The following is a 125,947-nucleotide window of genomic DNA, read 5'->3' as shown; positions in this document are numbered from 1 at the left end:
GACTTCATAATGTTTGGCTGATGAAACTAAGATGTTAATAAAAACACGACTGTGGTACACAAACAATCGCCCCCAAAAGTGGCCATTTTAGTTTTCGTTTTTTGAGGACTGCATACTTTTTTTCAAACCAAAATACTATACGTTATACTTATAGCACATGCATGAGCCTGGTCTCTTTTGAAAGCTGCCATTCTGAAGTGTCTGATACAATAAAGAAAATTCACTTTTAGTGCTAATGAAATAGAGTGACATAGGTCTGAACTTGAGTTGTAGAAAAACTTGTTACTCACGTTTTTCTGTAGTAGTTACTGTAGTAGTCCAGAACATGGGACGGGGTTGCACCAAGCAGGGAACAAAATTAACTTTTTGGTTTACCAGCCAATGTGGCTGGTATAAAAAAACGACCAGCCAGGTAGATTTTTTACCAGCCAAAAATTATAAATAGCTTTTTACTATATCGCCATGTGTTATTAATTTAATACTATATACAGGGCTCTACAGGGCTGTCACGATGCCAACATTTAGATTTTGATACAGATAGGAAAGGTAATTGAATATATTATTAGATGACAGAACATGGAAAATTCTTTATACAATCATTTAATTCATTATTATTTAAACGCTATTGAATAATAGTTAATTATTCTGTTACAGCTACTGAGCTATACTATAGCTACTGTCCATCAATATCTTCCTTTTGAATGAAATAGGTTCAGGAGAGAGATGTAGAGAGAGGGAGAGGGAGAGAGAGCGAGACACACACACACAAGATCGACAGAGAGACACAGAGACTCCCAGCCCCCCCCCCCCCCCCCCCCCTCCCTCACTATGCCTCTGAGCGTGCATGTGGCGTCATTAGAACACAGTGCAACCAGGTATGAAATCACCTGGTCCAGAAGTAGTATTTTCCAAAGAAATTGGTATGGCTGAAAAATGTACATGTCCAAATTTTATTAAAAATCCATTTATAAATGAGTGATTAGAAGCGGTTTTGGTAAAGAGTGAGAGAGCTCAGAAAACGATTTTCTCATAGACTTCAATGCATTCGACAGAGAATTCTCTTCCTGTTTTGGCTCGTGACTTTTCACCTAGATCCCTGATTCGCTCATTCCCACGTGGGGTACCATTGGAAAGCCCTACTCATTGGTTACAACTTACAACCCTGTCCAATAATTTTCGAGATCGCCAAATGATTGACGGAGGTAGAGGCTCGAGAGTCAGGAGTGGTATTTGAACACATTAAAAGTCTGCCGTGTACTTCGGCGCATGCCTCACATATCGGCAGGTAACTCGAGAACCGCTGAACGGATTTTGTCACCTGAAACAGCTATCGACAGGCAACAAATAGGACTTTAATTATATATATTATATTATATTGTATATTAATTATATACACATGTGGGCCGTTGCATACTAAGAGGGTAACTTACTTTAAACATCTTTGAAAGCTCCCTGAATTGGTAATCGGTGGTGTGTGTGTGTGTGTGTGTGTGTTATAGGCATACATTATGCGGTACTAGACAGATTAATTATAAATCAGACTATGAATAACATGCAAATTAAGAGTTGGTAGTGTTGCTGTTGTGTGTAATTAATGCCCAAGATGAATTTAAGCTGTTAAATCAGTGGCTTTTACCAATTGGTTTAGTCATAGTGGATGTTACACTAGCCCAGATTTTGTGAATGTCAGATTGTCTGTGGTTATGTTAGTGGTGTACGTAGGGTGACCAGGTTAAAATGGTTCAGTTGCAGGAGAGCAGCACTGCTTTTGCGGGACAATGCGGGACACGTGAGGGGAAAAAAATTAAAAGTGTTTATTGCTAATTAAAATTAAAGAAATGTATTTATTATTTAAATGCCTTTATTTCATATTCGACGCAGACGGTAGGCTATATATAGCACATTTTGTTATTAATCTTATTAAACTGTATAGATGCTTCACCAATCACCTTCTCAGCCGCTACTATGTCACCAACATCTTTATTTAATCACACTTTCATCATTAACACTATCACTGCCGGTCGTGTTTTCCTTTTTACCCCCTTGAATGCCATCATCCACTTCAATGTTAGCATTAAAAACGCATAATCTATGTTTTAAATTATGGCTATGTGCCTAATCTGCCCGTCGCTTATCAATGACTTGTTTGCAGTCAACATTGTCGAAACGGATTGTTTTTTAATCGGTTCATATCCTTTTTATAGCATTTCAAAAAGCTATCGTTCTCTCGAAAATTTCCGGAAAATAGAAAGATTCCCCCATAAACGGCATTTATTGGAATATTCTCAAATACACAAAAAACATACACAAATGTCATTTTTCTGCCTATTTATGAATCGTTTTCAAATAAACGCTAGATTATCGATATTATGTGTACTTATGCACGCTATAGAAGCGGGCTGAAAAATCGATTATCCATTTCCTGATCAGCACACACACACACACACACACACACACACACACACACACACACACACACACACGCACACAAACACATAGGGCCCACATTGATATATCTGTGAAAAAAGCTCTGATTATCCCAAGACTGGTAAAATAGATTCCTTACCTCAGATCAGATGTTCTCCAAAAAGATTATTCCAATTCCTGATCGCCATTCCAAATATCGATTGCGTTTATTGATCCAACGCTGGGTACTAGAAACACACATTCTCCGCTGTTCTGCGGCTCGGCAATGACTTCGATCGTCTCAGGTTACTTGTCTGACAAGTAAAATGTGGAAGCAGGACTTTTTTTTCTCCATCCGTTTCATTCAATCCAATCCAAAGGTGTGCAGTACCATCAGGAGAGACGATAGGGGGCGGTATTTTCCCAATGGAGCTCAGAGAGCTCAGTGGTAACGTGAGGCTAGATTGATGAAATATGAATGGAAATCGCTAATAAAAAAAAAATAATTTAAAACGAGATCTCTCGTCTCTCTGGCACTGAACGGTTGGCATGAACTAACGAGAAATCTCGTCGTTGGCACTCAAAGTGTTGATTTTGATTTTATTGATGGATTAAAAACACACAACAAGGATCCAAAGGATAACATGAGAAAGAGTAAAATCCTTATTTCCGTCATGGTCCCAGGGCTGTTAGGCCACAACAAAAACACGACAATAACACAAAACACATACATTTAAAACATTAGAAGACTAACCTATAGCTAAAATTGTATACCCCACAATAACTAAAGACTGATTGGAAAACCCATTCAAACTATTCCTCTATTCTGTCCATGAGCCACTTCCTGACGCTTCTCTTGAAGCTGTGGAGGCTTGAGCTCTGCTTGATGGGGATAGGCAGCTTGTTCCAATCCTGGGCTCCAGAGAAGGTAAGGGAGCACTGGCCCAGTTTGGATCGGAAAGAAGCAGGCTTCAGGTTTGCTATGCTTGCTCTAGTTGTGTGGTTGTGGGATTCGTTGACCGGGGTGAAGTAGTTCTGGAGGTATCTAGGGGACCTTTGGTTTATAATATTGTGCACTATGTTCAGTCTGAGCTGGGTAACTCTGGCCTCCACAGGAAGCCAGTTTAGCTCCTGAAAGTGACTCCTCCCTATGTGGGTGCGAGGGCCAAGACCCATTACCACCCTTACCAGCTTATTTTGGGAAACCTGAAGCTTCTTTCTTATGGTCACTGTCAGGCCCTCGAACCAAGACACGCTACCATAGTCAAAGTGGCAGAGTACTAGGCTATTTGCTAGTATCCTGAGGCTATCTCTGCCAAGGAGGTTGGCTTTCCTAGCTAGGTACCTGGTGCAGGCATTGCCTTTGCCCAGTACTTGGGAGGCCATAGCCTCCCCATCTAGGCTCCCATCTATCATACAGCCTAGATACTTCGCTTTTTTTTTGCTGTTTTAGGGTTACAGCTCCTAACTGGATGTTAAACTCCCGTGCTTTCCTGAGCTTGGGCTTGGAGCCCAATAGTACTGCCTCTGTCTTACCTAGGTGAAGAGAAAGCCTGTTGTCTGAAAGCCAACTGCTGACCCCTGCAAGTTCTTCTCCTAGCATCTGTTCTAGTGTGTTCTGATCCTTTTGTGAGACTAGCAGGGCTGAGTCGTCTGCAAATAAAAACAAGTTACATGAGCATGCTGCTGACATGTCATTTATGTACAGTAAAAAAAGGAGCGGTCCTAGCACGCTTCCTTGTGGGACCCCACATACAATGGGCTTGGCCTCTGACATAGTGCCACTGACCTCAACCCGCTGCACCCTATCAGAAAGGTAGGAAGAGAACCATCTGACCACTGTCTCAGACATACCCAAGGCCTTAAGCTTGGAGAGCAGTAGGTCATGGTTCACTGTGTCGAAAGCCTTCTGTAGGTCTAGAAGAACTAGCCCACACAGCTTACCTGAATCTATCTCCCTCCTGATACTGTCTGTAAGATAAAGAAGACATGTTTCAGTAGAGTAGGACTTCCTAAAGCCGGATTGGAGATCGTACAGGAGGTCAAATGTCAGAGACATGAATTCAAGTGTTTGTTATAGTATACAACAGAAATTATAGCCACGCCCCCTGAATCACAATAGGGAGGAGGTGTAGTCTGACGTCACTGGTTGTTCCACCCGTATAGGGATTCATCATTGGGAAAATGGATTATCGGCTATTGTAACAATTCTGCCACATGAACATTGGCAAGCTTTCCATTTTTGCACAAAATGAGTTCCCTTCTACCACTAACATTATTGTTTAAGCATTTTTGGTTGAAATAAAGGTAGTTATAAGGTTTTTAATTTGTCGTAAAAAAAAAAAACTACATTTACCAGTAGGCAGCCTGTTGTTCACTATAGGCAGCCTGTTCAGTGCTGTCGCCTGATCCACGTCACGGCCAGCTGATACCAAGCTAGCTAGCTAGCTAACGTTAACGTTACCTCGCTAAACGTACTAGACGTTAGCAATGTCTACTGTCGTTAACCATTTTAAATCGGGGCATGTAGAGGCGTTTCGGGACCGAGTAAAATGTGCAGGTCCTCTTCTCAGACCTGTGCACTGCATGCATCATGCCGGCTAGCAAGCTAGATAGCAAGCTAGCTAGCTACACGTCACGGCCGGCTGATACCACGATAGCTAACAAGCTCAAAAACCTTATAACTACTACTGTCGTGTCCATAAGTTCCCTGGCAGAATACTTTGTCTGTGAGGACAAAAGTAAATAAGAACGATATATATAACACTGTATAGCATATTCTCTAAAAAGTATACAAAGAGGAGATAACCATTTTAAATCGGGGCATGTAGAGCCCGCCGTAAAAACAATAACGTTATAAACTATACACAATATGTACAACGAAACAATGATTTACATTAGTATTTACAGTGATTTAATATGCAGTGAATACAAATAATGATAACGTGGTTGTTGCTTTTAGAAATGGTGTTTGGCTTCATCTGATAAATGGATATGATTGATTGATTGATTGATTGATTGAAAAGTTTATTAACAGATTGCAGAATGGGTACAGTACAGTACAGCTCAATACATACAATTGTTAAGGGGATGCAGACCAGAGAAAGACTTTCGTCTTGTTTACATCAGGGTCCCCCATTTTCAATTCATCATAACATATATGACATACATGACATACAGATAGACAGTACTGCTACATCTATACATTTATGACATATCAGATTTGCAAATACAGTACTGTTTGTGATACAAAAGTGTCCAGAAAAGGAGTGTATATACATTTGGCGTAGAAACTGTACATTGGTGGAGGTTGGATGGGTGGGGTGGGGTTGGGTGGGTTGGGTGAGGGCTGTACATTGGAGGTGGGGGGGGGGGGGGGGTTGGGTAGGGGACACACACACATTTTACACTGTACATTGGAATACTGACAAAGCCTTACTTGGTCATTTACTGTACAACTAGGTTAGGACATTTGTAGGGGCCAGTTTCGAATTGCAGCCTCACGTGTTTTTTGAGAGTGTTTTTGAAAGTGGGTAGTGATTCACATTCCTTTACAGCTTTAGGTAGGGCGTTCCACATTGATGTGGCATAATTGCGAAACGTGTTTAGTCCCTTGTTTGAGCCGAATCTGGGTTTTACATGATTTGTGGAGCTCCCTCTGGTGTTGTGATCGTGGTATTCACTGACCTTTGGGAAGTATTTTGACATGTACATGGGTACCTTGGTCGCGTAGTGTATCTTGTAGACCAGGCCCATTGCAAGTTGCTGTATTCTGTCGTCTACTCTAAGCCATCCTAGGTTGTCAAAGTGGGCAGGGGTGAGGTGGGTTCTAGGAGTCAGGTCAAGTAGTAGTCTGACTAGCTTGTTTTGAGATGTTTGTAATTTGTTTTTTAGTGCCTTTGAGGTGCTTTGGTACCATGAGGTGCAAGCATAGTCGATTACCAGAGAGATACTAGCCACAGATTCAGGGTCAGTTATTTTCCCATTGTATGAATTGTTAAAGGAAAACTCCACCATTTTGGGAAATTAGCTTATTTGCCATCTACCGTGGAGTTAGACAAGAAGATACATACCTTTTTCTTCTCTGTGCATGCAGTAGGAGTAGCAAGACGTTGGCAACTATGCTAATGGAGGAACCTACTTCCAGTTACTGACGCTAAGGCTTAGCTAGGCTAACGTGCGCGTCTTCCTACTCCTACTGCATGCACAGAGAAGAAAAAGGTATGTATCTTAACACTCCAACATTTTGGGAACCCTGGAGTTAGACAAGAAGATACATACCTTTTTCTTCTCTGTGCATGCAGTAGGAGTAGGAAGATGTTGGCAACTATGGAGGAACCTACTTCCAGTGACTGACACTAGCTAGGCTAACGGTGCGTGTCTTCCTACTCCTACTGCATGCACAGAGAAGAAAAAAGGTATGTATCTTCTTGTCTAACTCCAGGGTAGATGGCAAATAAGCTAATTTCCCAAAATGTTGGAGTTTTCCTTTAAGCTTATCGAATGTAAGGGAAATCTGATCCTAGGTCTGTGACTACAGGCAGGAGGCTACGCTGTGGTGACGTCAGTCAGCAGCACCAAATAGCAGTGTAGTTTCCCAGCGAACGAAAACATAAACGTTGTTATTTTGCTACCTTTACGATTAATTTGCTAATATTTTCATGTTGAGCTATAGATTGTGGATGAATACGCACAGAAAGGTACACCATGCCAATGTTAATGCTTTATTTATCTAAAACGAGCCGATTTAGAAATGGTCAATGGGGAAATACATTAAGTGGAACAGAGGGTGGAACAGGAAAAAACGAAAATGACGTAACCACTATCCCTATGGGTACCAAGCATCCTGTCTCGTGTTTTTTCTCTCATACTGTTTTGCTAAGTAATTGTGTTTCGATATTTTTTCCAGTAGAAAGGGTTTTGTTTGTTTGTCTGTGTTTAAAACGATCTAAAACTAAACTAATCTGATCATCACAAAACAAATATAATGAACATAATAAATTGGACTAGGATCCTATGCATGGGGACATTTACCCAGAGAGCGCTACTGGCACTGGGTCTGGGAAGTGGAACACACAATCATGCCAGTGTCTTTCTTGAATAGCCTAATAGCCTGCAGAACTCTTGTCTGCTTCCCGTCTTCCTTGTCATGCGTTTCACGGCTCCCGACGCTCTGATTGGAATTCAACCCTAAACTGGAAACATACTTCAAACAAACCGCTGCGCGGCAAGGACCAGAGGACCCCGGAAAAGGAATCGTCCACGCATCACTTGTCACCATTAAGGTTGCCAGGTTCGGTTTTTCCAGGCAGGTTGGCAATTCATGGAAAAACCGTGATTTTATATTAATTTATTTCAAATAACAAGGCGATTTCACATATGTTTGTGTCTTTACTATAACTCAGAAGTTAAACAGATCAAATATATAATGAATAATTATTAAAGGCACAGTCTGTAATGCAAATAAACAGAAGGGTAGCCCCACCCAAAATACCGTAATTGACAAATCTCCAAGGACTAACAATAGCCAACTGAATATTACTTTTTAATGTTTTGTCATGCTCTAAAAGGTTTGGAATAAAAACGGACCAATATTTTCAGGTTGAGATAGATACATAATGCTTATTTTCCATCTACAATTTTATATATATAAGGTCCAAAGATGTACAGATATTCCCTTTTCCCAGCAGCCATTCTGAAATGTCATCATAGGGTAAACACAGTTGTAATTAATAACATTAAAGGTTCCGTTCCATTTAGGTATACCATGGCCTGATGCATGCGTGCATGATTTCTCACTGGAAGGACCATAATTAATGTTAATTACAACTGTGTTTACCCTGCGGTGACATGTCAAAATGGCTGCTGTGAAAAGGGCCTATTGGGCCTTTAAATCAATTATTAAACTCTGTAGCCTAAGATTACCATTGGTGCCTTATGTACTGGCTTATTAATGCAGTGTAAAGTGCGACCACAAGACACGAAGTTTGTCTGTCTGTGTTGTCTCTCTTAAGATTTGACCTCAAGGCATGTTTGTGTTCAGGCTGATTAAATAGGACTCTAGTTGAAATACTAGCTCATCCTGATCCTTGCAGCACAATGTTTGTATAATATTACTGATGGAGACAAGAGACAAGGCAAGTTCAGTTATTATTGTTGTTACATGTTCAGATTCTGTCAGGTCTGCTCCACACAAATATAGAATGCCTGGCCAGTTACAAAATAGTTTGGGAGGTGGGCTACTGGTTGGAGACCACTGGGTATTAGAGTAACCCAGTGATCGAAATGTTCTACTGCTCCATATAAAAAGTAAATCCAAATCAGTTCTCAGACAGGTAGATGGATACTCCAGCCTACTTGAATGAATGAATGAATGAATGAATGAATGAATGAAAACTTTATTTAACAGATTGCAGAATGGGTACAATACAGTACGGCTCAATACATACAATTGTTAAGGGGATGCAGACCTGAGAAAGACGTTTGTCTTGTTTCCATCAGGGTCCCCCATTTTCAATTCATATAGACATATATGACATACATGACATACAGATAGTCAGTACTGCTACATCTATACATTTATGACATACCAGATTTGCAAATACAGTACTGTTTGTGATACAGAAGGAGTCAAGAAAAGGGAGTATATACATTTGACGTAGAAACTGTACATTGGAGGAGGTTGGGTGGGGGGGGTTGGGTACATTGGGATATTGACAACCATACTGGGTAATTTACATTGGAGGTGGTTGGGGGGGGGGGGGCCGGGGGGCACACTGTATAAACAAGTAACACTGTACATTGAGGGGGGGGGGGGAGGAGACACTGTACAAACAAACACAATTGTACATTGAACTATTGACAAAACCATACTAGGTAAATGACTGTACATTGGAGGGGGTTGGGTTAGGATATTTACAGGGGCCAGTGTTGAATTGCAGTCTCCCGTAGGTGTCCCTTGAGAGAGGTTTTGAAAGTGGGTAGTGATCCACATTCCTTTACAGCTTTGGGTAGGGCGTTCCACATTGATGTGGCATAATTGCGAAACGTGTTTAGTCCCTTATTTGAGCCGAATCTGGGTTTAACATGATTTGTGGAGCTCCCTCTGGTGTTGTGATCGTGGTATTCACTGACCTTTGGGAAGTATTTTGACATGTACATGGGTACCTTGGTCGCGTAGTGTATCTTGTAGACCAGGCCCATTGCAAGTTGCTGTATTCTGTCGTCTACTCTAAGCCATCCTAGGTTGTCAAAGTGGGCAGGGGTGAGGTGGGTTCTAGGAGTCAGGTCAAGTAGTAGTCTGACTAGCTTGTTTTGAGATGTTTGTAATTTGTTTTTTAGTGCCTTTGAGGTGCTTTGGTACCATGAGGTGCAAGCATAGTCGATTACCAGAGAGATACTAGCCACAGATTCAGGGTCAGTTATTTTCCCATTGTATGAATTGTTAAAGGAAAACTCCACCATTTTGGGAAATTAGCTTATTTGCCATCTACCGTGGAGTTAGACAAGAAGATACATACCTTTTTCTTCTCTGTGCATGCAGTAGGAGTAGCAAGACGTTGGCAACTATGCTAATGGAGGAACCTACTTCCAGTTACTGACGCTAAGGCTTAGCTAGGCTAACGTGCGCGTCTTCCTACTCCTACTGCATGCACAGAGAAGAAAAAGGTATGTATCTTAACACTCCAACATTTTGGGAACCCTGGAGTTAGACAAGAAGATACATACCTTTTTCTTCTCTGTGCATGCAGTAGGAGTAGGAAGATGTTGGCAACTATGGAGGAACCTACTTCCAGTGACTGACACTAGCTAGGCTAACGGTGCGTGTCTTCCTACTCCTACTGCATGCACAGAGAAGAAAAAAGGTATGTATCTTCTTGTCTAACTCCAGGGTAGATGGCAAATAAGCTAATTTCCCAAAATGTTGGAGTTTTCCTTTAAGCTTATCGAATGTAAGGGAAATCTGATCCTAGGTCTGTGACTACAGGCAGGAGGCTACGCTGTGGTGACGTCAGTCAGCAGCACCAAATAGCAGTGTAGTTTCCCAGCGAACGAAAACATAAACGTTGTTATTTTGCTACCTTTACGATTAATTTGCTAATATTTTCATGTTGAGCTATAGATTGTGGATGAATACGCACAGAAAGGTACACCATGCCAATGTTAATGCTTTATTTATCTAAAACGAGCCGATTTAGAAATGGTCAATGGGGAAATACATTAAGTGGAACAGAGGGTGGAACAGGAAAAAACGAAAATGACGTAACCACTATCCCTATGGGTACCAAGCATCCTGTCTCGTGTTTTTTCTCTCATACTGTTTTGCTAAGTAATTGTGTTTCGATATTTTTTCCAGTAGAAAGGGTTTTGTTTGTTTGTCTGTGTTTAAAACGATCTAAAACTAAACTAATCTGATCATCACAAAACAAATATAATGAACATAATAAATTGGACTAGGATCCTATGCATGGGGACATTTACCCAGAGAGCGCTACTGGCACTGGGTCTGGGAAGTGGAACACACAATCATGCCAGTGTCTTTCTTGAATAGCCTAATAGCCTGCAGAACTCTTGTCTGCTTCCCGTCTTCCTTGTCATGCGTTTCACGGCTCCCGACGCTCTGATTGGAATTCAACCCTAAACTGGAAACATACTTCAAACAAACCGCTGCGCGGCAAGGACCAGAGGACCCCGGAAAAGGAATCGTCCACGCATCACTTGTCACCATTAAGGTTGCCAGGTTCGGTTTTTCCAGGCAGGTTGGCAATTCATGGAAAAACCGTGATTTTATATTAATTTATTTCAAATAACAAGGCGATTTCACATATGTTTGTGTCTTTACTATAACTCAGAAGTTAAACAGATCAAATATATAATGAATAATTATTAAAGGCACAGTCTGTAATGCAAATAAACAGAAGGGTAGCCCCACCCAAAATACCGTAATTGACAAATCTCCAAGGACTAACAATAGCCAACTGAATATTACTTTTTAATGTTTTGTCATGCTCTAAAAGGTTTGGAATAAAAACGGACCAATATTTTCAGGTTGAGATAGATACATAATGCTTATTTTCCATCTACAATTTTATATATATAAGGTCCAAAGATGTACAGATATTCCCTTTTCCCAGCAGCCATTCTGAAATGTCATCATAGGGTAAACACAGTTGTAATTAATAACATTAAAGGTTCCGTTCCATTTAGGTATACCATGGCCTGATGCATGCGTGCATGATTTCTCACTGGAAGGACCATAATTAATGTTAATTACAACTGTGTTTACCCTGCGGTGACATGTCAAAATGGCTGCTGTGAAAAGGGCCTATTGGGCCTTTAAATCAATTATTAAACTCTGTAGCCTAAGATTACCATTGGTGCCTTATGTACTGGCTTATTAATGCAGTGTAAAGTGCGACCACAAGACACGAAGTTTGTCTGTCTGTGTTGTCTCTCTTAAGATTTGACCTCAAGGCATGTTTGTGTTCAGGCTGATTAAATAGGACTCTAGTTGAAATACTAGCTCATCCTGATCCTTGCAGCACAATGTTTGTATAATATTACTGATGGAGACAAGAGACAAGGCAAGTTCAGTTATTATTGTTGTTACATGTTCAGATTCTGTCAGGTCTGCTCCACACAAATATAGAATGCCTGGCCAGTTACAAAATAGTTTGGGAGGTGGGCTACTGGTTGGAGACCACTGGGTATTAGAGTAACCCAGTGATCGAAATGTTCTACTGCTCCATATAAAAAGTAAATCCAAATCAGTTCTCAGACAGGTAGATGGATACTCCAGCCTACTTGAATGAATGAATGAATGAATGAATGAATGAATGAAAACTTTATTTAACAGATTGCAGAATGGGTACAATACAGTACGGCTCAATACATACAATTGTTAAGGGGATGCAGACCTGAGAAAGACGTTTGTCTTGTTTCCATCAGGGTCCCCCATTTTCAATTCATATAGACATATATGACATACATGACATACAGATAGTCAGTACTGCTACATCTATACATTTATGACATACCAGATTTGCAAATACAGTACTGTTTGTGATACAGAAGGAGTCAAGAAAAGGGAGTATATACATTTGACGTAGAAACTGTACATTGGAGGAGGTTGGGTGGGGGGGGTTGGGTACATTGGGATATTGACAACCATACTGGGTAATTTACATTGGAGGTGGTTGGGGGGGGGGGGGCCGGGGGGCACACTGTATAAACAAGTAACACTGTACATTGAGGGGGGGGGGGGAGGAGACACTGTACAAACAAACACAATTGTACATTGAACTATTGACAAAACCATACTAGGTAAATGACTGTACATTGGAGGGGGTTGGGTTAGGATATTTACAGGGGCCAGTGTTGAATTGCAGTCTCCCGTAGGTGTCCCTTGAGAGAGGTTTTGAAAGTGGGTAGTGATCCACATTCCTTTACAGCTTTGGGTAGGGCGTTCCACATTGATGTGGCATAATTGCGAAACGTGTTTAGTCCCTTATTTGAGCCGAATCTGGGTTTAACATGATTTGTGGAGCTCCCTCTGGTGTTGTGATCGTGGTATTCACTGACCTTTGGGAAGTATTTTGACATGTACATGGGTACCTTGGTCGTGTAGTGTATCTTGTAGACCAGGCCCATTGCAAGTTGTTGTACTCTGTCGTCTACTCTAAGCCATCCTAGGTTGTCAAAGTGGGCAGGGGTGAGGTGGGTTCTAGGAGTAAGGTCAAGCAGTAGTCTGACCAGTTTGTTTTGAGATGTTAAGACTTGTAAGCTACAGTAATCAACCACAAGTCAACATCACATCACAAGTCTTCTAACGTTGGGCAAACCTTCTGTGATTAATTGATTGAAAATTTAACAGATTGCAGAATGGGTACAATACAGTAGCCTACGGCTCAATACACACAATTGTTAAGGGAATGCAGACCAGAGAAAGACTTTCGTCTTGTTTACATCAGGGTCCCTAATTTTCAATTCATAATGACATTTATGACATACATGACATACAGATATAAAAATCGAATCTAATCATCTAATCTAATCATGACATTTATGACATACAGATATACAGTACTGTTACATTTGTGACATACAAGATATGCAAATATATTGTTTCAGTGTATATCACTGTTTCAGAGTGATTCTTAAATATAACATTGCTACATCCCCTTTCTGAAAAGCCAAGGCCAACCAAATAGAAACAATGTTAGGCCCGCCTAATTACAAATCCGAAAAGCAGGAGGACCGCACAGGGGGATATTCAGGTTAAAGGAGGATAGCAGAAAACAGATCTGGCAACTCAAGCCTGCCATCTTTGATTGTGCGACACACAGGCCGCGGCGCGAGCGGGGCCTCAACGAGAGAAACACGGGGCACGAGATAATAACGGGTGTGGAAAACAAGAGAAACACGGGGCGAACCTTCACCGATATCCCGTTATTGTCCAAATTAAGGACGGACTGACCGCGCGTAGAGGCTACGAGCAACGGGACCCGTGCACGTGAAGAGCCGCTTGTTGGTCGGCAGCGAGCAAATTAGCTCAGCATCGTTAGCCGAACTCGGTTAGCAGCAGCAGGCTAGCTTTTGTAATCCGCCGGCCAGACGCACCACTCGCTCGCCGCGAACCAGGCCGAAAATAAGACTTCTAGTCGGACCACACGAGAGACAATAGGACAACAAGGGACCGGCGGCGGCAGGTGGGTCTGCATGTCAAGGGTGTTGGAGTTGTTTTTTGATCAGGTTTGTGGGGGAATGCTGATGTGCACGACATAGCAGGGCAGCACACAGCTAGCGAGCCTGCTGTAGGTCCACTGATGCAGTGTGATGATGGCGACCACTGGGAACCGAAACCAAGCTAAACGAAGCATGCTGTTCGCCTGGTTGGCCTACGTCTACAACACCACGTCCACTCTGCTGCACATCTGAAACCACTGCAATTCGAATTTATATAGGTGTTGATGCTGAGGTTTTGCTCATTTAAGTTACATTGTTGCAGTCTCAGTTATTTGGGCCGGTGATTTTTCCAACAGAGGCCCCTGCTTCTCCGTGCCTCTGTGAGGCACCCTGCCCACCAATAATCTGGTCCATGAAAGACTAATCAATATTACTGATTTGTGAAAATATGATGATACATTTTTGAACTGGCATTCGAATAGGCTTAAGTAGGCTTTCCTCTTATCTGAATATTTGGATTGAAGCTGAATTATATTATTTGCTCATCCAGCATGTTGTCATATTTAGGTAAATTGATCACCGGTATGCACTTGTTGGTCAGTGAAGTTAGTAGTTACTATATGTGGATCACTGTATATATAAAGTAATAATTGCTTAGTGTAAACGTGTAGGCTCTTGAGGGAAGTGAAGGACTCCAAATGATTCATCAGCTCCATCTGCAGACGTGGGAACCAATCGAGAGGCAGAACTGGCAACTGCATCATATTATTTCCTGTGGGGTGGGGGGATACTTACTGGGATACTTCTAAAAAGGCCTTTTCATATAAGATAATTGATTGGATGTGGTCTTATTGATTTTAACCAGTCAATGAATGAGATCAGATGAGACATCTACTTATAGCAATAATGATCTCATATAGAAACATCGGCTCTAAAAGCTCAACTGTGAAATGCTGAGTTGTGATCCAAATAGGCCCAAACATAGACTACATTAACAAAGAAGCTTTAGTACATTTTATAAATATATAAAAAATACATCCGTCATAAAATATTTCCTTGTGTTTATTATACTTCATCCTGGCATCTGGCCGCTTCAATGCCACATGAACTGGAAAGATAAACACCATCTAATGTCTTCTGCATCTATCTGGAAAGCGGGATAACGATATTACCCTCTCCTCCCAAGGGAATCCAGCTCAGTGGTATTGACGGGTAGGGAGGGAGGGGGGCACAATGGTCTGAAGTGGCCGCCAGTCCTCCTTTTCCTAATATGTTACATCTGCATTGGACTAAAGAACAAGAAAAGGGGGTGGCCATCATCATGGATGAAGAAGTGCGTTGACCTGCATATTTTTACCCCAAAAATGGTCTCGAATAGCCTAGAGTCTAGGCTATTCGAGATAATTTTTGGGGTAAAAATATGCCCTAGACTCCAATCGCATATCAGTTCAAGTAGTGGTCATTATATCACATTCTCCTTTGTGTCCAGGCCATCAGTGCAGTCTGTGAGAAGGAGTGATGGGGCTGGTGACTCAGCTGATATCCACCTCCTCGGCTGGCACACACAGGAGATCTGAGGCTCCTGGTCTGGCCTCGCTCACTCTCCCCGTCTCTCCTTTGTTTGTGTTGCTTTAAAAGATTAGAGACTGTGGAAATGCATTTCCCGGCTGGTTGTTGCATTTGCCGTCATAATATATATTTTTTGTAAAGTCCCCACGTCAGAAAGTGGATGAGTGGAGGAAGCATCTGCAGGCTATTGAGATGCCTTTCGGGGGCAGTCGTCTGTCTATTAGTCAGTTAGCAGTTTATCATCCAAGGATTGAACCAGTATACTTGATTTAGATGCATACTTCCTGTTGAGGGGTGACACCCCCACACGGATAGGAAACTAGGGTGTTCATTAGGAAACTAGGGTGTTACTGTTCATTCACTGGCCACAGTAGCTCTTGGATTTCTCTTTTGGAGTACAGATTTGTAGAATGGAGATGTTTTTAAAGGAACATTCCAACAAAAGAAAATAAAGCAGATTTTCTTTTTACAGCCATATTCTAACTCGTATCTAAAAACTATAAATGGTCTTGTACACATGTAATTGGTTTGAGATTCATTGTGTTAGAGTTGTGTCATTATAATTTCACACATTCCAGGAACTATTATAGCACACATTACAACTATTTGACCCTGTAACTCTCAAACCAAATAAATGTGTACAAAACAGTTGGACGTTTTAGGTTATGTGTTAGCCCCTTTCGCGACTGATGCACAGAGTGAATACACAGTCCCTTGTCCAACCATGTAAAAATCCTACAATTAATTCTGTCTCGCTTTTCTCTATCAACACGCTTCTCGTACAAGTATCGCAGATACATTTCAAAGATACTCGGTTGCACGAGGGTTTCGGACAGACAAACGCTAGGGTTTGAAAGCTCGTGAGTTGATAAACATTTAAAATAATTTGTATAAACTAGTCAACACAGCTTTATTTCCGGCATTAGGTGCCTGATGTGCATGCGCTGTGATCACAGCGCAGGCGCATCAGCCAGCTAAAGACGGTTTGAGCAGTGTTGACCAGTTTATAAAAACTATTAAAAATGTGTACTTGTACGAGAAGCGTTTTGATAGAGAAAAGCGAGACAGACTTAATTGTAGGATTTTTACATGGTTGGACAAGGGACTGTGTATTCACTCTGTGCATCACAGTATGTAAGGGCTTACCTTTTGAAAGAAGCACAACACCACAGAACAACATGCAGTTCATTTAGCATAACAGGGCTGTACACTGCGACGAGATGATCGCAAATTGCCCCTTAATTTGGCCGGTGCAAGTGGAAAATTATATTTGGGAGCAACCTTGCGAGTAGCATTTCACTCCTAAATTAATCCATTAATTCCATTGTCCCGACAGAGCGGTGTGACGGGGAGCTCGGACGGGATGTGTTTTGCTTGCTGGTGTTATTATAGCATTAGCTGAAAAGCTAGCTAGTTGGAACAACATCCGCTTTAACGTTACATCAAATCAGATGATCGCCTGTCCTTTCTCCAGGACCTGACACTGTCCATCTATCAACAATAATGCACCCATGGTGAATCGTATTTAAGTCAAGTAGCTACTGACTAGCGTTAGCTGACTAACGTTATCGAATGGCAATGCGGGGAAGACGAGCTAGGTCAGCTAGCTTAGCTTGATAAAGTTACCGTGGCTAAAGTTGGTGCTACTTCATAATCCAGCAATAATGGCTGCAGACCTGCAAGCAAAGTACAGCAAGTGCCAAAGGATAAGAGTCTGAGGCGGAGTCTCAAAAGAGAAAGTTGAATATTTATTTTGCGTCGAAAATCACAACATAAACGGTAATACTAGCTACTAGCTAACAGGGCTCTACGCTAACCTTTTTCCCAAGGAGCACATGTGCTCCTAAATGAAAATAGGAGCACACAAAGAAATTTAGGAGCACCCAAAAATATTTAGGAGCACAAATATTTCAAGTAACAGAGTTTATTATTTTTTTAAATAAATGTATATTTGTACTGTGCATGCATGTGTGTAAATTAGCTCTTGCTACAACCCTGCATGTTTACATTTTGTATTTTGTACTTGATGTTCATTAACATGTGCTGTCCCTATCAAATAAACTATCAAATCAAACTACTGCTACAAAAGTAACAGTCACTTAACTTTAGCTTTTGCCCCTTTTATGCATACCTATGCCTATGTTTTGGCTAGTGTTGCTCTTCTAGAAAAATTAAATAATCCTTTCAGGGTTGCCTATTGAAATACTGTGTACACCTCCAGTACAGAAACATTGTTTATGAGTTAGGTAGACCATTGATTGACAGTCGAGTCTGCCAATTACGTCACATCGCTTGCACTCCGGCCGTCCGAAGCTGCAGCTGGACCCTATTGCCCATCTCTGCTGTTGATAACGCTAGCCAAGTTATTATATACACAGTGGGCCAGTGACTTTGGTGTAGGGGTGTAACAATGCATCGATCCTAAGGGGAAAATTCAACTGCATTGATTTGAAAATGTTAGAATCGATTATCGCAATTTTAATGTGTACACGTTGTGTTATTGTCATGTCCGTTACAGCCAACACAACGACATAATACGCTACTGCATCAACGTTATGATTAACACTTTGACTGCCATGAGACGTCTTCTCACGTCTTTGCTGGCCATGCTAAAGTTGCCGGGGGACGCTGTACAGCGTCCTTATATCAATATTTCAAAAATCTGCGATCGGATTCATAATCCCCCTCCGCTGGCCTGAGATCCTCCAGCAGGACCCACTGAGCTCTCTGGCGGTTCAGGAGCGCCATCTGGTGGCCGATCGGCGCAACTGCTTAACAGGAAGCGCTGTAGAGGTTTTGCTGGTCGGCCCTATTACTTCCAGGCACTCGGTATAGCTTCCGGCACTCTAGCTCGTCACACTACATAGCGATCGATTGCCAATAACTCGATAAACAACATGATTTGGACGTATATACCATTATACAAGCTGGAGATGGACCGGGTAATAATATATCCCATAATGATAAAATTTCTACTCGACGATGATCGCCCAACGGCGCGCGGAGACTGGGGTGAGTTTCAGCGTGTAACGTTACCGTCTTCGATAATAACTGATATTATCAACATTTGACCCACATTAGATGATTGGTATAACGCTGCCCACGGAATTATAAACGCCCCCTCGCCCATCCGGTCAACATCAGATGACGTGTAGTAACTTCTAGAAGTACGTCTAGTTGGAATTTTTTATATCGCGCTGATTGCCATCAAACTGTATTTCATCATCAATATAATGCATTTGGGGCTATATATCACGTTCTGGAGAAAGCTGCAGAAAGAGATGAAAACATACTTATACATTAGACCATACTTTACTATGAATATGTGAATGAAAAAGTTTAACGTTGCTACACAATGAACAATACATATAGGACTTTGAATGGGCCCTAATAATGGCAATGTAGCAATAGAATTTAAAAAGTTATAGCCCTGCAAAGAAGGGGACTTTCTCCATAGACAAATAGCGCTGGCAATCTATGGTATATCATTAATTTAACCTTAGGCAACCAAAGTGTTAACAAAGCAAGGCATTCGTTTTGTTGCATTACTGTTATATTACTATTGCTATCGATAAATCTAGGTGTTCTAAAATCTATTGCGGAAAACGCAGAGCCCTGATCGCAATGGCGGAGTTTCAGGACGTAAACAAGCCAAATGAGAGCTTCCGATTGGTCATTTGCTTTATTTCCCATGAAACCAGTAACGATTCTCAGCGGAGAAAAAAAAAAGGACGACTGAGGCTGTAATCTGCACTCGCACACCATGCGCGTAATTGATTTTTCAGGTTCGCACACACATATTTTTAGGGGCATATGCGAGCAATATGGTCGCACTGTAGAGCCCTGGCTAACAGACTGGGTAGCGAGTGCAACACCGTCTAACGTCCGTGCGGATCATTGGAGTAGGGTATATCTGCAGTGCCGCAGCCCCATACTCATTGATTAATGATACTAATACTTAATCAATCACCTGTTGTTGAATAAATACCATTACTTTCTAGTTATTACTAAAAAACAGTATATATAAAACAGTATCTTTAAAAAAAAGTATAATTTATATAATTTTTTTATGTATGCACTGTTATCGGAACATCTCTAAAAATGTGTCCCTAAAAAATATTCTTTGCCCCTAAATTTCTCATTTAGGGGCAAGTGTGCCCCTAGTGAAAAAGCTTAGCGTACAGCCCTGCATAACCTTAGGCAACCATATAGGTGTCGAACACTACAGATTGTTTGTAATGCTGTGTGGATATTTCCGTCTGATTCATGGCGTTAAAATTACATCATCAATCCTAGGGTGATTTTGGGGAGAAGGCTGGGAGCAGGCAGTAATCCTCCCAACTGATTAATATATGTTTTTTATTGCCCTAGTCATTTTGACGTCTTGAATCCTGAAATCCAGACTTGAGAAACTGAAAATATCTGCAGTGTTGCCATTTCCAATCCATAGCGCGCTGACACGCATATGCCACACACGCACATATATATATGTATATAGCAAAGGCTCTGTAGAATTAAATCTATGTTCTGCAGTGTTGCTGACTACAAGGAGAAGGAGAGCAGGGTCCTGCTGGAGGAGGATGAGCTGATCCAATTGAGGTCAGAGGGCAGGGAAGCAATATATTGGGCTTGGTGACTAATCTCAAGATTCACCTATTCCTTATGATCTTCCTCCTTACATTCCTCTGAAAACACATGGCAGCTAGGTAGGGCTGAACTAGGGCTGGGCGATATGACCAAAAAACGTTATCGCGATAAAATTATAAAATTATTTTCATATAATTCGGTATCGATAATTATCGTCGATATAATGTCTGTCAAGTTTAATTAACTTCTAATATGCTGCTGCGAATGTCTCAAGTCGAGTTGATGTCGTCATCAGTCCTCGCACGTTAGCAGTTAGCCGACAAGCGGAGTATCTCATGACAATAAATATGACACTAAAATACTCTCTTCCGCCACAATATATTGAAACGACGTCCACTCCCACACTACTATAAACGTGGCCTCAGAATTCAAAACACACACATACTCGGCACGTAAATATATAAAACAGTGCCGTGCAAGCTAGTTAACCTAGCCAGCCTGTTGCTTCTACGCGGTGTATTTAGGGCTGGGCGATATGGCCTAAATATGATATCACGATATTTTCTGACCTTTCGGCGATACACGATACACATCACAATGTTTTTCTTTTTTACCCCAAACAATTCATTATGAGGCTTACCAAGACAGTATTTGAGTTTGCAAGCTAACATTAAAGACAAAATAAAATACCCATGCATTTAGCATTTTTATATTAGATTTAGATTATTAGATTATATATTGCATATGAGATATTATATGATTTAGATATGAAATATGATGAATTGAAAATGGGGGACCCTGATGTAAACAAGACTAAAGTCTTTCTCTGGTCTGCATCCCCTTAACAATTGTATGTATTGAGCTGTACTGTACCCATTCTGCAATATGTTAAAGTTTTAAATCAATAAATAAATAGCATTTTAGCATTGTTATGAAACTACTGTATATATGTATGTCTCTAAATGTTTTGATGAATTGAAAATGGAGGACCCTTATGTAAAAAAGCCGAAAGTCTTTTTCTGGTCTTCATCCTCCTGTACTGTATTGTACCCATTCTGCAACCTTTTAATACAGTTTTCATTCATTCTGACGGAAACATAATCATTTTGATTGACAGTCGAGTCTGCCAATGACGTCACACCGCTTGCACCCGCCCTGCTGTTCTTAGCACCAATCGGCAAGCGTTATTAGTTTTTGACTTCCTGAATGTCCCGTGTGCTGAACATCAACAAAGCTACTAACGTTAGCTCCCCACGGCCGTCGAGTAGGAGACCAGTGCTTCACAGGATGACTAAATGAGGCATAATGATTTTACTACAACGAATGTTATAATAAAAGCCTTTCCATACATCTGTCTGATTGAAAACTTTATTAACAGACCGCGGAATGGGCATATCTCAGCACAGGCTGAGATATGAACGAGTAACGTGTGGACAGATTGACGCGACACAATCCTCTTGGGCAAAACATCACGATATCCACGATACGTTGAAAAAGTGTATCGTTAATGAACTGTACCCGATATTTATATAATATCGTCATATCGCCCAGCCCTAGGTGTATTCCATGACAATGTGCTAAATATCACACTAAAATACTCTCTTCCGCCACAATATATTGAAACGACTACCACTGTATACCCCCACTACTATAAACGTGGCCTCAGAATTCACCACACACACATACTCGGCACGTAAATATATAAAACAACGCCGTGCAAGCTAATTAGCCTAGCAAGCCTTGTTGTTGAGTGAGTCCTACCGCTCTGGGTCTCCTTCCGGGTCTCCGTCGATCTCGGCCATCTCCTTCACTGATTGGTTGTTAGCTGTTGTGCGTAGCACGTCATCACGTAAGGTTGGTTGTTGTTAGTGAGTGTGCTGAGCCGAGGCTGAACGGAGCCAAGCTTGGAAAATCGATATATCGAAACTTTGCGACCACGTTTCATGTTTATTTCGAGGAAATAATTTATCGCGATAGTTATCGTTATCGTTTTATCGCCCAGCCCTAGGCTGAACCCAATGTGTCAAAGCCTTGGAAGATTCCATCGTTGCCATGGCAATTGATGCCAAAATAAATGTTTAAACCCATGTTTAATTAATCCCTCCAAAAATGGTCTAAATTAACATAACAAATGCTCAAATACTCTTGTCAAGTAGGCCTACTTTTAGTCTAGCCTGAGAACTAAGTAGCCAGCAGGGCTGTACAGTGCGACAAGGTTATCGCAAATTGCCCCTTTTATATGGCCTGTGCGAGTGGAAAATAATATTTGGGGGCAACCTTGCGAGTAGTGATTTCAACCTTCATTCGCATTTCACTCCTAAATTAATCCATACAAATTGGATAATCTTTTTTAAACATTAGCCCAGGGTTTCCGTTAGAAAAAATTGTTGCCGGCCTCAGTGTCCGGTAGATTTCAATCTACCGGTCAAATGAGAGAAATTCCGGTCAGAGTTTATTGAGCTTAAAAACAATTGATAGGCAAAAGAATGACAACAAAACAAAAGTGACATCATCAAGGCATGTAGATTTATAATATTTTTACTTAAAACTAGGCTACTTTTGCGTATAAAGTCATTATATTCCAAATAAAATAAGTCCAGAGACTCCGTGCTGCTGCCGACTTTAAATCAAATAGGTGTCTGTGGGCAGTCGCCCGACATTAAAAACAGCAGTCTGTTATAATCACATTTTTATGAGCTAACGAATTCTGTTATATTGGACATTTGTATTAATTATATCAAGCGAAGAACTGAGAAATTTGGCAGAGAGAGACGGCAACATTATCGTGGGTTTGCGTGACGACTCTCTCTCTCCACCTCCCAATGACTTATTTGCGAGAGTATGTCGATGCAGAGCAGCAGATTCAGCTGTTATTGGCTCTTTCTGGCTCTATCTGGGGCAGCGTTTCCGTTAGCCGGTAATTACCGGTATTTGACTGGCAAAATCTGTTGAAGTCCGACATATTTAATCTCTCCGGTCATAATGTCCGGTGAAAATAATTCCCTCTAAACACAATTAGATTATTTGAATTGTATTAAAATAGGCTAAAATTATATAGCCTATGCGATGAACGAAACAATCTCACCAAGCAGCCGGTCTAATAATGACATCCTGCTGTCAGCGCGAGCTGGCTGCTGATATATTTACGTGAAGCATGGCTTGGCAGGGTGCAGTACTCCAATTCAGCCATTGGCAATTCAGCTGTTGGGTGGGGGCGCTGCTGACACCACTGCTCTGCTCTGCCTGCTCCAAGTGCTCCATGCTTCACGTAAATATATCAGCAGCCAGCTCGCGCTGACACAGCGGTGCCAAATTTCTCAGTTCTTCGCTTGATATAATTAATACAAATGTCCAATATAACGGAATTAGTTAGCTCATAAAAATGTGATTATAACAGACTGCTGTTTATTAAGGTCGGGCAGACTGCCCACCGACACCTCAAGTCGGCAGCAGCAGCACGAAGTCTCGAGGGACTTATTTTATTTGGAATATATTAATGACTGATACGCAAAAGTAGCCTAGTTTTAAGTTAAAATATTATAAATGCCTTGATGATGTCATTCTTTATATAGGTCTATCAATTGTTTTTAAGCTCAATAAACTCTGACCGGAATTTATCCCATTTGTCCGGTAGATTGAAATCTACCGGACACTCAGACCTGCAAAAAAAAATTCTAACGGAAACCCTGATCTGGGGACCGCACAGCAGCGCCCCCCACCCAACATTGAATTGCCAATGGCTGAATTGGAGTACTGCACTGTGCTGCTGCTGCTCCGGCTCTGCAGCTTCACAAAAGTTCGCACACCCAGCACTAAGCTCTCGCTGACAACGTCGTTGTCATTATTAGAAGCAACGATGAAACAAATGTAATGATTGTTTCGTTCATCGCATAGGCTATTTAATTTTAGCCTATTTTAATACAATTCAAATAATCAAATTGTGCTTAGACTCAGGGAATTATTTTCACCGGACATTAAGACCGGAGAGATTAAATATGTCGGACTTCAACAGATTTTGCCGGTCAAATACCGGTAATTACCGGCTAACGGAAACGCTGCATTAGCCTACAACCAGGGCTGTACAGTGAGACATAATGTCGCGGTGCTATGAAAAAAATCTGTCGGCGATGAATGAATTTACTGCGATAGCCTGTGTGTGAAAAAAATAATAATAATTTGCGTGTGAAGTGAATCTGGGCCACGCTATTCTACTTGGTAGTTGTAGTCTATCGTGCGATTAAATACCATGTCTGCATAGAGTCCATACATCCAACACCAAATCCCATAATTCCTAGCGAACAATCTAAATGAAACTCCATGAAGATGGGATGCCCTGATCACTAGGGATGCCCCGATCGATCGGCCACCGATCGTTATCGGCCGATAATCAGTATAAATATGCGATCGGTGATCGGTGATAATGCTTTATTTTCGCCGATCGTCAACACCGATCTCACTCGCTCGTCCCGCTGAGTTCTGTCTCAGACACCGGGAGCTGTGCGGCGTCTGCTCCTCCCTCCAGCCCCTCCCGCGCGCATGTAAACACGGGTCTAGTAGTCTAGTCTAGTGGGACGGGAGGACGGCGTCTCCCTTAGCTAACGTTAGCTACCGTTACAAAATGACCCAGTCAACCATTCACTTCCAGTCCAATACATGATGAGGCATTGTCTAACCGAACGGTATCTAGCCGGCCAGCTACCGATAGCTCCTGACATCAACAAACGCTCCAGCAAGTCTAGTAGAGACGTGTATGATACCTCAGCTAGCTCATGTAGAGCCATATGAAATCCGCGTTCACGGAATCGCGGACGGAATCGCGGAATTGACCAATAAAAATGGAATCAACTGCAAAACGTGGAATATTGCAGAATTTGGCCTAATCTGGACTGAAATTGCGTTTTTGGGTGGAACGCTTGGTGCACACGCGACCGGGGAGGCGGACGCTAGAGCGGGTTACACACAACACAGGCAGTCTCCCAAGCGTCTCGCTGCTTTGGTGTTTACATCGTCAAGAAGCTAATAAATTCCCCAATAAGCCCTCAATTCAGAGCAGAGCAGTATCCTAATGACTTTTATGCCTCCGGCGATAAGGTGTTTTGCTAATTCTGTCAACGTTCCGTGGACTGGAGCCACAAAAACACTTGCGACACAATTTGTGATTAAATAGCGTTAGGACATGATCGCATTTAATGCAAACGAGTCATTATACACTGCCCTTTATAATCGAAATAAACTTAAATAGCTATGAAACGTTTTACAGTACATAGGACTATAGATGGAAATGATAGCTTCTTGCTAAATCTGGTGCAATCCATTTGTTTAATGCAAACGATTGTCATTATACACTGTCCTTTATAAACGAAATAAACTAAACTAAAGGTGCCTAAATTATGCATTACTATATTTCATCACAATAAAATAGATATAGCTAGGCTACTGACATTGTGATAATGTCAGTAGTAGCTAGCTGTATCTATTGTTTACACTTGAAATGTGTATTTTTATTTTGTCACAATATTATTTGAAAAGTATTGTGTAAAATGTAACTGTATTTCTGAGTTGCAGCACTTAAAAACATTAAATGGACTGTTATATCATATTCAATTGTAGACATTTATTCATTCCCACTTATTAGACACTATTTCTGATGGTAAAATGAGCATAAAAAGCAAAATACAGAATTCTGAAATATTAAAACGGAATTTGGGAAAAAATAAAATGGAATTTGGAAAATAATAAAACGGATTTCATATGGCTCTAAGCTCATGTTAGCTGACGCCAGCTCACTGTTCAAAACGAAATGTCCCACTGAACTAAATAGTTCACAGAGGCGCTGTATCAACGTTATATAGCCGGCCAGCAGTAGCCACAGATAGCTCCTGATATCAATGTTTTATAACACTCATTCGATGCGTATTCGAGCTGAGGGCATGTTGTTGAATATGATCAATAGGTCTACCTGCAGCTCCGGAGAATCCTGGCCGTAGCTGCAGGCTACTCGAGTATAGGTTCTAGCTGCAGCTCCGGAGAATCCTGGCCGTAGCTGGAGGCTACTAGAGTACACACAGACAGTGGAGCTTGTTGCGTGGTGGCGATGTCTCGCAGATAATACAAGTAAAAGTCTAATTATAATATAATTTTTTTTTATAAAATATATATATCTTATAAAAAAAAATTATATAAAATTATCTTTAATTTTTTTTAATCAAAAACGATCGGTCTATGAGCCATATCGGCCGATACCATCGTTTTTGGTTTACATTTTTTTTAAATATTTTTTTATATAAAATATATATATTATATAATCATACTTGTAGTTGTATTATCTGCGAGACATCGCCACCACGCAACAAGTCAAAATGCTCGCTATCTGCAAACAGCTCCACTGTCTGTGTGTATACTCGATAGCCTCCAGATGCAGCCAGGATTCTCCGGCACTGCAGCTGGACCCTACCAGTATACTCTGCTTTGGTCAAATCACATTCAGCATGCCCTCAGCTCGAATACGCATCGAATCAATGTTACAAGCCATTGATATCAGGAGCTATCTGTAGCTACTGCTAGCCGGCTAGATAACGTTAAGACAACGCCTCAGTGAACTATTTAATTTACTGGGGCATTTCATATAGAGCTAACGTGAGCTAACGTTGGCTACCGAGCTAACGGAGGTATCATGCACTCGACTATTGCTGGAGCATTTGTTGATATCAGCTAGATACCATTAGACAATGCCTTAGTTGACTGGGTAATTTTGTTTAAACAGTAACGATAGCTAGGTAGCTAACGTTAGCTCACGGTCGCATGCACTTAGGCCTGCCACGATAACACATTTTGCTGGGCGATTAATTGCCCCCGAAAATATTGCGATAAGCGATATTATTGCGACCGGTTAGAGAATTTTTTTGAGAAATTTATTTCCCCAAACTTTTATTTTGAAGCCCACCGCTCCGTCTTTTCCGGTGTTTAAGACTTTTATTTTGAAGCCCACCGACCGGACCGGAAGTATTGTTGTGATTATCCTAGCCGACAACTTGTCTCGTCCGGTTGTGTTTTTTAGTTTTAACGTTAGCTACTAACGTTAGATGCAGCTACTACAGGCAATCAACGATGAGGAGGAAGCGTCAAAGCAGTATTATAATAGAATAGCTGTGGTGCGTAGGCACTGCAGCACGACTCGAAAACGACCTGTTATAATAAATTAATTCATGTTTAACTTGTCCCCGTCTCCAGTCCTTTGACTAGCCCCACCCGTTCATTGTAAACAATGATGCATGTAATTGTATTAACGTTATTCTGTGTTATTCTAACGTTACACTACAAATAACGCTACTTGGTTAAAAGGAGCAACACTATTGAGAAATGTAGTTAAGCTATGTGGTGTTGCCCCACGGAGCTCCTGTGCTGTGCTGTAGTAAAGCCAGCGGCCCGCCTCCCAACACGGACAGTGACTGACAAGGGGCACTGGTTCCGCCTCATTAAAACAAACGCGCAAATAGCAATTAATTGCGTCCGTCAAAATCATTGCATTCATTTAAATTATCGCGGCAATTAATCGATTTATTGCTTATCGCGGCAGGCCTACATGCACTAGACTAGAGCAGACTATTGCCCAAGGCAATAGGAGTCTCTGTGTTGACACAGGTGCGGGAGGGGCAGCGGAGGAGGAGGGGGAGGAGCAGTGCGCTGCAGCTCTGTGTCTGAGAGCGAAGTCATCGATTAAGATCTCCGCTAAGAATTGGATCATGTTTTTCGATCGGTTTTCACGATCGGCGAAAATAAAGCATTATCGGAATTCACCAATCTCATATTTATACTGAATATCGGCCGATACCGATCGCTGGCCGATCGATCGGGGCATCCCTAATGTGGCCTATTGCATCGCCAAAGAAGAACTTCCTTTCATTAAGTTTAAGCCGCTAATTTTGCTCTGCAAGAAGAACGCAGCGGATATCAGTCCATCTTATGACAACCACGTCCGATGTGGAGAGATGATAAAAGACCATAGCCGATTAAATTAAGTCTGATCTGGCAGTGATGATTGACGGGGACACGGACACTTCTAATGTCAGCCATGCATTAGGTGAGTAGCCCACTATTAGGAAGTTTTTCTATACTTAAATACTGTCTACTTAAATTTCCCTCCGGGGATCAATAAAGTATCAACCTATCTAATAATGAGACAATATGCAAATAAGATAATACTAATAATTGTCACGGTTCCCCCCGTATGAAAGTGGCTTGCAACTTACTGCTGGTAAAATCACTGTTTATTTCTCGTTTTGCATAGTATTACATTCCTCTTCTTTTTTTTAATCTACTTTTTTCTCCTGTTTTCTATTTTTCTCCCATCCCAATTTTGTATCGTCCAATTCTACCCTCCCCTGTCTCGAACGCTGTTAGGCCATGCCTCCTACAAGCCGGCTGCAATGTGGACGAAGCCTTACATCACGTGTCCCCTCCGCGTGAATATTAAAGGCAACCAACTTGTGTTCAGCGTTTCTCTGATTGGCCACACGGCCAATCAATCAATCCACTAGCACACGCCCTCGCGCAAAGAGAGACGCGGCAAAAGCGCTGGTCGAACCAGCGGTGTTCTGTTGTGTGACTGTACTAAACACTTCCACCACATGACCGACATTTGACATACAGTACACCTCCTATCTATGTTGGGATTATGTTTGGTCATGACAAAACAATAAAAATCGCTACTGTTAGTAATGCTGCCACCACCCACTTCAATTACAGAGCTCTCATATTTGCGAATGCATAAACTATATCTTAAATTATGGCGATGTGTCTAATATGGCAGTCGCGAAGTCATTGATAAGCGACAGCCATATTAGACACATAGCCATAATTTAAGATATAGTTTATGCATTCGCAAAATATGAGAGCGCGCCGCTGTCATTGAAGGGCTTCCTACAACAGAGCACCGCCGCTGCGCTGCTGCTGAAGCTGTATCAAGCCGGCGGCGGTGCACGGACGCCGGGGAAAAACCACCGCGTCGCCCCGCTGGCGCTTCAGGCTCAGCAGCCTCCACGGGCGAAATAACATATAACGTTACAGTTCCACACTGATGTACAGTGAGTGTCTAATATGGCTGTCGCGAAGTCATGCCTCTCCCTCTGACAATATCATAATGATGTGTTTTCTATATTATATCCACAATCATTCATCTAAAAAATTGTATGGGCTTTGATTAAACATGTAACCTACACCTACTGTAACTTACTGTACCTCTGCTTCCTACAGCACAGCAGGTAATGGCGTTAATCAATGGAACGCGAAACATAATAACGTTACGCTTTCTAGTTCAGCGCATTTCATAACTGTGTGGGCTTTTATACACGAGTGAATCTGGTAGTCTATGATACACAGCGTGGGTCGGCTTTCAGAGGGAGAGGCATGACTTCGCGACAGCCATATTAGACACTCACTGTACATCAGTGTGGAACTGTAACGTTATATGTTATTTCGCCCGTGGAGGCTGCTGAGCCTGAAGCGCCAGCGGGGCGACGCGGTGGTTTTTCCCCGGCGTCCGTGCACCGCCGCCGGCTTGATACAGCTTCAGCAGCAGCAGCGGCGGTGCTCTGTTGTAGGAAGCCCTTCAATGACAGCGGCGCGCTCTCATATTTTGCGAATGCATAAACTATATCTTAAATTATGGCTATGTGTCTGATATGGCTGTCGCTTATCAATGACTTCGCGACAGCCATATTAGACACTCACTGTACATCAGTGTGGAACTGTAACGTTATATGTTATTTCGCCCGTGGAGGCTGCTGAGCCTGAAGCGCCAGCGGGGCGACGCGGTGGTTTTTCCCCGGCGTCCGTGCACCGCCGCCGGCTTGATACAGCTTCAGCAGCAGCAGCGGCGGTGCTCTGTTGTAGGAAGCCCTTCAATGACAGCGGCGCGCTCTCATATTTTGCGAATGCATAAACTATATCTTAAATTATGGCTATGTGTCTGATATGGCTGTCGCTTATCAATGACTTCGCGACAGCCATATTAGACACATCGCCATAATTTAAGATATAGTTTATGCATTCGCAAATATGAGAGCTCTGTCATTGAAGTGGGTGGTGGCAGCATTACTAACAGTAGCGATTTTTATTGTTTTGTCATGACCAAACATAATCCCAACATAGATAGGAGGTGTACTGTATGTCCACTGCTACCGCAGCTGAACACAAGTTGGTTGGACTTGGAACAGCAGCCCAACAAGTACACAAGTTGGTTGCCGCGCTGCCGCTCGCTTGCTCCTTGGATTTCATTTGGGACGTGCGCTTGCCTGCGCGTGGGGGCGGGGGGGCGCGGCCAATCAGAGAAAAGCCGAACACAAGTTGGTTGCCTTTAATATTCACGCGTCCCCTCCGGTACTCGAGGAAGCAGCCGTCGCATCTTTTCACCTGCACAGCGCGATCTCTCAGCGGCGGGGGTCTGCGTGGGAGGGACACGCCGCCCCCGTCGCTTCCTGATTCTGCTGCGCAGGCGCACCAACTGACCTGTAGGAGTCGCTGTCCACAACGTCCGATCCCCACCCATCAGCTTTCCCACCCCTAACACTGCCAATTGTGTTAGTATGAACGACCAGCCAAGCTGATAGCAATGCGGAGAGCTGGGCTCGAGTTGAATTGAACATTTCACTGTCGAAAGCGCAAACTTAAACAAGGTTGCGTCGCAACACGGTTTTCAAAATAAAGGTCACATATACAAATACCGTAGTAGGCCTCTCAATTCTTATAAAAAAAAGTCCCGGATATACATAAACATTAATTGGCATAGATCTCTATAAACGCCACGGCCCAACACATTGATCACTTTAGGCACACCCTGAAACCAGTAACATCACAAATATGAAGCATGTAATTACCCATTAAAACAATAAACCTTTCATGGGGTTATTTACAATAATAATTATTTATTTATTTATAAAGCACTTTTCATTGTGAAACAAAGGTATGCAGAGGTTCTTGTCCTCCTGATTAATGCAATGGTGTGTGTGTGTTGTGATGATCTCATTCAAGGAGCACTACAAGCGTTGTTGTTTTTGTTCTATTAGTGATTTACACACTTTCTCAGTTGGTTCATTATAAAAGATATAGTGATGCACCGATGTGAAAATTGTGGCCGATACCGATAACCGATATTAATATTGCTGTTCTGGCCGATACCGATATTTACTGATGTCGATATCTCTGTATAGAAAACACTTTTTTATGATAATCAAATAAAGAGCTATTTTCCAAAACGCATATTTTTTTAACTTTTGTAACTTATTTTCAGAAATGACTGATATTTTGAAACTATTTAAGGCCAATTTTTTTTTTTTATATATCTGCCCATATCGGCCCTATCTTGATATCGGACCGATACTGATGTGTAAAAAAAGAAACTGCCATATCGGCCGATATTATATCGGCGGCCGATATATCGTGCATCACTAAAAAGATACAAAAGCACTTAAATGTTAAATAAAAGGACCACTGTAATGAGGCAGGAGGAACATATTTATTTGCACTATAATGGTAGAATTGTAATAAAAAAAACCCTAAAAAATATTCTGTGCCCCTAAATTTCTCATTTAGGGGCACCTGTGCCCCTAGTGAAAAAGCTTAGCGTACTGTCCTGAGCCAGCATTTAGATAACCATGTTCTTATTAGGCTCTGGCTATGGCTGAACGATTAATCGATTTTAAATCGAAATCGCGATTTGGACATTATTTATTAGGTTATACTGTTAGACTTCGGCCTCCCAAGCCCTGTTACCATCTGCTACTAATAGACTGGCACATAGGCTGAAAACCTCTCACAAAAAAGCAATTGACTCTTATGATAGATTTGATAGCTATGGCTGTAATACATTTTGTTTAACTTGACAAGGCCTCTGCTTCTGTTTTTGTTTTGTCGCATATCCTTCAGGTGTTATAACTTTGATTTAGGCCTAAATAGGAGCTATTTTGTGCGAATAGGCTAAGAGTTTCTAATTAATTTAGTTGAACACAAAAACTGTTAACTTTGATAAGGCATCTTCTTTTATTTATTATTAACACTTTGAGTGCCAACGACGAGATTTCTCGTTAGTTCATGCCAACCGTTGAGTGCCAGAGAGACGAGAGATCTTGTTTTTGATCGTTTTTTTTTAATTATTAGCGATTAACGAGTCACTTCCTGTTGGCAATCTGCCGATCGGCCACCAGATGGCGCTCTTGAACCGCTAGAGAGTTGAGTGGAGATCAGCAGTATATCTCAGGACCCGGGGGAGAAATATGATTTAGATCACAGATTTTTGAAATATTGACATCAAAGACGAGTTACGGCGTCTTCGGCAGAATGAGCATGGCGAGGAATGACGTCTAAACACGTCATCCGCGATTAAAGTGTTAATAACGTTATCGGGTTTATCGGGATGACGTCATAATTGCTGATATCGGCCCGATAATTATCGTGCATCCCTAATATATAGACCAATCAAGTTAAAGCATTAGGGCATGCATACACCCCACCAGTGCACTTGTTTTGTGTTCTACATCACCCCATGCTTGTGGCATGCTTGTTTGTTCCACTGTATACACTCTGGAAGAACATGTGATGCTCAATTGTCAAGGACGATCTTCTGCCACTGTGCTCTATAGTGCCAATTTCATCAAATATAGAACAATATCACCTAATAATAATGATTTAAAATGAATGGTAACAATGATTAGAATAATGTGCCTAACAAGAGTACCAGGTGCTTGCTCCAAGCTAGATGTAAGGAGCATGGAGCTGGATTGAGGGTAGCTCCATATTGCCTTGCATCATGCCTTGTGGCACACTGATCTGCTGGCCTCTCTCTTAGGTGCTAAACCCTGTGTCTTGTGGCACAGTTTTAATGGGTTACATGGGTTGATGTTGAACTGAAAAGTGCTGTGTGGAGGCCTTGTCCTCGGGTGACTCTGGCCTCCTGGGATCATCTATCGTGGTCCATCCGGCGCCTCTTTCGAGTTTTCCCAGCCTTGTGGTCTGTGCTGTCGTCAGTCAGTTTGCTCAGTCTCTTTATCAACTGAACCTTCCCTTACTTTCCAATTCCTCCCACACTCTCACCGGCAGCCTTGAAATGGTCTCACAGACGGACAATCTTTTCTTTGAATTTTTATTTAAATGTTCTTTTATGACATTTTCTGCTTTTATTGTGAATAGGACAGCTTGGAAATTGGGAGAGAGAGAGAGATGGGGAGGACATGCAGCAGCACATGTCCTCGGCCGGATTTGAACCCAGGACGCTGCGGTTACACTGAGCGTATATACGTGGTGCGCCCCACAGACGGACAATCTTGAGGTCAGGAGGATCTACGTCTTCTCACACACTGAGAGTCTGACTGTGTTCATCACAGGCTCTCTGAACTGCCTCAGCATTGTGCTGCTTAGTTGCTACTCTCTGGTCTGAGCTGCTGTTTGCCGTACCAGCACAGCCAATGAGCCTGAGTGAAGTCCCCTTGCTAGAGTGTTCCGAGGGCAAGTTGTATGCGGAGATTGAGGTCGTCAGAGCTGTTGGTTCTGTACTTTGCTCCCCCCCCTTCACTGTGCTCCAACACCACTCCATCAATTATGAATGACCCCTGTGTGGCTCAGGAAAGAAGACTGCTTGCAGCCCCAAATATGCCCTCTCTCACACTCCTCCTCTCCCCCTCTTATGTGTCTTCTCTTGCTCTTCCGCTTGCCCTCCCCACCCCACGCTCGTCACTCTTTTCTCCCTTCCTTTATTCCCTTGCTCTTTCTTTCTTTCTCCCTTCCTTTATTCCCTTGCTCTTACTTTCTTTCTTCATTCCAATTCTGTCTCTTCTCTTCCTCCCTTGGCCAGTCCCGGCTTGCTGTCTTAGTTGGCCGTAGGCATGGCAACATAACATGCCCCACTGAGCGGGGAGAAGGCGTTGTGATGGTGAGGCGAAGAGCAGCCTCTCTGCAGCCATGTGACCTACTAGCAATCCCATGGAGCGTGGCTGTGGAGCACTGTTAGAGCCATATGAAATCCGTTTTATTATTTTCCAAATTCCATTTAATTTTTTCCCAAATTCCATTTTTTCCGTTTTAATATTTCAGAATTCTGTATTTTGCCTTTTATGCTCATTTTACCATCAGAAATAGTGTCTAATAAGTGGGAATGAATAAATGTCCACAATTGAATAAGATATAACAGTCCATTTAATGTTTTTAAGTGCTGCAACTCAGAAATACAGTTCAATTTTACACAATATTTTTCAATTAATATTGTGACAAAATAAAAATACATATTTCAAGTGTAAACAATAGATACAGCTAGCTACTACTGACATTATCACAATGACAATGTCAGTAACCTAGCTATATCTATTATATTGTGATGAAATATACTAGTAATGCATAATTTAGGCACCTTTAGTTTAGTTTATTTCGTTTATAAAGGACCGTGTATAATGGCAATTGTTTGCATTAAACAAATGGATGGGTGCACTAGATTTAGCAAGAAGCTATCATTTCCATCTATAGTCCTATGTACTGTAACGTATTTAAGTTTATTTAGATTATAAAGGGCAGTGTACAAATGGATGGGTGCAACAGATTTAGCTAGAACTTCTAGAAGCTATCATTTCCATAGATAGTCCTATAACGTTACATAGCTATTTAAGTGTATTTAGTTTATAAAGGGCAGTGTATAATGACAATCGTTTGCATTAAACAAATAGATTTAGCTAGAAGCTAAACGTCCTAACGTTATAACTATTTCACAATAGTGTCGCAAGTGTTTTTGCGGGTCCAGTCCACGGAACGTTGACAGAATTAGCAAAACACCTTATCACCGGAGGCATAAAAGTCATTAGGATACTGTTCTGCTCTGAATTGAGGGCTTATTGTGGAATTGTTTAGCTTCTTGACAACGTTAACACTGAAGCAGCCAGACGCTTGAGCACCGCGGCTGTGTTGTGTGTAACACGCTGTAGAGTCCCCGGCTCCCCGGTCGCGTGTGCACCAAACGTTCCACCCAAAAACGACATTTCAGTCCAGATTAGGCCAAATTCTGCAATATTCCACGTTTTGCAGTTGATTCCATTTTTATTGGTTAATTCCGCGATTCCGTCCGCGATTCCGTGAACGCGGATTTCATATGGCTCTACACTGTGTGCTGCTCTCTGCAGAGCAGCCTCTCAGCCCATGGCTCTCGGCTCATGTCGTCTGTTGATGTTTTGAAGATGTTTCTCATGGTTGTGTTGTTGCCTCCCAAGGTTGTGGACAGGGCACGAAATTAACTTTTTGACTCACCGGCCAGTGGCGGGTAGATGGGAAGAATCTACCCGCCAAGCATATTTATTACCTGCCAAATTTGTTTTGATTAAAAAAAATATATATATATATTTTATATCTTTTTTTTTAAATAAAATATATATTATATAATCATACTTGTAGTTGTATTATCTGCGAGACATCACCACCACGCAACAAGTCAAAATGCTCGCTATCTGCAAACAGCTCCACTGTCTGTGTGTATACTCGAGTAGCCTCCAGCTCCAGCAAGGATTCTCCGGCGCTGCAGCTGGACCCTATACTCTACATTCAGCATGCAAGGATTCTCCGGCGCTGCAGCTGGACCCTATTGGTATAACATTACGGTTCTTTGGTCAAATCACATTCAGCAAGCCCTCAGCTAGAATACGCATTGAATCAATCTTATAAGACATTGATATCAGGAGCTATCTGTAGCTACTGCTAGCCCGCTAGATAACGTTAAGACAATTTAGTTTACTGGGACATATAGATCTAACGTGAGCTAGCTAACGTGAGCTAGCTAACGAGGGAACGGAGGTATTATGCACTCGAGTCGACTATTGCTGGAGCATTTGTTGATATCAGCAGCTATCAGTAGCTAGCCAGCTAGATACCGTTAGACAATGCCTCGTCATGTATTAAACTAAAAGTGAGGCCTAACAAAATTAATAGTTGGTTTCCGGTTGCCGACCGACCCTGCCGATTTAGGTGCGACCCAATATATTTAGAGTTTTTAAAAAAAATTATAATTTTTTTTTTTTTTTTTTTAACGAATAAAGTTTCATAGAAATCTTAGTCAAACATTTAGTATTATGGATATTAAACATGCTGGCAGAGTACATGCATCCATGTTGTTGTGAACATTTTAATTAAATAAAGAAATTCCCTATCCATAGTCGCCGTGGGAAAGAATAAAATAAAATAAAATAATAAAATAAATTCCCTACCTACCCATGGCCAAACTGACAACCAACAGGAAACCAACAATATATTTTACTTTGCCTGAATAGTTGACTGGGTCATTGTTTAAACAGTAACGTTAGCTCATGGAGGTCCGCTCTAGACTAGAGCAGACTGCCTCTGTGTTGATACGAGCAGAAGCCAATAGTATCCCGCTGCAGGGCTGGGCGGATTATGACTCGTTGCCACGTTTTTTTTCAAAATAAGAGTATCATACGAACCGAATGTTGCTAACTGCCGGAGCCATCGATATTATGACTGGAGCTGCGCTTGGGGCGGAAATGAGACCCGCACAGGATTTTCAAAATTAGAGTATCGTTATGAACTACACGCCACACCAGCGTTTCCGTTAGCCGGTAATTACCGGTATTTGACTGGCAAAATCTGTTGAAGTCCGACATATTTAATCTCTGGTCTTAATGTCCGGTGAAAATAATTCCCTGAGTCTAAGCACAATTTGATTATTTGATTTGTATTAAAATAGGCTAAAATTAATTAGCCTATGCGATGAACGAAACAATCATTACATTTGTTTCATCGTTGCTTCTAATAATGACAACAACGTTGTCAGCGAGAGCTTAGTGCTGGGTGTGCAAACTTTTGTGAAGCTGCAGAGTCGGAGCAGCAGCAGCACAGTGCAGTACTCCAGCAGTACTCCAATTCAGCCATTTGCAATTCAATGTTGGGTGGGGGGCGCTGCTGTGCGGTCCCCAGAAAAGAGCCAATAACAGCTGAATCTGCTGCTCTGCATCGACATACTCTCGCAAATAAGTCATTGGGAGGTGGAGAGAGAGAGAGAGTCGTCACGCAAACCCACGATAATGTTGCCGTCTCTCTCTGCCAAATTTCTCAGTTCTTCGCTTGATATAATTAATACAAATGTCCAATATAACAGAATTCGTTAGCTCATAAAAATGTGATTATAACACTGTTGTTTATTAATGTCGGGCGACTGCCCACAGACACCTATTTGATTTAAAGTCGGCAGCAGCACGAGTCTCTGGACTTATTTTATTTGGAATATAATGACTTTATACGCAAAAGTAGCCTAGTTTTAAGTAAAAATATTATAAATCTACATGCCTTGATGATGTCATTCTTTTGTTTTGTTGTCATTCTTTTGCCTATCAATTGTTTTTAAGCTCAATAAACTCTGACCGGAATTTCTCTCATTTGACCGGTAGATTGAAATCTACCGGACACTGAGGCCGGCAACAATTTTTTCTAACGGAAACCCTGTGCCACACGGCGGGCAGACCTCTCAGTGGCACGCGCCAAGCGTAAAAACTGACCGCCAATGGCGGGTGGCGGGCTCTAAATTTGCCCCCCTGGTTGTGGATGTTTGTCCAGTAGTGCAGGGCTGTACGTTAACTTTTTTTGCACATAGCACTGGTGCTACAGAGGTTGATAGTTTTGTAGCACAGGCCAAAATCGTGTAGCACAAGTATAAAACGTGTTATATTTGTAACGGTCACAAATGTGCTGCCTATTGTATTTGTGTTATTTAGTTGCAGTGCCATGTTTGGCTGTCATTTTCATGCTGACAAGTTGACGTCACACAGCCAGACACGTTACGTGTAAGTAGGGCTGGGCGATATGGCCAAAAACGTTATTGCGATAAAATGATAATTCTTTTCATATCACTCGATATCGATAATTATCGTCGATATAATTTCTGTCAAGTTTAATTAACTTCTTATGCCCGGCGCAGACGGACGGGCTATTAATAGACTCAGTTGTTTTGCTGCTGCGAATGTCTCGAGTTGATGTCGTCATCAGTCCGCGCACGTTCTTCTACGCACCAGTGTATAGATTATTATATTCCACCAGGGGGCAACCTACCGCCACTGGATCATATGCATTATAAGAATGGAACTAAGTTAGCCAGAGCAAGCGGTGTATCCCATGACAATGTACTAACTATCACCCTAAAATACTCTGTTCCGCCCCAATACATTGCAACGACGTCCACCGCATACCCCACACTACTCTAACCGTGGCCTCAGAATTCACGCCACACACCCACTCCGCACGTAAACTATAAAATAGCGGCATGCAAGCTAATGATCCTAGCCAGCCTTGTTTCCAATGTACTATCACCCTAAAATACTCCGTTCCGCCCCAATACATTGCAACGACGTCCACTGCATACCCCACACTACTCTAACCGTGGCCTCAGAATTCACGGCACACACACACTCCGCACGTAAACTATAAAATAGCGGCGTGCAAGCTAATGATCCTAGCCAGCCTTGTTTACTACCCAGAGGTGCACCGCGGGTCTCCTTCGCTGTCGCCATCTCCTTCACTGATTGGTTGTTAGTGAGTGTGCTCATATCCAAGCTTGGAAAAGCGATATCGAAACTTTGCGACCACGTTTCATGTTTATTTCGAGGAAATAATTTATCGCGATAGTTATCGTTATCGTTTTATCGCCCAGCCCTACGTGTAAGGAATTATGGGATTTGGTGTTGGGTGTATGGACTCTACTAAGGGTGGGAATCACCAGTTCCATCACGATACGATTAGGGATGCCCCGATCGATCGGCCACCGATCGTTATCGGCCGATAATCAGTATAAATATGCGATCGGTGAATTCCGATAATGAGTCATATTCGCCGATCGCGGAAACCGATCAAGCGGAGATCTCACTCGCTGTCTGTCTCAGACACACAGGACCTGCAAACTGCCGCTGCTCCTCCTCCCTAGCCCCGCCCGCACCCGTGTACAGTTTGTAAACACAGAGGAGGAGGCTCCTCTGCTCAGTCTATAGTGCATTCGACCTGAGCTAACGTTAGCTACCTAGCTATCGTTACTGTTTAAACAAAATTACCCAGTCAAGTCTTGTAGTGCATGTTGATACCTCCGTTAGCTCGCGTTAGCTGACGTTAGTTCACTGTTCAAAACTAAATGTCCCAAACTAAATAGTTCACTGAGGCGTCGTCTTAACGTTATATATCCGGCTAGCAGTAGCTACTGATGGCTCCTGATATCAATGTCTTATAACATTGACTCGATGCGTATTCAAGCTGAGGACTTGCTGAATGTGATTTAACGTTATACCAATACTAGGGTCCAGCTGCAGCGCCGGAGGGTCCAGCTGCAGCGCCGGAGAATCCTGGTTGTAGCTGGAGGCTACTAGTACACACACAGTGGAGCTGTTTGCAGATAGCGAGCATTTTGACTTGTTGCGTGGTGGCGATGTCTCGCAGATAATACAAGTACAAGTCTAATTATATAATATATATATTTTATTAAAAAAAAATATAAAATAATTTTTTTTTATCAAAAATGATCGGTATCGGCCGATATGGCTCACGACGATCGGTGATCGGTATCGGTGGCAAAAAACCTGATCGGGGCATCCCTAGATACGATATAGATTCTTTGGACAACAATACGATATTGGCCGATATCTGCCACGATACGATACAATGCAGGTGCCTGCAATCGATATGAGACGATATCATAAGCCCATTTAACACAATCAGTAATATTTAGATCAACTCAAAAAAGGTAACGGAAATATAATTAGATTTTTTTTTATTTAGCTCTTCCAGACATTTAAATGAAAAACAATAAATAGTTTTTAATAAAAATAGACCTCCTGTTCACTAAAGTGCCACGTTTTGATATATTGAGCTTTAAACTTTAAGTAAATCTTTTTGGAACTCAACACGCAACTTAAAACCCCTTCCTCTCCCAAACCGTTCCTGCAATTGTTTTATGTTGCATGATGATCATGAATACATTTATTATATGTTAGGCTTGGGCGGTATTACGGTATACCAGGATATTTCGAAATCCCGCCGGTATGATTCTCAATACCGTGACGTAACAGACTGCTATTACACTGACACGGAGTTGATTGTAGTGCACAGCACGTGCCAGCAGAGGGTTACGTGGCTATCGTTCTGGGAGCTAACGTTAGTAGCACTAGGGTGCTGCGGGCTAACTGGCTACCGTTCTGGGAGCTAACGTTACTAGTACTAGGTTTCCGCGGGCTAACTGGCCATCGTTCCGTAATTTGTTTACTTGGTAACACGGGTTGCTAAGGAATTTAGGTTTGAGGTTGAAGAAAGTGCACTTTTAGGTTGAAGGAACGGCCCTAATGTCAACGTGTTTCAATATAAGTGTTATGTATGGTGATAACGAGTATATTGTTAGCTCCGCCCCCCCCCCCCCCCCCCCCCCCCCCACCGCTGATGAAAATGAAAGTCATACCGTCATATACCGTATACCGGGGTATTATGTCAGCAAGGTATGACGGTATGAAGCAGGGACCGAAACTAGAGAGCGCCACCCGCCATTTGCGCTCAGTTTTTACGTTTGGCGCCTCCCACTGAGAGGTCTCACCGCCGTGTGGCGGGCAATCAAATAGTCATGTGAAAACCGAAAATCATGATCCAATTCTTTAGCGGAGTTCTCACTCGCTGTCTCAGCACACTGAGACCGCGCACTGCTGCTGCTGCTCCTACCCCTCCCCACCTGTTTCTGTATGCCTGCATGTAAACAGAGGCTATTGCCTCCGACAGTCACTGTGACATTAGTCTAGTCAGTGTGGGACCTTCGTGAGATAACGTTAGCTACCGTTACAAAATGACCCAGTCAACTATTCACTTAGTTTAATACATGAGGCATTGTGTAACGTTATCCAGCTGGCTAGCTACGGATAGCTCCCGACATCAACAACTGCTGCAGCAATAGTCCAGTGCATAATACCTCCGTTGGCTAGGTAGCTCACTAGTCACTACGAAATGTCGCAGTAAACTAAATAGTTCACTGAGGCGTTGTCCCAACGCCATCCAGCAGTAGCTACAGATAGCTCCTGACATCAATGTCCTACAACAACAACATGCGTATTCGAGTCCCTGGCTTACATCGCATGAGTGAGGGCTGCTGAATAGGGTCCAGCTGTAGCTCAGGGGAATCCTTTTGCATGCTGAATGTAGCGTTTAGGGTCCAGCTGCAGCGCCGGAGAATCCTTGCTGGAGCTGGAGGCCACTCGAGTATACACACAGACAGTGGAGCTGTTTGCAGACAGCGAGGTGGCGATGTCTCGCAGATAACACAATCACAAGTATGATTATATAATATATATATTTTATTAAAAAAAATTTATATAAAATAATAATAAAAAAAAAATGTATCAAAAAAAAAGTTGGCAGGTAAGAAATATGCTTGGCGGGTAGATTCTTCCCATCTACCCGCCACTGGCCGGTGAGTCAAAAAGTTAATTTCGCTCCCTGCGCCCAAGCCTATTATATGTAATGTATTGTATTTTTTATGTTTAAATATCAACATTATCTGTCCACCCTCAGTACTATCAATATAATATACTCGTCTGACTTCATCTGATATTTTCAAACCCACACACACACACACACACACACACACACACAAGGGAGAATGCCTGCCCCCCTCCTTCCCAGTCCCCACTCTGCTGTTCTCTCTATGGCTCTGAACAGTGAACAGGGTTAGCTGGTTGTTAGCTTACGCTAACGGAACGAATACACGATGTGGTCATAGAGGAATGGCGAGGAGTGCAAAGCATGTTAGATGCATTTGACCCGTTGCGGAATGAAACAGCAGGGATTTGGGTGGCGAAATAGGCACACTAGCCTTGCTATGTTGCAATGTGCGTGTTCCAGACGCTACTGCTACCACTGAGACGAGTACTGTTGTGTGCTGTGGAGCAGAGCGGATACGACACCACGGGATTTTCAAAATAAGAGTATCGATATGAACCGAACGTTGCTAGCTGCTGGATCCATAGATATTATGGCTGGAGCTGCGCTTGGGCGGAAATGAGAGTTGCCACAGGATTTTCAAAATAACAGTATCGATATGAACCGAATGCCTATCACACCAGTGCTACTAAAGTAAATCCATTCATCGCACAGACCGATGTTGCTGTAGCACGCGCAACATATATCTCGCACTGTACAGCCCTGCAGTAGTGTGGTCTTGTATAAAAAGAAAGAAAAATAGGTCAATGAAGGCTGTTAGTCAAGGTCCTGTGGGAGCAAGGTATACAATGTGGGGGGAAAGGTCCTGTGAGAGCAAGGTATACAATGTGGGGGGAAAGGTCCTGTGAGAGCAAGGTATACAATGTGGGGGGGAATATGAAAAGCTCTGCTGGGAGGGGGGGGGGGGTGTATGTTGGAGACACTTTGCGTGAGCTATAATTAAACCAGGAACTAACGTAACCCGTTTCTTTCCTTTCTCCATGTCCCATCTTTCTCTCCCCCCAACCCCTTACTCCACCCCCACCCCTTACTCCACCCCCAACCCCTTACTCTACCCCCACCCCTTACTCTACCCCCACCCCTTACTCCACCCCCACCCCTTATTCCACCCCTAACCTTTACTCCACCCCCACCCCTTACTCCACCCCCACCCCTTGCAGGACGCTGGTTCTGGAGGTGAGGCCGGAGGACCAGACTCAATGAGTTTCAAGCGACATGTCCGAGAAGTCAGGGCAGAGCACAAAGGCAAAGGATGGCAAGACCAAGTATGCAACCCTTAGCCTCTTCAATACCTACAAGGGCAAATCTCTGGAAACCCAAAAGACTGCAGGTAAGCCCTCTATGCCTCCTCTGAACTGCACCATCTTACACACACAGCTGAAGTATTACATAATTAACCATACCATAGCTAATGAGTGGAATGTGAGGCAGTGTTTGCATTAAGTAGGAGTGTTCTTTTCTCAATACACACACTGCTCAGTCAGCCTCAGGATCACACTGCCTCTACATATTCCATCTGCTCAGCGGAACAGGGATATGGGTGAAGAGCTTGTATGTGTGCCATATTATTGTTTGCTTGGTAGCGTATGAAGGATGTGTACATGAAAGGACATGCACATTTTGAATGCCATAGTTCTTATAATCGCACACAGCCATGTTACTCGTTTCTGTAATGTAAGTCAAACGGTTTCCATTGTGTTCTCTTCACACCAGTGGCTGCCAGACATGGGCTCCAGAGTTTGGGCAAAGTTGCTGTCAGTCGGCGCATGCCCCCTCCAGCCAGCTTGCCCAGCTTGAAGGCTGAGAACAAGGGTAACGACCCCAACGTCAACATCGTACCCAAGGACGGCAGCGGCTGGGCATCCCGACCTGAGGGAGGGGACGAGAAGTGAGACCAGACGACTCTCTCTTCACACACTCTTGCTTGTTCTCTCTCTCTCTCTCTCTCTCTCTCTCTCTCTCTCTCTCTCTCTCTCTCTCTCTCTCTCTCTCTCTCTCTCTATCTATCTATCTCTTTGTCTCTCGCATGCACGCACACTTTCACTCACATGGTAAATGGACTGTATTTATACAGTGCTTTTGTCCAAAGCGCTTGATAACTTACGCCTCACATTCATTCATTCACTTTAAGTGCTCAAGGACACTTTGACACGCTGCCAGGAACTTTCAGATTACCCGTAGTAGACGACCGCTCTCCCTCCTGAGCCACTGTCGCCTCAAACACACAGTCTCACATACTCGCATACACGCACACAAACACAGTCTCACATACACACACACACCTTCACTCAGACGTGCTCGCTCTCTTTCTCTTAACACACGCACGCTGTTCTCACTGAAACCAAACACCCTTCCGTTTATCATACATCTCTCTCACCCCACTGGAAATGTTAAGCCCTCTTCTCTATTTCTCTGCCTCCTTTCCCGTGCTTCTCTCTGGGCTCCAGGCAGCAGGAGACTCCCCCCCCACCTCAGGCCAAACCAACACCACCTCCGCCCCCGGAGCCCCCTGCAGCGGCAAGTCGCTCCTGGGCAAACAACAAGCCACAGCCACAGCCAGACGGTGAGTCTTTTTCAGCCATCGAACCCATTCATAAAACATGAAGTGCTTTTTGTTTGAGCTCCATGGCGCCGTTGAGCTTGGAGGGTAACATCATTACTGACGTCGCTAGGGGTGGTTGAGGGTTTGTTTCCGACCTGGAGACTAAAACCGTGCTGTAAATCGAAACCTTTTTCTCTAGTCACTATTGCATCATATGTATTCGATGCATCCATGTCATTGTGTGATGATGCTTCTGTGGTTAATCCTGTAAATATTCAACACTATTGTTATTTTTATTCTAATTCTATTAGAATATTCTAATTGTGTATATACATGATCGTGTAGTTGTGCAGCCCTGGCCTATTTTTATTTTATAATTCTATTTTATTCCACTTTTTTTTTTCTTTTTCATAATTGTGTCAATGTCGCACAAAAAACAACCAAATCAAATTCCTTGTATGTGAAAACGACTTGGCAATAAAGACCTTTCTGATTCTGACTGTGGTCCTTGTTTCAGGAGCCCCTCGTGTGAGCAGCCAGTTCCACCAGGAGTTCCCCACCTTGCAGGCGGCTGGAGAGGCAGAGAAAGGAGACGGTCAAGAGGAGGAGCCTTATGGACCTGGACCCAGCCTCAGACCTCAAAGTACAGCCACTCACTCACTCACTCACTCACTCACTCACTCACTCACAGTATGCCTCTAAATATTGTTCGGTACATTGATTGCCTTTTCCCTCTTAGTCTGCCTATTGCTCAGGACCAAATTCTCCCAGAGCACAAGATCAACTAAAATCAACCTTGTGTGTGTCTCCACCCCCAGATGTGGGCAGTTGGCGTGAGGGAGGGGGCAGGAATCTAAACGCTGCACCCAGCCCCCCTGAGATGGACAGCAGGGCACCAGAGGACATTGCCGGTACCGTCCTCGGTACCTCCACCCCCCCTGGAGAAGCCGACGAGTCGGGCCGAACCCTAGCCAGCGATGGCAAGAGGGAGGCCCGGGAGAGGCTGCCCCAACCTGCCGTCGTCCCTCAGCCCAAACTCAACGGGGGGCAGCAGCCACCTGCTGGGGTGCCGCCTCAGTTCCACCCACAGTTCAGGGGCATGATGCCACCTTATGTAAGTCTCGCGTCACGTTCCACTAACTGTCCCTCGTTTCAACTACCTTTCTCAAACCCAGCCCTCTCATCTTGATCCTCCAATCGCAACTGTTGCTTCAAGGAAAGCACCAGTTGTGATTAGAGGATGAAGAAGAGAGGGCGAGGTTTGAGATGGGTCGAGTTATGAAGTTCAACAAACTGTTTTTTTTTTTTTTTTTTTTTTTTTTTTTTTTCAGATGGTCCACGCCTATCCTCGGATGCCCTTTGGCCCTGGGCAGGCGACCTTCAGATGCCCTGTGCCACAAGATGGAGCCAAGTGAGTTCACAGCCTACGTTCTCTCTTTATATATAATCGTCAAAATGTAACAGTAACTGAGTCCCAGCTTTCAAAACAGTGCAATAATGACATCTCGACTGGACTTGCACTTTGAATCCAGAGATATGAGAGCATACGAGTTTCTTTCTCCAGGGTATCTGCGGGGTATTAAAAAGTTTTAAATATTACATTTCAGGCCTTAACGCAGGGGTCGGCAACCTGCGGCCTCGAGGCCGCATATCAGCTGCGGCTCCCTGGCCCAAAAAAAAATAAATCCTTTTTTTTTTTTCTTATTTTTGAGATCGATGTCATACTGTGACACTGAAATGAAAAAATATTTCATCAACTAAGATATTTAGTCAACAAAAGGCTTACCTGTATGCCTGATATGTGGTGCGAAATTTGCGAACAATGAAAAATTTACTTTTTATTTTATAGATTTTCCACAAATAAGGGAAGGACTCTAATAGAGCTGCATAGTTCAGGGTTTTATTTCAAAGTAGGTCTACAGATTCCAGTGTTTTTTCTCCTTTTCTGTGTTTTATTTCAAAGTAGGTCTACACATGGTATTCTTTTTTCAAAGTGGACTACTTTCTATTTTATAAATGTTCCACAAATAAGGGAAAGACTCAAATATACCTGAATAGTTCCGGGTTTTATTTCAAAGTCGGTCTACAGACACCAGTGTTTTGTCTCCTCTTCTGTGTTTTATTTAAAAATAGGTCTACACAGCCAGTATTTTTTCTCCTCTTCATAAGAGTTTGAGGTTTTCCTTTGTTATAACTAGGGGTGCACCGATGTATCGGTCGGGTATCGGTATCGGCCGATAAATGCCTTGTTGACTGCAATCGGCCTATCGGCCGATAAGCTCGAATGTGCCGATGGCAGTAGCCGATAAATATCCATCAATTTGTGTAGCGTCAAGACAAAAAAAAGTTCACTCGCGACCTACCTGCACAACGCCGCCCCCGGCCCACACACACACACACAAGCTACTGCATCAAAGTTACTACTTATGATTAACAAGGCATTCGTTTTGTGGTATTAACATTATATAGTTAGTGTTACACGTTCATAACATCAGCATATTATTTACCCGAACGTAGCAAGCGTTCATACTAGCTCAGTTCCTTCCGTTGCTCACAGAGCCCTGAGTTTTACCCATTCTGCAATCTGTTAATAACGTTTTCAATCAGACACGTGTATAGAAAGGCTTTGTTTTATTATAACATTAGTTGCAGTAAAATCATTATGCCTCATTTAAGTCATCCTGCGGAGCTAAAAGCTAAACGTCGGCCGCGCGCCGCGCCGTGTTCTAGAAAACCTCTGTCGTCAAAATCAATGGCGGACAAAAGCAGGAGTAAAAAATGCAACACGCTTGCCGATTGGTGGTAACAGCAGAGGCAGGTGCAAGCGGTGTGTGATGTAATTGGCAGAATCGACTGTCAATCAAAATGTCATTGGTTGAGACAATAGTATCTCGCTGCAGCCCAGCAGGTAGACCATGCTGGGAGAACTAGTATCTAGCTGCAGCCCTGCAGAACATACTGGGAGAGAGATAGTGCTATTTCTTGATGTTTCCTTTTTTTAAGTAAGTAAAGAGGCCCATGTTCATATCGGTGAGCACAATTTGTAAGACAAATATACAGTAGTTTCATAAAAAAATAAAAAAAAAAAATTACAAAAAAAAAAAAATTTAAAAAAATATTTTGCCACAAATATCGGTATCGGCCGATTGTGTTAGTTGAACAATCGGTATCGGTGGCAAATTTTCATATCTGTGCATCCCTAGTTATAACAGGTAAAAACAGCAATTAAAAAGTCAAACATTTTCTTTTTGTTGCTTTATAATCCCATTAATGCAACAAACTGTGTGCTATAAATATAAAGTATAATAAATCGCAAATTACTTTGGGTATGCAATTGTCAGGCGTTTTATGCTAAATGTGGGGTATGCTTGGGGATATATAAAACGTTATACACTGTGTTATCTTCATTTTAAGGGTAAATAGGTTGTGCGGCTCCCTGAGCATTTTATTTTGTGGGACGGGGGAAAAGTGGCTCTTTTGATAGTAAAGGTTGCTGACCCCTGCCTTAACGGGTATTAAAAAGTCTTATTCCATTTGCACAGGTATTACATTTTTGAGGGGGGCAGCCCAGCTGTCGGGAGATTAAATAATATATAAAATGTTTTTGTATTAAAGTTGTCGTTTTTTGTGGGGCTACTGGGAGCTTGGTGTGTCTGGTGAGAGCTTGTAAGGAACGCGCAATAATAAAAATTGGCCCACAAGTGCACCTGCCAGTTCGCTATATATATATATATATATATATAATTTTATTTTTATATATTTGTTTTGCTAGTCTGGTCGTGAAATTGGTATTAAATTGAGCTCTTAAGTGGTATTAAAACAACAGTCTTAAATGTAACTTGTTGAAGCCTGCAGATACCCTGTTCTCGGCCCCACCTATTCCATGTATTTATAACCCAAAATAATGAACCGCTCGTCGTGTGGATACCTTCTAGAGACTGTTCCACAACTTGTAGTTTGACGAAAAGCTGCAATATACTGATCTCTCCATGTGCCGCGTTTCCAGGGCCCCTAGGCCGGGCCGGCCCCAGCAGCAGGGCCTCCCTCAGTCCTGGCTCCAGGACCCGGACAGACCCTCCATCGTCAGCGCCACAGAGCTTAAGGAGCTGGACAACCTGGACACTGAGGCTGACGAAGGCTGGGCTGGTCAGTGAATGTGGTGTTTAACTATGCTGGGGTTTCTCAACGGGGGAACTACTGTACCCCAAGGGGCATTCAGTAATGGAGGTTAAAAGGAGAGAGCTGAAGTGTGTTTTTGTATTATGGAACGTGGGCACATGTATTATTTAGTGAAATGGAAATGGCCTCTCTCTGATTCTTACTACTCCGTCCCCACTCTTATTCAGGTGCTCAGATGGAGGTTGACTACACTGAGAAACTGAACTTCAGCGACGACGAGGAGAACCAAGCTGCCAAGGAGAAAGGAGAGAACTGGTGAGTCCCTACCATACATCACTCTTTTAACTTCTCCCTTCGTGTTTCTCATCTCTCTCTCTTTCACTACTCCCGTTTCCCTACCTCACTTCTGTCTCGAAGTAGTCACTGATCTTCAAAGACGCCGATCTCACTTTGGCGGCTCCTGTGTTCTAACTCTTGACCTCTCTCAGGGAGTGGATGGGTAAAGTGGAGAGGATGAGGCCTCGGCCCCCGGGCGGCCAGGAGGGCAGGAAGGAGGGGTCTGAGGACCGCGGGGGCAGCAAAGGCTCTCGGATCGACGGTGTAGGCCCCAGAGCGCCATCTCCTGGCAACATGGGGCAATACAACAAAACTGCTGCTTCACAGGACTACCAGGTGAGGCTTAGCATCCAGACTGTAGAGCTCGTTGCACTGTAAGAGTATTCTATTATCTTTTGTAGTCACTGGTGCGACCTGATAGGAGCACATGGTACTTTGAGTTTGTGGTGTGATTAATTTCTCCATCCTACAGGGTCAGGGTAGTGGGCGTCCCGTGGGCAGCGGAGGCCCTCGTGGGACCAAACCTCCAGCCGCAGCTGCACCAGCTGGAGAGGAGGACGCAGAGGCCTGGCGGCAGAAGCGCAAGAAACAGTCGGACCTCTCCGAGGCCGTGGAGCGAGCCAGGCGGAGGAGAGAGGAGGAGGAGAGACGGATGGAGGAGCAGCGGCTCGCCGCCTGTGCCGAGAAACTGAAGCGCCTCAACGAGAAACTCCGCCCGCCGGCACCCGAGGCGAAACCTGCCCCTTCCGTGACGGCCAACGATGAGACGGCAGCTGTCCGCGAGGACACGCCCCCGCTAGCGGCTCCTGCCTCGCCCGTGTCCAGCCCTGCGCCTTCAATTCCGGTTTCACAGCCCCAGCCGCCGGTCGTGCAAGCTCCTCTGCCGGAGAGGGTGGAGCGAGACCGGGAGAGGCTTGAGAGGGAGGCGGAGAGAGTGGAGCCCAGCATGGAGGAGGAGGAGGAGGTGGTGGAGGTGGTTAACTTTGTGCCCCGCCAGCCCAGCCCCCCGGTCCAGAGACCCGTGGCCGTAGCCCCAGAGCCTCAGAGCGGAGGAGAGTGCTCCTCAGCAGAGGTGGGACCCCTGGTGGAGGAGAGCCAAGCTGACAGGACGCCAATGCCTATCGGAGACTATTTCAGCATCGACGACAGCAGAGGTGAGCCCTCTCTCTATGAGCCCTTTGAGCGTTAGTTCTGTGTAAAGGATCACTGAGCAGCAGTAGTATAGTATACAGCAGTAGTATAGTATACAGCAGCAGTAGTATAGTATATAGCAGTAGTATAGTATATGACTATGTGCCGTCTCATTTAACATCCTGTTACTCTGTTTCAGCAGAGCATGATCCTTTTTTTCCCCCTGTACTTTCTTCATTAAATATCTATGCTTCAGGGCTGGAGTCATGTTAGCTTGTCTTGTTTTCTTCCTCACAGTGGATGAGCCTCACCTGTCTCTCCCTCGTATGGACCCCCCCAGTGGTGAGGAGGCCCCTGTGGTCCCCCCAGAGCTGGAGGGCGAAGCAGGGGCCGCCATGCGCCCCACTCTGACCTCAGGCTATTCCAAACAGTTCCAGAAGTCTCTGCCTCCTCGCTTCCTCAGGCAGCAGGTATGTGTGAAGTGCTTTAGCTGATCATGTAACAAATTTATGGGACAAGGTTAGTCTTAAGTTTCCGGAGTCATTGTGAGCCCCGACAAAAGGGTTGTGTGTAACTGCAACGCGTAGGTTACCAGCTATTTTTAATGTTTTAGCCCACCTGATATAAAGGCTTTTATTTTGTTAATCCACGTAATAGTGCTTTGAACCTCCATTGTTTCCTGTCACCAAAGAGCTCCAGTCGAAGTTGAATTAGAGAGACGCCCAAGATCAAATAAACCTGGCGGTAGTTTCTGAGCCTATTACACTGATCTGGGACTCATGTCTAGAGGTTTCCTTGCCAACAATGCCGAAATTCAGCACCTGCAGTACAGCAGCCGGTACTATTAAGTAAAGGATACAACGCCGGTCCCCGGACAGCCCGCCAGCAGTTTGTTTACCTTCATATCGGTGACCAAACCCTAGAAGAAGACTGAGGGAAGGACATTGTAGTCAGGAGAGCTGCTTCATTTCGACAAAACAAATACAATACAAATGTACAACAAAAAATACGAATTAAAATAAAACGAAACGCATAAATTTAAAATGAATACAAATATACAAATTCACATTCCAGTTAAAAAATAAACATAGTTTTTACATACTTACATACTTGACAAGTTACATACTTGACAAGTTTGCAAGATATCTCTTAATATATTTTTTTAAAGTAATTTTGTTATGTATTGTGGATCGGCAGAGCATTCCAGAGTACTATTGAGCTATATATGCCAGTGAATTTGAGAATTCGATTTTGGCGCTGTTTTTGTTCTGATGTTACCAAGCAGCGGCCCCTTTAGTGTTGTAACCATGTTCAGAAGTCATAAATGTCTGCTCTAACCGCTGTAAATCCCTGGTGCTACAGGAGCAGATGAAGCAGCAACAGTGGCAGCAGCAGCAGCAAAGTGGGGGTTCTGTGTCTCCGTCGGGTGGTAGTGTGGTGCCCCCCGCCCAGCAGCAGCAGCAGCACCGCTCCATGTACCAGCCCATGGGCCCCCACCACCAGCACCTGGCTTCCATGGCGTTCGACCCCCGCTGGTTAATGATGCAGTCCTACATGGACCCTCGTATGATGTCGGGACGACCGCCCATGGACATGCCGCCCAACATGCACCCTGGTAAGGAGACGGTTTATGTTTTGTGCATTTTATTGAATCTGAATTCGGTATCTAATCTGAATCCTTTCAAATCACTTATCAAATCTATTCTGGGGGGGGGGGGGGGGGGGGGGATATATATTTGAGGTAAATGTGTTACGTGTAACATATTATTTCAGCAATGTTGCAAGTCAATCAACAAAATCACAAGAATGGTATTATTGACAGACTGGTTGAGGGGAGGCCCTCTTAGAAGCGAGGGAGAGGGAACATATTTGATAAGAGGATTTGTTAGACTTGGAACTTAACACATCCAAGTATTTTATTAACTTGGAACCGGTTTCAAAACCGAACCGGCTAACGGGATCCAACTTAACATCAGTCTCACCTCCTTGTGTTTCAAACCCAGTCATCCCATTTAGTTCTAGAGGCGATGGCAGTTGTCCCAGACTACAGGCTCATGGTGTCTCTGTTCTGTTCTCTCAGGGAGGATGCCTCCTAAGCAGATTGTACGCAGGGAGCCAGGAGACAATTCCAGCTCCAGCTCCGACTCCTTCGACCACCTCACGCGACCCAACCGTGACCACAGCCTGCCCTCAGAGCCACGCATGGTGTGGGGTTCCGACCCGTACCCTCAATCGGAACCATTACCGTCCGTCACTCCTACGGGACGAGACGACGGCAAGGAGCCCAGGTGAGAAGAGGGTCTACCTCAGAAAACCATAGTGATCAGGCTTTCAATTGAATCGAACTCGCAACAATGAACTCACATTCCACTTTCTTTTCACCAGGTTGGACTCTGGTTTGGATCTGGACAGGGGTCTCCCAACCATGTATTCCCCAGACCCTAGCTCATTGGACTCTCGCAAAAGTGACTTCTTCAGGGAACCTACTGAGTCTCCGTCTGCATTTGGCCAGGGCTCAGAGGATGCCCCGGGGCCTGTAGACAGGGCCCCTGTAGGCTCTGGCTTTGACCCTGAGGAACCAGGCCTTCCCAGTGGAGAAGAGGTGGAAGCTCTTGGTCAGGCCATGCTCCAGAGGAGTGTCTCCCAGGGCTCTAGCCACTCCCTCAAACTGGAGGAGCCTCGGTTTGAAGACCTCCCCTTGGGAGTGAAATCGCTCGAGCTCCAGGATGAAGGGCTGGAGGATACGCCCCGGGACGAGCCCTTCTCCCAGGCCGCAGTGACCAACAACAGGGCTACACCTCCTGCCGACGGGCTCCACAAACCAGAGAAACTGCCCCTGCCGGCCCCCAGTAAGCAGAAGGCTGAGCTGCGCTGGGGCGGGAGATCTGGAGCCGGGCGCAGGGAAGGCCCAGGGGGAGAGAGGCCTGTCCGTAGGTCTGGGCCTATAAAGAAACCTGTCCTGAGAGACATGAAAGAGGAGCGGGAGCAGAGGGAGGAGAGGGAGAAGCGCCACGAGAGAGGGGAAAGAGGAGAGAGGCCCAAAAAAGAAGTGGCAGTGAAAGCCCCCTCTGCAGCTGCTGTCGTGTCCGAGGGCCCCAGGCCCCAGCCGGAGAACAAAAGAGAAATTGCTGAGGCAGAGGAAACACCCTCTGGACCCCCCAGAGCCAGAGACACTCAGCCTTCCTCAGGGCCCCCCACCTCTTCCTCTCAGGAGGAGAAGCCAGACAAACCAACCAGCAATGACAAACACCCTGAACCCAAACTTCCCTGTAGGAAAGAGTCCAGCCTACCCCCACGTGCCTACCGACGAGAAGAGAGGGAAAGGGAGAGAGAGAGAGAGCGGGAGAGGGATATTGACAGGGACAGAGAACGGGACAGGGACAGGGACCGAGACCGAGAGTGGCCGGTCGACTTCAATAAAGCACGCGGTCGAGGGGAGTATTACTCCAGAGGAAGAAGCTTTAGGGGGACCTACAGTGGAAGGAACAGGGGGGGTCGCGGTCGCAGCCGCGGGGACTACCCTTACCGGGAGCCCAGGTCACGCTCTGACCTCCCCGCTCCCGGAGGTGCCGCTGCTTTCCGCAACCGGGAGGAGAGTGAGACGCGCAGCGAGAGCTCTGACTTTGAGGTCGTGCCCAAACGCAGGCGGCGCCGGGGTTCCAACACGGACTCTGAGAGCGAGGGCGGGAGGGAGTCGGCCAGTGACACTGGGCCCTCGGACCGAGAGCCCAGCACCAAACCCAGTCGACCACTCGGACGAGAACTGCCCGGGGAAGCCAGGTCAGGCCCACACAAGCCCGGCTTTGGACCTCCTCACATGGGAGAGAAAGGTGGACCTAGAGGGGACGATGAGGGCAGGCCCAAGCCAGGGTTCCTTGCAAAAGGAGAGCCCTCTCGGCGGGGCAGAGGAGGGTTGTACAGTAGGCGGGGAGTAGCCAGGGAGCGTGGGGGTCCTCGGTCAGCTCCTCTTAGGAGGCCAGCAGCCAGAGACTCCTCCTCTCAGTGGCCATCCAAACCCATGGAGACATTCAGGCCCGAGGACACTGAGCCCACGTCCTCGAGATACGACAACCCTCCTCACGACCGACGGCCCCTCAAATATGATGGCAAGAAGTTTGGGGATGTCGCTCCCCAAAACATCAGAGACAGGGACAGAGACAGAGACAGAGACAGAGACAGGGACAGGGACAGGGACAGGGACCGAGAGAGGGAGAGGGAGAGGGAGAGGGAGAGGGACAGAGAGAGGCCTCGTCGACCCAGACCAGCCCGGCCCCCCAGGCAGGACAAACCACCCCGCTTCCGCCGGCTGAAGGAAAGGGAGGCTGCGGTGTTGGCCGGTGGAGAGACTGCTCCCAGTCCCCCTGCCCATCTACCCCCAGTGCCTGCTGCAGTCCCTGGCTCTGCCCCTGGACCCATATCCCTGTCCCCAACCCTGTCTAGAGCTCCAGGAACCCCCGTCACCATGCTTGCAGAGGTGGGGACCTCTGTGCCTGCCACTGACCTGCCTTCCCTCATAGAAGCATCTCTGCCTGAGGCTAGCAGCCCCGCTGTTAACGCCATCGGCACCAAGTCACCGGACCTGTCTAACCAGAACTCTTCTGACCAAGCCAATGAGGAGTGGGAGACAGCCTCGGAGAGCAGCGACTTCAATGAGAGGAGGGAGCGAGAGGAGAGGAGGGGAGCTCTGGAGACCGCTGCTGTTCCAGCCTCTGCCCCTGCACCTGCACCGCCCCAGGGCTCGGTGACACCCAGTAGAACCCCTCCCGAAGGGGGCCTGACCCCCAAACGCGAGGGGGCTCCCGGAGCAAAGAGGAGCTTCTCCAGCCAGAGGCCTGTAGAGAGACAGAACCGGAGAGGCAACATCGCAGCCAAGCCGAGCCGCAACTATGCAGGGGGCAAGGGAGAGAGGAGAGGAGGGGCCAAAGCCGGGCGCAGAGGGTGAGTTGGAAACCAGCACATTTGTCTGCTCTCAAACCTACGTCTGCTTACCGTAACACTTGCACAATGAACCCGACTCATTGACCATTGCACATTAAAATAACACGGCAGGTTTATTGGACCCCGATAGAATGTTCATGGTTAGTCCATTGATGTTAAACGGCCAGTGTATTCATTTGGAGTTCATTGCACTGGAGAGACCGAGCTTTACTCTGTCTTCCTATCAGTTCTGTTTTGACTGTGCTTTGCCTCAGTTGTCCTTGTCTGTTGAAAGAGTCGTCTCCTCTTGAAGGACAAGCACCATTCATCCCTCCCTCCCTCATCTGGCTTCCTGCTGTAATTGGCCGCCAGACGTGTTTTGGTGTGGAGTTAAATATAGAGTCGGCAGGGGGTATTTTTGGACTGTTACCTCTGCTGTATAAGAATAGGGGGAAAAAACCTTCCTCCCTCTGACTCAGTTTGTCTTTGGTGGTTTGGTTTCCTTGTCTACTTGACTAGTCATTTCCCTCTGGGGCAAATAATGCAATCACACACAAATTAATTGGAGACCTCTATAACGTCACTTATTATTATATGTTTGGAGAAAGGAGAAAACTATTTGTTGGAAATGAAGGCAAATTATTATTTCCCTAACTGGGTGATTCTAAGAATAATTTGATAAAGTTGATGGCAAAAAAGAGTGTTCCACTAAATATTACGGTTATGCCATCTTGCAATCTTAGTTTATTTATTTGAAATATGTCCCATCACATTCCCCTGTAGGATACATGCAGTGTCAATTATTTCCTTCCTGTCAAGCTGTAGTCATATCACTCCCATGCAGGGTTCGAAATTAACGGGGGCTTGGGGCATAATGCCCTTGAAAATGGACAAAATGCCCTCGAAAATCAGTTAAGGGGGGCACAAAATGCCCCCGACAGTTTACTAATTATATATATATTTATCCGGTAATGGCGCGTCTGTGTATCGTACGGTTCAGATGACGCGCAAATAAAAAAAAATCATTTGGCGGAGGTGAGCACTGGCTGCTGCAGCAGCACTGCAGCTGAGCCAGGTGCTAGTCAGTTTGTGTACAAATGGCAAGCACAATCTAAATCAATCTTCATTACGACTTTAAAAACATAGCCATTAACATTACATAGGCATACACACATCTTGCCATAGCGTTAGCAGTTTGTACAACACAACGCACGTTTTAACTATAGAATCAGCCCGCGAGGTAATACAGTCAACGAAATGTTACCGTAGCTACTAGCTAGCAGAGGAGGAAATGGGAGTCTGAGAGGCGGGGTGTTTAAAGACAATGATAGGCGTTTATTCAACATCCAAGAAGGCTAACATACAACTGTGTTTTACTAACTCCAACCGGGACTATTGCCGCTTTCCCACTGCATGCCATCACCTCCTAACGTTACCGGAGCTGATAATAACATTGCCTGAGCTGAAGGTGCGTGACACTAAAATGTCCGTGGGGACCCGGCGCCAACCCATAGATAGTTCCAACTCACCGAATTACGTAATCCACCACAGTTGCACTCAATATTTAAATAATGTTAGTCTAAATAAATGTAGACGGATACATAATAATTTCAAGCAGAACACGAATCTTTCCATTAAGAACTGACAATCATGGAATTTAAACATGGTTGACATTGTTTTTTTGTGTTTATATTAAAGAAAGGAAAGTCTAGTGCTGGCTGAGCATATTGTTTGTTTGCACTAAGTTAATACTACAAATGTAGCCTATATTTTTCAGTCAGTTCGGTCTTTGTGTGCCAAACATTATTTAAGGCTGTACACACTGTAACACTGTAAACTTTTTTATTTTTTTTTAATAAATGAGAAGCATGTTTAGATTTGAGTGTTAAATTTTTTTTAATAAAAATTTACGTATATCGAACCGAACTGAAAACCGTGACCCCAAAACCGTGATACGAACCGAACCGTCCCACCCCTACCGTTTATCATAAAAATTCAGTGCCCCCGAAATAAAAAAAAAAATCCCCCGAAAATCAATTAAGGGGGGCAAAAAAAGCCCTTGAAAAAAAATGTTAATTTCTAACCCTGCTCCCATGTAATTTATCCTGAGACATAAACTTCTCCAACTCTGATTAACATGCTTACTTGAATGATGGTGTGTACATGTTCCAACAACCCTCTAATTCCTAAAGTAGTCAACAGTGTAATTGCACTCTAAATACTTTAAATTATTACTTTAAGCCTGATCGGTCCGGTACCGGTACGAGATTGATATCACACCATAAATCGATCAATACAGAACATATTAATTAATGTTGCGTTTCTTTTTTAAATATAGCCAATAGTAAAGACCCTAACCAAAGTGTATATTTTCAACACTACGTTTGTTTACCAATGTGTTTTTTTTGTTTTTTAAATTTGTATCTACTTTTTCTCCTATTTTCCTGTATTTTTCTCCCATCCCAATTTAGTCGTTATGCCAATTCCCCCTCCCCTTCCTGGTCATTGCGCGCATTTTCCCCCTACTTGCCGGTCTAGGGAGCCCTGAAGTCTATCACATGCTTCCTCCGATACATAGGAGACAGCCAGCAGCCTCTTTTCACCTGACAGTGCGGACTCTCATTGGTGTAGTGTAACACGTGGGAGGATCGCACTACCTTCACCAGTTCCTTCCCTTGCTGTGCAGGCGCCCTGACCGACCTGTAGGAGTCGCTGTTTACAACGACCAGGATACCACCCACCGGCTTCCCACCCGCTGACGCTGCCAAACTAAACTATACTTATATTCACCACGGGATAATGCGCAAATGTATGCATGAAAAAATTATCTCTTTTTTGCATGTTCGACGGAAGAAAGTCACTGTCAAATTACTATAGTATTGTCTCCATAGCTATAATATAGAATATAGATATAGCTCTACAAACAAGGTGACGCACTCCTATCTTTAACACATTCTGCACCATAAACGTGTTAACTCGTTATTTGCCGCCATGTGTTGATCGCCAGAAACGAGATAACTCGTTTTTGGGATCGTTATTTAATTTATTCGCTATATCTATTCATAATTCACAGATGCAGCCTCTGGTATCCTTTTCAGAGCCTGTCTGAGCTGGCAGACGGTCAACACCGCCCTCTACTGCCAGGCGGAGCTATTGCATCTCATTGAAAATGGGTTGGTGTGTTTTAGGGGGCGATCTGAGCCGGGCGGGCGGGGTTTAAATACTCGGGCGAACCAGTTCTATACAACGGTGGCATCGAGCAGTAACGCCCGTCATTGTGAACCGGTCGGTAGTGTGGTGCGGACCTCCACAAGCATTATTTGGAATTGCGATCAGATATTTGGATGATCTCTTTTGCATTACATCAGATGCAAGGTAAGAAGATTATATATAAATTTTATCGTTGATCTGACATTTATTTCTACCGCGATCACAGCTATATGTGTGGACCGTGTATGGCTGTTTACCGTTGGGTGGGGGGGGAGCGCCCCGCTACGACGGTCATTTCATGTATGGACGAGGAGACATACTAAGGATAATCTAGCGTTGATTTCAGGATGATTAGATAATCAGCCGAAAAATTACAACGTGATGACTGGATTACAGTAAAACGCCTTTTCTCGCCTTTTTCATGGAATTACTGAAAAACACCCAAACCATACTCTATTCAAAACGGTATAAAACTGAAATGTACTGATGAAAAAACAATTTGTCTCTGGCATGTTGACTAGAAGCAACTCACTAAGACCCGACGGCGTTATTAGACCCATAGATATAATATAAGATATATTTTAAGCACTCGCAAATGTCAGTCTAAAACTATATCCATTGAATAAAGACCTGGCGATGAATGGGGTATCAGCGCCCCCTGGTGCTGGCGGTCAATGTGTTTATAGCGTGGCATAGCTAGAACGGGACAAGGCTAATCCCTGGCGCTGAATGAGTTAAGAGATGAAGGAAAACTCTTGACTTTTTTCCTTTTCCTCTTCATTGACATAATGTGCAATAATCAAATCTTAGTCTATAAAAACAAAACTGCTCATATGCATAACGAAAATAAAACACTCTCCAAACACAGATGGGTCGGAGACTAATGATGCACAGCTTTCCAGATACGTGATTATTTACATGTAATGCTAACGTTATTAGGAGGGGCACATGCCTGGTAACGAAACCAATACACGTCAAAAGCTTGAGCTAAAAACATACTTTACATGCTGACACATCTACTGGAGACGGCTGACATCTACAGATATAAACAGTTATGTATACAGTGAGTGAGTTTTAATTGTATTATTCTAGAGATGTACATGTGTGATGATATTGTCCCACAGAGCTCCAGGCCAGCAGAACCCAGAGGCAGCAGGTGGAGGGTCCCAGAGGCCTGGTAAAGAGCCGCCTGGCCGCCGTAAAGATGACCCCAAACAGGCTCCCAAGAAGCCCAAGGAGAACGCCCTCTCTCAGTTCGACCTCAACAACTATGCCAGTGAGTGGAGATGTGTGCATCAATGGATCTATCTCAAACCCGCCCTCTTTTCTTGATCCTCCAATCACAACTGTTGATCCTCCAATCACAACTGTTGCTTTCCTTGGACGGCGGGGTTTGAGATGAGTCAATTGAATGATGAAATAGACTCTTATTATTAGTGATCGTTTGCAATATCACATGTTTGTGTTTTTGATTGATTGAATTGAAAGTCAATTGTTGTCGAAATAATTTTATTTATTTGATACGCAGGATAAACCCCTTGATGTAGCACCTCGTTCTCAAGGGTCCTGCAGCATGAAACGCAATGCAAAGAAACAACGATAAACAATAACATATGACTGTTAACTCATTCAGCGCCAGTCACGAGTAAAGTCGGGTTAACTCGCCAACCGCTCAGCGCCAATCACGAGTATAGTCGGGTTTTGTTCGTTATTTCTTTTATTAGCTATATCCATACATTTTTCATCCATCCAGCCTGATGTTATCATTGGGAATGGGTCTGAGCTCGCAAAGGGGCAAATACCGCCGCCTGCGTCTTCCAGCCGGTATTGCACTCTATTAGAAATGGTGTAGTTTCTTTTCTGGGCCGATCTGAGCCGTGCGAGCGGGGTTTAAATACTCAGGCAGGACTAGCGTTTACAACGTTACATCTGCGATGCTGCCCCCCCTTCATGTGCAATGCTGGACAATGTGGGACGGACCTCCACGAGCAGTATTTGGAATGGCGATCAGATAATTGGATTATTTCTTTTGCATTACATCAGAGACCAGGTAAGGACTCTATATATAAAATTTTGCGTTGATCTGATATTTCTTTCTACCGCGATCGAAGCTGTCTGTGTGTGTGGCTGTTTATCGTTGAGTGGCGGGGGGAGCGCCGCGCTACGAGGGCCATTTCATGTATGCACGAGGAAGGATAATAATGATGATCTAGCGTTGATTTCAGGAAGATTCGATAATCGGGCAAAAAATTACAACGTGTTTAGTGTATTCCACTAAAGGGCTATTATGGCGTCTTTTCCTGAGATTACTAAGAATCACAAACTATACTCGTATTCAAAACGGTATAAAACGGAAATGTACGGATGAAAAAACAATCTGTTGCATGTTGACTGGAAGCAACTCACTGACAATCGACGAGTGTATTAGACCCATAGCTATAATACAAGATATATTTTAAGCACTTGCAAATCTCGCAGTCTCCCCATTGATTAAAGCGATGGCGTTCTAGCGCCCCCTGGCTTATTAAGCGATGGTGCTGAATCAGTTAACACATTGGCTGCCAGAACAGAGATTTCATGGATTTCGGTGTTACCATAGGAAATCATTCTGAAATCGCAAAAGTGCAATACCGGCCGCATTCTGCTAGGTGGCAGTATCGCCCACCCTTTGAAACCTTATTTCACACTCTGTGTTATATCGCATATGGTCCGGGCGGAGAATTTAGGCCAAGCTTCATCTGACCACTTCGAAACGTGTTCAGCACACTTGAGGCATATCCTGTGCCACTTCGTGTCAGGGACCCGATTGACATCAATACTGGAAATCGCGATCAGACAATTGGGATATTCTTTTTGGGATACCTCCTAGTAAAGGTAAGGACTATATGACATCAATTCCACCTTGATCCTAGAGATTAGAGATTGTAAATTATTCCAATCAGAAGGAGCCCTAAGCGGTAAATGCCCTTTTTACCAAATTTCGGAGAAAACCTTTGACCATCAACCATGCTGTTGTAACCATCTCCCTCATATTGTTAATATACTTGGAACTTACATCTGTCTTTTCCAACTCCTGCTTTTAAAATGGAAGTTAAAAATAGCACTGATCCCTTCCCTCCTAGGTGTTGTGATCATCGATGACCACCCAGAGGTCACCACCTTGGAGGACCCCCAGTCTAACGCTAACGATGACGGCTTCACTGAAGTGGTCTCACGCAAACAGCAGAAACGCCTGCAGGACGAGGAGAAACGCAAGAAAGAGGAGCAGACCACACAGGTGAGAGGAGGAGGGGGCAGGGGTTGCATCACTTGGATATGAGGGTGCTGATATCCAGTATATAACAAGGTACTCTTAAAATTTAAATAAAATTTTTTAAGATAAATGTGAAATTAGAGGAAAAACAATCTGAAGGCTTACTTTAGGCATTCATGCATATAGTAATGATGGCATATTATAATAATACAATTATTTGACGGAATCCTAATTATAGACTTTACTCTTACAGAACTGGGGGAAGAAAGGCACTGGAGAGAAAGGCAGAGGAGGAGGAGGAAAACTGCCACCTAGATTTGCTAAAAACAAACAATCATCGCAACAGCAGCAACAACAACAACAGCAGCCAGCCTCACAGCCTCCGCCTCCTGCAGCTCCTGCCCCACAGCCCCAGCCACCCATTTCTGCCCCCCAACACCCCCACCCTGCCCCCTCCCAGCCCGCCGCCTCTCTTCAGTCTCTAGAGGGCACAGTGGCACCTCTATCTTCCATCCCTCCTGCCACTGTGGACTTCACCTCCAAGAGCCTACCGCCCGCCCCCACGCAGACACACAGCACCCTGGGTACGGAACTGTGGGAGAACAAGGTGGCCGGCTCCACTGTCCTCCCCGACGTCAAGAAACGTGAGTCGTTATGTATTCTCAATAGATGGACTGCTATTAAATGATCTACTAGATCTACTTCTGCTACTGAGTTGTGTTGCTACATCTGTAATGTGTGTTTTCCAGTTGGTCCAATCAGCCCTCCAAACCCCCCTTCTGTCAGTGCCTGGAACAAACCTCTCACTTCCTTCACAGGAACCATCATTCCTGAGGTATGAATTACATGACTTATCCTGTCTCCAAAATACTAGTTTATATTCCATTTCACACCAGTGTCGTGTGTCAACATCACAGCTCAACAATCTCAACATAAAATAACCTAATATCACAGCTCAACAATCTCAACATAAAATAACCTAATATGTTTACTCGTAATTTGCAGTCCGATAAAACACTAGAGCATGTACATACATACAAAAGTATATACAGTATCGATTGCACTCCATAGTGGTTGCTCAAATATCTCTATGGAAAGCATTTTAAAATGTACATAATCAAGAACATTTCAGCTTCAACCTAGTCTTTAAACAAAAACATGCATATTTTTGTTTAGACTAAGTTTTGTCTCAGTATTTTATTTAAACTGTTGATGGACATATTGGTAAATGAGGCTGTTGTCTTGCAGGGTGTGAAGTCTGGAGCAGAGGGCAGTGTGGAGCTGGGGATGGACAGCATCCAGTTTGGAGCTCCGTCCTCTGCAGGCAGCACTGACAGCGATGGGGTCCCAGCCCTGCTAGAGACCGGACCTGACAACAAGCTACCTGCTCCCAAAGAACAGAGACAGAAACAGCCCCGTGCTGGACCCATCAAAACACAGAAGGTACTTATTAGGCCCCATGATATATTATCACAATGAGAGTCACAATGGCCTCCTTCACCACCACTGGTAGCACCCAACCTTGGGCTACGCAGGCTCAATGGCTGCCATACACTGGCACCAGGCACACATCACACTGCGCAATGGCTGAATGGCTCAGGAGACAGGGATTGATATCAGCCAATTAAGGGGAAGGGATGATTAGGTGGCCTTGATGTCAGATACCTGATTGGGAATTTTGCCAGGAACGTTGGGGAACCCCCTACTCTTTGCGATAGGCGTCCTGGGTTCTTTAACGACCGAGATTCAGTCAGGACTTCGGTTTAGCGTCTCATCCGAAGGACGGCACTTGCAGCTATACGGTGTCCCTATCACCGTAACACAGGCATTGTTACTGACTAGTCCAGAGGACAGAGTGCCCCCTGCTGGACAACAACACCACTTTCTATTTATTACCTTTTTTCAACGGAAAACATTAACATCTGCAATACATATATATATATATATATATATATATATATATATATATATATATATATATTAAGGCTGTCAAAGTTAACGCGGTATTAACGCGTTATCGCCCGATTCTATTAACGCCACAATTTTTTTTAACTCGCGATTAACTTTAAGAATTTTTTTTTATTTAATTTTTTTTACTAGACTTCACTCCGGTGTATTATTGATGCTCATTGATAGTGTGTGTGTGTGTGTGTGATATAGAGAGAGAGGGGGTGAGAGAGATGAGGAAGGGGAAAGAGAGCTGGGAGAGTGTGCTGGGGATGGGTACCGAATTCGGTACTTTTGAGGTACTGAACCGAAACACGTCGGTACTACCGAGTATCGAATCAAGTGAGATACCGAAAAAAAATAATTTACTTTTTTTAATTTTTTACTTTTTTTTCTTTCATGTCAACGTTCACACGCACAATATATGCTTACCTAGGATTTGACTTGATTAAACAACAAAGCAGTCGGAGCAATGGCAAGCCGAAAACTGTCGAAATTGTAGTTATTTGAAGTTTGGATTTTTTTTTTCACGACTCAGGTAGGTAAATTAAATTTCTTGAGACTAAAGTACCGAAAAAAGGTACCGTTGGGTACCTGTTCAAATGTGAAGGTACCCATCCCTAATGCACACTTTATTCATTGTTTAAAATGATTATTTTCTTTTAAGTTATTTTGTGCATCACTCTGTTTTGAATTTGATGCAAATTTGCAATGCATGAGGGTCATCCTTTTGTGTTAAATGGCTGCATAAAGCAAGCATTTGTTGACTCGCATATTGATAAGAGTATTAAAACTTGGAACTTGAAAAAGATCCGTTTAAGGTAGAAAAAAATATTAACTATGGACAATCATGCGATTAATTGAGTATATATTAATATATTAAAAGAATATTTTAATCGATTGACAGCACTAATATATATATATATATGTAATCTGTTTTATCTAATAAGTAGATAATGTTTTCAGTCTGTTCACCTCATTCCAATAATTTGTATTGGAGTAAAATGGGATTGTCAAGCAAAAGAGAAAATATATATATCAATACTTGCCGTCACTGTATCGATATAATATCGGCATGCTAAATATTGCGATATATTGCTGTATTTTTGTATATTTTTTTTAACCCCTAGTACTTTCTTTCTGCAGATTAAATCACTCATGTACAAGAATAAAATATTTACACACAATATATTCATAATTCAATCATTCATTCATAGACTCGCATATGAATGAATGAATGAATGAATGACTTTATTTGACAATATAAAAAATAAACATGTGACAGAAGAGCACAGTCGGGATATACTGCCAAGGATGTAACACAAAAAAGCTCAGAGCTTATTTCCATTGTGGTCCTTGTAGGGGGGTGGGGGAATGTGATGCTTAACACATGCATCATACAAAACGTGACATCACAACACATCACATATACCATTTAACATTTATATACATACAGACTCATACAACATGCAAGGGTGCCTTAAGCTAAGTGTCTAGGTATAGTCCCTTTTGAGCCATGTCTTCAGGCTGGACTTGAATCTAACGGCACTGTCTATGGTTTTCAGTTCACTGGGCAGACTATTCCAATAGACAGCTGCTGAATATAAAAATGACTCCTTCCCCATACAGCTCCTGAATCTGACTGGCACAAAGTCAGTTGAGCTGCGCCTTGTTTGGTAAGCATGGGTGTCTCTGATTCGGTTGAAGTAATTGTTAAAGTACACTGGCACTACCCCATGCACTATTCTGTGAACTAGGCACATCCCTATCTGGTTTACTCTGTCTTCCACCTTAAGCCATCTCATGACCTCAAAGTGAGATGGGTCACGGTGGGTTCGAGCAGGTAGCCTTAGTATTACCCTGATTAGCTTGTTTTGTGATGTCTGTAGTTTTATTTTCTGACTTTTGGGGGCACTGTTGTACCAGGAGCCACACGCATAGTCATAGTGACACTGTATGAGAGCTCCAGCAAGAATCTTCATCGCTGACTGATCTAAAAAATTAGAGATTCTGGCTAGGTATCTAGTCCTGTTATTTATCTTTAAGTGCTTGGTGAGCCATGCTTTCCCCTGATAAGCTGTTTTCCAGGACGCAACCGAGATATTTCACAGATGTTTTGTCTGTGAGAACAGTATCTCCTATTCTAATGTTAAAACCTGGCGATTTTCTGAGCCTGACCTTTGACCCGAATAAAATTGACTCAGTCTTCCCCACGTGGAGGGACAGCTTGTTGTGGCCTAGCCAGTCGCTAACCTTCTCTAGTTCTGCACTCGATGTCTGCTCAACCACTTTTTTGTCTTTGTGAGACACTAGTAGGGCGGAGTCATCTGCGTATAAAAAAAGGTCACATGAGCAAGCTGCTTTCAGGTCATTTATATACAGTAGAAAGAGGAGCGGACCCAAAACACTCCCTTGTGGGACCCCGCACTCTACTGTCCGAGGACTGGAGAGTACTCCGTTTATATCTACCACCTGTTGTCTCCCTGTTAGGTAGGAACCAATTAATTTCTGAGCTGCCTCATTAAAGCCTAGGGCCCTAAGCTTCATTAACAAGATGTTGTGATCCACTGAATCAAATGCCTTCTGGAGGTCTAACATTACCATTCCACAGAACTTTCCCTCGTCTACCTCTTTCCTGATGTAATCTGTGAGGAACAGCAGGCAGGTGTCTGTGGAGTGGGACCTCCTGAAACCAGATTGGTATTTGTACATGATGTTATTAGTGGAGAAATACCCGTCTATTTGCTCATATACTAGCCTCTCAATGGTTTTTGATAGAACGCCCAGGATGGAGATGGGTCTGTAGTTACCCGGTTCCAATTTGTTTCCCTTTTTGTGGAGAGGAATAACTCTTGCCGATTTCATTTCGCTTGGAAATGTTCCTGTGTCAATGGCTAGGTTGGTAATGTGAGCTACATATGGGGCAATGATTTCTGCAGCATCCTGCAAGAATTTACCAGGGATGTTGTCTAATCCAGTAGCCCTTGAGGTGTCAAGTTTTTTAAGCTTTTCCTGGACCTCCATCTCAGTCACTTTCCTAAAGGAGAAAGCATTTGCTTTAACCCCCTGATCTAGGTAGAATTTATGGACTTCACTCTATGTTGTTGCCGGGTTTAGCTGGGATCTTTTCCGATATAGTTTTTGCAATGGATGTAAAATAGCTATTCAGACAGTCTGCCACCTCTGATTTGTCTGCTGAAATTTTGTCTCCTATTTCTAAACTGATATATAGGCCTTTAATGTAAAAGAAAACATTTGTTCATGATTTAAATACATTTATAAACATGATGCTTTGAATTAATACCTTTCTGTAAGTGTTCATATATTCAGTTATTGCTGAATGAATCGGTTTCATCACATTCGTCTACACATTATATTAAAAGCTATTTAAGGTAATGGAATCAAATTGAACTGCAATGTAGGATTTTATGATTGAATCGTTGCCCCAGTTAAATTCTCAATCAAATCGTTGTTTGATTGAAAATTGTATTAACAGATTGCAGAATGGGTACAGTACAGCTCAATACACACAAGAATGGGATGCAGACCAGAGAGACTTTCGTCTTCTTTACATCAGGGTCCCCCATTTTCAATTCATCATAACATATATGACATACAGATAGACAGTGCTGCTACATCTATACATTTATGACATACCAGATTTACAAATACAGTACTGTTTTTGATACAAGAAGAGTAAAAAATAGTATATACATCAGCGTTTCCGTTTGACCGGCAAAATCTGTTGAAGTCCGACATTTAATCTCTCCGGTCATAATGTCCGGTGAAAATAATTCCCTCTAAGCACAATTTGATTATTTGAATTGTATTAAAATAGGCTAAAATTAAATAGCCTATGCGATGAACGAAACAATCATTACATTTGTTTCATCGTTGCTTCTAATAATGACAACGACGTTGTCAGCGAGAGCTTAGTGCTGGGTTTGCGAGTGCATGTGCAGCTGCAGAGCCGGAGCTGCACACCAGCAGTGCCGGCACAGTGCAGTACTCCAATTCAGCCATTGGCAATTCAGCTGTTGGGTGGGGGGCGCTGCTGAGCGGTCCCCAGATAGAGCCTGAAAACAGCTGAATCTGCAGCGGCAAATAAGTCGTTGGGAGGTGGAGAGAGTCATCACGCAAACCCACGATAATGTTGCCGTCTCTCTATGCCAAATTTCTCAGTTCTTCGCTTGATATAATTAATACAAATGTCCAATATAACGGAATTCGTTAGCTCATAAAAATGTGACTATAACAGACTGCTGTTTATTAATGTCAGGCGACTGCCCACAGACACCTATTTGATTTAAAGTCGGCAGCAGCACGGAGTCGCTGGACTTATTTTATTTGGAATATAATTACTGTATACGCAAAAGTAGCCTAGTTTTAAGTTAAAATATTATAAATCTACATGCCTTGAGGATGTCATTCTTTTGTTTTGTTGTCATTCTTTTGCCTATCAATTGTTTTTAAGCTCAATAAACTCTGACCGGAATTTCTCTCATTTGACCGGTAGATTGAAACCCTGATATACATTTTTTTTTATATATTTTAACGGAAACCCTGATATACATTTGATGAAGAAACTGTACATTGGAGGAGGTTGGTAGGTAGGTGGCGTGGAGGGGGGGGTTGGGTAGGTGGGGTGGGGTGGGGGGAAACTGTACATAGTAGGTGGTGGGGGTAACTGTACATTGGATTATCAACTAAACCTTACTTGGTCCCAAGAAGAGGGTCTCGTGTATTATTGGGTTTAATAGGACATTTATTGTACATTGGAGGGGGTTGCGTTAGGACATTTACGGGGGCCAATTTAGAATTGCAGTCCCTTGTAGGTGCTCTTTGAGAGTGGTTTTGAAAGTGGGTAGTGATTCACATTCCTTTACAGCTGTGGGTAGGGCGTTCCACATTGATGTGGCATAATTGCTAAACGTGTTTAGTCCCTTGTTTGAGCCGAATCTGGGTTTAACATGATTTGTGGAGCTCCCTCTGGTGTCGTCGTTTTCACAAGTTGATTGATTGACTTAACAACCCTACTGATGAACACTGACACTGATACATATTCAGTCTACAAAATCTCACTCCTTGTTTTAACCCTTTCAGGTGATTAGAATATCGACAACTTAACATTCTAATGATAAAACGTTCCTCCTCCTGTCATCAGCTCCCGCAGATGGAGCCTGTGGAGACCAAGGAATACAAGCCGGGCCCCATCGGTAAAGAGCGCTCTCTGAAGAACCGCAAGGCCAAAGACGTGCGTGGAGTGGAGGGAGAAGGGCTGGAGGTGCCTGTGGGAGGGGTCAGCAGAGCCACAGACTCCAGCCCCCCCACCTCTGATGCCACGGTGCCGGAGCTGGGCGGAGTCATCGAGGGCATGATCACTGTCCCCTCAGCAGAGTACACCAGCAACTGCAAGGTATCATTAGTAAGGATGCACCATTTATCAGCAACCATTTAATTTTTGTATTCATTAGTATAGGTCCCATGAGCAAAACTGGGCAGATGTATATGTGTAACGGTAGTTTCGAACCCATGGTCTCCCACACCGCGGGCAACAGCACAGGCCGCTATACCAAGAAGTGAACTCACTGCTTTGTAACGTGTCTGTCTTTTAACACATTGGTTGCCAGCAGGGGGTGCACGATTTATCGCTTGAGTGCCACCACTCTAATCAATGAGAGGACAAGCACATTTGCGAACGCATAAACTATATCTTAAATTATGGCTATGTGTCTAATACATCCGTCACTTATCAATGACTTGCTTGCAGTCAACATGTACGAAACAGATTGTTTTTTCATCAGTACATTTCCGTTTTATACCGTTTTGAATAGGAGTATAGTTTTGGAGATTTCTAGAAGAAGAAAAAAAAGATTCCGCGATAATAGCTCTTTAGTGGAATACACACAACACGTTGTTATTTTCCGGCTGATTTATGAATCGTTTTCAAATAAACGCTAAATTATCGATAGTATATGTGTACTTATGCACGCTAGAGAAGCGGGCAGAAAAATCGATTATCTATGCTGTGCCTGGCGCTAACGTTACGCACACACTGTACACACACAGGAGACACATTGTGAACGCTGTGAAAAAAAACTGATTAACCCAATACTGGTAAAATAAAGTCCTTACCTCAGATCAGATGTTCTGCAAAAAGGTTAATCCAATTCCTGATCGCCATTCCAAATACCGATCGTGTTTATTGATCCAACGTTATACCTCGAAACACATAATCGACGCGTCTTCCAGTGCCCTCAGTGGATGCAATAGTCTCAGGTGAGAGAAAATGGTGGTTTTTCAATGTATGTGATGTATAGATTGGGGAAAGATGGTAGCAACTAACGGTGCCAGGTCAGAGAGGGCAGAAATGTGTTTGGCTTAGCAGAGGTTGGTTCAGAGCGAGGGAACACCACACTGAGCAGGGTGTTTTGTTTTGCTGAAGACATAACACTGATAGCGAGAGCGAGGGAGAGGGGTTCATCTTAATGAAACAGTAGAAAACTGCATTTTAATGTGTGAAAGGTTAGCAGTTGTCATGACAACGCGGCACCTGACAACCAGAAAGGGGTGGGCTATCATAGTTATGATGAAGATCCTATAAAGCTGACAGTGGTTCCGGGTAGGGCAGACCAGAATCTGACCAAGAGCGAGTAGGACTGAGATCACACAGAGGAGAGACTCTTCCTCCTCCACCACGGAGGGGGGGGGAAGGGAGAATGCCACATCATCATTACAGTAGCTTCGGCTAACGCGAGGAGGGTTAGGCTAACGAACAGGCCTGAACACTATTGGACTGAATCACAAAAGGACGATACAATTTGATAACATCTGATTATGAGGTTCTGTTTATAGCAATAAAACAACGCTTCTCCTCATAAGGTATTTCACGGTGTCGGAGTGTCGAATTCTTACGCAAGTGGAGAGTTATTATGGTTTATGGATTGCACTAACGGGGGGGAGATAAGGATCTTATCTACCAGTATCGGAGACGTCTGGACCATTAAAAGTACACAACGCAGAGGAATTGGATGGAGAGCCAAACAGACGAAGACGTGATACTGGCCAGTTTGATCAGAATCTTACACATGCCTCAGAAGTAAAATGTGGAGCCTGGAGTTTTTTTTCTGATGCATTCCCATCGACTCCATTCCAATGGGTGCAATACCATCCGGGAGACGATAGGGGGCGGTATTTGCCCTTTTCGAGCTCTGAGCCAGTCCCAATGATAACGTGAGGCTGGATGGATGAAAAATGTATGGATATCGCTAATAAAAGAAATAACGAGATTTCTCGTCATTGGCACGCAACGCATGGCGGCCAACAACGAGATTTCTCGTCGTTGGCACCCAATGTGTTAAGGGTGAGAGTGAGTTTAACCCATAGCACCGCTACTCGCCCCAGTCACTTCACAACATCTGAAGTCCATCGTGACTGCGCTTCGTGGTACCATCCGTTACACTCACCCCCCTTAAACTTACTCCACTCCACCCAAGGCATCCGGGTCATTCGGCACCAATGTAATGATAGTGACATCGTCACCTTAACACATTGGACGCCAAAAACGAGTATACTCGTTATTGCCCGCCATGCGTTGTGCGCCAGAAACGAGTTAACTCGTTTTTGGGAAACAATATTTAATTTTTTCACCATGGCATTCATAATTCATCCAGCCTCCCTCCGGGACTGCAGCTGGACCCTGTCTGATATCGCAACGCCTCAATACCGCCGCCTGGTGGATGTCGGGCGATTTACACTCCAAGCCAAACCGGAAGTGGCGCTCGGTGCATCGAGGAAATTCCTCCGGCAGTAATATCTTGTAACGCGTGTCTAGATACACACTCGAGTGCATGGGATCGCTTTCGAAACGCAATAATCAATATGATTTCGGCGTTTATTGCGTCATACAAACGGGAAATGGATCTAGCAGATCGACGTCAAATAATTGGAATATTTTTCCTCCAGTCTCATCGGCGAATTTGTTAAGAGGAATATAACGTTATTTTCAGCCCGATTGTTTATTCATTTCACGGCAATCCATCTGATCAACATATCAACCCATACTAAATAAAGCCGTTACTGACGATCAAGGAATTATAAACGACCCCCCCCCCCTTTCCTTCACGCATGATGAAGCATAATGTATACCTATCATATACATTTGAATTTTTTTATATAGCGTGTATAGGAAAGAAACACCAATCGATAATCTATCATATGCGTCAGGGCCTATAACTTGCGTTTTAGGAATTACTGCAGAAAACCTTAAAAACATACTTATATTCTCGACGGTATTAACACAACAATGTATGAATGAAAACTCTTGCGGTTGCAAATTTGACAATCCAGTCAGATCGTGGAAACAAGTATTTGTTGTGCTACAATAATAATAATTAAAAAAAAGATATGATCTGACCAACCGATGTATTAATCAACACAATCCACAGGAGAAATCATGTTTAGTTTCACATGATTTGAACAATAGCCTCATGTGTGCCGCTGTCAACCCAGGAGATGGGAGATGGGCAGAGGGAGGGAGGGAGGGAGGGAGAGAGGTGGGGGGTGAAGAAGAAATATAGGTGATGGTATCAGCTATTGGTAATCTAACAGGGTGACGATAGGACGATCTGAATATGGAGCACATTGCCCAACTCTACTTTTATAGTGTTTGTATAACTACTAGTTCCTAGGTGCTAATTGTGTATGTGTCTTTCCCCCTCAGGAGTCTGTGACTGACTACACCACCCCCTCCTCCTCTCTGGCCGATAGTGTTCCAACAGGAGGGATCAAGATGGAGGAGAGCCTGGTGGCCAATGTGAGTACTGAGTACCCAGGCCCGGACCGACATGATGCCAGTGTTCTCCCCAAACTGTATAACGGAGGCAGTGTACCGCCTGGGGAAATCACCATCAGTCAATGTGTCGTCATTATCACGATTAGCTGTCTTTGGTGCCTCCCCAGCATCTCTCTCACAGAAACTAGGGGAGAACCCTGGGCCCTCATTTATCAATAATGCGTAGAAAGTGTTTTTTTTTTATTTTATTTTATTTTTTTAACTTTATTTTTTAGCGTTTATCGCTTTCCTGGTCAAGCATGACCGACAGTTGCAGGGTGAAACGGGAGAGAGAGCAGGGGGAGACATTCGGCAAATGACGGCGGGTCCGGGAATCGAACTCTGAGTCAACCAGATCCGTGACGCAGCACGGAGTCCCGCGCGAGCGCGGTTAGAAAGTGTTCTATGTTCGTTCCTACGCACGGAATTTAGAATGTCTCTGGGATTTATCAACTGTGCATGCACAGGTCCTACGCACACTCCGTGTTGATAAATACCATTATTCTTACCGTCTATGCTCGTGCATGATTAACCATATATGGTAATGAAACACCCCCATGGAATGTAGAATAATGGACTAAGTGGACTTGAAACTTCACTGAGAGCGAGTCCTCCGTGATCAATCTCGCTCTCAGTGAAGTTTCAACAGAGGTCATCTATTCTAACCAACAAATTGTAGCTAGAAAGCATTTGGAAACATGACACACAAAATAATAGTATTTCGCTTTTTATTTTAAACAATATTGAATCGCGTTTGGAGGTGGGTGTTCTGCGTCTGCTATATAGATAAACCATGCATGCTGCATTCATTCGGAAAGAAAGACCTCTTCCAAATGCCATTTATAGGGTTTGACAATAATTACACTACTGTCGCTATTTTACAATTAACTATAATGAATTACAGGTCATACAGAACACGTCAGTGTTGAAACTAATGCATGAAAGTCCGTCTCATGTTGCAGTATTCATATTCTACCGCTTGGTGACATGTACGCACGGTCTGAGCTGTGCTTAGATATACGCACAATCTCAAGCACACGTTTATTTTGATAAGTCCCACACTTTGCTTAGAAATGATCGTACGAGGCGGTCGGATGGCGTAGCGGAGATTGCGCTCGTCACCAATGCAAGAGGCTGCGGTCTCGACTCCCAGAGTCAGCATTGCCCTGCGGCTTGGGCCGGTCGTCATACTAACTCATTTGGCTGAGTTAGCGGGAGGGAAGTCGAGGGTGGTAATCTGGTGTTGTGGACAGCGACGCCTACAGGTCAGGTCTGGGCGCCTGCTCAGCGAAAGGCAGGAAATGGTGAAGGCAGCGTGACCTCCCACGCGTTACGCTTCACCAATGAGAGTCCTCGCTGCCAGGTGAGAAGAGAGCCACTGGCTGTCTCCACATGTGTCGGAGGAAGCATGTGGTGGACTTCAGGGTTCCCTTGTACCGACCAGTAGGAGGAACATGCGCACAACAACCAGGTAGGGGAGGGGGCGAATTGGCATAACGACTAAATTGGGATGGGGAGAAAAATAGAAAATCAGGCGGAGAAAAAGAGGATTAAAAAAATTATCGTACGCACGGATTACGCACATATCTGTGCGTACGCACCATTGATAAATGAGGGCCCTGGATCCTACCTTTTTAGTAATTGTTGTTTAGTAAGTGTAACCATTGGGGACGGGCACGAGTAATTTTTTCCCAGATCGAGTACTCTCATGAATTACTCGAGGAGTAATTGTTTAGGGAAATCTATTTTTAGAACACATCTTAAAGCGTAAGACGTCAGCAATGATGAGATATTGTGTACACACACACAGATGCTGCCAATCTTATGTTTCCGCAGACCTAACGATGCACAGCAATATACCCGATGCTTAATGCGTATCGTCACTCAAAACAATCGGTTACCATTTTAAATAATTACATTACCTCCGTATGCAGCAGATCCGCTCCGCTCGTGGAATGGCTTGTCCGTTCAATAGTATATGAACGCTACACAAAGTGGGTGACATGTTTTTGGCACAATTAGGAAATGCACAAACACTAACTGCTGTTTTTATGTTTCAGATAACACTAAGCTAGCGGTATTCCATCGCAACTAACCTTTCGCGGTAACATTAACACTTTCCGTGCCACGGAACCCTGTTGCGTGCCAACTAGGGATGTGCACCTCCATCACGAGGCCGATGCGATGCGCATATCGATACGGTGCCAACGATACGATACATTAACGATACATTTGAAGCACCGGGCAATGCAATGCGATACGATTCACCCCCTGTTGAGATACGATACGATTCGACCGAGATACGACCGACCGACCGACAGACAGACAGACAGACAGACACCTGGATATGCATGAAGCGATATAATTAAGAAACTAATAAGCCAATAAATGTGAAGTTATCTTTGAACCCCTGTTGTCAAGCGTCTTCAATATACCCCCCCCCCCTCCTCACTAATGGAACTGGTGTTGCAGAGTCACGTTAGTTAGACACTGTAGTTTAGCGTTAGCTGAACGGCTAACTAGCGTTAGCCATGTTGATCAATGCTATTCATGTCTCCTCCTCGACTGCCACTGTTTGTTGATAACTGTGACGCGGCTCTCGCCTTAGCAATAGTATCTGCTGTGTGTGCAGTCACAGTGCACTGCTGACAGAAGTGGATGAGAGGAAATTATATGAATGCATCGGTTTTGACCGATGCAAAGACGCTACAACAAGATGCATCCCGAGTTCAGCCTGAAATTTTGCCGATGCGGACTTATTCCACCGGTGCACTCGCATCGTGAACGTGTATGCCGGCGCACCGATGCAAATCGATGAATCGTCACATCACTAGTGCCAACGCCCACTTCAATGATAGAGCTCTCATATTTGCGAACGCATAAACTATATCTTAAATTATGGCTGTGTATAATATGGCCGTCGCTTATCAATGACTTGTTTGCAGTCAACATTGTCGAAACTGATTGTTTTTTAATCTGTTAATTTGAGTTTTATATAGGGATGCTCGATATTGGCTTTTTTACCTATACCGATATTGTCCAACTCTTAATTTCCGATACCGATATCAACCGATAGCGATATATGGAGGGTTTCCCCCCCCAAAAAACTGAATAATTTCAGGTAATTAACATTACATAATGTCTTGTTGTGGAATTAACATAACATTATGCATACTTTTGACAATAAATAAAATCAGAATTTGTTCTTACTTGCTTGCCTGGGTAAATAAAGGTTATAGAAATGTAAACAAAAATAATAATAAAAAATGTAAACCGATACCGATATTTTCCGATATCACATTTTAATGCCAATATCGGCCGATAATATCGGTAGGCCGATAATATCGGACATCCCTAGTTTTATACCATTTTGAGAAACTCGTTTTTTGAAAGTCTCAGGATCGTTTTCAAATAAACGCTAGATTATTGATAGTATATGTCAGGCCTGTACACTGCGATGATATGATCGCGAATTGCCCCTTTAATTGGCCGTTGCGATTGGTAAATATTATCTGGGGGCGGGCTTGCGAGTAGTGCTTTCAAGCCTTGCATTCGCATTTCACTCCTAAATTATCCAAGGCGTGTGATGACGCCACTCACGCGAGCTGTCAGTGCGACACAATGTCGTGGTGCTATGAAAGAATCTGTCGGCAATGAATGAACTTACTGCGATCACCGATAGCCTGAGTGAAAAAAAAGATTTGCGCGGAGTGAATCTGGGTCACGCTATATACTTGGAACTTGTAGTCTATCGTGCGATTAAAGACCATGTCCCTATCTGCGTAGTCTATACATCCAACACCAAATCCCATAATTCCTAGCGAAACGAAACTGAATGTGGCCGCTTCCTTTAAATAATAATATGGCTCTTGCTCCGCAAGAACAACGGAGTGGATAATGGATTTCAGTAAATTTTATGACAACCACGTCCGATGTGGAGAGATGATAAGATGATGATGATTGACGTGATGATGTGATGATTGATTGACGGGGACACGGAAACTTCTAACGTTCAGGATCAGCCATGCATTACGTGAGTACCCCACTATTAGGACGTGAAATACTGTCTACTTAAATTGACACCGCGGATCAATAAAGTATCAATATCAACCTATCTATCTAATAATGAGACGATATGCAAATAATATAATACTAATAATTGTCGGTTCCCCGTATATGAAATGAAATAAAATCACTGTTTATTTCTCGTTTTGCATAGTATTACATTCCACTTCTATAAACAATCAAAGTCCTACCGTAAGAGCCTCATACGGGTCAATTAAACCTTTTTTATTAGTCTTTCCTTCGAGCTAAGTTGGACTGAACATTTCACTGTCAAAAGCGCAAATGTAAATAAGGTTGCGTTGCAACAGTTTTCAAAATAAAGGTCATATATACAAATACCTCTCAATTCTTATAAAAAAAAAGTCCCGGATATACATAAACATTAATTGGCATAGATCTCTATAAACGGCCCAACACATTGATCACTTTAGGCACACACTGAAACCAGTAACATCACAAATATGAAGCAGGTAATTACCCATACAAATAATAAACCTTTCATGAGGTTATTTACAATAATAATAATTCATTTGATTTCTAAAGCACTTTTCATTGTGAAACAAATGTATGCAGAGTTTCTTCTCCTCCTGATTAATGGTGTGTGTGTGTTGTGATGATCTCATTCAAGGAGCACTACACAAGCGCGCGTACACACACACACACAGTTTGTTGTTTTTGTTCTATTAGTGATTTACACACTCTCAGTTGGTTCATTATAAAAGATACAAACCTGAAAACAAACGCACTTAAATGTTAAATAAAAGGACCACAGTAATGAGGCAGGAGGAACATATTTTTTTTAATAATGGTAAAATTGTTATTAAAAAATTTGCCCCTAAAAAATATTTTTTGCCCCTAAATTTCTCATTTAGGGGCAAGTGTGCCCCTAGTGAAAAAGCTTAGCGTACAGCCCTGTATGTGTACTTATGCACGCTATAGAAGCGGGCTGAAAAATCGATTATCCATTTCCTGATCAGCACACACACACATAGGGCCCACGTTGATATCTCTGTGAAAAAAGCTCTGATTATCCCAAGACTGGTAAAATAGATTCCTTACCTCAGATCAGATGTTCTCCAAAAAGATTATTCCAATTCCTGATCGCCATTCCAAATATCGATCGCGTTTATTGATCCAACGCTGGGTGGTCGAAACACCGATTCCACGCTGTTCTGAGGCTCCACAATGAATCCGATCGGCTCGAGTTACATGCCTGAGAAGTAAAATGTGGAAGCAGGATTCCCCCCCCCCCCCCCCCCATGCGTTTCATTCAATCCAATCCAAAGGGGTGCAGTACCACATTGAGAGACGATAGGGGGCGGTATTTTCCCAATGGAGCTCAGAGAGAGTTCCAGTGGTAACGGGAGGCTAGATTGATGAAATATGAATGGAAATCGCTAATAATAATTAAAAAAAACGTGATTTCTTGTCGTTGGCACTGAACGGTTGGCATGAACTAACGAGAAATCTCGTCGTTGCCACTCCAAGTGTTAAGCGTATTATCCATGCTCCACAGCTTCCACTGTTCTCTTCCTGCAACAACTCATGCCTTGCACGTATTTGGTGGTAACAAAATAAAAATACTATTTAAATAAAAATTATATATATATCAAGTACCCTCAAAAATCACTTGAGTTCAGTTGAAACGGTGAATACTCAAGTAATCGATTACTCAGCCCATCCCTATTAACAATAGAATGAGCACAAATTATTGTATCTGCAACATGGCAAGTAGCCAAAATCTGAGTACTGATGGCAGATTCCAGTAAATTACCTGAGAATAAGTAGCTAAAAATAATAGTATAACGTTTTAGAAAAGTAATGTTATGAACTACTGTGTATATATGGTTTGGTTTCTAAGCCTTATTCTCTGTCCCCTCTAGGTGGCACTACCCCACTCCATGCCCCTCCCTCGGAGAGAAGCCCTCCAGCAGAGCTCCAGCCTCAGCACCGTCTCTCATGTTGACCTCACACTAAAGGTAAGGCCATGACACACACCCAGTATATACCTCACACTAAAGGTAAGGTCATGACACACACACACACACACACACACATAAACACACACACAGTATAGACCTCACACTAAAGGTAAGGCCATGACACACACACGCACACACACACACACACACACACACACAGTATAGACCTCACACTAAAGGTAAGGCCATGACACACACACACACCCAGTATATACCTCACACTAAAGGTAAGGCCATGACACACATGCACACAGACACACATTATATACCTCACACTAGGGGTGTAAAGACACACGTATCCGTACCGAACTGTTTCAGTGTGTACCGTACCGAACGGCTGTGTAGTGTACCGAACGAATACAACGGTATGTTAACCACTAACGACCGGCCACCGGGGGCTGTTTTTTTTCTCGCAATCTAATATAATTATTATTATAAAAAATTAAATAAATAATTACAATAGATTTTTTATTTCAATATAGAATATTCGTTGACAGCCCTACAAGTACAATTAGTTACTGCACATTACATCACCCCTGAGTGGAACATGGAAAGCCAAACTTTCCCCCACTGTACCGAAAACCTGTACCGAACCTTGACTTCAAAACCGAGGTACGTACCGTACCGTGGTTTTTGTGTACCATTACACCCATACCTCACACTGAAGGTAAGACCATGACACACACACAGTATAGACCTCACATTAAAGGTAAGGCCATGACCAGTGATGGGAATAACGGCGTTCTCTAACGAGTAATCGTAACGGATAACTCTTCCAATCTTAATAACACCGTTACTGCCAAAAAATGCGGCGAGTTACTATAATTGAAGCTGTTTTTTCATCAGACCAAGAGCCAAATACTTTTTTTTAACTGTTCTTCCTTGGTGCGCATAAATGCTGACGATTGGCTGAGGTTGAGTAAAATTTCATGGTAAGCCAATCAGAGGTAGAGTTGGGCGGGTGTTCGAAAGCACGCATAGTCGGACACGCAACGAACATCGTTGCAATTGTCTACTTTCATATGGACGAAAATAAAATATTTGGATATTTGACAATTGCAATGTGAAAGGCTGCCTTCGCAAACGGTCACATGCAATCGCGATGATGTGATGTGATTACATGCGATCAAGGCACGAATCAAACATTCACGTTTCACAGTGCGACACCATGAAGATCCTGTGTGTGTGTGTCTGTGTGAAATCACGCAGGCACACACGAGTCCTGTAAATCAAAGGCAACGTGTTCCAAACAAATAAACACTTTGGAAAATAAACACATGTACCAGAAGTTTGAGAAGCTTTTGGTTTTGAGATACAACCACTGGTTCAATGACAAGAAAGGATAGCTAGATAGGGTATTTGAAATTTTTGGTACATTGCTTACCCGTTTCTGCGCCAAGAACGAGTATACTCGTTATTGGCCGGCAATCGAATAACACCAATAACGAGTTTACTAATTTTTATGATAGTTATTTCCTTTATTCGCTATTGCCATTCATAATTCATCCAACAAGGCTCCGGGAGACTCTGGACTCTGTCGGATATTGCAACAGCTCAATACCGCCGCCTGGTGGATTTCGGGCGAGTTGCACTCCACTCTCAACCGGATGGTGCGTTCTATGCATCGGTGAAAATGTTCCGGGCAGAGCTCTCTTGTTATGTGGATCCAGACAAACACTCTAGTGCATTGGATCGCTTTCGAGACGCAAAAATCAATATGCTTTCGGCGTTTATTGCGTCGTACAAACGGAAAACGGATCTAGCAGATGAAAATCAAATAATTGGAATATTTTTTTCTACAGACTCATCGGCCACAGGTAAGAGGAATCTAACGTTAATTCCAGCTCGATTGTCCATTTATTTCATTGCAATCCATCTGATCAACGTATGATGTCGTACTAAAGAAAGCCATTACTGACAATCAAGGAATCATAAACGACCCCCCCCCCCCCTTTCCTTCACGCATGATGGAGCATAATGTATACCGATCATATGCATTTGAATTTTTGAATATAGCGTGTATAGGAATGAAACGCCAATCGATTATGTATAATATGCATCGGGGCCTATAACTCGCATTCTAGGAATTACTGCAGACCACTCTAAAAACATACTTATATTCATGACGGTATTAACACGACAATGTATGAATGGAAAAATATAACGTTCCCACATCGGGAACGATAGATACCCGATGTTGAATGGGCCATAGTAATGTCGATATAGCTATAATATTAAAAAAGTTATAGCCCTGCAAAGAAGGTGAGTTACTCCATAGGCTTACAGCACTGGCAGTGAGAGGTATAAGATGGTCAAACTGCGTGGAAGAGCATAATTTTATTTAGATGTATTGCCAAACACTGGCCATGACACACACACTATGCAATTACATTTCTGTTACCTCGCAGCAAGAGGGTCCTGGGTTTGAACCCAATTGTGAGTTTGTATGTTCTCCCCATGAGTAGGTCCTCTAGGTACTCTGGTTTCCTCCCACACCATAAAAGACATGCATGCTGGGTACATACTCCTGCCATTGCCCTTGACCAAGGTACTGGTCCCTGGGCGCCAGACTATGGACACCCACTGCTCCTAAATAGTTAGGATGATTGATTGAATTTATTAGACAGCTGCACACATGCATATAAAGCTGCTCCACAGGTGGATGGGTTACAAGTAGTGCTGTCAATCGATTAAAATATTTAATCTCGATTAATCGCATGATTGTCCATAGTTAACTCGCGATTAATCGCATTTTAAAAATATATATATTGTATCTACCTTAAACGGATCTTTTTCAAGTTCCAAGTTTTAATACTCTTATCAACATGAGAGTCAACAAATGCTTGCTTTATGCAGCCATTTAACACAAAAGGATTACCCTCAAGCATTGCAAATTTGCATCAAATTCAAAACAGAGTGATGCACAAAATAACTTAAAAGAAAATAATAATTTAAAACAACGAATAAAGTGTGCATGAAATAATAGGGGAAAGAAAACGTTAGGAACTTGTTACATTCACCCACACAAGGGCTGAGTAATGACACACCCCCCCCTCTCTCTCTCACACACACTCTCCCAGCTCTCTTTCTCTCTTGCCCCTTCCTCATCTCTCTCACCCCCCCTCTCTCTATATATCTCACACACACACACTTCAGAAACAAACATAGTATCAATGAGAGCATCAATAATACACCTGAGTGAAGTCTAGTAAAAAATATATATATATATATTAAAAAAATAAATAAAAAAAAATTAATTGTGAGTTAAAAAAAATAGTAGCGTTAATAGAATCGGGCGATAACGTGTTAATACCGTGTTAACTTTGACAGCCTTAGTTACTAGGTATTTGCACAAATGTAATTGGCAAATAAAGATATTGTAATATAAGATTTCTCTGGTCACTCACCCGTCTCTTCCTCCTGCAGATGGAGTCAGCCCGGAAGGCGTGGGAGAACTCCCCGAGTCTGGTGGACAAGAGTTCCCCAGTCACCTCCTCCGCCTCCCCCATCACCTCCTGCACCTCCTCCTACTCCTCTTTTCCCTCTGCCTCCATACCACAGATCCCTGTGGCTTCGGTTACTCCAAGCACCTCCCTGTCAGGTAAACATAACCTGGATTCGGGTCCTCAGGACGGAACCACTCTGCACGTTGTAGTAGAGAATGTTGCATTACTTGGATACAGTTATATCTTGGTCTTCGTTCTCTTTCTACAGTTGTATCTTAATCTTCATTTCCTATGTGTTGTTCTCCCCAGTGTACAATCTCAAAGATCAATTAACTTGTTAGTATCCAAACACTCATTTTAAATACTGTCATCATGGCCTACCCCCTCCTTCTCCCCCAGGCTCTGGGACCTACACCACGTCCTCCCTGAGCACTAAGACCACCACGGCCTCTGACCCCCCCAACATCTGTAAGGTGAAGCCCCAGCAGCTCCAGGGCGGGGGTCTGTCCTCCAGCGGTGGCGGCAGCAGCAGCTTCTCCCAGCTGGGCTGTGTGCCTCCCCTCCTGCCCCAGCAACAGCAGCAGACCCCCCAAGTTTACGTCTCCCAGTCTGCAGCAGGTGAGGGTAGTGTAATGCTGAGACACTGGATTACGTCATCAGACTTAGGTTAGTGTTACCCGCCTAACGCCAGGGACACACCGAACGCCGAAGTGCCCCGACGTGCAGGGAAGAGCGGCCAGTTTCCCCTCAGCGCCACGTGTTAACCGACCTGTACCGTTCAGCCCGGCCGCGCCGCGGCACAGAGCTCCTGGCTCACAATCTTCAGCGATTAGTTTCGGCGCCTGGTCTATTTTCTCCTCTTATGTTATTGGAGCAGAGGAGTAGTATCTCTTGTTGACCGGCGCAGAGAAATGGCTTCGGGTGGGAACAGCCAGGCTCCTGCTCACACGAGAATGGCACTTCGACGTCCGGTGTGTTTCTGGCATTATGTTTCTAGGCAACTAGGACACCATTAGCTTCTTGCTTTTTTTGTATTTCCTTGTCGCTTTTGCATTTCTGCTTCCTCCTTCGAGGTCCTTCACTTGATAAATGCCAGGCCCCTTGTTAATTTTCTTTGCAAACATCATTGTTGCAAGGAGAATGAGCTAGGTAAGCTGTTTTCTGCATACAGTATCTGATATCTTTGCCACAAAGTTCAGCAACTGGAAATCAAAAACAGATGGTGATAGCAGGCAATAACCGAGATGGTGTTGAAACAAACATTCAAACTAATTTGTTTGCACCAAGTCCAACACTCTACCATCTACCCCTCCTGACACGCACCCCTGCATGCTTCTGCCACAAGCTCCCGTACCTCCTACACATGTACCATCTATCCCTCCTGACTAGGGATGGGCGTGAGTAATCGAGTAGCTACTGTATGAGAAAAAGACAAACGGAATTATAAATTTGTATGGGGGAAAAAAGATATTTTTTTTACACATCTTTTCACATGTATGTGTAAGTTGGTTTCCTTAAACATATATACGTGAATGAACAAAAATAAGTTAAAAAAAAATCTAATGTATATATATATTTTAACGTTTTTTCTCCCTTTTCGAGTAATACACAATCAATCGAGTATAGCATGCGATCAATCAATCTGGATTTTTCTTTAAAATGCCCATCCCTACTCCTGACACACACCCCTGTTTACCTCCTTCACAAGCACCCGTACCTCCTACACATGTACCATCTACCTCTCCTGACACACACCCCTGTTTACCTCCTTCACAAGCTCCCGTACCTCCTACACATGTACCATCTACCCCTCCTGACACGCACCCCTGTTTACCTCCTTCACAAGCTCCCGTACCTCCTACACATGTACCATCTACCCCTCCTGACACGCACCCCTGTTTACCTCCTTCACAAGCTCCCGTACCTCCTACACATGTACCATCTACCCCTCCTGACACGCACCCCTGTTTACCTCCTTCACAAGCTCCCGTACCTCCTACACATGTACCATCTACCCCTCCTGACACGCACCCCTGTTTACCTCCTTCACAAGCTCCCGTACCTCCTACACATGTACCATCTACCCCTCCTCCTGACACACACCCCTGTTTACCTCCTTCACAAGCTCCCGTACCTCCTACACCTTCTGCTATTTCTCCGTGCTTGTGTGCTGCTCTCGGGTCATGTCACTATTCTCTTCAGCTGTTTTTAATGCGGAGGTTCCCAGCGGGACGTCAGCTAGCCGTTAGCTCATTAGCTCATAAGAGGAAAATAGGGCCCAGAGGGGAGCGTCCTCATGGCCCACATCATTACAGGGCCATTATTACCTCTGTCTAATATAGGACTTCATGTAGGCAGGTCAGCGGGCCACGGCTCTCTCTCTGGACTGATAACAAAGGAGGCAGCAGTGGATGAGCAGTGTAGTCAAGATACAAAAAGACAGTTGATTATGCAAGTATACTCAAAACAAATGCTACTCTAAATCGCTGCACAGTGAGGGCTCTGGAGTGGAGTGGTGAGTCTCCTCAAATGGAGTCAATTTGATAGTCTCAAAAGAGGACATGGCGAGCAATAACTAACATCGTTCTGAGTGATTTATGTCGTCTCGTGATGCATTGTTTCCCTCAATGACCTCAGTGCCCCTACAAATGGTCAGTCAATTTCTAAGAACTTGACATTGAGGTGTTAACATGTCATGGTCCTGTCGGTATCACTTCACCATCCATGTTAACATGCCAAGGCCCTGTCAGTATCACTTCACCATGTTAACATGCCAAGGCCCTGTCAGTATCACTTCACCATGTTAACATGCCAAGGCCCTGTCAGTATCACTTCACCTGTTAACCATGTTAACATGCCAAAGCCCTGTCCGTATCACTTCACCATCCATGTTAACATGCCAAGGCCCTCACTTCACCATGTTAACATGCCAAGGCCCTGTCAGTATCACTTCACCATGTTAACATGCCAAGGCCCTGTCAGTATCACTTCACCATGTTAACATGCCAAGGCCCTGTCAGTATCACTTCACCATGTTAACATGCCAAGGCCCTGTCAGTATCACTTCACCATGTTATCATGCCATGGCCCTGTCAGTATCACTTCACCATGTTAACATGCCAAGGCCCTCACTTCACCATGTTAACATGCCAAGGCCCTGTCAGTATCACTTCACCATGTTAACATGCCAAGGCCCTGTCAGTATCACTTCACCATGTTAACATGCCAAGGCCCTGTCAGTATCACTTCACCATGTTAACATGCCAAGGCCCTCACTTCACCATGTTAACATGCCAAGCCCCTGTCAGTATCACTTCACCATGTTAACATGCCAAGGCCCTGTCAGTATCACTTCACCATGTTATCATGCCATGGCCCTGTCAGTATCACTTCACCATGTTAACATGCCAAGGCCCTCACTTCACCATGTTAACATGCCAAGGCCCTGTCAGTATCACTTCACCATGTTATCATGCCAAGGCCCTGTCAGTATCACTTCACCATGTTAACATGCCACGGCCCTGTCAGTATCACTTCACCATGTTAACATGCCAAGGCCCTCACTTCACCATGTTAACATGCCAAGGCCCTGTCAGTATCACTTCACCATGTTATCATGCCAAGGCCCTGTCAGTATCACTTCACCATGTTAACATGCCACGGCCCTGTCAGTATCACTTCACCATGTTAACATGCCACGGCCCTGTCAGTATCACTTCACCATGTTAACATGCCAAGGCCCTCACTTCACCATGTTAACATGCCAAGGCCCTGTCAGTATCACTTCACCATGTTATCATGCCAAGGCCCTGTCAGTATCACTTCACCATGTTAACATGCCACGGCCCTGTCAGTATCACTTCACCATGTTAACATGCCAAGGCCTAGCCCCTTACGTGACTGCGATCTGCAAGCCAGGGGCTTTTGGTATCCGCAGTCACTCTCAGCTATGTACCTACCAGGCTAGTTTGGACCACCAAGCGCTGCTTCTGAGCTGGGGGTGGGTCAAAATATATCAGATATGAATTTCAAAAGGTACCCAGCGTACAATATGGGTTTCACACAGCGAGGCGCTGGGGTCTGAAAGCTCGGAGTTGCTAATAAACAGTTTAAATCATTGTTACAAAACGAGTGGTACTTACAGAGCGAGCCGTGTATTTCCGCCGTTGGTGTCACAGCGCATGCGCACCAGGCTATTTGGCTGCCTGGTGCGCATGCGCTGTGACACCAACGGCGGAAATACACGGCTCGCTCTGTAAGTACCACTGATTGATTTCTCGTTTTGTAACAATGATTTAAACTGTTTAAGGGGCTAGCCAAGGCCCTGTCAGTATCACTTCACCATGTTAACATGCCAAGGCCCTGTCAGTATCACTTCACCATGTTAACATGCCAAGGCCCTGTCAGTATCACTTCACCATGTTAACATGTCAAGGCCCTGTCAGTATCACTTCACCATGTTATCATGCCAAAGCCCTCACTTCACCATGTTAACATGCCAAGGCCCTGTCAGTATCACTTCACCATGTTGCAATGTTGTGCGATCTAGTTACCTTGAGATATTTAAGAAGGATGGCATACTTGTATCTCTCGTCCTGTACTCCCGACATGATTGTCTCTAGGCACATACGCAATTTGGTATAATGCGCTCGGTCTTCTCTGGTGAAGTCTATAAATGTGGGTGTCCCGATGTAGGGTCCCATGTAGGGCTGCGACTCGTACACACGTTGGTTCATGCTGGGCGGGAACCAGGGGCTGGGTTGCCAGCTGCCTCTTAAGCCCAACGAGACCAGTACCGGCCCCAAAATGACATCACGTCAAATCAACCTCTCCAGACTGTCTGACATAATTATAGTTTTTTTCCCCAAATGTATTCAAGAATAAACATCATAAACATCATAGGGCGGCCGGGTAGCGCAACGGACTAAGCGCCTGTCTACCACCGCAGAGACACTGGTATCGAATCCGGCTGTCAGCGGTGCCTCTGGCTTGGCCGGTCGTCATACTGACACAATTGGCAGTGTCAGCGGGAGGGAAACCAGTGGGTGGTATTCTGGTCGTTGTAAACAGCGACTCCTACAGGTCGGTCAGGGCCCTGCACAGCGAGGGAGAGGAACTGGTGAAGGTAGTGTGACCCTCCCACGCGTTACACTTCACCAATGAGAGTCCTCGCTGCCAGGTGAAAAGAGGCTGCTGGCTGTCTCCTATGTATCGGAGGAAGCATCTGATAGACTTCAGGGCTCCCTAGACTGGCAAGTAGGGGGCAAATGCACGCACCGACCAGGAAGGGGAGGGGGGAATTGGCATAACGACTAAATTGGGATGGGAGGAAAATACAGAAAAATAGGAGGAGAAAAAGTGGATAAAAAAAAGAATAAACATCATAACCATGTCACAACAGCAGTTATAATGTATATTATCTTCAATACGTTAGTTTACCAACCTAACAAAATAAATTGTTTGGTTCCTGTTGGTTGTCAGTTAAGGCCATGGGTAGGTAGGGAATTTAATTTATTTAATTTTTTCCCACGGCGACTATGGATAGGGAATTTCTTTATTTAATTAAAATGTTCACGACAACATGGATGCATGTACTCTGCCAGCATGTTTAATATCCATAATACTAAAGGTTTGACTAAGATTTTTATGAAACTTTAGTGTAAAAAAAATGTATATATAATATATATATATTTAGTTTTACTCATAAAATAAATTGAGTCGTACCTAAATCGGCAGGGTCGGTCGGCAACCGGAACCAAACCATTTATTTTGATAAGCCTAGGTTAAAGTGTTATTAGATAGATTTGAGTTTTTCTGTTGTGATCGCGAAAGTCCGCCATTTTGAAAGATTTACCATCAGTAATTGTAGTAATTTTTTTTTTTTACACGCCATTTTGAAGAGGACATCCAGAGCTTTCAATGAGTGTTGGAATTTTTCTAGGACTGGCCTTCGATTTTCTTTTTTGGAATTCGAAGCTTCGGGGGCAGAGATTCGATTTTAATTCGAAGCTTAGAAATAATTTTTTCTTTTTTATTAATAAATACAAAATTGTATTTAATAAAAAATATATAAAATGTTAATGTTGTGGGACTTGTACAGCACTTTGTTCAACTTTGTCAGTGATGTAAAGTTTAAACCTTTTTAAATCTTAGACAAACAAAACACTTTGCTTTCATGAAATATTGTAAGCCGTCATTTGAGGCTTTATAAAAACAGCACAATGAACACAAATCTGTCAGTGCCGAGTCCGACCTCATCTTAAATAACAAACGGCATTGCTTGTTGTAATTAACAAAGCGAGGCAGAGTTGATTTTGCAAAAAAGAAAATATCATATTTTCATAAATCACCTTTTTTATTTATTTTTTTATTTTATTTTCATATTCGAATCCCATGCCCATCGAACGAAGCTTCGAAGTATTTAAGACAGCCCTAAATGTATCTGAAATACACTTCCCAGAGGCCGCTAGGTCAAAAAAGGCAAATGGGTTCTGTATGAATTTTTTTAATCTTATTGAACGTTATTGGCATATATTGGAGCGCAGTTAGTTTGAGCATTTAGCAACAATCCGATTTGAAATCCGTTTCAAAATGGCGGCACTCTGGCAGGAATAAGAAACCTACTGTACATACAGTAGATTTCATTATCTGTTCTTATGCACGCCTGGTGATACTAAATCCAAATTGAACTTGGGCATTTGAAAGATAAGATTTGGCACAATTCATAAATGTGTGAATTGGCTATAATAAGGTCATTTATAAGCCTGCTGTTCTATATTCTATAATAATATTTCAAATTGCATTGGTCCGGATGGGAGAATTCAGTACTGTATCTACAAAACCTTCTGTTTAATCATCTTCCCTTTATTAATTTCCGTGGATTTTTTTTTACACGTGATCTCAAGAAGGTACTGAATAAGCAAATTTGTTCATGTCTGGTCATTTTTAGCATGGCGTTATTCATTGTCAAAGATGCAAAGACAAATCATAATTCATATTCTCCTTTTTGTTTCATCGCAATTTAAGCAAGCCTAGACACAATATTTCTGACACTGGGAATACATTCACTGAGGTCCATAGATGTCCCTAGATACCAAGAACATGCAAATGGACCTTGTAGAAGTGGAGCAATATTCCATTTACTTAGGTATGTATTTTAGGCGGATTTTCAGAAAATAGGGCTCCGGGCTTAAGAGGTTAACATGCCAAGGCCCTCGCTTCACCATGTTATCATGCCAAGGCCCTGTCAGTGTCACTTCACCATGTTATCATGCCAAGGCCCTCACTTCACCATGTTATCATGCCAAGGCCCTCACTTCACCATGTTAACATGCCAAGGCCCTGTCAGTATCACTTCACCATGTTAACATGCCAAGTCCCTGTCAGTATCACTTCACCATGTTAACATGCCAAGGCCCTGTCAGTATCACTTCGCCATCCATGTTGAGCATCAGGAGACCACATATTTCCACAGTTACCATCCAAGTGTAGGGCTCAGTTGATCACAAGTGTAGGGCTCAGTTGATCACAAGTGTAGGGCTCAGATGATCACAAGTGTAGGGCTCAGATGATCACAAGTGTAGGGCTCAGATGATCACAAGTGTAGGGCTCAGATGATCACAAGTGTAGGGCTCAGATGATCACAAGTGTAGGGCTCAGTTGATCACTCAAAATGCTGTGGTGACCTTTGACCTTGCAACGCCAGTCTTTTCTGCTTTTCTTTTATTCCTAACTTGTAAGTAAAGATTTAATATCATGCATGTTGTTGTTTTTTATATTGTTTTAACCATGACTGTGTATTTTGTTGGTACAGGTTCTGCAGCCCAGATCCCAGCCTTCTATATGGACACTAGCCACCTGTTTAGCAGCCCACACCCCCGCCTGGCTCCCCCCTCCTTGGCCCAACAGCAAGGCTACCAGCCTGGCCTCTCACAGGTATGGATGTCTGTTACAAGGCTCTGTGAAGGTCTGGAAAGTAAGGGGAAAGCATTTAAATTAAAAAAGTTTGGTGAAATTCACCTGCACACTTTGAATTGCTTGCCCCTGACAGAGACTAAGTACTGTATATAAGTAAGCAATATTTTTAGCTCATGGTCAAAGGTGTAAAGAAATATAAATATATATATATTGCAGTCTGGAATCTTACATTTTTTTGTATGTAAAAACTGTCAGAGGCTTGTAAGTAGAAGTTAAAGGAACACATTTTAGGAAATACACCTATTTCCGCAGTCAGAATATTATCAGCAGCCATCCAGGTGCATGCTAGCCTAGCTTAGCACAAAGACTGGAAGCGCTACGAAGCATCTAACCTACTGTAGCTCCATCAAAAGTGAAGAAATATAACTTCCAACAACTCAAACTGATGCACAGAAATTAAATTGATATCCGACTCTGGGGGAAGATTGCAAATAAGAGTATTTCCAAAATGTGTTCCTTTTATTCTCTACTCATTCAGGAGCTACGTGGGATTCGTTATTTTTGTTCTGCTCTTGTTCTAACAAGCATTTTGACTCCCATGTGTTCCCCTTCAGCAAACATCCGTGCAGCAGATTCCAATCCCCATCTACGCCCCGCTGCAGGGACAGCCCCAGCACCAGCACCAACACCAACACCAACACACACACACCCACACCCACCAGGCCCAGCTGGGACTCAACGCTGGACCTCCTGTCTCACAGGCACAGGACCTCTTCAGCTCCTCAATGCAGCCTTACAGGTACCAGACCAAACCATTTGAAAATGCCTTCCCCTTTACCACTGGGAGACGGAATGCACTGTCCTCGCCTCGTCTTCCAGGTTCCTTCTGTGAGAATGTTGGGGCTGTGTCCCCCTCGGCTATACCTCCCTGCAGCTACATACACTATACATGAAATATATAGTACTGCACTGGGATGTACTTTGTCTGTTGTGAGTGAGCAGCATTGTGTTTTATTATTATGATCCAACATTCGGCTCCTCTCCATTCTCTTCTCCAGGTCTCAGCAGGCGTTCATGCAGAGCAGTCTGTCCCAGGCCTCCATGATGTTGTCGGGGCCCTCCCTGCACAGCTACCCCGGTGTGCAGGCCTCTGAGCTGGGGAAGCCTCAGTCCAACCTGGCCTACCAGCAGCCCTCCTCCAACCAACACATCCCCATCCTGTTTGAGCCCCAGCTTAACCAGCCGTCTGGCATGGGAGGCTCCCAGCTTATTGACACACACCTACTGCAGCAGGTATGGGAGAATGCTAGTGTTCCTAGGGCAGGCAACTGATTTGCATGATGGCCGCAGTGGCTGGTGGATTTGAAAGCTTACCAGCTGATTTCATAATTGTATAAGATCAAAATATTTTTTAGAATAGAAAAGACCCTCCAAACAAATCTTTTTACTGCTAAAATGATAAACTAGACATAGTGTAGACAAACATACCAGCCACAGCAAAAATATGCCAGCTTTTGGCTGGTGTTAAATTCACATCTTATTACTTCTTCACAATACATAATGTTACTACACCATCTGAGTTAAGCTCATGCAAATTGCTGCTACTGGTCCATCTCTATCTGACACTGTATACGCGTGCACGTGTGTGTGTGTGTGTGTTCTAGGCTCGGCAAGGGATGAATCAGCATTCGAACATGTACTCGGGACAGGTGCAGCAACACAGCCAGAGTAGCTACTACAGCAACACCCAGTCTCCCAGCTCTGCAATGCAACAGGTAAGACACGTTTATACTGTGTTATTTGCATGTGAGCTGAAGAGGTTAACATGTTGTAAGAAAGTGACGGCTGCACTCTGCTTCCACAAAACATCTCCCCTTGATGAGTGTTGACGTGAAACCTTGGCTGCAATAAATCACAGGAGATGCTTTGCAGTGGACAGCTGTTACTTTCTTTATACACTAGGGCTGACCCCGATTAGTCGACTAATCGGCCGAAAGGAGCCGTAGTCGACTAACCAACCTCTTAGTCGAATAGTAAAAAAAATATATATATATATTATTTTATTTTTATTTTTTATCATTCTTTCCAAAAGAGAAGAGGCCTAGAAGCGTGGCTAACGCTAATGGCACGCATACCAGAGGCTAACTGCCTACGAAAACAGGCACAGAGGCACTGAAAGAGGATTTCACCCATATAATGAACACACTAGACTAGCACCCCCACAGCCCAAATGGAATGATAAAAAAAAAAAAAATAAAAAAAAAAATTGTCTACCAATAGTCGACTAACGGCAAATTTTGGCCAATCATAGTCGACCATCCAAATCCTTAGTCGGGGACAGCCCTATTATACACAAATACATACAGTGAACAGCTGTTACTTTCTTTATACACAAATACATAGTGGTGGGAATCACCAGTTTCATCACGATACGATACGATATCGATTCTTTGGACAACGATACGATATTTGCCGATATCACAGTCTGCCACGATACGATTCGATTCAGGTGCCTGCGATCGATATGAGACTATATTATGTGCCCATTTAACACTTTCTCTGCCAAGGACGCCTAAACTCGTCATTGCTCGCCATGCTCATTTTGCCAATGACCTTTCACTGCCACACGACAAAGGGTTAACCCTTTCACAACAACACTACAGAAGGTTAACCCTTTCACTACCACCACAGACGGTTAACAGTCTGTAGTGTGGTAGTGAAATGTTAACCTTCTGTAGTGTGGTAGTGAAAGGGTTAACATAAGCACACACTCGAGACACCAACATGAACACGGAGGGCCTGGGTGCAAAACACGTTACCTTGCTGGTGGGGGGCTGCATCATGCTGTGGTTGGGGCCCATGAGGCCTCTGTAGGGCTGTGAGACAGGGGGCTGCCTGTTGATGCTGGGGGGCTGTGCCTGGGGAGGCGTGGGGGGCAGAGCCAGGAGGGGCTGGCCTCCTCCGGAACCATAGTTTGACATGGACAGAGCCTTGTAACAGACAAATGTCATTGAGATCAATATTTCAAAAATCTGTGATCGCAATCATATTTCTCCCCCGGAGACTTGAGATCTACTGTTGATCCCTTCTCAACTCTCCAACGGTTCAAGAGCGCCATCTGGTGGCCGATCGGCGGATCGCCCAAACCGGAAACCGGAAACGGAAACTGGTGCTCATCCAAATTCGGTCCGATCACTCGCTATATGTCCCGGGACTCGAGCGCGACACAATGGATAGTGATCCGTTACCAATAACTCGATAAACAACATGATTTGGACGTATATACTATTATATAACCTGGAGATGGATCGCATATTTCAACATCCCATAATTTTTGCTCATCGCCCAACGCTACGAGGAAGCTGCGGTGAGTTTCAGCGTTTTTTTTTACCGTGTTCGATACAAACTGCTCTAATGATCATATCACCCACACTAGATGAATCATCTAACGTTGGCCACGGAATTATAAACGACCCCCCCCCCATCCGGTCAACATCAGATGATGAGTAGTAACTTCTAGAAGCACGTCCATTTGAAATTTTTTATCTCGCGCTGATCGCTATCGAACTGTAGTTGATCATCAATATAATGCATTTAGGGCTATAAATCACGTTCTGCAGAAAACGATTAAAACATATTTATACTTTAGACCGTATTTTAGTATGAATATGTGAATGAAAAAGTATAACGTTTGTAGATAATTGACGTTGAATGGGCCATAGTAATGTCAATTTAGCAATACAATTTAAAAAGTTATAGCCCTGCAAAGAAGGGGAACTTCTCCATAGACAAATAGAGCTGGCAGAGGATGGTATAATGATGTACATAAGCCTGGCGGAGAAAGTGTTAACACAATCAGTCATATTTAGATCAACAAAAAAAAGGCTATGGAAATATCAATTGACGTTTTTTTTTTTTTTTTTTTTTTTTTTTTTACTTTGACCAGTCAGCTGGTTCTTTTTAGCGTTTATCGCTTTTTTCGTCGCATTCATACTTGGTCAAGTTCGACCGACAGAAGCAGGCTGAAAGGGTTCAGATGGGGGGAAAGACACTCTGGGAAAGGCACGGCTGCCGTCCGGGATTCGAACGCGCTCAGCCCCAGATCCGCGCGAGCGTGGTTGTCCACGGCGCTGAAATAGCACTCGTGGTACGTGGTGAGCTACTGGAGCTCCCCGACGTTTTTATTTTTGAGCTCTTCCAGACATTTAAATGAAAAACAATCTATTGTTTTTAATACAAATAGACCTCCTGTTCACTGTAAAGTGCCACGTTTTTATATATTGAGCTTTAAAGTTTACGGTAAGTAAAATGTTTTGGAACTCACAACACGCAAGCTAAAAACCCCTTCCTCTCCCAAACCGTTCCTACAATTGCATGATGATCATGAATACATAATGTATTCATGTTTAAATATCAACATTATCTGTCCATCCTCAGTAAATAATATCAATATAATAATACTCCTGACTTCATTTGGTCTTTACACACACACACACACACACAGAATGCCCCCGCCCAGGGGTGTAGCTCCAGATTCTGGGCCCCATGAAAGAATGTATTTGTAGGCCCCCAGTGAATGCGAGCGCGCGTAAGCGGAAATTTTTTTGGCAATTTTTTTTTTGATGAAAACGCATGATATGGTTTTTACCTATACATTCGGATCAGCAGTTCAGCACCTGCACTGTTGGTGGGTGAGCCTAGTAAAGGATGTCTCATTGCGTTCATCTTCAATGAATGGACCAATGCATTATAGTCTACCAAAGCCCCCCCTCTCTCTCTATATAGCTCACACACACACACACACACACACACACACACACACACACACACACACACACACACACTTCAGAAACAAACATAGTATCAATGAGAGCATCAATAATACACCCGAGTGATGTCTAGTAAAAAAAAAAAAAAATCTTTTTTTTGGCCCCCCCCCCCCCCCCCCAGTGCTGGGCCCTTGGAATCATCCTAAGCTACCCCCCCCCCCCCAGCTACACCCCTGCCCCCGCCCCTCCTCCTTCCCCTCTCCTCTTCTCTCACAATTAGCTTAAGCAGCTAACCTAATGTTAATTTAGATCTGCCCACACGACGTGGGCATAAAGAAATGGCGACGATGCAAACCATGTTAGATGCATTTGACCCGTTGCGGGGGGAAAACTGCACAGACTTCGGGTCGCAAAATAGATGCTCTGAAGCCCTGCTCTCGCTCTGCTGTACAGAGCTACACGGAGTTTCACAATACTGGGCGCGGGGCGGATATGACGTCGCCGGATTTTCAAAATAAGAGTATCGCAATATGAATCGATCTTTTTACGTTGAATCGATCCTATTTGATTATTGATAATAGATCGATATATCGATCTGGATCGATGTATCGTCCCACCCCTACAAATACATAGTGAACAGCTGTTACTTTCTTTATACACAAATGCATTCAGTGGACAGCTGTTACTTTCTTTATACACAAATACATACAGTGAACAGCTGTTACTTTCTTTATACACAAATACATACAGTGAACAGCTGTTACTTTCTTTATACACGAATACATACAGTGAACAGCTGTTACTTTCTTTACACACATAGTGTGCAGTAGTTGTTACTTTCTTTACACGCAAATAGAGTGCTGTTACTTTCTTTACACAAGAGTGTGCGGTTGTTACTTTCATTACACACAAATAGTGTGCAGTTGTTACTTTATTTACACAGTGTGCAGTTGTTACTTTCTTTACACACAAATACTGTGTGCGGTTGTTACTTTCTTCATATACATACACACAAATACAGTATGCAGCTGTTACATTCTTTATACATACATACACCTCATGTCGTTTTGCCTCTCTAGGAGTCGATATCAGATAAATATGAAGCATTTCTGCCTCTTCTCTCCAGGTGACCCATCCAGGCTCTCAGCTGTCCATGTCAAACTATGGTTCCGGAGGAGGCCAGCCCCTCCTGGCTCTGCCCCCCACGCCTCCCCAGGCACAGCCCCCCAGCATCAACAGGCAGCCCCCTGTCTCACAGCCCTACAGAGGCCTCATGGGCCCCAACCACAGCATGATGCAGCCCCCCACCAGCAAGGTAACGTGTTTTGCACCCAGGCCCTCCGTGTTCATGTTGGTGTCTCGAGTGTGTGCTTATGTTAACCCTTTCACTACCACACTACAGAAGGTTAACATTTCACTACCACACTACAGACTGTTAACCGTCTGTGGTGGTAGTGAAAGGGTTAACCTTCTGTAGTGTTGTTGTGAAAGGGTTAACCCTTTGTCGTGTGGCAGTGAAAGGGTTAACATTCTGTATCGTCACAGTGAAAGTTAACCCTTTGTCGTGTGCCAGTGAAAGGGTTAACCTTCTGTATTGTCGCAGTGAAAGGGTTAACCATGTGGTAGTGAAAGGGTTAATGAGTGAATGGAGAAGAGTTGTCAGCGAGTCGCAGTCTAATTGGTCGGTGCGTCTCTCTCTCCAGATGGACATGGACCTGAAGCTGTTCAGCAGTGGGATGGATGTGAAGCCTGGGACTCCTCCTGGCGGCGTCAGGAGCACCACACCCACCTCCAGCCCTTACAGGCAATTTATTTATTTATTTCATTTCAATTCATTTATTTAAAATCGTAAGCTTCTGAGGTTTCCCTCATTTACAGCAAAGGTGATTGTACAAATGTAAACGGTACATGATGGAAAGCAATATTCACAGAAAATTTTACACAAAAGAGTAATAATAATAAAGTAAAAAAGAAACATTTTAAAAGAATAAAAATATCTTCTAAAACAGTTACAAGTGGTCTGAAATCACACGAACTTCAGAGAGAGTTCGAGGCATCAAAGGAAAAAGCTGACTTCCCTAGATCAGAACAAACTTGAGGGATCCTAAGAACCATCCACTCATTTGATCCAGTTGAATAGGTTCCAATATTCCAATCTAGCAGTGAAGAGATATAAACAGGTTGCTTACCAATAAGGGCTTTCAAAATAAATAAATACCAGTGTTTGTTGCGCCTTTCTGTAAGAGAAGGCCAACCCACCTTATCATACAGGCCACAATGGTGAGTATCATGCCAACCCACCCTATCATACAGGCCACAATGGTGAGTATCATGCCAACCCACCCTATCATACAGGCCACAATGGTGAGTATCATATCTGTCACCAGTAATAAACCTAAGAGCTGAGTGATATGCAGAATACAGAGGTTTAAGAGTTGATGCTGCAGCATGCCTATAAATGACATCACCATTATCCACCAAAACCATCCATGATGAATTAATTAAATGTTTGTAACACAGCAGGGTCATTGCAATTTTGCAGTTTTCTTTAGTTTTCTTGTTCGCCCAATAATGGTAACCAATGGAAAGACACACGTGCGCACATGCGAACACATGTCAACTTTCTCCCGCGAACCGCGGACTCTCACAGCTGATAAAAAGACAAAAGAAATCCGCTGCCATTGTTGTGTAACATGTCATCTGTTCTCTAGTCTTCTTCAGTCCTGTTAAAAAAGTTAAATCTTCTCTACAAGTGAAACTGAAACTAAGTTGTTGCATAAGTTGTTAAAGGGGCAGTAGGCAATTAATTTACTCAGTGGATGCCTGAACACAGAATGACACCAGTATCACTGACTACCACGGCAAGCCTATATAATATTATTCTATTTAATAATAATAATTATTATTATAAATATGTAAGGGATGATGTATAGCTACAAGGTCATTGTCGCAAAATAATTGACCGACACAGAGTTTAGAACACAGAGGCGCCTCGCCGAGGTGTTCTTTAAATGTAGTGAAGGTCAATTATTTTGCGACAATGACCGAGTATAGCTATACATTATCCCGCTTATTACATGGCTAACTTACTAACAATATACCTAATTAATTTTATACCATCGACAAGACGAGATCAAATGCAGACACAGTTCTGTTCTGTCGCTCCGCTGTCATCGCCGGCAGCTTCGCCAGCAGCCGGCAGGTGTGTCTGATTGGCTGCACTGATGCAGTGTGTGTCAGTGGGCTTGATTGCTACAGCTGCGCACAACGGTCATTATTGCTCGGCAGAGGTCCGTTATCAAGTAATAACGGACCTCTGACGAGCGCTATTGACTAATCACAATCAAGCATTTCGGCGAATACTAAAACGCCATGTAATAAATAATAATAATTATTATAAATATTGTTTTCCTGTTGTACCGAACTTGTACCGAACCGTGACCGCAATACCGAGGTACGTACCGAACCGTGGCTTCTGTGTACCGTTACACCCCTAACTTGCATACATAACACACATTCATAACGCACATGCAGAATTAACCTAATCTCAAGCCTCGCCCTCTTTTCTTCATCCTCCAATCAGAACTGTTGCTTCCCTCAGACAAGCTTTGTGAGCTTAACTTTGTTTGTCCAAGGGAAGCAGTTGATCACGAAAAGGGGGCGGGGCTTGAGATAGGTCAGTTACTCGCACTTGCCCGCATCCTTCAACCATAACGGCTAACATGCATCAGTCGTCCATTGAAGCTGTGACACTTTGTTTACAGTGTTCTCCTCCTGTCTCTCCCTCTGCAGGGCCAGCTCCACCTCCCCCAGTAGCCAGTCCAGTAAGATGAACAGCATGCTGTACCAGAAGCAGTTCCAGCCCAGCTCTGCCGGCATGAGGATGACTCCACACTTCCCCGGCCAGTTCAACCCACAGGTAACAAGTCCCATCCTCCCACGCAAACTGTGAACCACTGTGGTTTTCTGTTTTCAGTTAATTATAATCCCCCTCTGTCTCTCCCCTTCTCCCTTCCTTTCAGATCCTGAATCAGCCCAACATCGTCTCTCCTCTGGTGCGACCCCCTCATTCCAACTCGTTCGCGGGAGGCGTCCAGCGCTCGCCGATGGGTCCCCCTCCCAACGTGGGCGGAGGTCTGATGCCTCACCCCCGACCCCAGCACCCGCAGCACCCACCGCACCCGCAGCATCCGCAGCACCCACCGCACCCGCAGCACATCCAGCACCCTCCCCGAGGACCTCCTGGTCCCCCCCTCGCACCCAGAGGCGCCCATTCGGCCCTTAAGGCAGAGCAGGACCTCAAAGTGTGTAGCCTTCAAAAGAGTTCTTATTACATTTAGTTTATACACCTTTATGTATGCCTCCGTTTACACTGTCCATATTGAATTGTATTGTCAAAAAATATATTTACACATATACTGTCTATTGTCCATGTTGATTGATTGTGCATCTGTTTTTAATAATGGACCTATCTCAAACTCTTTTCTTGATCCTCCAATCACAACGGTCGCTTCCCTCGGACACACTTTGCTTATGAGAGAGTCAACATCTTAACCAGTGATCATGTGTTGTGGCTGTTTCCCTGCAGGCGAAGCAGAGGGCTGAGGTGCTCCAGTCCACTCATAAGTTCTTCTCAGATCAACAGCAGCAGCAGCAGCAACTGAAGGCCCCGTCAGTCAGTAAACCCTCTCGCCTTGACCAGGGGGGCAAACCCCCCCTCGACACCATGGCTCCCAACCACCAGTCGGGGGGGATCTCTGACCGCCCAGAGCCCGACAAGCCCCCCCTCTCTGCGGGCAAGCCCATACGGACTGGCCCCATAAAGCCCCAGGCTATCAAACCAGAGGAGGGCAAGTAAAAGATCCCTGTGTCCTCTTCAGATGAAAAGATGGATGGATGGATAGATGCAGGAGAGGAGGAGAGAGTCCAGCTGCTCCATTCACTCGCTCACCCCCTCGCATCGGCCCTGGGGGAGGGAGGCAGGGGTAGAGGGGGAAAGAGGAGGATGGGTTGGAACAAAGGTTAATTTGGTGATGGTTACTGAGAGAAGGGGTAGTGGGTCTGTGTGTACATACAGTAATCCTCTTCTCCTCTCTCCCCCTCTCCTGCCCTGTGCTGTGGGGGGAGACCGCTGCACAACCTGGTCACTAGACGTCTACTATGATCAGTAGATGACGAGGGAGAGTTGGAGAATTGAAAATGAGATGAGATTCGCTGCTGAGTTTGCCATTTTTATAGCTCTATGATTTCTGTTCCTTTAATTTTTTTTTCAAGTAGAATCACGTATTAGAGGGCAGGTATATTGTTTTGTTAACGAAAGAATGAATCAATTGTTTGTGTTTTGTAGTTGGACGAACAATCTTATTTAAAGAGAGATGACTTTAGTGAAGCACAGATTGCTTTTTTCTTCAATCTTCCCATCATGACTAATCCAGAGATATGAGTGTGTGTGTGCACGTGTGCAAAAGATCTCTGCACCACATCACCATACACACGTGTACACACACACACACACACACACACCGTGATCTGTCACTCAACGGTTTCAACCATATTCACTGAAATGGAGAAATTAAATCAGGAATTCTATTGTTGTCTTTTGTGTCTGTTTTCCCAGAGAGGAAATGTGAAATTGCAGCAGTTGATAATTTGATGATTGATTGATTCATTGATTAGAGTCTGCCTGTGAGCCTTTGCTCCTGCCTTCTGCTCTCATCTCCTTGCCTGAGCATGTTGATGAGGTGGTGTGTGTGCGTGTCGTAGGGTGTGTGTGTGTTGATGCGATATAAAGTGGGAGGAGCTACTACTGAAGGGATCTCTCCTGTATCTTTAGCCAAAGGGTACGCAGCGCAAAGATGATGTCACAGAGCCTTTAGGACCCCTGTTGCTGTGGCAGCAGCAGTTTGGAGTAGAGTTATTATAGGATGTTTGTAAATGGATATTGCAGACGAGATGTTCCAATCAATGACCAGACTCTCTCACACACACACCTCTTTACTGCTCCTGCACCCATCCTTGCTGTCTCCCTCTCACACACACATGCACACACACACACGCTCTTTACTGTAAAACACCCAGGCCTGCTGCTACTGTAATGAGTTTCAGTGCCCTGCCCTTAGCTAGTATATAGCAGGATAGGGCTACTTGGAGGCATAAGAGGTGAGGGCTCGATTTTCTAAAACAGTAGAAACTGTGCGTGTTTACAGTCAGCCCTCAAGAAGAGGGAACAAGGGCAAGAAAGGGGGAGAAAGATTAAGAGATAAAGCCTCAAGATTCTGTAGTTCGGAAGCGTTTGGACAGAAGGACACCTTTTTGTTTTCTTTATGGGGGGAGAAGAGGGAGCAATCAGTCCTGTCCTCTCCTGCCTCTGCCTCACCTCCACTGGTTCTCCCACCCATAGCGCTCTAATCTTGGGGTTACCATGGTGATGAGGGTCTTTTCGGAAATGTACAGTAGTATGCACCCCAGGGGAAGGGGGGGGGCAGACTCTCCCCACTACCCAAGCAGGGGGGGGTGAGACCTTATTGTGGAGGAGGGGGGAGGGAAAGAGGGTAACGATTGTTTGTTTTTTTGTTTTACTTGTACAGGGGTTCATCGCTGTATTAAAATATGTACGGTCTTATTTACATTCTCTTGGTTTGGTTACAGAAACTAATAAAAAAAATAATATGCTGTTATAAAAAGTGTCTGTTTTTAATGGAGAGTTTAGCCTATTACTCGATGCAAGGGTTGATAAATTAAGAATGTACTGGATTTGAGCCAAATGCAAGGGACACATGCGGCCACTAGGAGTCACCATGTAGACATTTCATGACCAGGCATATTGGTGTTGTCATTACCTAGCTGAGGAAAAATGCAATTTAAATAATTTGAGTACAATACTACAAGGGATAGAGTTCCACATATACACAGCAAGGCTCATTGTTTCGGTAGGACAAAGTTTATTATATGATGAATTTGGACATTACCTAGTGATGGAAACTAGAATGCACAGATACATACAATATTCCAATACATGTTGACGGAGCTGTAGCCTATTTAACATGTTCTCCATTAAAGCACTGGTTACCGCGATTGATTTATCATACATGCAAACCATACTCTAACTGGATTGAGTCATTTGGAAAGTTCAGCCCCCCTAATTTAAAGTAGTTATTTAAGAAAAAACAAAATCATACATCTGACATCAAAACTGTAGAAAAATAATTCCTCTATAAACATTTGTGGACTGTGCCACAGCAAAAGCCTTCCCACTGAAACAACAGACATGCCGGGGGAGAGGGTCCCATTCCATCTCCATCTTCAAAACGCTTCCGAATTTGGTAGTCAGGCTATGCTACTACACATAGATGTTGATGGCGTCTCACATTCTAACCACTGCCGCTAACTGTTATGCTCTGAAGCTGTGAGTCTCTGAAGCAGGGACAGGCGAGAGAACGTCACTAATGAGTGACTAGGTATGTAGGATAGACCATTGCTCTTCCGTGTTACATGGAGCTTGTAAGAGGAAAGGGAGCACAGGGATACACATGTTTTTATTTTTTATCTACTTTTTCTCCCCATTTTCAAATTTTTTCTCCCATCCCAATTTTGTATTGTCCAATTCTACCCTCCCCTGTCTCGAACGTTGTTAGACCATGCCTCCCACTGGTCGGCTGCAATTTGGACCAAGCCGTGCATCACGTGTCCCCTCCGGTACACGAGGAGGCAGCTGTCGCATCTTTTCACCTGTACAACGCTGTACACCTCTCAGCGGCGAGGAGTAACGCATGGGAGGCTCACGCTGCTCCCGTTGCTTCCGGATTCTGCTGTACAGGCGCACCAACCGACCTGTAGGAGTCGCTGTCCACAACGTCTGATCCCCACCCACCGGCTTTCCCGCCCCCCTAATACTGCCAATTGTATTAGTATGAACGACCAGCCAAGCCGGAAGCAACGCCGAGAGTTGGGCTCGAACCCAGCATCTCCTGCGTTAGTGGCGAGCGCCTTGCCCACTGCGCCACTTAGCCGCCGGGGATACACATTTTTTAATGTTGATTAGAGCCTTGACGTAAGCCGTAGCTACAACCACTTACGTCAAGACTCTAATCAACGTTCATTCATTGTATCCCCCCGCTCTCTCCCATGAGCTGAAAATACCGGAAGTGTTGTGGTGGTCTATGAATTTCACATGTAGTGTCTCTCAAACTCTAGCCTCACGTGGCTTACTGCTGGCCGCCCAGCCTGACGTCGTAGGACACGATATGGAAGTTGTCCCAGGCGAAGAGCTTCCTCTGTGCTGGGTAGTAGTCGATCATACTGTTGTAGCGGTACTTGTTCTTGAAGGGTACAGCCACTGCCTTGCCCCGGCTGGTCTCCGTGTCATACATGTAGTTGATGGTGGTGTTGGGTGATGCGTAGCTAGCCACGGTGTACAGCTTGCTGCAGACGATGAAGGCGTTGGCCACGCCGTTCTTCCTGATACTCGTCTCCCAGCTCCTCTTCACCTCCAGAGTGTGGTGGTCCAGCTTTGAGATCACGATGGCTCCCTTGGCTTTGTTGGTGGAGTAGATGGCCCACAGGCCCTGCTCGTCCACTGCCAGGTCGATGTCGGTGTAGCCTCCCCAGGAGTAGGGGAACTGGCCATGGAAGCCGGCGTGCGGCAGGTCGCGGCGGGCGGCAATGTTCTCGGAGCCCAGGTCGTAGCGGAGGATGGTGCGGCTGCGACGTCTCTGGTAGTACAGGGAGCCTCTGTACATAGTGGCCCCAGTGCTCTCTACTGCCTCTGGTAACAACATCACCTTGACAGGAGGAAATTATGTGATTATTAGGGCATGATGGGGAGCTAGGAACAACATGAATAACATGACTCACTGCCATATTTGTGTATATATATATATATACAGGCCTATAACTACCTTTGAGGGAAAGCCTTTGGAGAGTTGCTCCATGTCTTCATATCCAAAGAGCTGTCGGACCTCGGAGCCCACGGTGTCGATGCGCCACACCATGTTGGGTCCGTAAGGGGCCGTTGCCTCGGGGTCCTGCATCCACACACCATATTTACCAGCTATAGACTCGGCCTTCTTGTGAGTAACTGGCTCGCCCACTGAAACCAGGTCACCACAGCCTGGGTGGAAGGAGATGGGTGAAGGGACAGAAATTAGTTATTATAATAATAATGGCTTGAATTTATATAGCGCCTTTCAATAGAGGGGGAGGGGAGAGGATAACGGTGACCTAAACTAAGAAACAAAATACAGAACGGAAGAAAAACAACAAAACAAAATGAATGGGATATTCAGGAGCATTTGAGACCATAGACCTGGGTGAAGAGATTGGTCTTCAGCAGGTTTTTGAACTGGACAACAGAATTTGCATTGTGGATGGATTGTCCATGGGGAGGGAGTTCCAAAGGGTGGGGGCAGCCACACTAAAAGCCCTGTCCCCGAAGGTCCGCAACCTGGCTTGTGGGATGGTAAGCAAGCCTGTGTCAGAGGAACGGAGATTCCGGGAGGGGGTGTAGGTGTGGAGAAGGTCGGATAGGTATTGAGGGCCGGTGGTGTGTAGGGATTTATATGTCAGCACTGGAGGATTTTGAAGGTGACACGAGATTTTACAGGAAGCCAGTGGAGGTGAATGAGGGTGGGGGTGATGTGCTTACAGTGCTTATACATAAGAAGTACACAGTTGGACTTTAGGAGACAAGTTAGGAGTCACATGTTGTCCTTAGGAGACAAGTTAGAAGTCACAAGTTGACCTTAGGAGACGGATAAGAAGTCACAGGTTGAGTAACGTACACGGTAGCAACTTTCTCAGTATATGGTTGTTGGAGAGAGAAGAATGCAGGACAAGGAGGGGGATCTGAGAGCTGTTGAAAGATCTCTAGTGATCACTTCTCGGTGGGTCTATAGACGCAGCCTGACGTCTCTGTTACCACCGCAAGCTCGCCTGAACCGCCGACACGGAAGCAGCTGGCCTGCAGCTCATCCCCATGTGAGCAGCGTCCATCACTTCAAGCCTCTCAGCGGGGAAAACGATAAGGCGAGCTGTATATTTATCACTTCCTAAAATACCCACCTTCACCATCAACCCCCCCCCAGGCAGGTGGATATAGCACTGGATTTAGGGTTAGATATGAAGGGGCAATATAAATACACAGTACCTCTATAGCAACTCTTTGTGGGTGGAGGTTAAATCACGTGTTGTGCACATGCACATGTGTCCCCGGTTTAGTCCAGTCAAGCTTTGTAGAATACCTACACAAGGCCCTCTGAAAAGCAGCTCAGTGGTAAACAACTAAATAAAGTTGTAGGCAATCCAGAGGAAGGTGGAATAATAATAATTTGTTGTATCGCATCATGCATGTCAGAGATGACTTCCCCTTCACTTTTACGAGATAAACATGAAACGCTTGGAGATTGGCATGACTGTGGTATTCTCGCCCCAAATGCTGCAGTATTAATAGTAGTATTTGTTTTGGGACTGTCAGCATGGTTGAAGTGTCATGTTTGCAGGGTCAGGTGGACACAGAACGGGGGGGGGGGGGTTGTTGTGATCCGTGACCTGACAGGATGATGCGAGTGGGCTACTCTGTCTGCCTGGACGGTTTAGCAGAAATAGGCAACAGTTGGCACATAATTATGCATTGTGTGTGGGTGTCTCACTGAGTTGTGTTATACATCAGTGGTGTGTATGTGTGTGTGTGTCTGTCTGTCTGTTTGTTTGTCTGTCTCACACACACCTGTGTTGTCATCAGGGGCAGGTACCTCTGTCACCTCAGCCTTCAACTCCTGGAACAATGGAGATCCATACTGCCACTTTGGGTCTGACAAAGAGAGAGAGAGAGAGAGAGAGGGGGATAGGATGGAAGACAGTTACAAGATGGACAGAGGAAGATGAGCAGGAGTAAAGAATGTTGTGATCCCTTAAGCAGAAATAATTATGAAAGACAAACATATTTTACCTCTCAAGCTGTCCGAGTCTCCCTGCCTGTTTGGCCTGCCCATCAGGTGAGACAATTGACTGGAACCTGTCACACACGCACACGCACACACACACAGTAGTTCAGAATTGGTATTCTAATCACACAGTACCCATAATTTCAAGGTAATGTTTGTGTGGTTATAAAAACAGTATTTCATGTTTTTTGTATCCACTGCACACTCGGACCTAAAGGGAGGTGTGTTGCTACTGACAGGAAGGAATGTGACGGCAGGAAACAAACACCTCTGAATGGATTCCCAGCTGCTGTGTGGAGTATGACCCATGGACAACACACAACATGGACAACACACAACATGGACAACACAACATGGACAACACACAACATGGACAACACACAACATGGACAACACACAACATGGACAACACACAACATGGACAACACAACATGGACAACACACAACATGGACAACACAACATGGACAACACACAACATGGACAACACAACATGGACAACACACAACATGGACAACACACAATATGGACTGTTCTCAATTGGACAACACACAACATAAACAATAATAATATGGTCAACATATAACATGGACAACACAATAATATGGTCAACATATAACATGGACAACACAATAATATGGTCAACATATAACATGGACAACACAATAATATGGTCAACATATAACATGGACAACACAATAATATGGTCAACATATAACATGGACAACACAATAATATGGTCAACATATAACATGGACAACACAATAATATGTTCAATATATAACATGGACAACACAATAATATGTTCAATATATAACATGGACAACACAATAATATGTTCAATATATAACATGGACAACACACAACATGGACAACACAACATGGACAACACACAACATGGACAACACACAACATGGACTGTTCTCAATTGGACAACACACAACATAAACAATAATAATATGGTCAACATATAACATGGACAACACAATAATATGGTCAACATATAACATGGACAACACAATAATATGGTCAATATATAACATGGACAACACACATTATAATATGGTCAACATATAACATGGACAACACACATTATAATATGGTCAATATATAACATGGACAACACACATTATAATATGGTCAATATATAACATGGACAACACACATTATAATATGGTCAATATATAACATGGACAACACAATAATATGGTCAATATATAACATGGACAACACAATAATATGGTCAATATATAACATGGACAACACAATAATATGGTCAATATATAACATGGACAACACACAATAACACAGATACATATAACATGGACAACACTTATTTGGACAACTTATAACATGGACAACATACAATGACAGACAACATATAACATGAACACACAGCATATAACATGGACAACATATAATGACAGACAACATATAACATGAACACACAGCATATAACATGGACAACATATAATGACAGACAACATATAACATGAACACACAGCATATAACATGGACAACATATAATGACAGACAACATATAACATGGACAACATATAATGGACAACACAGCATATAACATGGACAACATATAATGGACAACACAGCATATAACATGGACAACATATAACACATAAGATGGACAACACACAATAACACGGACAGCATATAACATGGACAACACACAACATATAACATACAACACACCACACCTCGTCCCGTGACTGTAACCTCAGCATTCAAAACAAACCCATCCATCACCCTACTTGCCCTCATATCACTGTCAGTTATCACACTCACGCCAGTTCAACTGGAGCCGCTCCAGTGACACACTGACAGAGGTGGAAAGTAACTGATTACAGTTATTATAATTACTCTGTAATGGAGTATTTAATTTAATTAGCGACGTACATTTTTCCAAAAATCACTGATAACTTTTTTGCTACCTCAAGTTTAATAACAATAACTCTTCATCCAACTTAAAGGGGCATTTCACCAAAGATAATGCTGATTTATTTTGCACATAATCCCTCACACATCTTGCACACATTCATTTAATTTGACGTTGAGAGTAAATTAGTTTGAATATGGTCACCGGTGATGTCATTGGGGACATTGAACCCTTGTGTTGTGTTAATTACAGCTCCATGAAACAGCTCCATACAGTAGCAATGCCTTGTCTTATAGGGACTGCTACCTTATCACTTCATTGAGCTGTAATTAACACAACACAATGATTTAATGTCCCCAATGACATCACTGGTGGCCATAGTCAAGTATTCTCTTCACTTCTGATCACTGACCAGCTCATCCTTCTCCTCTCCCCTCAGATTCATCACATCATTTGTACACTGCTAGAGGGGTGACACTCCTGTGCTCTTGGCCCCTTGACCTCACAGCAGCAGCAGCATCAATCAGCACCATCCTCTTCCCTCTGCACCTCCCTCGTATCCTCCTCTTGTCTCTCTCCTTTCCTCCCACCACATCCCCATCCTTTGACTTTGGGCGACGGGTTAGGAGAGACAGGGGGTTGACTTTGGCCCCCATTACGGTTCTTCTGGGTAAATTACTGTGTCAAACATGTCAGTGCGTGTGTGATAAACACAGAGATGAAGAGGCAGCGGATGTTATTTCCCCCTGAGCCTTGAAGATACTAACATGCTAATGTGATGGGAATGAGCTGTGAGGATGGAAAGTGTGCGTGTGTGTGCATGAACTTGTGCATGTGTGTGACTGTGTTTTCAGATGTTTACAGTTGGAGGTTGATAATGAGCCCTAATGATGGAGTGAACATCTGGAAGCTGTTGTTGATTTGCTGCCTTGACGAGAGGGGCGAGACGAAGCTAGTGACTTAACTGTGGGCTCCTCTGAATATTGAAACAAAACTAAACAAAAGGAAAAAGAAATCTAGGAGTAAAGCCTGTCTTGAGTTTGACGTGTTTCCCATTGCTATGACTCAGTGGTGTGTTGAGAGTTGTGGTCTGCAGAGCAGGTTAATGGATGTTTCTGTACAAGAGGATGTCTCACGCATCACTCCTTTCAACTATAAACCCACAACTCCCACAGGGCACAGCCATTCATCACCAGAGGTAAACAGGGGGCGTGCGCACACACACACACGCACATACTTCTCCTGCCAGTTTCTGCGTGTGTATTTGTACAGAATGTGTATGCCATATGCATGTGTGATGGATATCGGGGGAAACCAGGCAAAACATCAAGAACCTCAGGCTGGACCTAAACATTCCCATCCCAGTTCCCCTACGGAGGGTCAATTTAAGGCGCCGACTGGTCTTTGCGTCAACCCCCTGTTATTTGTACATTAGAGCTGCTTGCTTAAATAAGGCTCAACCTCCCTCTCTCCCCCTCTCTCTCCCTCTCTCTCTCCCGCTCTCTCCCTCTGTCTCTCTCTCTCCCGCTCTCTCCCTCTCTCTCTCTCTCTCCTGCTCCCTCCCTCTCTCTCTCTCTATCTCTCTCTCTCTCTCTCTCTCTCTCTCTCTCTCTCTCTCTCTCTCTCTCCTGCACGTGTCGCTCCTCCTGCACACTTCTCCTGCGGGTTCTAGAATGTTACATTTCGTATCAGGTTCTCGAATGTTAAGTTCTTATCAGGTTCTAGAATGTTACGTTGTATCAGGTTCTAAATTGTTCTAATTCTTAGCACGAGTCTCCTGGCTAGTGTTGCCAAATGCCGATGATTCCACATAGCTATGTTCTTTCGTCGTCATTAAACAAAGTTAGCCTATAATGTATTAAAGACTAAATTAGATTGATAAGCATCCTAAGGAGTGTCCCCATTGTATTCATGCATGACCTTATTTGATTTACAGACTCCAATAAATGTCAGATGTAGCAGAGAAGCTCAGTGGTTAAATTTATGTTTTGTTGATGTTTGTCTTACTGAATGGGTTGTTAGCCTAAAGAGATGTTTTACACCCATGAGGACACTTTCAGCGCTGTGCTGCGAACGAACACACACACGCTCACACAGAGACACACACACAAACACACAGAGACACACACACAAACACACACACACTTCTATACCCATGTTTTCCCAAATGGTTTTACTTTTGACTGCCCGGTTCCTGCTCATATTTCTTCTGCTTTCTATAATCTGTTCACCGTCTGCTATTCCCCTGAGTTGTGTGTGTGTGTGTGTGTGTGTGTTTGCGTGCGTGCGTGCGTGCGTGTGGGGGGGGGGGGGGGGGGGGGGGCTTTCTTTGTGTGTTTTAGCCTGCAGGTGCCAACATGAGCAGCTAAGCAGATAACCTGGGCTTTGCTGGGGAAATATATGTGATCTGTTAATGCAGGGCGACTGAGAATAGGGGGTGACCGCCCGGGAAGTCAGGGGGGGATTTACTGTGGATGACAATCTCAGCTTTACAAGCTCTACACAGACAGACAGACAGACAGCAAGGAGAACAAACATGGGGATGGATGGATGGGGGGGGGGCTTAATGGAAGAAAGGACGAGGGAGGGTGTGGGGTGAGAGAGAGAACACGGCTGGATGGATAGAAGGGCGCGCTGCAGGCTAATTGAAGTGGTGTTTGGTCGATGCTAACACGCAGGATCCCAGAGCTTAACCCCCCCCCCCTTGGCACCAAGGCAGCCCCTCCACCCTCTGTGGCCCCCCAGCCCTATTAGAAGAGTGGTGTCCTCCTCACCCACCCCTCCCCCTCCCCCCACCCCTCCCAGCCATGACCCCACCGGGGGTCTGTGTGTCTGGCGTCATCGAAAGGCCAGAGGTGAGACCTGGACATGGATGGAACCTCCTCTTCCGACACCCGCATCACGTTTCAGTCCCCTAACCCCCCCCCCGCCATGCAGGGGAAACACCACACATAAAGCTGGACCTGCTCGTAAACACGGAGCCTGCCCTCTCTGGCTCGTCACACACTCGCCCCTTAAAGGCGGCATGAAAGCAGGCAGCGGAAACCGGACCTCTCCTTCAAACTCGCTGGGGCTTCGAAATACACACTCTCTCGTAAAATATACATACACACTTTCTATCCAAGGTACACGCACTGAGTGTATGTGTGTGCGCACCCATAGACACACACGGATCCTCCCAGGTCTTTCACTCTTCTATAAAAGCACACGGATACGGTGGCAGGAGGGACCTCTTTTGCTCCCCTGTCGGTATGAGAGCCTCCCTGGCTGTTAGAGAGACCCTCGACCCCCGTCCCCCCGACCCCCACATCCACATATATATATACTATGGAATCCCCCATACTTGTGTGTGTACCGTACGCCACTGGCACCTTGTGTGGCTCTGCGTGTGCACGGCGTCCCGTACAAGGAGGCGGTTTGTGTGTCATGAGGTCTCAGTTCCAGTTAACCTCTTGGCCACCAGTCAGACTAAACTGATCAGACTGTCTACAGTCAGTCTACAGCTAGTATACAGTCAGTCTACAGCTAGTCTACAGTCAGTCTACAGCTAGTCTACAGTCAGTCTACAGCTAGTCTACAGTCAGTCTACAGCTAGTGTACAGTCAGTCTACAGCTAGTCTACAGCTAGTCTACAGCTAGTCTACAGTCAATCTACAGCTAGTCTACAGCTAGTCTACAGCTAGTCTACAGTCAGTCTACAGCTAGTCTACAGTCAGTCTACAGCTAGTCTACAGCTAGTCTACAGTCAGTCTACAGTCAGTCTACAGCTAGTCTACAGTCAGTCTACAGTCAGTCTACAGCTAGTCTACAGTCAGTCTACAGTCAGTCTACAGTCAGTCTACAGCTAGTCTACAGCTAGTCTACAGTCAGTCTACAGCTAGTCTACAGTCAGTCTACAGCTAGTCTACAGTCAGTCTACAGCTAGTCTACAGTCAGTCTACAGCTAGTCTACAGCTAGTCTACAGTCAGTCTACAGCTAGTCTACAGTCAGTCTACAGCTAGTCTACAGCTAGTCTACAGTCAGTCTACAGCTAGTCTACAGTCAGTCTACAGCCAGTCTACAGCTAGTCTACAGTCAGTCTACAGCTAGTCTACAGCTAGTCTACAGTCAGTCTACAGCTAGTCTACAGCTAGTCTACATCTAGTCTACAGCTAGTCTACAGCTAGTCTACAGCTAGTCTACAGTCAGTCTACAGCTAGTCTACAGTCAGTCTACAGCTAGTCTACAGCTAGTCTACAGTCAGTCTACAGCTAGTCTACAGCTAGTCTACAGTCAGTCTACAGCTAGTCTACAGTCAGTCTACAGCTAGTCTACAGCTAGTCTACAGTCAGTCTACAGCTAGTCTACAGTCAGTCTACAGCCAGTCTACAGCTAGTCTACAGCCAGTCTACAGCTAGTCTACAGCCAGTCTACAGCTAGTCTACAGCCAGTCTACAGCTAGTCTACAGCTAGTCTACAGCTAGTCTACAGCCAGTCTACAGCCAGTCTACAGCTAGTCTACAGCTAGTCTACAGCTAGTCTACAGCTAGTCTACAGCCAGTCTACAGTCAGTCTACAGCTAGTCTACAGCTAGTCTACAGCTAGTCTACAGCCAGTCTACAGCCAGTCTACAGCTAGTCCACAGCCAGTCTACAGCTAGTCTACAGCTAGTCTACAGCTAGTCTACAGCTAGTCTACAGCCAGTCTACAGCCAGTCTACAGCCAGTCTACAGCTAGTCTACAGTCAGTCTACAGCTAGTCTACAGCTAGTCTACAGCTAGTCTACAGCCAGTCTACAGCCAGTCTACAGCTAGTCTACAGCTAGTCTACAGCCAGTCTACAGCCAGTCTACAGCCAGTCTACAGCTAGTCTACAGCTAGTCTACAGCTAGTCTACAGTCAGTCTACATCTAGTCTACAGCTAGTCTACAGTCAGTCTACATCTAGTCTACAGCTAGTCTACAGCTAGTCTACAGCTAGTCTACAGCTAGTCTACAGCTAGTCTACAGCTAGTCTACAGTCAGTCTACAGCTAGTCTACAGCTAGTCTACAGTCAGTCTACATCTAGTCTACAGCTAGTCTACAGCTAGTCTACAGTCAGTCTACATCTAGTCTACAGCTAGTCTACAGCTAGTCTACAGTCAGTCTACAGTCAGTCTACAGCTAGTCTACAGCTAGTCTACAGCTAGTCTACAGCGAGTCTACAGCTAGTCTACAGCTAGTCTACAGCTACAGCTAGTCTACAGCTAGTCTACAGCTAGTCTACAGCTACAGCTAGTCTACAGTCAGTCTACAGCTAGTCTACAGCTAGTCTACAGCTAGTCTACAGCTAGTCTACAGCTAGTCTACAGCTAATCTACAGCTAGTCTACAGCTAGTCTACAGCCAGTCTACAGCCAGTCTACAGCTAGTCTACAGCTAGTCTACAGCCAACTAGCTAGTCTACAGCTAGTCTACAGCTAGTCTACAGCTAGTCTACAGCTAGTCTACAGCCAACAAGCTAGTCTACAGCTAGTCTACAGCTAGTCTACATCTAGTCTACAGCCAGTCTACAGCCAACTAGCTAATCTACAGCTAGTCTACATCTAGTCTACAGCTAGTCTACAGCCAACTAGCTAGTCTACAGCTAGTCTACATCTAGTCTACAGCTAGTCTACAGCCAACTAGCTAATCTACAGCTAGTCTACAGCTACTGCAGCCAGTCTACAGCTAGTCTACAGCTAGTCTACAGCTACTGCAGCCAGTCTACAGCTAGTCTACAGCCAGTCTACAGCTAGTCTACAGCTAGTCTACAGCCAGTCTACAGCTAGTCTACAGCTAGTTTACAGCTAGTCTACAGCTAGTCTACAGCTAGTCTACAGCCAGTCTACAGCTAGTCTACAGCCAGTCTACAGCTAGTCTACAGCTAGTCTACAGCTAGTCTACAGCTAGTCTACAGCCAGTCTACAGCTAGTCTACAGCTAGTCTACAGCTAGTCTACAGCTAGTCTACAGCTACAGCTAGTCTACAGCTAGTCTACAGCCAGTCTACAGCTAGTCTACAGCTAGTCTACAGCTAGTCTACAGCTAGTCTACAGCTAGTCTACAGTCAGTCTACAGCCAGTCTACAGCTAGTCTACAGCTAGTCTACAGCTAGTCTACAGCCAGTCTACAGTCAGTCTACAGCTAGTCTACAGCTAGTCTACAGCTAGTCTACAGCTAGTCTACAGCCAGTCTACAGCTAGTCCACAGCCAGTCCACAGCTAGTCTACAGCTAGTCTACAGCTAGTCTACAGCTAGTCTACAGCTAGTCTACAGCCAGTCTACAGCCAGTCTACAGCCAGTCTACAGCCAGTCTACAGTCAGTCTACAGCTAGTCTACAGCTAGTCTACAGCCAGTCTACAGCCAGTCTACAGCTAGTCTACAGCTAGTCTACAGCCAGTCTACAGCCAGTCTACAGCCAGTCTACAGCTAGTCTACAGCTAGTCTACAGCTAGTCTACAGTCAGTCTACATCTAGTCTACAGCTAGTCTACAGTCAGTCTACATCTAGTCTACAGCTAGTCTACAGCTAGTCTACAGCTAGTCTACAGCTAGTCTACAGCTAGTCTACAGCTAGTCTACAGTCAGTCTACAGCTAGTCTACAGCTAGTCTACAGTCAGTCTACATCTAGTCTACAGCTAGTCTACAGCTAGTCTACAGTCAGTCTACATCTAGTCTACAGCTAGTCTACAGCTAGTCTACAGTCAGTCTACAGTCAGTCTACAGCTAGTCTACAGCTAGTCTACAGCTAGTCTACAGCTAGTCTACAGCGAGTCTACAGCTAGTCTACAGCTAGTCTACAGCTACAGCTAGTCTACAGCTAGTCTACAGCTAGTCTACAGCTACAGCTAGTCTACAGTCAGTCTACAGCTAGTCTACAGCTAGTCTACAGCTAGTCTACAGCTAGTCTACAGCTAGTCTACAGCTAATCTACAGCTAGTCTACAGCTAGTCTACAGCCAGTCTACAGCCAGTCTACAGCTAGTCTACAGCTAGTCTACAGCCAACTAGCTAGTCTACAGCTAGTCTACAGCTAGTCTACAGCTAGTCTACAGCTAGTCTACAGCTAGTCTACAGCCAACAAGCTAGTCTACAGCTAGTCTACAGCTAGTCTACATCTAGTCTACAGCCAGTCTACAGCCAACTAGCTAATCTACAGCTAGTCTACATCTAGTCTACAGCTAGTCTACAGCCAACTAGCTAGTCTACATCTAGTCTACAACTAGTCTACAGCCAACTAGCTAATCTACAGCTAGTCTACAGCTACTGCAGCCAGTCTACAGCTAGTCTACAGCTAGTCTACAGCTAGTCTACAGCTACTGCAGCCAGTCTACAGCTAGTCTACAGCTAGTCTACAGCTAGTCTACAGTCAGTCTACAGCTAGTCTACAGCTAGTCTACAGCTAGTCTACAGCTAGTCTACAGCCAGTCTACAGCTAGTCTACAGCTAGTCTACAGCCAGTCTACAGCTAGTCTACAGCTAGTTTACAGCTAGTCTACAGCTAGTCTACAGCTAGTCTACAGCCAGTCTACAGCTAGTCTACAGCTAGTCTACAGCTAGTCTACAGCTAGTCTACAGCTAGTCTACAGCTAGTCTACAGCTAGTCTACAGCTACAGCTAGTCTACAGCTAGTCTACAGCCAGTCTACAGCTAGTCTACAGCTAGTCTACAGCTAGTCTACAGCTACAGCTAGTCTACAGCCAGTCTACAGCTAGTCTACATCTAGTCTACAGCTAGTCTACAGCTAGTCTACAGCTAGTCTACAGCTACAGCTAGTCTGCAGCCAGTCTATAGCTAGTCTACAGCTAGTCTACATCTAGTCTACAGCTAGTCTACAGCCAGTCTACAGCTAGTCTACAGCCAGTCTACATCTAGTCTACAGCTAGTCTACAGCCAGTCTACAGCTAGTCTACAGCTAGTCTACAGCTAGTCTACAGCCAGTCTACAGCTAGTCTACAGCTAGTCTACAGCTACAGCTAGTCTACAGCTAGTCTACAGCCAGTCTACAGCTAGTCTAAATCTAGTCTACAGCTAGTCTCCATCTAGTCTACAGCTACTGCAGCCAGTCTACAGCCAACTAGCTAATCTACAGCTAGTCTATAGCTAGTCTACAGCTAGTCTACAGCTAGTCTATAGCTAGTCTACAGCTAGTCTACAGCTAGTCTACAGCCAGTCTACAGCTAGTCTACATCTAGTCTACAGCTACTGCAGCCAGTCTACAGCCAACTAGCTAATCTACAGCTAATCTACAGCTAGTCTACATCTAGTCTACAGCTAGTCTACAGCTAGTCTACAGCTAGTCTACAGCTAGTCTATAGCTAGTCTACAGCTAGTCTACAGCTAGTCTACAACCAGTCTACAGCTAGTCTACATCTAGTCTACAGCTACTGCAGCCAGTCTACAGCCAACTAGCTAATCTACAGCTAATCTACAGCTAGTCTACAGCTAGTCTACAGCTAGTCTACAGCTAGTCTACAGCTAGTCTACAGCCAACTAGCTAGTCTACAGCTAGTCTACAGCTAGTCTACAGCTAGTCTACAGCTAGTCTACAGCTAGTCTACATCTAGTCTACAGCTAGTCTACAGCTAGTCTACAGCCAGTCTACATCTAGTCTACATCTAATCTACAGCTAGTCTACATCTAGTCTACAGCTAGTCTACAGCTAGTCTACAGCTAGTCTACATCTAGTCTACAGCTAGTCTACAGCTAGTCTACAGCCAGTCTACAGCTAGTCTACAGCTAGTCTACAGCTAGTCTACAGCCAACTAGCTAATCTACAGCCAGTCTACAGCTAGTCTACAGCTACTGCAGCCAGTCTACAGCTAGTCTACAGCTAGTCTACAGCTACTGCAGCCAGTCTACAGCTAGTCTACAGCTAGTCTACAGCTAGTCTACAGCTAGTCTACAGCCAGTCTACAGCTAGTCTACAGCTAGTCTACAGCTAGTCTACAGCTACTGAAGCCAGTCTACAGCCAGTCTACAGCGAGTCTACAGCCAACTAGCTCATCTACAGCTAGTCTATAGCTAGTCTACAGCTAGTCTACAGCCAGTCTACAGCTACAACTAGTCTACAGCCAACTAGCTCATCTACAGCTAGTCTATAGCTAGTCTACAGCCAGTCTACAGCTACAGCCAGTCTACAGCTAGTCTACAGCTAGTCTACAGCTAGTCTACAGCCAGTCTACAGCTTGTCTACATCTAGTCTACAGCTAGTCTACATCTAGTCTACAGCTACTGCAGCCAGTCTACAGCCAACTAGCTAATCTACAGCGAATCTACAGCTAGTCTACAGCTAGTCTACAGTCAGTCTACAGCCAGTCTACAGCTACAGCTAGTCTACAGCTAGTCTACAGCTAGTCTACAGCTAGTCTACAGCTAGTCTACAGCTAGTCTACATCTAGTCTACAGCCAGCTAGTCTACAGCTAGTATACAGCTAGTCTACATCTAGTCTACAGCTAGTCTACAGCTAGTCTACAGCTAGTCTACATCTAGTCTACATCTAGTCTACAGCTAGTCTATAGCCAGTCTACATCTAGTCTACAGCTAGTCTACAGCTAGTCTACAGCTAGTCTACAGCTAGTCTACATCTAGTCTACAGCTAGTCTACAGCCAGTCTACAGCTAGTCTACAGCTAGTCTATAGCCAGTCTACATCTAGTCTACAGCTAGTCTACATCTAGTCTACAGCTAGTCTACAGCCAGTCTACATCTAGTCTACAGCTAGTCTATAGCCAGTCTACATCTAGTCTACAGCTAGTCTACAGCTAGTCTACAGCTAGTCTACAGCTAGTCTACATCTAGTCTACAGCTAGTCTACAGCTAGTCTACATCTAGTCTACAGCTAGTCTACAGCCAGTCTACATCTAGTCTACAGCTAGTCTATAGCCAGTCTACATCTAGTCTACAGCTAGTCTACAGCTAGTCTACAGCTAGTCTACAGCTAGTCTACATCTAGTCTACAGCTAGTCTACAGCCAGTCTACATCTAGTCTACAGCTAGTCTATAGCCAGTCTACATCTAGTCTACAGCTAGTCTACAGCTAGTCTACAGCTAGTCTACAGCTAGTCTACAGCTAGTCTACATCTAGTCTACAGCTAGTCTACAGCCAGTCTACAGCTAGTCTACATCTAGTCTACAGTCAGTCTACAGCCAGTCTACAGCTAGTCTACATCTAGTCTACAGCCAGTCTACAGCCAGTCTACAGCTAGTCTACAGCTAGTCTACATCTAGTCTACAGCTAGTCTACAGCCAGTCTACAGCTAGTCTACAGCTAGTCTACAGCTAGTCTACAGCTAGTCTACAGCCAGTCTACAGCCAGTCTACAGCGAGTCTACAGCCAACTAGCTAATCTACAGCTAGTCTACAGCTAGTCTACAGCTAGTCTACAGCTAGTCTACAGCTAGTCTACAGTTAGTCTACAGCCAGTCTACAACTAGTCTACAGCTAGTCTACAGCTAGTCTACAGCTACTGCAGCCAGTCTACAGCCAGTCTACAGCGAGTCTACAGCCAACTAGCTCATCTACAGCTAGTCTATAGCTAGTCTACAGCTAGTCTACAGCCAGTCTACAGCTACAGCTAGTCTACAGTCAGTCTACAGCTAGTCTACAGCCAGTCTACAGCTAGTCTACAGCCTGTCTACAGTTAGTCTACAGCTAGTCTACAGTCAGTCTACAGCTAGTCTACAGCTAGTCTACAGCTAGTCTACAGCTAGTCTACATCTAGTCTACATCTAGTCTACAGCTAGTCTACAGCCAGTCTACAGCTAGTCTACAGCTAGTCTACAGCTAGTCTACAGCCAGTCTACAGCTAGTCTACAGCCTGTCTACAGCTAGTCTACAGCTAGTCTACAGCTAGTCTACAGCTAGTCTACAGCCAGTCTACAGCTAGTCTACAGCCAACTAGCTAGTCTACAGCTAGTCTACAGCCTGTCTACAGCTAGTCTACAGCTAGTCTACAGCTAGTCTATAGCTAGTCTACAGCCAACTAGCTAGTCTACAGCTAGTCTACAGCTAGTCTACAGCCAACTAGCTAGTCTACAGCTAGTCTACAGCCAGTATACAGCCAACTAGCTAGTCTACAGCCAGTCTACAGCCAGTCTACAGCTAGTCTACAGCTAGTCTACAGCTAGTCTACAGCTAGTTTACAGCTAGTCTACAGCTAGTCTACAGCCAACTAGCTAGTCTACAGCTAGTCTACAGCCAGTTTACAGCCAACTAGCTAGTCTACAGCTAGTCTACAGCTAGTCTACAGCCAACTAGCTAGTCTACAGCTAGTCTACAGCTAGTCTACAGCTAGTCTACAGCTAGTCTACAGCTAGTCTACAGCCTGTCTACAGCTAGTCTACAGCTAGTCTACAGCCTGTCTACAGCTAGTCTACAGCTAGTCTACAGCTAGTCTACAGCCTGTCTACAGCTAGTCTACAGCTAGTCTACAGCTAGTCTACAGCTAGTCTAAACTAGTCAGTGCATCAGCCCGTACGTCTTCATTATGAGAGTGATGTGTATACAGCAAAGGAGATACATATAGTGAATTTGCATTGCATAAAAAAGAAGCTTATATATCAGTAGTTAGTGTGCAGGGTGTATTCTCTTACCTCCGGCAGGTCTCCCCAGGCCACTGTCCTGTCGCGGGGGGCTTGGTGCCACCAGTGGAGGACAGGGTTTGTTCCTCAACCTCTCCGTCTCCCTCCTCATCTCCTCCACCCTGCGCTGCAGCCCCTGCATCTCCCTCTCCAGACGCTGCTTCTCTCCCTGTAACTGGTTCTTCTCTCCCGTAGCCTTGGCCAGAGCCTCCTGGAGCCCAGGCTGAGAGCCTCCAACCGCCCCAGCGCCGGGACGCCCCATTTCCCCTCCGGTCAGCCTGGATACCAGCACCTCCAGCAGGCTGAGTCTGGCCTTCAGACCTTCCATTTCTGGGCCTCCAGTCTGGGGGCAGCTGGCCTCGCTGGGGCTGGGCACCGTGAAGGTGTACTGGCATCGCCCACTCCGGTCGTTCCCCCTCCACAGACTGGCTCGGTCCTGTGCCTCGCCTCCCAGCAACAGAGCGCTCACACACATAGACAGCAGCAGGAACATGGTGTAGAAGAGGATCCTTCCACACACTGGCAGATAAGAGTCTCTATGCAGACGTATAGTTATATGTTCTCTCTCTCTCTCTGAAGGTTATATCCTTCTCTTTCCTGTGATGAAATGCTCTCCTCTTTGACCTGTGGCTTGTGTCCTTGTCTTAATCTTCTTGAGGCCCAATGTCCTTGTGTTGTCTTTCTTTTTCTTTTCTTCTCTTCTCTTCCCCCCTGTCAGGTAGGTCTTGTTTTCTTGTTTTCTCTGGACAGGTTCCTCAGCTCTGTAGCTCTGAGCGGCTCCCAGCAGCTCACTGATATTTATACAGTCTGGAAGGCAGGGAGAGAGAGAGGTGATAGGGAGGGAGGGAGGGAGGGAGGGAGGGAGGGAGGGAGGGAGGGAGGGAGGGAGGGAGGGAGAGGTTGAGGAGAGGAAGGGATGGGAGGAGAGGGTAGGGAGGGAGTGAAGGAGAGAGGGAAGGGGGAGAAAGGGAGGGAGTAATGGGATGCTGTGTGTTTTGGGGATTGTCTCAACAACAAAAACATTCCTAGGGAGTGTGTGTGTGTGTGTGTGTGTGTGTGTGTGTGTGTGTGTGTGTGTGTGTGTGTGTGTGTGTGTGTGTGTGTGTGTGTGTGTGTGTGTGTGTGTGTGTGTGTGTGTGTGTGTGTGTGTGTGTGTGTGTGTGTGTGTGTGTGTGTGTGTGTGTGTGTGTGTGTGTTGTTGTAGTTGTAGTTGAAAGCTCAAATCTGGTTCAGGAGTCATCACTATCCTCATTCATAAATGTCTCATAAAAGGCGATAGATCCTCATCAAACTGTAATACGGGACTCAGTTGTCTCAACACAGAACCAGTATGTCCAGGGGGACGTGGCTGAGGTCCTGCCCCCAGCCAGGGGTGGTTAAGCTGGGCCACAGGGTGTACGGTTACCCCCCGAGGTGCTGGTGTCCTCTTTCATACTGGTGTGGGGCCAGAACGTCACGTCAGTGGGCAATATGGGACGTCATTATGAGGGGTCGGGGTTACAAGCCGATCGATAACAGGATACGTGGGCTGACCCCATCATGCCCTGGCTCGCCCCTTAGCAGAGATTGGGTTTGTTATGATGTGTGTGTGTGTGTGTGTGTGCGTGTGTGTGTGTGTGTGTGTGTGTGTGTGTGTGTGTGTGTGTGTGTGTGTGTGTGTGTGTGTGTGTGTGTGTGTATATAAATAATATAATAATAATAATAATAATAATAATAATAATAATAATAATAATAATAATAATAATAATAATAATAATAATAATAATAATAATAATAATAATAATAATATATGTAACATAATATGTGTGTGCTTCTGTATGTTTTGAGTGGGTGATTCTGTGTTTATGTGTGTGTGTGATTTTGTGTTTTTGAGTGTGTTTGTGTGTGTGTGATTTTGTGTTTTTGAGTGTGTGTGTGTGTGTGTGTGTGTGTGTGTGTGTGTGTGTGTGTGTGTGTGTGTGTGTGTGTGTGTGTGTGTGTGTGTGTGTGTGTGTGTGTGTGTGTGTGTGTGTGTGTGTGTGTGAGTGTGTGTGTGTGTGTGTGTGTGTGTGTGTGTGTGTGTTTGTACAGACCAGATGCTTTTCCACTCAGCTCCTAAGGTTCTTATGTGGTTTAATATGCCATCAGCCATGGCTTACTGACCAGGGACCACATGCAACTCATCTCTTCCTCTATCAGTCACTCTATCAGTCACTGTCTGAACACATGATTCTCCTCTGCCCTCCATCTTTCTTTCTGCTCTTCTCTTTCATGATGCTCAGCAATATTGAGTTATCCCTTTGTTTTCATCAAACTGGGATGATAGTTACATTTGAAACACAGATGTATGGAGATACACACACACACACACACACACACACACACACACACACACACACACACACACACACACACACACACACACACACACACCTGCCTTTCACTCCCTTTCACACCTCACTCCTTCCTCTGAGTTCTCCTTGGTTTCCTCTCTGCTCCTCATCCATCCATCTCTGTTGACCTCCCAGGCAAACCTGCTGACGCCCCAAACATTCCCTGTCCCAGATTCCTCAATCCAGATGGGCCAAGGGTCAAGGTTAACATGGACTACTGTACATGAACTTTACATGTCTATCCTGGTGATAAGTCAGTGTCTGATTACTGTTAGACTCAACCCGTTGGGTCAGCTTCATATCTACCCTTTCAGGTGTATGTTTATTTATTTATTTGTAATGTTTTCTCAGAATTCTAAAACTCTATAGCTTCTCAATTACCAGTATCCAATGTTCATTAGAATGTTCAGTCCTCAAAACTGGAGTAGCAAAAGTGAAATCTCTCCCCTTGAGAGGGTTAACAAAAGAAAAAGAGGGATTTAGCCGCTTCGATCAGACGGCGTGGGTATGCGTGTACAATTGGTTGGACTGATGAATGAAATAATGTATGTTTGATGTGGGAGACAGTGATTTGAGGGCAATATTTATGACCCGGGCGAGGCCTCTCACAGGAAATATCAAAACGGTGAGAAGTTGTGGAGAGGGGGGAGAGTGACGGATGAAAGACGGGATCAAGAGAGGAGGAGCGGGGAGAGCAAAACCACATGGACACGAGACACGGGAGGGAGGGAGGAGAAGGAGCTACTGGGAAAGGCGAGAGGAAGGAGGCATGGGGCTGGGGAGAGAGCGAGAGAGAGAGAGAGAGAGAGAGAGAGAGAGAGAGAGAGAGAGAGAGAGAGAGAGAGAGAGAGAGAGAGAGAGGGGGAGAGAATGCCTGCTGCAGGTTGGCAGAGGCTAACCACCCTTCTCACTTTCTGGGTCCTGTTCCCTTTTATATAACTTGTAATAACTGATGCCATGCCCAGTGTCTGAGGTCATCCATTACTGGGCAAACTACAGAACCAGAGAACCAAAACACACATTCCTGCCAACACACACACACACACACACACACACACACACACACACACACACACACACACACACACACACACACACACACACACACACACACACACACACACACACACACACACACACACACACATACACACACACACACACACACACACACCAACACAATAGACACACCACTATTGAATAGTCATACCACAAATCACCTTGGTCAGTCCTTTGTGCCAGTAGCCATCAGGCTCCACAAAAGTGGGCAAGGACTGATGTGGCCAACAGCTGGAGAACGAAGGTTATCCTATAACCCTAGCCATTATGAGATGTATCTCCTGCACCTACTGTGCGTGTGAAAAAATTGCACATGCACGTCATTTGCACGTGACCACGCCTACTCCTGTGCGTGCCTACAAGACACAGGGAGTGGTCACGTCCACGCCCTTCCAAGTTTGAATTCCATACGTGAAAAACATCCAAGGGACCTCAGGGCGCTGAAGAGCGAGACGCTCAGCCAGTATTCATATAACTAGGGTTATAGGATAACCTTCGTTATATATTCATACTGGCCAATCGCATCTCGCTCTGCCATTATGATATCAAAAGGGGCAGAGCGGACGCGTGGCCACGTCAAATGCACCCCCTGAGGGCCCATAAGCCCCTGCCAGGAAGGAGTGGAGTCCCGTCCACCCGCCCGTCCTAACGAAGGGGGGGAGGCAGTCAACTACAACCAATGTGCGAAAAAGGGAACCAGACATCCTAGAACGCACAGTGCAAGCGGGACCACGTGTGACACAGCACTCCGCGGTCCACACCCACACACACCTGCTAGCCCACCTGATGGCGGGATGCAGGAGAGGTCCCGGACCTCAGGACTGCCTGGGAGACAGACTTGATTCGAGGCATATAATACAAATAACACGTACTGGACTAAACTGTAGACACTAACACACAGGATGCACAACTAAGCATATTATTTGATAGTGAATGGAGGTTATGGTTCGAGACACACTGCGAATAACACACAGACCACTGGGAGTACAATTTTTAAATAAATGAATGCAACACAGTCATACATATCCTTGCAAAGGTATGTAAAAACCTATCAATAGGAAGAAAATGCACCTCAGACCTAGTGCTGGGGTTTAACCCCTGACCCTTTCAAGGGGGTCTCCCTTCTTAGATGTCGTTGACAGCAGTGTTGCAATAAAACAGGCAAACAGTCAACAGACAAGCAGTTACAATAAAACATACCATCACATTTGATATGTATAGAAAAGGTGTAATTCCCATAGCAGGAGTCGAACCCGCGCCGCCCTGTTGAAACCATGGAATCCTTACCGCTAGACCATATGGGATTTCATGTGGTATACTGTACAAAACCTAATCACTGTAATTACAACATCAAGCTGTTTGTCTTACAAAGGAGTGAGGTGTCATGGGGGGTGTTATATGTCAACCCTTGACAAATTAGCATTATCCTCCTACACGCAGAGATCCTTCTGACTATTGACTCAATCTAGTAAAAATAGTTAATTCGCCCTTTTAAAAACACCTCATACAATATCTTGAGTTTCCTTCGACTATCACTTTTGTGTTGATTGAATATTTCATGCTGTGTGTAACTGTAGTTTGTAATACAGGTCCAAAATATTGAGAGCATAATGTAGCAGGGGTTTTCTTATTGCACCTGAAAAAACAAATTTAACTAGACGCTGTTCTGTAAAGTAATTCAGAAATGTATTTGTTGTATACTGTATCTTAGAACAGCTTAAAGAAAAGACGTAGGAGATCTTTGGGGCTTGATCTTACTAAACTTCTAAAATACATCTGTATTGAAACACATTGTTTTTACCGCTTTTCTTATCATTGTGTAAACGTCTATTTTACATGTATCGATCTGTTTCATGATTTGATATGTTTATAATTTATGTGTATCATTGACACTCAACCATTAAACAAAAAATTCAGAATTCAATAGTGTAACTGAGGGGTACAATTCCCTGACTGTATTGTTAGATATGATACTTACTACCACTACCTCTTGTACTTTAGACTCTGGCCACCCAGTACTAGGCATAAATAATTATGGTAAACACTCCCACGTAGATGAAACGATCCAACACAAATGTACCAAGTCGAAAGTCTGCGTTTAATAATAATTAATACATAGCAAAAGGTATGTAGAGCAATCACTTAATTACATTTATGATTTGAAATAGGATGCACTTTTATGGCAAATGAGTATTCGTTGGTATATCAATAGAGAACGTCCAATCTCTGGTGGCGCAGGCGGTAAATATACAACCTGGAATATTTAAGGAATAATAGCAATGATACTTTAATGATTATAGAACTGGATACACTAGGGGGGAATTCCGGTCGCTTGTAAGACAACTGGAGAAGGGGGGGGGGGGTAGAGTCTGGCTGTATCCGTCTGGCCGAGGGTATCCTGGGAGAACCCACGGTTGTGCGGCTCGGTGCCTCAGCGATCCTCGATCCACAGATGAAAGCAGTTGGACTCTCTGTGGGCCGGCTTCCTCCGGTCCACGATGGAGAGACGTGAAGCGACCTCGTCGTGTAGAGCGTCTCCTCACCTGTCGTCCTCTCCGGGGGGGGGTTTTCCAACACACGGCAGTGTTGGTCTTTATCCATAGAATAATCACTGTATACAAAGCATAATCCGTGCCTGGGAAGGCGGGCTGTCGTCGGTAGAATAATCCGGTATGCAGGTCCACTCGCTCGTCGGCTCTGGGGCTCCTCGGGTGCAGCCTCACATGGGGTCGGCCACCCTGGATAAGCAGCCAGTTCTACCCGAAACGATGGGGGTACTGACTACGATAGTATTCTCACCGCACGAAGCACTACATATGAATAGACTATTATTAGCTTAATAGACTACGTCCAACTCGACGATATAGTGCCAAATATGACTATTCAAATATTAATATACACGATGTCTCAATACCGATGGTAGGCCGAACTTGGCCTTACTCCCACACGTGGCGTCGCGGGGAGGCTTTACGTCTGTCACTCTATTGGAGGGTAAGAAACTGGACTAAAAGGAAGTCCTACTTTAGTAGCGCAGTATATATACGCACTATGAACAAATAGTACCATTAGTGGTGCGGTAGCCAGATTCCTACGCGGAACTAGGACTTGTTCGTACATGTTGAGCGGTACGTTTGAACTGGGTCTGGGGGGTATGGCAGCCTGGCACCAAGGTCTCGACCAATAGTAGAATGGAGACTATTATGGGATGTTCAGTAGGCTAGAATGGATATTCAATGCATATTGTACAAGGAATATACAAGGGATATCAGGGAATATTAGAGAATATACAAATACAATTAAATATATATATATAAATAAATATATATATTCGGTTTAATCTGGCCCTTCACAACAAATAGGATTATGTGTTATCACATAACGAACAATAACACTATGCAACAACCATCAAATGCACTCACAAGACACACATCCAAACGCACACACTCACTTTAAACAAACAACACACTGCAGCATCCACTCTCCACACTTTAGAACACCTAAACACACTTTATATTTATTGGTAAAGGATTTGCACTACACCCCATACCTCAGTACACTTTACTGTAAATTGTGCCTAAATTGTATCTCATCCCATTTCTGTTTTACAGTATATAGTATTGTATATTAGTATTGCATAGTATATTGTATATTGTATGGTAACTCAGTTACTTCTATTCTGCACCGAACATTGTACATATGTATATACTGAACACTGTGTCTACGTGACTTCTAGTTTTACTTCTATTTTTGCATGCTATACTATTTTATTTCATACTATCTCTTGTCTAGCACAGTCTCTGGAGCGTAACAGAAAGAAGCATTTTGTATAAAAGTATTCTGTACTTCTGTATGACAACTAATAAAGAAACTTGAAACTCATGTTTTTTACATTTACCAAAGT

General features: G+C 44.2%; 2 protein-coding genes across 5 annotated transcripts; one reads left to right on the top strand and one right to left on the bottom strand.

The window, feature by feature from the left end:
* Window positions 1-13,751: 13,751 nt before the first annotated feature.
* Window positions 13,752-99,476, top strand: prrc2c (proline-rich coiled-coil 2C). 4 transcript variants are annotated; one of them, XM_084309276.1, is made up of 34 exons: window positions 13,752-14,114; window positions 42,900-43,069; window positions 43,453-43,627; window positions 44,187-44,302; window positions 44,799-44,924; window positions 45,100-45,395; window positions 45,613-45,692; window positions 48,288-48,427; window positions 48,628-48,715; window positions 48,889-49,072; window positions 49,209-49,890; window positions 50,165-50,337; window positions 51,230-51,482; window positions 51,948-52,155; window positions 52,253-54,805; window positions 59,119-59,270; window positions 61,117-61,271; window positions 61,501-61,891; window positions 61,997-62,082; window positions 62,496-62,690; window positions 68,359-68,610; window positions 71,917-72,009; window positions 77,976-78,071; window positions 81,501-81,675; window positions 81,920-82,138; window positions 89,334-89,455; window positions 90,052-90,236; window positions 90,496-90,730; window positions 91,102-91,212; window positions 95,333-95,521; window positions 95,910-96,010; window positions 97,999-98,125; window positions 98,229-98,510; window positions 98,795-99,476. In XM_084309276.1, the coding sequence occupies exons 2-34, from the start codon at window positions 42,955-42,957 to the stop codon at window positions 99,062-99,064; spliced, it is 8,625 nt and encodes a 2,874-aa protein (XP_084165402.1). In that variant the 5' UTR covers window positions 13,752-14,114; window positions 42,900-42,954; the 3' UTR covers window positions 99,065-99,476. The 4 variants fall into 4 exon arrangements, with proteins under 4 accessions (XP_084165402.1, XP_084165400.1, XP_084165401.1 ...); XM_084309274.1 differs by having other exon boundaries at window positions 81,920-82,186; XM_084309275.1 differs by having other exon boundaries at window positions 68,359-68,619.
* A 1,657-nt stretch (window positions 99,477-101,133) lies between these two features.
* myoc (myocilin) lies at window positions 101,134-119,371 on the bottom strand. The gene is made up of 5 exons (XM_084307920.1): window positions 118,628-119,371; window positions 105,152-105,217; window positions 104,930-105,013; window positions 103,104-103,315; window positions 101,134-102,986 (listed from the first exon to the last, which is right to left on the bottom strand). Exons 1-5 carry the CDS (start codon window positions 119,106-119,108, stop codon window positions 102,411-102,413), a joined length of 1,419 nt encoding a protein of 472 aa, XP_084164046.1. The 5' UTR covers window positions 119,109-119,371; the 3' UTR covers window positions 101,134-102,410.
* Between the last annotated feature and the right edge of the window lie 6,576 nt (window positions 119,372-125,947).

Source organism: Notolepis coatsorum, assembly GCF_963971535.1.
Source record: "Notolepis coatsorum genome assembly, chromosome: 2".
NCBI classification, from domain to species: domain Eukaryota; kingdom Metazoa; phylum Chordata; class Actinopteri; order Aulopiformes; family Paralepididae; genus Notolepis; species Notolepis coatsorum.
Note: the sequence above shows the minus strand (reverse complement) of the source record. Positions and strands in the feature narration are given on the sequence as shown.

Excerpts from the sequence above, each read along its gene's own strand:
- prrc2c (XM_084309273.1), top strand. The coding sequence starts at position 42,955 with ATGTCCGAGAAGTCAGGGCAGAGCACAAAGGCAAAGGATGGCAAGACC. Across the intron at positions 45,693-48,287 it reads GTGCCACAAGATGGAGCCAA|GGCCCCTAGGCCGGGCCGGC; the intron begins GTGAGTTCACAG and ends CCGCGTTTCCAG. Across the intron at positions 50,338-51,229 it reads CTCGCTTCCTCAGGCAGCAG|GAGCAGATGAAGCAGCAACA; the intron begins GTATGTGTGAAG and ends CTGGTGCTACAG.
- myoc (XM_084307920.1), bottom strand. The coding sequence starts at position 119,108 with ATGTTCCTGCTGCTGTCTATGTGTGTGAGCGCTCTGTTGCTGGGAGGC. Across the intron at positions 105,218-118,627 it reads CCTGGGGAGACCTGCCGGAG|GTTCCAGTCAATTGTCTCAC; the intron begins GTAAGAGAATAC and ends CGTGTGTGACAG. Across the intron at positions 103,316-104,929 it reads TGCCCCTGATGACAACACAG|GCTGTGGTGACCTGGTTTCA; the intron begins GTGTGTGTGAGA and ends CCTTCCACCCAG.